At 47.5% G+C, this 144,179-nt stretch overlaps 4 protein-coding genes across 4 annotated transcripts; 1 reads left to right on the top strand and 3 right to left on the bottom strand.

Annotated features, from left to right (window-relative positions):
* Positions 1–16,497: 16,497 nt before the first annotated feature.
* ERCC3 (ERCC excision repair 3, TFIIH core complex helicase subunit) lies at positions 16,498–42,614 on the bottom strand. Its single transcript, XM_073647471.1, has 15 exons — positions 42,439–42,614; positions 36,223–36,428; positions 34,473–34,709; positions 33,862–33,911; positions 32,410–32,545; positions 31,862–32,026; positions 31,342–31,546; positions 29,363–29,677; positions 28,905–29,089; positions 28,174–28,376; positions 22,556–22,652; positions 20,744–20,861; positions 18,543–18,661; positions 18,045–18,197; positions 16,498–17,017 (listed from the first exon to the last, which is right to left on the bottom strand). Exons 1-15 carry the CDS (start codon positions 42,464–42,466, stop codon positions 16,883–16,885), a joined length of 2,352 nt encoding a protein of 783 aa, XP_073503572.1. The 5' UTR covers positions 42,467–42,614; the 3' UTR covers positions 16,498–16,882.
* A 4,154-nt stretch (positions 42,615–46,768) lies between these two features.
* Positions 46,769–77,210, bottom strand: MAP3K2 (mitogen-activated protein kinase kinase kinase 2). The gene is made up of 17 exons (XM_073647470.1): positions 76,814–77,210; positions 72,675–72,746; positions 69,452–69,570; positions 68,770–68,810; positions 65,677–65,776; positions 64,766–64,879; positions 61,224–61,323; positions 61,016–61,146; positions 59,762–59,841; positions 59,380–59,447; positions 57,934–58,026; positions 57,041–57,247; positions 56,728–56,876; positions 56,019–56,150; positions 55,812–55,941; positions 55,391–55,568; positions 46,769–54,638 (listed from the first exon to the last, which is right to left on the bottom strand). The coding sequence occupies exons 2-17, from the start codon at positions 72,676–72,678 to the stop codon at positions 54,413–54,415; spliced, it is 1,872 nt and encodes a 623-aa protein (XP_073503571.1). The 5' UTR covers positions 72,679–72,746; positions 76,814–77,210; the 3' UTR covers positions 46,769–54,412.
* Positions 77,211–91,311: 14,101 nt separating this feature from the next.
* Positions 91,312–99,620, bottom strand: PECR (peroxisomal trans-2-enoyl-CoA reductase). Its single transcript, XM_073647469.1, has 8 exons — positions 99,461–99,620; positions 96,762–96,895; positions 96,337–96,502; positions 95,580–95,661; positions 95,205–95,301; positions 93,729–93,839; positions 92,521–92,632; positions 91,312–91,522 (listed from the first exon to the last, which is right to left on the bottom strand). The coding sequence occupies exons 1-8, from the start codon at positions 99,570–99,572 to the stop codon at positions 91,434–91,436; spliced, it is 903 nt and encodes a 300-aa protein (XP_073503570.1). The 5' UTR covers positions 99,573–99,620; the 3' UTR covers positions 91,312–91,433.
* An 11,852-nt stretch (positions 99,621–111,472) lies between these two features.
* TMEM169 (transmembrane protein 169) lies at positions 111,473–131,796 on the top strand. The gene is made up of 3 exons (XM_073647468.1): positions 111,473–111,661; positions 123,880–124,261; positions 126,343–131,796. Exons 2-3 carry the CDS (start codon positions 123,952–123,954, stop codon positions 126,963–126,965), a joined length of 933 nt encoding a protein of 310 aa, XP_073503569.1. The 5' UTR covers positions 111,473–111,661; positions 123,880–123,951; the 3' UTR covers positions 126,966–131,796.
* The last annotated feature ends 12,383 nt before the right edge of the window (positions 131,797–144,179 follow it).

The following is a 144,179-nucleotide window of genomic DNA, read 5'->3' as shown; positions in this document are numbered from 1 at the left end:
ATAGATCCCTCTGCGTGTAATGACTCTATATAATAGATCCCTCTGTGTGTAATGACTCTATATAATAGATCCCTCTGTGTGTAATGACTCTATATAATAGATCACTCTGTGTGTAATTACTCTATATAATAGATCCCTCTGTGTGTAATGACTCTATATAATAGATCCCTCTGCGTGTAATGACTCTATATAATAGATCCCTCTGCGTGTAATGACTCTATATAATAGATCCCTCTGTGTGTATTGACTATATAATAGATCCCTCTGCGTGTAATGACTCTGTATAATAGATCACTCTGTGTGTAATGACTCTATATAATAGATCCCTCTGTGTGTAATGACTCTTTATAATAGATCCCTCTGTGTGTATGACTCTATATAATAGATCACTCTGTGTGTAATGACTCTATATAATAGATCCCTCTGTGTGTAATGACTCTATACAATAGATCCCTCTGTGTGTAATGACTCTATATAATAGATCACTCTGTGTGTAATGACTCTATATAATAGATCGCTCTGTGTGTAATGACTCTATATAATAGATCCCTCTGTGTGTAATGACTCTATATAATAGATCGCTCTGCGTGTAATGACTCTATATAATAGATTCCTCTGTGTGTAATGACTCTATATAATAGATCCCTCTGTGTGTAATGACTCTATATAATAGATCCCTCTGTGTGTAATGACTCTATATAATAGATCGCTCTGTGTGTAATGACTATATAATAGATCCCTCTGTGTGTAATGACTCTATATAATAGATCCTTCTGCGTGTAATGACTCTATATAATAGATCCCTCTTCGTGTAATTACTCTATATAATAGATCCCTCTGCGTGTAATGACTCTATATAATAGATCCCTCTGCGTGTAATGACTCTATGTAATAGATCCCTCTGTGTGTAATGACTCTATATAATAGATCCCTCTGTGTGTAATAACTCTATATAATAGATCCCTCTGTGTGTAATGACTCTATATAATAGATCCCTCTGTGTGTAATGACTCTATATAATAGATCCCTCTGTGTGTAATGACTCTATATAATAGATCCCTCTGTGTGTAATGACTCTATATAATAGATCCCTCTGTGTGTAATGACTCTATATAATAGATCCCTCTGTGTGTAATGACTCTATATAATAGATCACTCTGTGTGTAATGACTCTATATAATAGATCCCTCTGTGTGTAATGACTCTATATAATAGATCCCTCTGTGTGTAATGACTCTATATAATAGATCCCTCTGTGTGTAATGACTCTATATAATAGATCCCTCTGTGTGTAATGACTCTATATAATAGATCCCTCTGCGTGTAATGACTCTATATAATAGATCCCTCTGCGTGTAATGACTTTATATAATAGATCCCTCTGCATGTAATGACTCTGTATAATAGATCCCTCTGTGTGTAATGACTCTATATAATAGATCCCTCTGTGTGTAATGACTCTATATAATAGATCCCTCTGTGTGTAATGACTCTATATAATAGATCCCTCTGTGTGTAATGACTCTATATAATAGATCCCTCTGTGTGTAATGACTCTATATAATAGATCGCTCTGCGTGTAATGACTCTATATAATAGATCCCTCTGTGTAATGACTCTATATAATAGATCGCTCTGCGTGTAATGACTCTATATAATAGATCCCTCTGTGTGTAATGACTCTATATAATAGATCCCTCTGTGTGTAATGACTCTATATAATAGATCCCTCTGTGTGTAATGACTCTATATAATAGATCCCTCTGCGTGTAATGACTCTATATAATAGATCCCTCTGTGTGTAATGACTCTATATAATAGATCCCTCTGTGTGTAATGACTCTATATAATAGATCACTCTGTGTGTAATGACTCTATATAATAGATCCCTCTGTGTGTAATGACTCTATATAATAGATCCCTCTGTGTGTAATGACTCTATATAATATATGAGTTTCACTTTTTGAATTGAAGAACTGAAACAAATGAACTTTTTGATGATATTCTAATCTTGTGAGAAGCACCTGGATGTAATTTATAAAATCACAACTCACGTTGTCACTTTGTATAATATTCCGTCCCCCTGGACACAATGGGGGCAGTGGTGGGTGACACGTTGTGACCTCGGCATCAGGATTGGAGAATTTGTGGTGTCTCTTTGGGTTCAGCTCAGGGTCGTATTTATGAAGTTGTCAGGCGGCCTCTGGACCTGGTGTTTTATGTCCGACTTAATGAAAACCTCTTAAATAGGAAACTTGCTGCAGCTGTTAAGACTTGATGAGAGTTGTAGTTCCACAACAACTGATGACCCCCGTGCACTACAGATGACCAATCATAAGTTATAAGAAAACAGTATTTCATCAACACAAGAGAAAAGAAAATCCTGTTGTTTGCGACTTGCATTTGGAACAGGAATCCAACAGAATTGTGGATGCAGCTCTGGATGTGATTGGAGTGTAGTACATCATCCTTTACCTTTCCTGACCCAATTGGAGCGCTGGACTGTGGGGAAATTGTGACAGTAATTATTTTACTGACTTTTAGCATTCCCGAGTATGCAGCAGGGGGAGAAATTGCATTTTCAATCAGAATATCCCTTTAACATTGTAAGCCCCCCAAGAGCAGGGTCCTCCTCCCTCTGTATCCGTCTATCATTGTTAGTTCTTTACTGTAAGTGATATCTGTATCTGGTATGTAACCCCTTATGTACAGCGCCATGGCATCAATGGAGCCATATAAATAAATAATAATAATAATACCATGTTTCACTAATCTATCATGAATTGTATACGCAGAGCTTGGCTAGCAGAATAAAAAGCAGAGCGCTGCATGCATTAATATTGTGTGTGCACATGAAACAATATAACTAGGGAAGGTTCCGAACCAGCGTTTGTATGCAGCTCTACATGCAGATTTGCATGTAGTATGAGATCTGCAGCATAATGCAGTACAGATACCGATACAGTAGATGTGATATCAGAAATCTCAACTGAAAGCAGCAGGAATTTTCCATCTAGACTGATTTTCGGTGCCGCTCAGCAGATCTCATGCAGGTAAATTCTGTGGATTTTTATTGCACATTTCCCCAACTTGCAAAGAAAAGGGTGAAGTCCACAGGAAATGCTGCAAAATCTGCAAGACAACCTGCCTGTTAACACACCGATGAGCTGCAAATGTGCTGCAAAGAATCAGAGGATCGGAAAATAAATATAGAAAGATGTTTCTCTAAATCAGACCTAATATTAATAATTCTGAACGCGTCTGCCCTGAGATGCATCAGATTGGACTGTTTTGGCCATAAAATCTATTCTTTTGTCTCAGGCTGTTAATGATTTCTCCTGTCATCCTATTGTGAATACTGTAATATAATGTCAGTTTAGTAAATATTTATTACTTTTATGAGAATAAACATCGAAATAAATTGTAGAGATCTCTGAGTGCAGAAGACCGGACGTTATAGATATCGCTGGGTGCCGAGGACCGGACATTGTAGATATCACTGGGTGCCGAGGACCGGACATTGTAGATATCACTGGGTGCCGAGGACCGGACATTGTAGATATCACTGGGTGCCGAGGACCGGACATTGTAGATATCGCTGGGCACCGAGGACCGGACATTGTAGATATCGCTGGGCACCGAGGACCGGACATTGTAGATATCGCTGGGCACCGAGGACCTGACATTGTAGATATCGCTGGGCGCCGAGGACCGCACATTGTAGATATCGCTGGGTGCCGAGGACCGGACATTGTAGATATCACTGGGTGCCGAGGACCGGACATTGTAGATATCGCTGGGTGCCGAGGACCGGACATTGTAGATATCGCTGGGTGCCGAGGACCGGACATTGTAGATATCACTGGGTGCCGAGGACCGGACATTGTAGATATCACTGGGTGCCGAGGACCGGACATTGTAGATATCACTGGGTGCCGAGGACCGGACATTGTAGATATCACTGGGTGCCGAGGACCGGACATTGTAGATATCGCTGGGCACCGAGGACCGGACATTGTAGATATCGCTGGGCACCGAGGACCGGACATTGTAGATATCGCTGGGCACCGAGGACCTGACATTGTAGATATCGCTGGGCGCCGAGGACCGGACATTGTAGATATCGCTGGGTGCCGAGGACCGGACATTGTAGATATCGCTGGGTGCCGAGGACCGGACATTGTAGATATTGCTGGGTGCCGAGGACCGGACATTGTAGATATTGCTGGGTGCCGAGGACCGGACATTGTAGATATTGCTGGGTGCCGAGGACCGGACATTGTAGATATCGCTGGGCACCGAGGACCGGACATTGTAGATATCGCTGGGCACCGAGGACCGGACATTGTAGATATCGCTGGGCACCGAGGACCTGACATTGTAGATATCGCTGGGCGCCGAGGACCGCACATTGTAGATATCGCTGGGTGCCGAGGACCGGACATTGTAGATATCACTGGGTGCCGAGGACCGGACATTGTAGATATCGCTGGGTGCCGAGGACCGGACATTGTAGATATCGCTGGGTGCCGAGGACCGGACATTGTAGATATCACTGGGTGCCGAGGACCGGACATTGTAGATATCACTGGGTGCCGAGGACCGGACATTGTAGATATCACTGGGTGCCGAGGACCGGACATTGTAGATATCGCTGGGCACCGAGGACCGGACATTGTAGATATCGCTGGGCACCGAGGACCGGACATTGTAGATATCGCTGGGCACCGAGGACCTGACATTGTAGATATCGCTGGGCGCCGAGGACCGGACATTGTAGATATCGCTGGGTGCCGAGGACCGGACATTGTAGATATCGCTGGGTGCCGAGGACCGGACATTGTAGATATCGCTGGGCGCCGAGGACCGGACATTGTAGATAGCGGTACTGAGGAGCATCGACAACATGGAACGGAGTTTGCTGCTCACCGAGTAGACACTCAATGGGTCAACACTGGGGGTGGAGCTTAGTGGGGAAGCGCAGGCTGAACAGGCAGGGAGCTGGGTAACAGTTAGAAGGGATAGAGGGAAGAAGTATAGGAAGGCTGGTTCAGAACCGGCATTATTGGAGCACAACAGATCCTCTGACCGCCGGGGGAGTGTATGCTCCAGTAATGAGGGGGAGGGGGGAAGTGTAGGGCAGGCTAGACAGGTCCTGGTAGTGGGTGACTCTATTATTAGGGGGACAGACAGGGCAATCTGTCACAAAGACCGGGATCGCCGAACGGTGTGCTGCCTCCCTGGCGCTCGAGTCCGGCACATCGCGGATCGGGTTGACAGGTTACTGGGTGGGGCTGGCGAAGACCCAGCGGTCATGGTCCACATTGGCACCAATGACAAAGTGAGTGGTAGATGGAGGGTCCTTAAAAATGATTTCAGGGATCTAGGTAGGAAGCTTAGGGCAAGGACCTCCAAGGTAGTTTTCTCAGAAATACTACCAATCCCGCGAGCCACAGAGGAGCGCCAACGGGAGGTTAGGGAGGTGAATAAGTGGCTAAAGAGTTGGTGCAAGGCAGAAGGGTTTGGGTTCATGGAGAACTGGGCCGACTTCGCTGTTGGCTACAGGCTCTACTGTAGGGACGGGCTGCACCTCAATGGGGAGGGTGCAGCGGTGCTGGGGAAGAAGATGGCTAATAGGTTGGAGGAGTTTTTAAACTAGAGACGGGGGGGGGGGGGGAACCAAGGAAATAGGTGGGATGTGAGGCAAGCAAGGGGGAAGGGGAGAAGTGAATATAATGAGGGTGGAGAGGGGGGTGGGGATAGTACAGTTAGATCGTTAGAGAAGAATAGGATGCTAAATAACCCCAAAGTTTTATCTTGCATGCTGACCAACGCAAGAAGCCTGACCAATAAGGCGGATGAGCTGCGGGCGCTTATATCGGAGGAGAGGTATGACATCGTAGGTATAACAGAGACTTGGCTAGACGATAGCTACGACTGGGCGGTAAATTTAACAGATTATAGCTTATTTAGAAGGGACCGGAAACAGGGGAAGGGCGGAGGAGTCTGCTTATATGTAAGGTCACGTCTAAAGCCCAGACTAAGGGAAGATATAGGAGAGGGAGAAGAGGGGGTCGAGTCCATGTGGGTAGAGATAGAGGGGGCAAAAAATAATAATAAAATATTACTGGGGGTCTGCTATAAGCCACCTAATATAACAGAGGAGAATGAGAAACTGCTATTAGGACAAATAGACAAAGTAGCAAAACATAATGAGGTGATTGTAATGGGGGACTTCAACTACCCGGATATTGACTGGGAAACAGAAACCTGTAGATCGCAGAAAGGAAAAAGGTTCTTGACAAATATCAAGGATAATTATCTCTCCCAACTAGTGCAGGAACCAACGAGAGGGAAGGCCGTGTTGGACTTAATATTGACTAATAGGCCTGATAGAATAACTGAGGTACAGATAGGGGGGCACCTAGGTAATAGCGACCATAATATTATCGACTTCAAAATGCCCTTCAGTAGGGTTATCAATAAGGGAACAACAAAAACATTAAACTTTAGGAGGGCGAAGTTTGATCAGCTGAAAGAAAGCCTTCAACTTATAGACTGGGACAAAGTTCTTAATCAAGGAAATACGAATAGTAAATGGGAAACCTTCAAAAGAATTCTGAATACTCAGTGCGAGAGGTATATACCGTATGGGAATAAAAGGGCCAGAAATAAGAGGAAACCAATATGGTTGAACAAGAACGTAAAAGGGGCGTTAAATAGCAAAAAAGAGGCATTCAAGAGATTAAAACAGGAAAACAGTAAGGAGGCACTAATGTGTTACAAGGAAAAAACGAGAACCTGTAAAAAACAAATAAAAATAGCAAAGGAGGAAACAGAGAGACGTATTGCTAGGGAAAGTAGATCAAATCCCAAACTGTTCTTTACGTATATAAATAGTAAAAGGATTAAATCGAATAATATTGGACCGATAAAAAGTGATGAAGGCAAAATCATAGAGAAAGATGAGGATAAAGCTAATCTATTAAATAAATTTTTTTCGTCAACTTTCACAAAGGAAAAAGAACTAACAGGCGAAATGAGAAGTGACAAGCTTAATCCTCCACTAAGTATGACAAATCTAACCCAAGCTGGGGTACAGAAACGCCTCAGTAACATTAAAATAACCAAATCACCAGGACCTGATGGCATACACCCACGGGTACTAAGGGAACTAAGTCATGTGATAGACAGACCGTTATATCTTATATTTAAGGACTCTGTTGAGACTGGGTCTGTGCCACTTGATTGGCGACAGGCGAATGTAGTGCCAATATTCAAAAAGGGATCGAAAAGTGACGCCGGAAACTATCGGCCGGTGAGTCTGACGTCCGTTGTGGGCAAAATTTTTGAAGGCTTTATTAATGAGGCAATCATGGAGCATCTTGATGCTAATAATCTATTAACCCCGAACCAACACGGATTCATGAGGAATCGCTCCTGCCAAACAAACCTGATTGACTTCTACGAGGAGGTTAGTTCTCGAGTAGATCAGGGGGAACCAGTGGATGTCGTGTATCTCGACTTCTCAAAAGCGTTCGATAGCGTGCCACATAATAGGTTGGTATACAAAATGAGAATGATGGGGCTGGGGGAAAATGTCTGCAAGTGGGTAGCTAACTGGCTAAAGGATAGAAGGCAGAGGGTGGTTATAAATGGAATATACTCAGATTGGGTAAGCGTCACTAGTGGGGTACCACAGGGGTCTGTACTAGGCCCAATGTTATTTAATATCTTTATTAACGACATAGTCAACGGGATAAATAGTAAAATGTCAATATTTGCAGATGACACAAAGTTATGTAAAACAATTAATACAAAAGAGGACAGTGCAGACCTACAGAGGGATTTGGATAAGCTGGGTAGGTGGAGCATTAAATGGCAAATGAGGTTTAACGAGGAGAAATGTAAGGTCATACATATGGGAAGGAAAAATGGAAGTCACCAGTACTCACTGAATGGGAAATCATTGGGGAATTCAGAGATGGAGAAGGACTTGGGCATCTTGATTGATAGCAAACTAAATTGGAGTGCCCAAAGTCAGGCGGCTGCTGTAAGGGCAAACAGGGTAATGGGATGTATCAGAAGAGGTATAGCTGCAAAGGAGGAGAACATTGTTCTTCCACTGTACAAAGCTCTGGTCAGACCACACTTGGAATACTGTGCTCAGTTATGGGCCCCAATATATAGAAAGGATATAAATGAGCTTGAAAAGGTACAAAGGAGGGCAACAAAATTAATAAAGGGAATGGAGGGACTGCAATACCCAGAGAGGTTGGCAAAACTAGGACTATTCAGCCTGGAAAAGAGAAGGTTGAGGGGGGACATAATAAATGTGTACAAATATGTTAGGGGACAGTATAGAGATCTTGCCCGGGATTTGTTCAAAAGGAGGAATATTACGGTAAGAAGAGGGCATTCACTAAGACTGGAAGAGAAAAGGTTTCAGCACCAGCATAGGAAGGGGTTCTTTACGGTAAGAGCAGTGAGAATATGGAATTCACTGAGTGAGGAGACGGTAATGTCAGATTCACTACACCAGTTCAAGCGGGGACTGGATGCTTTTCTAGATACCAGGCAGATTTCAGCATATACTTAAAAATAAAATAAAATAGTAGGTTGATACAGGGATTTATTCTGACTGCTGGTTTCAGAGTCGGGAGGGAATTTTTCCTCAGGTGAAGATTGGCCAAATCATTTGGGGTTTTTGCCCTCCTCTGGATCAACTTTAGCAATTACAGAACTAACAGGTCGAACTTGATGGACGCAAGTCTTTATTCGGCTTTACTAACTATGTAACTATGTAACTATGTAGATATCGCTGGGTGCCGAGGACCGGACATTGTAGATATCGGTGGGCATCGAGGACCGGACATTGTAGATATCGCTGGGCGCCGAGGACCGGACATTATAGATATCGCTGGGCGCCGAGGACCGGACATTGTAGATATCGCTGGGCGCCGAGGACCGGACATTGTAGATATCACTGGGCGCCGAGGACCGGACATTGTAGATACCGCTGGGTGCGGAGGACCAGACATTGTAGATATCGCTGGGTGCCAAGGACCGAACATTATAGATATCGCTGGGCACCGAGGACCGGACATTGTAGATATCGCTGGGTGCGGAGGACCAGACGTTATAGATATCGCTGGGCACTGAGGACCGGACATTGTAGATATCGCTGGGCATCGAGGACCGGACATTGTAGATATCGCTGGGTGCCGAGGACCAGACATTGTAGATATCGCTGGGTGCCGAGGACCGGACATTGTAGATATCGCTGGGTGCCGAGGACCAGACATTGTAGATATCGCTGGGTGCCAAGGACCGAACATTATAGATATCGCTGGGCGCCGAGGACTGGACATTGTAGATATCACTGGGTGCCGAGGACCGGACATTGTAGATATCGCTGGGTGCCGAGGACCGGACATTGTAGATATCGCTGGGTGCCGAGGACCAGACGTTATAGATATCGCTGGGCACCGAGGACCGGACATTGTAGATATCACTGGGCGCCGAGGACCGGACATTGTATATATCGCTGGGTGCCGAGGACCGGACATTGTAGATATCGCTGGGTGCCGAGGACCTGACATTGTAGATATCGCTGGGTGCCGAGGACCAGACATTGTAGATATCGCTGGGTGCCGAGGACCGAACATTATAGATATCGCTGGTCGCCGAGGACCGGACATTGTAGATATCGCTGGGTGCCGAGGACCAGACATTGTAGCTATCGCCGGGTGCCGAGGACCGGACAATATAGATATCGCTGGGTGCAGAGGACCGGACATTGTAGATATCGCTGGGTGTCGAGGACCAGACATTGTAGATATCGCTGGGTGCCGAGGACCGGACATTGTAGATATCGCTGGGTGCCGAGGACCAGACGTTATAGATATCGCTGGGCGCGGAGGACCGGACATTGTAGATATCGCTGGGCACCGAGGACCGGACATTGTAGATATCGCTGGGCGCCGAGGACTGGACATTGTAGATATCGCTGGGTGCCGAGGACCAGACATTGTAGATATCGCTGGGTGCCGAGGACCGGACATTGTAGATATCGCTGGGTGCCAAGGACCGAACATTATAGATATCGCTGGGCACCGAGGACCGGACATTGTATATATCGCTGGGTGCCAAGGACCAGACGTTATAGATATCGCTGGGTGCCAAGGACCGAACATTATAGATATCGCTGGGTGCAGAGGACCGGACAATATAGATATCGCTGGGTGCAGAGGACCGGACAATATAGTTATCGCTGGGTGCCGAGGACCAGACATTGTAGATATCACTGGGTGCCGAGGACCGGACATTGTAGATATCACTGGGTGCCGAGGACCGGACATTGTAGATATCGCTGGGTGCCGAGGACCGGACATTGTAGATATCTCTGGGTGCCGAAGACCGGACATTGTAGATATTGCTGGGTGCCGAGGACCGGACATTGTAGATATTGCTGGGTGCCGAGGACCGAACATTGTAGATATTGCTGGGTGCCGAGGACCGGACATTGTAGATATTGCTGGGTGCCGAGGACCGGACATTGTAGATATTGCTGGGTGCCGAGGACCGGACATTGTAGATATTGCTGGGTGCCGAGGACCGGACATTGTAGATATTGCTGGGTGCCGAGGACCGAACATTGTAGATATCACTGGGTTCACCTTCCCCCTCCACAATCTTATTCCTCTCCCCTTCCAGCGCTGGCCTCGCTCTGTGTCATATTTTATTACGTTTTATTACATTACACAGCGGCCCCAGGACGGTTTCACCCCAGCGACAGGACCGAGCGTCACGCTTCTGCTCCGCGTTAGTCTTGTTTTTGTTCTGTCTACGTACATTTTCTATGGATGCAGGAGGTTCACTAGAATTTTTTTTTAAAAGGGTCCGATCACCAGTGATTTATCCGTCCAGGTTCATACAGTAATCAACCGTATTATGTTAATGAGAATTTAGATCACCATACAAGTCAGTGGAGTTTAGTTGCATGAACTGGATACATTCGAGGTTTAGAACGAGACAAACAAGAATGAAATGTGTCAGACAGGTCACTTCTAGAAGAAGAGTGACCACCGCAGGTCTAAAGGGGCATAAAGAGGCCTTAATATCAGAAGCTGTTTTCTGATATTTTCATTTTCAGTGTTTGTTTTAATGAATGGAAACATGTTTGTTTAGAATTGGTTTGTTACAATGTATGAGGATAAGACTGTAATTACACAAATCACAAAGACCTGCCACAAATCCTTAAGCAGATTTATTCCATTTAGTGAAATTTGCAGAGACAATTCGTCCATTTCCATCACAGATGGAGCTTCCTGGGGTTTGTTTGTTTTTCACGCTGAATGTGAATAAGGTTTGATAAATCTCACTGATGTCATTCTGAACTTTTGTTCTAAAACCAAACTTTTACAATGGTGACATGATGTGTGACTGCAGAAAACTAAAAAAAAGTTGCTAACCTGAAGTTCAGAATAGGAGAAAGATTTGCGCAGCTCCTGTGTTTAGCTCACAGAGGATTGTCACATTGTAACAAACTCCAACTGTGTCCATAGCATCGGATGAGACAACAATGTTCCCATTAAGATTCTTTAAAATGGCGCACGTTGGGTTTGTGATTTTTGTGCAAAATGTTCTTTCTTTTTTGTCTTTTACCTTCTGTCAGTCATTTTAAATAATCTGTTAAAAGCCTAATATTTGGGCAAAAAGTTCTGGCAAACAAAGTAAGTAATCAGTCCGGGAGGGGAGACAGGAGGACATTTGCTCAATTTTTTTTTTACTTTTTAAAAAGTTGCAATTGATGAATCAGCTGAAAATATATGGGTTGCAAAAACCCGCACCCACAATGGCGAAGAGAGAAAAAAAAACAGACGAAGAAATAGAAAATAGACTTCAAAATAGGCGCAACTTAAAAGAAGTTATTAGAAAGTTGCAGAACTTTTCACAGTGCAAAGATTAGACATAGTTGTTTTACTCTTCATTTTTGTACATTTTTGTTAAATGTCAGTGGAAAAACACAAAATGCAAATGAGACGCTGCAACTTATTTACGAGTTGGAAGGAATTGATGTAAGCGAGGATCTGCTCACTGTCGTCTGCGGGGAGTGGTCGGGGGTTCTGTGTTCTCTCCCAAACACAATTGTGATATCGCCTCTGGATAAACGACGGAATCAGGACATCTTACAGTCATCTCAGTGGTAAATCTGTAAATAATATTACTTTGCTGATCTTACACTAGTCACATCCAAAGCTGCATACATAGAAAGACTTAAAAATAAACAAAACCTAAAAGAGTATGGAGCAAAACAGAAAAATAAAGCAGCAGCAAAACAGGAAAAAGTAGAAGAAAAAATGATGCACAAATGCAAAATGAATGGGCCTACATCTCTGCTGCTGTGATTCTGTGGGGGCTTAGCAATGTGGCAGCTTTGGATGTGACTGGTGATACATGATGTAGCTCCTCAGCATTATACAGCAGGTGAAATAAGTATTGGACACGTCACCAATTTTCTAAGTAAATATATTTCTAAAGGTGCTATTAACATGAAATTCTCACAACCGATCCAATCCACACAGGAAAGAAATCACCAGAGATGTCCATAAATTATGTGTAATAATGAGAAATCACTCAGGGAAAAGTACTGAACACGTTACTGAAATGTAATAAATGCTTTGTACAAAAGCCTTTGTTGGCGATGAAGCTTCACGCCTTCTGTATGGAGAAACTAGTCGCAGGCATTGCTCAGGTGATTTTGGCCCATTCCTTCACACAAACACTCGTTACATCCTGAAGCTTCCGACGGCTCCTTCTATGATCTCTGAGCTTTAGTTCCTTCCATACATTTTCTATAGGATTCAGGTTCGGCCGTTCTAGTAGCCTTATTTTCTTTCTCTGAAACCAATTGAGATTTTCCTTTGCAGTGTGTTTGGGATCATTGTCTTGCTGAAATGTCCTCCCTCGTATCATCTTCATCATCCTGGTAGATCGCAGCAGATTTGTATCAGGAATGTCTTGGTACATTTGTCCATTCATCCTTCCGTCAGTGATATGCATTTTGCCAGTGCCGTGTGCTGAAAACCTGCCCTACACCATGATGTTCCCACCTCCACACTTCACTGTTGGTATGGTGTTTTTGGGGTGATAGGAAGTGCTTTTGGTCTCCAAACATGGTGTGTATTATAGCATCCAAAGAGTACAGTTTTGGTCTCATCTGACCAGACTATATTCTCCCAGTATTTCCCAGGCTTGTCTGAATGTTGCTGAGCAATCTGTAAACACGCTTGAACAGGCTTTTGGTTCAGCAATGGAGTCTTGTGTGGTGAGCGTACATACAGGCCATGGAGGTTGCGTGGTGAGCGTGCGTACTGGTCGCGGAGGCTGTGTGGTGAGCGTGCATACAGGCCGTGGAGGTTGCGTGGTGAGCGTGCATACTGGTCGCGGAGGCTGTGTGGTGAGCGTGCTTACAGGCCGTGGAGGTTGAGTGGTGAGCGTGCTTACAGGCCGTGGAAGTTGCGTGGCGAGCGTGCTTACAGGCCGTGGAAGTTGCGTGGTGAGCGTGCTTACAGGCCGTGGAGGTTGTGTGGTGAACGTGCATATAGGCCGTGGAGGTTGCGTGGTGAGCGTGCATACAGGCTGTGGAGGTTGCGTGGTGAGCGTGAATACAGACCTTGGAGGTTGCATGGAGAGCACGCATACAATACAGGCCATGGAGGTTGCGTGGTGAGCGTGCGTACAGGGCATGGAGGTTGCATGGTGAGCGTGCTTACAGGCCATGGAGGTTGCGTGGTGAGCATGCGTACAGGCCATGGAGGTTGCGTGGTGAGCATGCGTACAGGCCATGGAGGTTGAGTGAATTACTTATAGTTTTCTTTGGAACAATTGTACCTGCTGATTCCAGGTCTTTCTGCAGCTCTCCACAGTTGGTCCTTGGCTCCTGGACAACTCTTCTCATAATTCTTTTCACTCCTCTGTCTGAAATCTTGCGGGGAGCACCTGATCGTGGCCGGTTTATGGTGAAATGATGTTCTTTCCACTTTCGATTATTGCCCCAACAGCGCTCACTGGAACCTTCAGTAGTTTAGAACGTCTTCTGTAACCAATGTCATCAGTAAGTTTTGCAACAATAAGGTTGCAAAGGTCTTGAGACAGCTCACTGGTGTTACCCATCCTGAGATGTTTCTTATGTGGTATCTTTGTAAAGGCCATCAGTTGAACCAACTGATATTATTTATCACTAAAGCCACATTCAGTAATTGTAAGATAAAACCAGGAGTGGGTGATAAATACTGGAGTGGTGACGTGTTTCTATTATACTTTTCCTCTGATTGTTCCTCTCCTGGTTTTGGCTACAAATACTGATGTAAAATACTGACCCAATACTGATAGTGTGGCAATGTGGCAGGATTGCCTTCTAATTAATGATAGATCTCCGCCGGTGTCAGGACTCTCCACAGCTTTTCGCTCCTCTCTTTCTTCATGTGTTCAATACTTTTCCCTGTTACATTATTACACATAATTTACAGACATCTTTGGTGATTTCTTACCTGTGTTGATTGGATAATTGACATCTGGGGAGAATTTCATGACAATAGCAGCTTTACAAATAGATTTATTGGTGACGAGTTTAATACTTATTATTATTATTATTTGCTTTCTATAAGCCCAGGCTTCTTTCTGCACAGGCACAGCGCTTTCTTTCCTGAGCCCAATCCCACGAACACGACGGTCGTCCGGCTGCAGGACATTTGCTCCTGTTGTTTCTTATCCATCTGGGTCTGAATCGGATAAATGAGCAGCTGGGAAAAACCCGAGCGGGAAATGTCCTCATTTCTGGGGTGTGTGGATCATGCTGCCCCCGATCAGCGCAGGGATCAGCTCCTATTCAACCAGATGCAGACGAAACGTCAGCATGTTCTTCATGAGACTTGGCAGAGAACGGTGAAATACTTCTGTTATTTGTCATTCACGTCGCCCCGTCTGCCTGTGCTGCGGACACATCACAGATGAGGGGCATTGTACAGGATTCCAGGAACAGCACCACACCTGGCTGTAGGTAGTGTCTGGTATTGCAACCCCGAGCAGCAATACCATACACTACCTATGGACAGGTGTGGCGCTGTTTTTTTTTTTGGAAGAAATCAGTCATATTCTTCATGAAGTCACAAATGAATTGCAGTAAAATTGAAATTGTTACAACTTTGATGGTTCCCTAAAAAAAAAAAAAAAATAATAATTTGCACCAGGACTATTAGGAAATTTCCAGCTGGAAGTTGCACCATGATCGACACTTTGCAGGGATTTACGCTCTAGCTCAGTGGGGAATCTTCAGGGTCCAATGACGTCACAGCTGTAAATGCCACACATGCGAGGGGGTGTGCTGGAGTCGGGGGTCTTGCTGGGCGAGTACACAGGGGACATGTTTATTATCCTGCAGGTGGTCTCAGTGTTATGGCGACCGCTGTATAATTCTGTAATAAGGTGCAATGTGGCTCTGACTGTCAGCTATTGCTCCACGTTATCAACCATCAGATAATTAACAAGAACAGTCTCCTGTCATCGCCTTGTCAGATCATGGACGGGCTGCAGTGAGGGGCAGGAAGATGCAATGTATTGTTCTCAGTTATCAGCCGTCAGGTTTACGGTTACCGGCCCTTTAAATGCCCGATCTCTGAAGAACATCTAATCATTCGTTCTTATTCCAGTGGTGTCGGACGCCCGGACTATATTTTATCTTCTGTGTTCGAAAACAAACAAAAAAGAAAAAAAAATAGAATATGAGAAGCAGATGTGCGTCAGGCAGCGCGGATCCGGGGCGTCACTGAGACCGGGGCCGATAATCGGAAGTGTCGCCAGGCTGGCTCCGATAATATGGAAATGACCATATGGGCAGTGCCATCTCCGTTCACTCACGGCCTCGGGACAGGAACAAGTCACAGCAGAAAGAAGAGACGCAACAGGTCAAGTACTAGGTCTCAAGATCTGCTCTAGTCACAGCCAGAGCTGCAGTCACACTCCAGTATCCGGCCCTTTAAACATTCAATTTTCAGGCCGCTTTAATCATCGTAAAACAACAAAGGTTCTACTCGCATTTCAATATTGGTTTTCAAAATCTACGCTTACTTTCAGTGAATAGAAACAATCACATCTTTGCGCCATTTTTTCCCTAGGCATCGCCAGTTACAGGATTAGAACTTTCTGGGGTCCGGTCGTCTTGCTGTGAGCCCCTCTCGTACATGGAAATCAATCCTCATTGGGACATAAATGTGAAGTGCTCAGCAGTCACACCCTCCACTCACCTTCTACTGTTCTGTAGGTCAGTCCTTACTGCGCTTCTAGCATTCTATTCATGGACCAGGAGGCTCAGGATGAGCAGTTTAGTCTATTCTGTATGGATGTGGCTTTTAAAGGACACAGACTAATGATCGCCCGGACTCAGACCCAGTGAATCAAAACAGAAGAGCTGATACCAGAGAGCAACAGCAGAACTAAAGTCGCAATAAATTGAATCCTTTTATTGCAAGGAAGTAGAACAGTCAGACTTTATACACATCGTATAAAAAGAGTCGCCGGCAGCAGCTGCGCCCACGCCGGGCACCGCCGCCGCCAGACCGTGCCAATGTATCGCTACATTATAACCAGAAACACATGTTACAGGGCAGGAAGAAAACTCCTTTAAGATTCCTGCGAGGAACATTCATCACAGGAAAACGCTAAATAAATAGTTTATAAAAGGGAAAAAAAAAAATATTAGAAAAATAATAATTTGAGAGTGTCGCCTTCTGAGACCCGAGTGTCAGCGGCGCGCGTCACCGCTTCTTCCCACGGTCCCAGTGTGAACAGCGCCTCAGATCATCGGCAGAACGGCGGGCCTTCATTTACGGAAGCGCTTGAAGAGCGGGTGCACGTGTTTGTTGCTGGCGCCTTTGTTTCTAGGAGCCTGATATTCCATGTAGACTGTGTCGTCTGCCCCAGACATGGAGCTCATGGTGCCGAAACGCCGCGCCACCTGCAGAGAATGAAGGAGAATGTAAGGAGGGGGATGTGAATCATTTGTTGGGGGGGTCCGGTTTTTTTGGTGCATTTTGCAACATTTTTTTTTTTACTTTGACACATTTATTAACCCCTTCCTGCTGCAGCCCAATGCAGGTTTTTGTTTTTTTTTCACCCTCAACTTTTTAAGAGAGACATCACCACCCCCACCCCCCACCCCAAATATATCGATATATGAGGGCTTGGGGGGGTTCCCTTTACTGACAATATCCTGAAGAACGAAGAGAAAAAAAAAAAACAAACTTCAAGAGCTGTGATCTGGGAATTTTTTTTTTTTTTTTTTTGGGGTTCTGTGTTTCCAACATTTATTAGATGGTAAAAAATGACCCAGTGACGACTCTGCAGCGCTGTGCGGCTCCAGCGATATCAAACTTGCAGAGCGAGTGTTGGAAAACCCCCCACCCCCCCCCCAAAAAAAACAGAATGGTGTATTATAAAAAAAATAAATTATAAGAAAATATTTGGATTCATGGCCATTTTCTCTCTCTCAGATCTATGACACTTATTTATTTTAATATTTATTTTAATGTAAATATTTATTTTATTCCTTTATCTTTAAAGGGGAGAGATATATCTATATCTAGCTATCTATATATCTATCTCCCTTTAGGGACTTGAACCCCCGATCTTGTCCTGGACACCGCAGTTTATAGTGAAAGTGAAGTTCGCTGATGACGCTCGGCCACAGGCAAAAAAACACATTCACCAGCCCGTCGTATAATGTGACAGGTGCCGGTCTATCGGATATTCTGGACTATCAGACTCTTACGATTGGTATTTTACACTGGAAACGAGCGCCAGATTATCAGACGTTCCAGATTACAGCATACCAGATTTCACACTGGCCGGAGTGAGGATTTCCTACCGTCTCAGTCTGGGGGGGTGGCGTTTTTTTTTTTTTTTTTTTTTTTTTATTGTGGAGTTCCCCTTTAAGGCACAGGTGAAGATTACAAGGTAACGCTCTTGCTCAGTCTTGTACTTACGTGGGTGGATTTGGATCCAAACTCTCCGGCCACCACTTCCTCTTCGGCGTCGAGGTCGGAGGCAGCCAACACTTTCTGGAGGAGATGCTGCTGGTCCTCCTTGGTGGAGAAGCTCAGGTCCTCCTCCTCCATGCCGGCCAGCTTCGTGATCACCTGATTGAAAGGGGACAAGGAAATTAATTATGTAAATGAGCAGCAGGCCGCTATGAATATCTGATAGCCCCGCCTCCCTGCAGATGCCCCTCCTCCCTGCAGATGCCCCACCCTCAGAACAGTAAACTTGCAGTAGTTCCTTTATTTGGCCATTTGTCCCCCCCCCCGTTTATCCCGGTAGTGATGGAGGTGATGGGGTTCTCCCACTATAGCCCCCTCCCTGCTTCTTATCCTCCTGTCTGGATGATTCCATTAAATACATATACAAGAGTGGTGATTGCATCTTCTGTACAGCAGACTGCCTCTCAGTGCTGCACAGACTTGTTGCAGGATGCCTGCCTTCACCTTAAAGCTGTAGCCCTGATCCACCAGGAACCGCTGCCTCTTGGTGGAATAGGCCATTTCCTGAGTGTCCTGTGACACCAGAGAATAGAAGAAGGCGTTGTATTCCTCAGCAACCATTCCTGGAAAAAAAGAAAGGAAAGAAGTCACGTACAGGTGTAAAAGGGGCGTACGACCCGGGTAACGGGGATGTCACCTAGATGTCCTGGGTCAGGAAATCTGCAGGACAGAGAATCTCTCATCTGTATAAATACAGGAGGAACACATAATAAGCAAAGGGTTAAAAACCCACCCATACACACCTGACATTTCACACAGCTGAGTTTGTTACAATGTATCCAGTCCAGTCTATCCTGAGCTGTCAGAAGAACCAAGTCTTGGCAGTTTACTACAATGTATCAGTGCAGGTAAGGTGGATTGTCCAGACAGAGAGCGAGAGCGCGCCCGGCCATGAGAGCGGTCACAACATCAGACCAAAGCGGAAACTTGCAGGTTGTACAAACTTTACAGCAGAGTTTCTGAGAAAGTTGGGTGATGGCCGAGAACAGCTCAACACCCAGCTCTCCAGGACTCCTGACCGGCAAATCTAATCATGTACAGGAGCGACGGAAACAAGACAGCAAAACTAATCAAACACTGCCGATAAGGGCCCCAATAATACTACACGTATGAACAGTGACTGCACCAGCAGAATAGTGAGTGCAGCTCTGGAGTATAATACAGGAGGTAACTCAGGATCAGTAATGTAATGTATGTACACAGTGACTGCACCAGCAGAATAGTGAGTGCAGCTCTGGAGTATAATACAGGATGTAACTCAGGATCAGTAATGTAATGTATGTACACAGTGACTGCACCAGCAGAATAGTGAGTGCAGCTCTGGAGTATAATACAGGAGGTAACTCAGGATCAGTAATGTAATGTATGTACACAGTGACTGCACCAGCAGAATAGTGAGTGCAGCTCTGGAGTATAATACAGGATGTAACTTAGGATCAGTAATGTAATGTATGTACACAGTGACTGCACCAGCAGAATAGTGAGCGCAGCTCTGGAGTATAATACAGGAGGTAACTCAGGATCAGTAATGTAATGTATGTACACAGTGACTGCACCAGCAGAATAGTGAGTGCAGCTCTGGAGTATAATACAGGATGTAACTCAGGATCAGGAATGTAATGTATGTACACAGTGACTGCACCAGCAGAATAGTGAGTGCAGCTCTGGAGTATAATACAGGATGTAACTCAGGATCAGTAATGTAATGTATGTACACAGTGACTGCTCCAGCAGAATAGTGAGCGCAGCTCTGGAGTATAATACAGGATGTAACTCAGGATCAGTAATGTAATGTATGTACACAGTGACTGCTCCAGCAGAATAGTGAGTGCAGCTCTGGAGTATAATACAGGATGTAACTCAGGATCAGTAATGTAATGTATGTACACAGTGACTGCACCAGCAGAATAGTGAGTGCAGCTCTGGAGTATAATACAGGAGGTAACTCAGGATCAGTAATGTAATGTATGTACACAGTGACTGCACCAGCAGAATAGTGAGCGCAGCTCTGGGGTATAATACAGGATGTCACTCAGGATCAGTAATGTAATGTATGTACACAGTGACTGCACCAGCAGAATAGTGAGTGCAGCTCTGGAGTATAATACAGGATGTGACTCAGGATCAGTAATGTATGTACACAGTGACTGCACCAGCAGAATAGTGAGTGCAGCTCTGGAGTATAATACAGGATGTGACTCAGGATCAGTAATGTATGTACACAGTGGTATCTCTGTAGATTTGTACTGTACGTCTCTTGTGCTGGTATAAGGTGGACATGCATTTATCGGATTGAATAAAATAAGGTTACAACGCTGCAAATATTCACACCTAGAATAATTCTGCACATGAAATAAATCTGACTGATGGAGATATTGGGGGTGTGTGCCCCTCCATTGCTGGTGTCCCTGGTACAGATCTATACAGTTATATTGTTGCCCTTGCAGTACTGGATCTGGGGCTCGGGTACAGTTTATTGCAGGGTCTTATTTGCTCCATAGTCCATTTTCCTGTGGATCTTCCCGATTATTAGAGAACATCTGAACCTTGCGAGTCCCATGTGAAGGAGCAGCCGCCGATATCCAGGAAAGTATTAAATACAGCGCAGATATCGGCCGACCGTAACTACACGGACAGATTTTTACCTTTTTTTGCTCTCAGGACACGGCCCAGACGCTGCGCCTCCTGCCTGCGGGACCCTCCGTGTGAGGAGATCTGGATCAGCACATTGGCTTCAGGTAAATCGAAGGAAGTGTCACCGACCTGCCGAACACAAACTCACTAAGTATTCAGCTGCCCCACAAGGAATAGAAGGGGTTTCGCAATTTACTTCATTATGGAACACTCCATGGCTTCCAAATCTATATCATCTGGTGGGATTTGGCTCCTGGGGCGCCAAGGGTTTAAACAGACTTAAGTGCTGATCGGTGATGTGATTAAGGAATTCCCACAGCTGCAAAACGAATAGGAGTTACCTCCCTCTGAATTCTATAAATGCTTACAATTTAGGCACGTATATGGGGCGGAAGGCATTATTCTGGAAGTGGGGGGTACCCCGAAACTCAATAATACAGAGAATAGCTAATCTACACCGTTCTCGTGGACGGACCTCATTACTTTATAACAGAAGATGCGATCAAAAGAGAAATGGGAGAGTGTAATGGGACCATAGAGGAAAATCACTGGTCAGATATACTGGAAAGAGTCCCACAGCTGTCTTTAAGTGAATCCCATCTATATGTGATACACCGGGTATACAGGACACCTCAATTCTTATTTAACATAGGATTTCGTTCAAGTCCCCACTGTCCTAGATACAAAACTATCACAGCAGATATGCTTCATATGATGTGGAACTGTCCTAACCTGGTGTCCTTCCGGAAGAGTGTTGTAGCAATGATTAACAGGGTTTATTCAATGGACGTAGAGCTTTCACCATTAGTATGTGACTATTGAGGAGTCCGGCAAAATTGCGGCGACAAATATGTTATATATGGCAAGAAAACTGATGGCCCAAAAATGTATCGCAGATCAGGAGCCTATGATAATCAGAATTTATTAAGTTAACTGGATAGTAAATTTGAATAAGGCATATACCTAAAAAGAGATGTGATCTCTAAATTTGACAAGATATGGGTGGATTGATGGCTCTGGTTAGACATCTAGGGAACGGAGGAGATTTCGCCTCGCCTTGCTTTGAGTTACGTTTATACGATGCCTCAAATTAAACTTCTTTGAAAATTAATAAAAATGTTATTAGTGCTTCCACAAGTTATATGTAATTGGATTGACTATTGTTACTATGTTCAAATATTTGTTCATCTAATTATCCTGGTTTTGCAGAGCCAAGATGTATAAATAACTCCTGTTTAATGCTTCTTAAGGTTGGGGGGGGTGGAGAACGGTGTTTCTCCAATGTTTGCCTGGTTGTTTTGTTTGTTTTTTTTATTTATTTTTACCTTTGTGAAAATCTTTATAAAAATTAATAAAAATATATAATAATATAATATATAATAAATAATAACATATAATAATCTAATATATAATAAATAATATAATAAATAATATATATCTGCCCCAGAATCCAGAAAAAGAGAGTTTAGTTTTATGGGAATAGTTTTAGTATTGTTTGCAGTCAGTGAATAGAACCTAAAATCCATCATTATTATCCGTGCTTTGCTTGTTACTGAATAGCGGGGGGAGTATCCCCAGTAGGGCTGCTGCAGAGCGGGTCAGGAAACATATGACCGATCCTCAGACCTCCTGAGCGAATCCTGCTCACACATGACTTGTAAGAGATGTAAGGAAACACCATAACGAGCTTTGCAGCTTTTCTTTACATCCAGAGGCTAAAACCTATGTTCCAGTTACTGACAGCAAGCAGAGATCTTGAGAATGGTGACAAATGTCAGCAAAGGCCGATTGGAAAGCTGCAGATACTTCATTTGCCTTCTCACCTTTGATATAAAGATGGTGTTGATTTTTGGATTGTGCTTAAAGTTTTGAAGAATTTGCATCCTCTCCCCCTGTGAGGTCGGGCCATAGATGTACGGTCTGGGAAAAAAAAAAAAAAAAAAGTTAATGTTACTGTAGCCTTAAATCACTGTTTTGCCATAGGATTCTGAAAGACAATAGTCACATCCAGAGCTGCACTGACAAAGCACGATGTCACAGAGCGCAGATAAAGCTCAACACCTGCAGATCCTGCGCACAGGTTTAGACCCGACCTGAGCAGGAAAACTTATGGTTCCAACATTTAGCTGGAAAAAGTTTTGAAAAACAAAAGTTTTGAAAACTGTTTTGACAGGAAGAGGCCGAGCAGGTATAAGGGGTCATATAAGGGGTCGCACCCCAGGATGTAGGGAGGTGACATGTAATAACGGTGGCGGCTCCGAGTTCATTCCTTGCTCGCTCACACGGAACAGTGAACACGTCTAGTAACATTCCTCCAGCAGCGCTGCCGCTAATCTCTTTTCAGGCCAATTTGAGAAAGATTAAAGGATTCTTCCCAGAAATAAAAAAAAAACACAACAGATCTGTCTGGATTGAGGATCAGCGTTCACAAAGTGTAGTATAATAATAACGCAGCACAACATTGGGTCGTGCATTGGCGCGGCGCCCGAGGTGCCACATCTGTGGTCGCAGTCTGTCTGGTCGCTTGTAACCACTTGTCAGAAACCGATACATTTCTGGACTTAACTGGAAACAATGTATCATTGAGGCGACAGACGACAAGTGACGACCAGATGGTTTGTAAGCATTCGATCCTCTCTCGTGGGGAGTATGTAGCCGCCGGGCAGGAGACGTCTCACCGGTTACATTATCTGGGTTATTCCTGACGTCGCCCAGCAGCCATATTGTAAGGAATGAAAGAGAAAAATCTAAACCTGATGGATTTTTAGTTGCAAATCACAAGTGACGGTACCGGTATAGAGTTCAGTGTAACATTAGTGGACAGAGAACCATTTGTTTTATATTCAATTTTCAGGGTTATTTCAATGGAACTAGTAATCGGAACAGGTGAGGTGGGTGTATGCACAGCTACACTGCTCAGTACTGCTGAATAGTGTCCTCCATGCTGCTGCTCTATAATACGTGGTTTAGGTCTCCTAGCGTTGTATTCACTGCTACACTGCTCAGTACTGCTGAATAGTGTCCTCCATGCTGCTGCTCTATAATACGTGGTTTAGGTCTCCTAGCGTTGTATTCACTGCTACACTGCTCAGTACTGCTGAATAATGTCCTCCATGCTGCTGCTCTATAATACGTGGTTTAGGTCTCCTAGCGTTGTATTCACAGCTACACTGCTCAGTACTGCTGAATAGTGTCCTCCATGCTGCTACTCTATAATACGTGGTTTAGGTCTCCTAGCGTTGTATTCACTGCTACACTGCTCAGTACTGCTGAATAATGTCCTCCATGCTGCTGCTCTATAATACGTGGTTTAGGTCTCCTAGCGTTGTATTCACTGCTACACTGCTCAGTACTGCTGAATAGTGTCCTCCATGCTGCTGCTCTATAATACGTGGTTTAGGTCTCCTAGCGTATTCACAGCTACACTGCTCAGTACTGCTGAATAGTGTCCTCCATGCTGCTGCTCTATAATACGTGGTTTAGGTCTCCTAGCGTTGTATTCACTGCTACACTGCTCAGTACTGCTGAATAGTGTCCTCCATGCTGCTGCTCTATAATACGTGGTTTAGGTCTCCTAGCGTTGTATTCACAGCTACACTGCTCAGTACTGCTGAATAGTGTCCTCCATGCTGCTGCTCTATAATACGTGGTTTAGGTCTCCTAGCGTATTCACTGCTACACTGCTGAATAATGTCCTCCATGCTGCTGCTCTATAATACGTGGTTTAGGTCTCCTAGCGTTGTATTCACAGCTACACTGCTGAATAGTGTCCTCCATGCTGCTGCTCTATAATACGTGGTTTAGGTCTCCTAGCGTTGTATTCACAGCTACACTGCTCAGTACTGCTGAATAGTGTCCTCCATGCTGCTGCTCTATAATACGTGGTTTAGGTCTCCTAGCGTTGTATTCACAGCTACACTGCTCAGTACTGCTGAATAATGTCCTCCATGCTGCTGCTCTATAATACGTGGTTTAGGTCTCCTAGCGTTGTATTCACAGCTACACTGCTCAGTACTGCTGAATAGTGTCCTCCATGCTGCTGCTCTATAATACGTGGTTTAGGTCTCCTAGCGTTGTATTCACAGCTACACTGCTGAATAGTGTCCTCCATGCTGCTGCTCTATAATACGTGGTTTAGGTCTCCTAGCGTTGTATTCACTGCTACACTGCTCAGTACTGCTGAATAGTGTCCTCCATGCTGCTGCTCTATAATACGTGGTTTAGGTCTCCTAGCGTTGTATTCACTGCTACACTGCTCAGTACTGCTGAATAATGTCCTCCATGCTGCTGCTCTATAATACGTGGTTTAGGTCTCCTAGCGTTGTATTCACAGCTACACTGCTCAGTACTGCTGAATAGTGTCCTCCATGCTGCTACTCTATAATACGTGGTTTAGGTCTCCTAGCGTTGTATTCACTGCTACACTGCTCAGTACTGCTGAATAGTGTCCTCCATGCTGCTGCTCTATAATACGTGGTTTAGGTCTCCTAGCGTTGTATTCACTGCTACACTGCTCAGTACTGCTGAATAATGTCCTCCATGCTGCTGCTCTATAATACGTGGTTTAGGTCTCCTAGCGTTGTATTCACTGCTACACTGCTGAATAATGTCCTCCATGCTGCTGCTCTATAATACGTGGTTTAGGTCTCCTAGCGTTGTATTCACTGCTACACTGCTGAATAATGTCCTCCATGCTGCTGCTCTATAATACGTGGTTTAGGTCTCCTAGCGTTGTATTCACTGCTACACTGCTCAGTACTGCTGAATAGTGTCCTCCATGCTGCTGCTCTATAATACGTGGTTTAGGTCTCCTAGCGTTGTATTCACAGCTACACTGCTCAGTACTGCTGAATAGTGTCCTCCATGCTGCTGCTCTATAATACGTGGTTTAGGTCTCCTAGCGTTGTATTCACTGCTACACTGCTCAGTACTGCTGAATAATGTCCTCCATGCTGCTGCTCTATAATACGTGGTTTAGGTCTCCTAGCGTTGTATTCACAGCTACACTGCTGAATAGTGTCCTCCATGCTGCTGCTCTATAATACGTGGTTTAGGTCTCCTAGCGTTGTATTCACTGCTACACTGCTCAGTACTGCTGAATAGTGTCCTCCATGCTGCTTCTCTATAATACGTGGTTTAGGTCTCCTAGCGTTGTATTCACAGCTACACTGCTCAGTACTGCTGAATAGTGTCCTCCATGCTGCTGCTCTATAATACGTGGTTTAGGTCTCCTAGCGTTGTATTCACAGCTACACTGCTCAGTACTGCTGAATAATGTCCTCCATGCTGCTGCTCTATAATACGTGGTTTAGGTCTCCTAGCGTTGTATTCACAGCTACACTGCTCAGTACTGCTGAATAGTGTCCTCCATGCTGCTGCTCTATAATACGTGGTTTAGGTCTCCTAGCGTTGTATTCACAGCTACACTGCTCAGTACTGCTGAATAGTGTCCTCCATGCTGCTGCTCTATAATACGTGGTTTAGGTCTCCTAGCGTTGTATTCACAGCTACACTGCTGAATAGTGTCCTCCATGCTGCTGCTCTATAATACGTGGTTTAGGTCTCCTAGCGTTGTATTCACTGCTACACTGCTCAGTACTGCTGAATAGTGTCCTCCATGCTGCTGCTCTATAATACGTGGTTTAGGTCTCCTAGCGTTGTATTCACTGCTACACTGCTCAGTACTGCTGAATAATGTCCTCCATGCTGCTGCTCTATAATACGTGGTTTAGGTCTCCTAGCGTTGTATTCACTGCTACACTGCTGAATAATGTCCTCCATGCTGCTGCTCTATAATACGTGGTTTAGGTCTCCTAGCGTTGTATTTACTGCTACACTGCTCAGTACTGCTGAATAATGTCCTCCATGCTGCTGCTCTATAATACGTGGTTTAGGTCTCCTAGCGTTGTATTCACTGCTACACTGCTCTGTACTGCTGAATAATGTCCTCCATGCTGCTGCTCTATAATACGTGGTTTAGGTCTCCTAGCGTTGTATTCACTGCTACACTGCTCAGTACTGCGGAATAGTGTCCTCCATGCTGCTGCTCTATAATACGTGGTTTAGGTCTCCTAGCGTTGTATTCACTGCTACACTGCTCAGTACTGCTGAATAATGTCCTCCATGCTGCTGCTCTATAATACGTGGTTTAGGTCTCCTAGCGTTGTATTCACTGCTACACTGCTCAGTACTGCTGAATAGTGTCCTCCATGCTGCTGCTCTATAATACGTGGTTTAGGTCTCCTAGCGTTGTATTCACTGCTACACTGCTCAGTACTGCTGAATAATGTCCTCCATGCTGCTGCTCTATAATACGTGGTTTAGGTCTCCTAGCGTTGTATTCACAGCTACACTGCTGAATAGTGTCCTCCATGCTGCTGCTCTATAATACGTGGTTTAGGTCTCCTAGCGTTGTATTCACTGCTACACTGCTCAGTACTGCTGAATAGTGTCCTCCATGCTGCTGCTCTATAATACGTGGTTTAGGTCTCCTAGCGTTGTATTCACAGCTACACTGCTCAATACTGCTGAATAATGTCCTCCATGCTGCTGCTCTATAATACGTGGTTTAGGTCTCCTAGCGTTGTATTCACAGCTACACTGCTCAGTACTGCTGAATAGTGTCCTCCATGCTGCTGCTCTATAATACGTGGTTTAGGTCTCCTAGCGTTGTATTCACAGCTACACTGCTCAGTACTGCTGAATAGTGTCCTCCATGCTGCTGCTCTATAATACGTGGTTTAGGTCTCCTAGCGTTGTATTCACAGCTACACTGCTCAGTACTGCTGAATAGTGTCCTCCATGCTGCTGCTCTATAATACGTGGTTTAGGTCTCCTAGCGTTGTATTCACAGCTACACTGCTCAGTACTGCTGAATAGTGTCCTCCATGCTGCTGCTCTATAATACGTGGTTTAGGTCTCCTAGCGTTGTATTCACAGCTACACTGCTCAGTACTAATGTAACGTTCTCCTTGCTGCTGCTTTTTTTTTGTAAGTGTTTATCTCAGCACAGTGCTGGATTCTCAGCTACACTGCTGAATAATGTCCTCCATGCTGATACTGCTGCTTTTGATTATGTGATACCTAGAGAGAAGAGAGCAGGAATCCCTCATGTCTGTGCACTGTGTATGGGAGACTCCATAGTTAGTCTTCACCCACTAGCTCAGACACAACTGAAAATTAGAGACAGAACCTGCAGAGGGAAAACTGGTGCAAAACACAAGTCATATAAAGGCCAGAAGTCGTATTTTCCTCATGTACATACACAAGCAGTCGCCTGTTTTGACAGGTTCATAGAAGCTGAAATTTTCCCACCGCTGGAAGTCTGAAGTCAAAAACGCCCCAGTCGTCCATCCTCTGCTAAAAAGTAAAAAATACCCAACAACCCCTGCGTCGAGCTTGCGGGGGGGCCGGCGGCTCATTGTCATGCAGGGCCACTTACTTGTTGAGCCTGATGGCGTACTCCTTCAGCGCAAACACATTGTCCGCGAACACAATGATCTTGTCATTCCGCCGCTCATGGAACTTAATCAGGAACTGGCAGGCTCGGAATTTATTTGGGTTCATGGTGTATAACAGGATCCGTTTCTTTGTCTTGATGGCGACGTATTCTCTGTAGAACTCGGGGGACATGGGGCACCAGACCTGAGGGACAAAGGCAGGAGAGGAGGAAGCAGGCGGCCAATATGGAGGCCGGGGCTGTATTCTGAACACGCAGCTCGATTGTCTGGTGAGAGGAAGAAGCTGAATAGACCCCCGAAGGTGAAAGCCTCAATACGAGCCGCGGGGCACAAGGGGGGCTCACCACGGCAACAGCCTCCTCCGGCCGTCGGGAAGAAAAGAAGACGTCTTAATCAGCTCTGAGGCTTTCATGAAATTAGCTGAAGAAAAAACAACAAACGACGAAGACGAGGAGAAAAGCGACAAACAGCAGAGAGTCTGCAGGAGGGACGAGGAAGGAGTTATGGGGGCGAAAGCACTTAAGAAGTCAGGAAAAGTGTCAGGACATGTCTCACAGCTCGTCGTAGTGTTATAGTGGCGGGATGGCCACTCGCTGTGATAATGGTACGGGCAGACATTGTGGGGCGCTCGGTCCCCGGACTCTGGATGCACTCAGCAGGTCCATGATGAATTGGGCTGAGTACCCCCTAACATATCCCCCTGCCCCCTTACCTCCGCGCACTGCACCTTTGCGATGTAGCCGTTGTTCTGCAGCTCCATCCAGTTGGCTTCGTACAACTTTGGCCCAATCAGAAAATTCAGATCAACTATTTTGTCGTCCTCTCGGACCAGGGTGGCGGTGAGGCCGAGCTTACAGTGCGCCTGGACGATGGTCAGGACGCGGCGGAACATCTTTGCTGCAAGAGATAAGGAGCAGATGCAAATGGTTATAGAAGAAGTCTAATCATAAAGCTGAGAGAACGTGCAAACTTATCAGACATTACTCTCTAGTCACATCCAAAGCTGCGTAGTTAAGGTCAAGTTTCAATCTCCCTGCTGCCCTCTGCTGGATCGATGTCAATGTACAGGAATGGGCCTGCAGTGCACAGTGGAAGCTCACCCTGACTGACATCCTTTATTACCGCAGCTTTGGATGTAACTGGAGTAAAAAAAAAACCTCTCTCCTGTACCTGGGATGGTATGCACCTCGTCCAGGATCATCAGACCCCACTCCTGACTTTTCAGCCACTCCATCACCCGCTCTGCTTCCCACGACCTCTTGGTTGTGTGCCCCAGCATGGAGTAGGTGCTGATGGCGATGGAGCACCCGATGGGCTTGTCCTTGGCGTCGGAGGTGAAGCGACAGATCTGGCTGTCGTCAATGGTCGACCACATCTTAAACTGCGCTTTCCACTGCTCCACCGACACGGCGGAGTTACCCAGCACGAGGCACCTCTTCCGCACGGTGCAGGCGGCGGTGACACCGACCAGAGACTTCCCGGCACCTGCAGATAGAAACGATCTCATCAAGAACATTGATCACCAGGCTCGGCCGCAGCTAAGAAACAGGACAAAGAAAAAGTTTGATAGAAAGTTTCCCGACTTTGTATTCAGCCATCAGGATCTCCGTTGTCAGTGAATGAAAACCTGTTTACATCAGCACAACGCAAACCCAACAACAACACCATACTGCTGAGGGTTTGTTACAACTGCATCCAATCCTCAGTCATCTAAACATCCCAGACTGGAAGACTTTACCTGCACCGATACCTTGTAACAAACCATCAAGGCAAGGGGATACATTGTTGGATACAATTGTAACAAATCCTCAGCTGTGAAGTATTGGGCTATACAGTACCACACATTTTGATTGATATGTTACATTGTTGCGACCGAGATCTTACACAGATCCTGAGGAATTGGGTTAAACAAGCCTAAACAATTACATAAATATTGGGACCCCTCGTGGAATAGGCAGCTGGAGACCCCGGATATTGCACTGACCACCTATGATCCATTGGCTTCTGTTCTGCTGCAAAGTACTGATATATGGCGCCCTCTGCTGGCAGCTCCCCTCCACTGTCGTAAATTACTGATCACTGGAGCCCCCTGCTGGCAGCTCCCCTCCACTGCCACAAATTACTGATCAATGGCACCCTCTGCTGGCAGCTTCCCTCCACTGCCACAAATTACTGATCAATGGCACCCTCTGCTGACAGCTCCCCCAACTGCAGAAAATTACTGATCACTGGAGCCCCCTGCTGGCAGCTCCCCTCCACTGCCGTAAATTACTGATCAATGGCGCCCTCTGCTGGCAGCTTCCCTCCACTGCCACAAATTACTGATCAATGGCACCCTCTGCTGGCAGCTTCCCTCCACTGCCACAAATTACTGATCAATGGCACCCTCTGCTGACAGCTCCCCCAACTGCAGAAAATTACTGATGACTGGAGCCCCCTGCTGGCAGCTCCCCTCCACTGCCGTAAATTACTGATCAATGGCGCCCTCTGTTGGCAGCTTCCCTCCACTGCCACAAATTACTGATCAATGGCACCCTCTGCTGACAGCTCCCCCAACTGCAGCAAATTACTGATCAATGGCGCCCTCTGCTGACAGCTCCCCCAACTGCAGAAAATTACTGATCACTGGAGCCCCCTGCTGGCAGCTCCCCTCCACTGCCGTAAATTACTGATCAATGGCGCCCTCTGCTGGCAGCTTCCCTCCACTGCCACAAATTACTGATCAATGGCACCCTCTGCTGACAGCTCCCCCAACTGCAGCAAATTACTGATCAATGGCACCCTCTGCTGACAGCTCCCCCAACTGCAGCAAATTACTGATCAATGGCGCCCTCTGCTGACAGCTCCCCCAACTGCAGCAAATTACTGATCAATGGCGCCATCTGCTGACAGGTCCAGCTTGTTGCTTCCCCCCTCTCACCGACCTGTTCTCAAAAGGGCAGAGGGATTTTCTCAGAAATTAAATTTGGATGATTGCCGAGCACTGACCCGCATGGACCCTGAGCATTGGGGGCAGACACCAATGTGAATGGGGCAGCGTTGGAGCAATGCCCGCTCTCTGCACCAGTTTTCTGAATCCCCCTTTACTTTGTACGGGCCCCACCACATAGAACACCACTGATGAAAGCTGAACCAACAAGGACCCTCACCGCAGGGGAGCACGATCACCCCGGAGCGGGCGCGGCCGTTGCCGAACATCTTGCGCAGGCTCCTCTCCTGGTAGGGGCGCAGGACGGCGGTGGGCTTCAGGTCAATGTTGATGTCCGGGTTCATGGTGTCATTCCTGAAGTCGTACTCTGCCAGCAGCGGGTACTCCAGGTGGATGCATTGCTTCTGGAGAACCTCAATCATTTCCTGAAAAAGACACCACAACCGCCATTACTGGACAGGAGGATGGGGACGGCGAGGATGGGGACGGCGAGGATGGGGACGGCGAGGATGGGGACGGCGAGGATGGGGACGGCGAGGATTCCTTACAGCCGGCCCCTTTATGCCAATGCCCCTACATTTACTTTGCATCAACTTTCACAAGATTTCTGCTTTTTGCTGCCAATGTGGGATTCCACCATCATCATCAAATCTATCGTCCGTCTGCAGAGGGAGGTAAATCCGAAGTCTAGAGGCGACTCATCGCGCTCCCAGAAACAACGAGGATACGAACGGTTTTACCTGTTTAACCTCGAACGAGACAGTCTGTGTCTCCTCTTCCTCCTCTTCTTCTTTGTCCATCTGTTCGTAAAACTCAAACAGGTCGGCCGGGACGTCGGTCTTATTCTGCGTCTCCGGGACCTGGGAAGTGGAAGGGCCCCCGGCCGGATCCGTCGTCTTGGAGATCTGGGAATAAATGTGTCTTATGAAGCTGCGTCATCTTTGTGGTCGTCGGCATAATATACTGCATTTGGAAACTTCTCTCCATGAAATGATTCCAGCTAAACCTGCACCAATGTGAATGAGAAGAGCTGCAGGGTAAAGCACGAGGGAGGAAGTCTCTGAGGATACATGAGGGAGGGTAGAATATCTTACTCTTCCCTGCACCTTTCCATATGTGCAGGGACATATGTCTGGATGAGGGGCAGGTGTGGATCTCAGCCCCCACCCCTATTTCTTCTAGAAGTTTCATAAAGTTATTGGTTTTGTACAGCACGGACGACAAGCATCGCCCGCGGCAGACGGGTTCACAGTATACAACTCTGCTACCAGTCAGTGAATGGACGTACAGCAGATTTGCTGGTAAAGGTCTCGGTGATCAGCTCTGTCTCCTCTCCCTCCTCATTCCTCAGTCTGCAGCCGCGGACGACTTTGTCTTTAAGGAGATCCTGGATGACGTCGGGGTGCGTGCTCTCCACGAAGTATCTGCAGGTCAAAGGATCACATTTAGGCCACGTGGAGACGCTGCATGTTCATCCCACAGACGTCCACCCCGAATTATGTGAACGCAATCTGCTGCGCTTATTGCAACTGGTTTTTCTATGAGTTTCTGATGCAAAGGTGAGTATTTTTTACATGCAAGTGTGATTTTTTTATGCATTTTTCAAGCCTTCTAGGACCATGTTCCCACACAGCATAAATGATGCGGGTTTATTTGGGCAGAATAGCCACCGCTCTTACAGTTCAAAGCAAAGTGTATGTGATTTCATGAAAACTCCGGCCACCGTGCGTTCACAGACGCTGAGGAACTGCGCGATTATCGGGGCATTTCTTTTCTCTCCATGGTTTTCTATAAGGAGCCCGAGAAGAAACTTGTAATTATGCAGTCGTGTGCTAAGTGTCGAATCGTATCGTCAGCGCACAGAAAAAAATAGGTATAAAAAAAGCCGCCTCCAATCTGTAATCGCTTCTGTAAATACTCAACGACGTCTGAACTAAAATGCAGCGAAAAAAAAAGGGAAATGCAAAAGATAAGTCGCAACTATTGGCGTGAACAAAGGCGCAAATTGTGCAGAGAAAACACCAAAGAGGCGGCTCTGCAGAATCTTTAAAAACGCCGCCGTTAGGAGCCGTCGTGGAATCACATCCACTTTGCTTAACTGTTAAATGCAGCTCAGGACGTGTTCACACACCGCATTTTTGCTGCATTTTTTTTTTTTTTTTTTTTTTGCATCATCAGGAAAATGAAGCAGCTAACCTTTATTAAAACATGTATCTGATGCTTTTTTCGGTGGCATGGCTTCATTGGTCTGAATGAGGAAAAAAAAAAGAGGAGTAAGGGTGTGTTCACACGTGGAGTTTTGGTGAGTTTTCCGACAATTCCTTCAGCGTTTTTCACCCATTCAAATGGAAGAAAATAAAGCAAATAAAAACGAAGCAAAAATGCATGTATAGTACGCACAGTGTTTTACTACTATAGTTGGATGAACTGACATGCTACGGTAAAGAAACAAGAAATGTACGGAGTGAATGACACTTTAGAAATCTCATTTATTTTGCGGCTACTGGAAAACGCTGCTTTTCCTGCCGCTAAAACAGATGGACATAACACTGTGTGAACAAGACCAACGCCAAGCTGGAGAATAGGCCAGCACTAAATGTCAGTCGCAGGTTACCGGCCTCCTGCGTGTTACATTAAAGGCAAAAGAGACGAGCAGCTATAAAGGGGTCTGGCGGCCGCGCGGGGTCCGCACACACAGCGCGCCGACCCGCGCGGGCCTTGGGGTTAGATTGTATCTTACCTGTTATGCTTCAGAACCAGCTTGACTTTCCCGTAGCTGACCGTGCAGAGCTGCAGGCGAGAAACACTGACATTAGAAACCAAACCCACTGGGCAGCAGTTAGAGGGTCGCTGCCATTTCTACCAAGTCCTTACTTGTCTCGGAGACCCCCCTCCCCCCCATCAGTGCTAAAACTAAGGAACCAACAGTGAATATAAACGCCTCCTGACTACGTTCATCTACCACAAGTGCACAGCTCAAAACAAAAACCTCCTGACACTGTAACGAGGTCTGCAGCCGTGGCACAGCAGTATTTCAGCCTCTGGATATGCACAGAAGATTGTGACCCTTTATTATAATTTTATATTCATTTATACACATACGTTTCATCTTTTTAGAGCACAAGTAACCTGGATCAATCAATGCTCTTAATTATAGGGGTCCTGAAGTTTTCAGGGTGGTCTCCTAGTGGTCCTCCTCCGATAAGTCTATGCTTACAGAGCATGAAAAGTTATCCATTGACCTCCGTGACATCGCGGAGGGCAGAGTTATATGGATCAGTACGAAGGGGGGAAGCATTTATCATCAGATTGTCCTCGAGCACCTGCCGGACCCCCGTCCCGAACGCTCACCTTGATGAACTGCACGATCCCCTCGGGGACGCCGGTTTTGCTCAGCTTCTGTAAATACTCAATGATGTCTGAGGTCTGCAGCCCGACACTGACGGCAGCGTACAGGGAGTAGGCGGTGAGCTTGTACTCGTGGACGTGCACCGGGCGGCAGACGGGCTCCGAGATGGCGACAAGGAAGTCCTGGGCGTATTTATAGACCGGAGAAAAGGCTTCTAAGAAGATGTGTCCGTCCGGGGCCTGGAGCAATCAGATAAATCCCGATGATCACCTGGTGATTCCTTCACAAATCCCAAACTTAGAATCCTAAAGTCTACAGTAATAACATGATTTAAAGGGGATTTCCCAAAATTAAAGGGAGTGTCAGCACGAAAATACAGTTTAAACTACTTACACAGTCTCACCAGGGTCTTAGCCCCTAAGCAGTGGACCCTCAGTAGCACCGAGACCGCAGGGGCCCAGCACGCACAGGCACGGTGTCAGTGTGGCTGATGCAGGCAGGAGGGGGGTATGACCACTCATGCGTACGGTCACTGTATGTGAGTGTCTGTTTGGTGGAACGGAGCACCAGGGAGCCCTCATTTACATATGAAAGAAAACTTTTTTTTATAACTAAAGAAGTGAAATTTATACGGCAGAGATGATTTTATAGAGGCCAAACCCCGAAAGGAGTGTATAAGTAGTTTACATTGATGTTTGGGGGAGACATGTTCCCACCATGAGGATTTGGTGTTTGATGTTAGAGATTTTCTGCACCTTTCAGCCATATTCTGTCACTTGCACTTTTTTTCATTGTATTTTTGATGCTACGGTTTTGTCTCTTTTTCAATGTCAAGTTTTAAATAAAGCAGTTTTACTTTTGACACGTCATGGTATTTGGCCAAAACTTCACTGACGGTCATTTGCGGATTACGTGCACTTTTTACCTGCAGATTCTCTGTGTTTATTGCAAGTTTATGGGGAGAATCTGTATAAATACCCGCAAGAGCGATTCACGCGTTCTTTTCAAACATGCAACGCAGGAACGCTTACACAGCGTAAAAAAAAAATAGCTCAGTGGCAGGAAATTTCTATTGGTCTCATCCACTTTGCTGGAGCTGTAAAAAGCTCGGGTTTTATTGCACCAAAGTCACTAAAATCTCATAGTGGGACCTTAACTTAAATCAGCATTTCCAACCGGGATGGAGCAATGCCCAGGGTGCCATGCAGGAGAGCAGCCCAGGGTGCCACGCAGGAGCGCAGCCCATGGCTGCTTGCAGCACCACTAATTTATTCAATTGCCCTTTCGTCTATAAAATGCAGATACACCAGAAGGAAGCGGCCGCGCTGCAGGAAGACGTCACCGGCCTCCTGTTTTGCGCCATCATGTCGTCTCCAAGATATAATGATATCATGGAGTTTTCATGGTCAGTCAGGAGAAGACGCAGAACACCGGCTGCATGGGAGCCCTCCCATGTGAGGAGAGGTTTTCTGTTTCATTTCAGGTGGGCACATATTTTTTTATATTAAAGAGGCGCAATATATGTCTGTTCATTTGTAAGAATTATTCAGTAATTTATTTTTCTTTTTTCACCTTTATACACCAAGTCGTACTAGACGAGGACCTGGATAAGACCCAATTACCACATTCAATCACATTTTGCAATATTTATGAGAAGTGGCCGCGGAACAGACCGGGCACTGCTGATCAATAGGGTAATGTGCAGGCAGAAGCCCACCTGTCTACTTTATAGCCGGACCCCCAGACACCTACCACCCAGAGTGGACGTGACGTGTGGTCGCCCTTCAGGGGCATTTCCGATCTGTAATCTTTGGCGTTATACTCGTCCAGTTTGATGCTGGCCTCGTCCACTTGCTTTCCAGCCGCAGAGGGCACAGCTTCCTGGTCATTAGAGGGCGCAGCGTCATCGTCATCTTCCTCCTCTTCATCATAGTGACGTTTCTTGGATTTTTTCTTATCTGTAATGAGGATAAATACAAAGGGTTAATATCGCTGGCATCGCTGTGATGGACACTAGAGAAAGCTGCACATAGAGCCGACGCCATCCGGACATGAGGACTGGACAGACCCAGGTCACCGCAGGGACTGGAAAATCACAGATGGCAGCTCGTTCATGGGTGGTGGCTCCAGGAAGGAAATTTCCAGGAAGAATAACAGAGGGTGGCACAATACACAAGTGATATACAAGGAAGAATACACAGGCGGGACATCAGAAAGGGAACAAATATTCTGGGGACCCCACAACCTTTTATCACCTAGGTTCAGTCTGGAGCAGGACGACAAGTTGGGAACGTCACCCTCAACTCCACTTACTAAAACAGTGCAGGCATCTAACCAAGGGGACAGCACAGGCTCGGACCCCCGCAGTGCAGAGCCACAGCCGGACATGGGGCAGATATCAGCACAGGCCCGGACCCCCTTCAGTGCAGAGCCACAGCCGGACATGGGGCAGATAACAGCACAGTACCCCCGCAGTGCAGAGCCGCAGCCGGACATGGGGCAGATATCAGCACAGGCCTGGACCCCCGCAGTGCAGAGCCACAGCTGAAGCAGGACACGGGGCAGAGATCAGCACAGGCCCGGGCCCCCGCAGGCAGAGCCACAGCCGGACATGGGGCAGAGCTCAGCACAGGCTCGGAACCCTGCAGTGCAGAGCCACAGCCGGACATGGGGCAGATATCAGCACAGGCCCGGAACCCCGCAGTGCATAGCCACAGCCGGACATGGGGCAGATAACAGCACAGTACCCCCGCAGTGCATAGCCACAGCCGAAGCCGGACACGGGGCAGAGATCAGCACAGGCCCGGGCCCCCGCAGTGCAGAGCAACAGCCGGACATAGAATCATAGAATGGTAGAGTTGGAAGGGACCTCCTGGGTCATCTGGTCCAACCCCCTGCTCAAAGCAGGATTCACTAGATCATCTCAGACAGATGTCTGTCCAGCCTCTGTTTGAAGACTTCCATTGAAGGCGAACTCACCACCTCTCGTGGCCGCCTGTTCCACTCATTAATCACCCTAACTGTCAAAAAGTTTTTTCTAATATCTAATCTGTGTCTCCTCCCATTTAGTTTCATCCCATTGCTTCTAGTCTTTCCTTGTGCAAATGAGAATAAAGATGATCCTTCTACAGTGTGACAGCCCTTGAGATATTTGTAGACAGCTATTAAGTCTCCTCTCAGTCTTCTTTTTTGCACGCTAAACATTCCCAAATCCTGTAACCGTTCCTCATAGCACATGCTTTGCAGACCGGTCACCATTCTGGTCGCTCTTTTCTGAACTTGCTCCAGTTTGTCGATGTCTTTTTTAAAATGTGGTGCCCAAAACTGTACACAGTATTCCAGATGAGGTCTGACCAAAGAGGAGTAAAGACCGATAATGACTTCACGTGATCTAGACTGTATGCTTCTGTTAATACATCCCAGAATTGTATTTGCCTTTTTTGCTGCTGCATCACACTGTTGACTCATGTTCAGTCTATGATCTATTAGTATACCTAAGTCTTTTTCACATGTACTGTTGCTTAGTTCTACTCCTCCCATTCTGTAGATGCTTTTTTCATTTTTATTGCCCAGATGTAGTACTTTGCATTTTTCCCTGTTAAAAACCACTGTTAGCTGCTGCCCACTGCTCCAGTTTATTTAGGTCTTTTTGAAGCCTCTCTCTCTCTTCTCTAGTATTAGCTATCCCTCCTAGCTTTGTGTCATCAGCAAATTTAATCAGTTTACCCTCAATTCCTTCATCTAAATCATTGATAAAGATGTTGAACAATACAGGTCCCAGGACAAAGCCCTGTGGTACCCCACTTGAGACATTCATCCAACTGGATGTGAAGCCATTTACGACCACTCTTTGAGTCCGATCACTAAGCCAGTTATGAATCCACCTAACAGTTGCCTTGTCCATTCTATACTTGGTCATTTTTTCAATAAGGATGGTGTGAGATACTTTGTCAAATGCTTTGCTGAAGTCAAGATATACTATATCTACAGCATTTCCCTGATCCACCCAGTCAGTGATTCTGTCATAGAAGGAAATTAAGTTAGTCTGACATGACTTGTTAGTTACAAACCCATGCTGACTCTGGTTAATCACTTCATTCTTATCCATGTACTTACATACATGTTGTTTAATAATTTGTTCAAAGATCTTTCCTGGTATAGAAGTCAGACTCACCGGCCTATAGTTCCCTGGGTCCACCTTCTTACCCTTTTTGAAGATAGGAACAACATTTGCTCTTCTCCAGTCTTCTGGGACTTCTCCTGTTCTCCAAGAATTTTCAAAGATTATGGAGAGTGGTTCTAAAATTTCTTCTACGATCTCCTTCAGTACTCTGGGGTGTAATTCATCTGGCACTGGAGACTTGAACTCATTTATGTTAGCTAAATATCCCCTCACAATCTGTTTACAGATAAAGGAATAGAAGAATCCAGGTTAATAGGACAGAAGATCAGTTGATGTTACATTTTCTTTGAGAGAAAACTGATGCAAAATAGGAATTAAAAAGTTCGGCTTTCTCAACATCCTTTCTTACCATTTCACCATTTTCATCCTGTAAAAATCCTATAGCATCTTTGACTTTTCTTTTACTTTTGACATACCCCCAAAATCCTTTTTTATTGATTTTGACATCTCTTGCAAGCCTTAATTCATTGTCAGCTTTAGCTAACCTGATACGTGCCCTGCAGGTTCTGCAGACTGCATTATAATCTTCTTTAGATATGCCTCCCTCTTTCAATTTGATAAACACATGCTAAAAAGAAAGCAAGAAATGTTTAAGTTCTGTGTTCATCCATCCTGGTTTCCTTAAATGCTTCCCATTCTTCCTACTTTTCGGGATTGTTAACGATTGTGCTTTGAGAATCTCATTTTTAAAAATTTCCCATCCTTCCTGGACATTTTTGTCCTTAAGGACATCCAGCCATTGGATCCCTCCTATTCTCTTTATGAGTCTCTTAAAATCTGCCTTTCTAAAATCTAACCTTGAAGTTTGAGTCTTCACATGTCTTCCACCTCTAGTTATCCAAAATTCTATAATACATGATCGCTTCCTCCTAGTGTCCCAGACACTTTTACCTCCTCAACCATTTTATCCCTGTTTATAAGGATTAGATCCAAAGTAGCAGATCCCCTTGTTTTCTCCCCTACCGTTTGGAAGATAAAGTTGTTGGCAAGAGAGGATAAGAATTTGTTTGACCTGTTAGCTTTACTTGAGAGAATCCCAACAAATGTCTGGATAGTTGAAATCTCCCATGACCACTAAGTCATATTTTTTGGAGAACTTGGTCATTTGATACATAAAGAGTTCATCCATATCTTCAGCTTGCCCAGGTGGCCTGTAGTAAATGCCTACAATGGTGTCCTTTCTGTTGTTCTCTCCTTGTATTCTTACCCAAACAGTTTCCACAGAACTCACAGTCTCTGAAGCTTCAATCTCTGTGCAGATATTCGCTTTTCTAACATAAAAAGCGACACCTCCTCCTCGTTTATCAAGTCTGTTTCTTGCAAATAAGTTGTATCCTTTTAGCCTTTTATTCCAATCATGTGTATCGTCCCACCAAGTTTCAGTGATTCCAATGACATCATATTCCTTTTCCTGCATTAGTAGTTCCAATTCTCCTTGTTTGTTGCCCATGCTTTGCGCATTTGTATAAAAACATTTTAGTTTGTGATTGGTTTCTCTTCGTCCCATATTTTTATTATTTAGCTTTTTTTTGTCTTTGTTCTTTCTGTCCACTTCCAGTAGCAGAGATCTCAATAGTATTTGTCAGCTGTATGGCTTTTTCTGGCCTTTTGCTTCCCTTCCCACATTGTTCTAGTTTAAAGCTCTCCTGATGAGTGCAGCAAGGCGACTTCCAAATACATGTTTTCCAGTCTTCGTAAGGTGCACCCCACCTCTAGCAAGTAGTCCATCGTATAGGTAATTCATTCCGTGATCCAGAAATCCAAATCCTTGTTGACGGCACCAAAAACATGGGGCAGATATCAGCACAGGACCCCCGCAGTGCAGAGCCACAGGAGGACATGGGGCAGAGAACAGCACAGACGCCCGCAGTGCGGAGCCACAGCCGGACACAGGGAAGAGATCAGCACAGGCTCGGACCCCCGCAGTGCAGAGCCACAGCCGGACATGGGGCAGATATCAGCACAGGACCCCCGCAGTGCAGAGCCACAGCCGGACACAGGGAAGATATCAGCACAGGACCCCCGCAGTGCAGAGCCACAGCCGGACACAGGGAAGAGATCAGCACAGGCCCGGGCCCCCGCAGTGCAGAGCCACAGCCAGACATGGGGCAGCTATCAGCACAGGCTCGAACCCCCACAGTGCGGAGCCACAGCCGGACACAGGGCAGAGATCAGCACAGGACCCCCGCAGTGCGGAGCCACAGCCGGACAAGGGGCAGAGATCAGCACAGGACCCCCGCAGTGCAGAGCCACAGCCGGACAAGGGGCAGAGATCAGCACAGGACCCCCGCAGTGCAGAGCCACAGCCGGACAAGGGGCAGAGATCAGCACAGGACCCCCGCAGTGCAGAGCCACAGCCGGACAAGGGGCAGAGATCAGCACAGGACCCCCGCAGTGCAGAGCCACAGCCGGACAAGGGGCAGAGATCAGCACAGGACCCCCGCAGTGCAGAGCCACAGCCGGACAAGGGGCAGAGATCAGCACAGGACCCCCGCAGTGCAGAGCCACAGCCGGACAAGGGGCAGAGATCAGCACAGGACCCCCGCAGTGCAGAGCCACAGCCGGACAAGGGGCAGAGATCAGCACAGGACCCCCGCAGTGCAGAGCCACAGCCGGACAAGGGGCAGAGATCAGCACAGGACCCCCGCAGTGCAGAGCCACAGCCGGACAAGGGGCAGAGATCAGCACAGGACCCCCGCAGTGCAGAGCCACAGCCGGACAAGGGGCAGAGATCAGCACAGGACCCCCGCAGTGCAGAGCCACAGCCGGACAAGGGGCAGAGATCAGCACAGGACTCCCGCAGTGCAGAGACACAGCCGGACAAGGGGCAGAGATCAGCACAGGACCCCCACAGTGCAGAGCCACAGCCGGACACGGGGCAGAGATCAGCACAGGCCTGGACCCCCACAGTGCGGAGCCACAGGCGGACACGGGGCAGAGATCAGCACAGGACCCCCGCAGTGCAGAGCCACAGCCGGACATGGGGCAGAGATCAGCACAGGACCCCAGCAGTGCCATAGCCGGACACGGGGCAGATATCAGCACAGGACCCCTGCAGTGCAGAGCCACAGCCGGACAAGGGGCAGATATCAGCACAGGACACCAGCAGTGCCATAGCCAGACACGGGGCAGATATCAGCACAGGACCCCCGCAGTGCAGAGCCACAGCCGGACAAGGGGGTAAATATCAGCACAGGACCCCCGCAGTGCAGAGCCACAGCCGGACATGGGGCAGATATCAGCACAGGACTCCCGCAGTGCAGAGCCACAGCCGGACAAGGGGGTAAATATCAGCACAGGACCCCCGCAGTGCAGAGCCACAGCCGGACAAGGGGGTAAATATCAGCACAGGACCCCCGCAGTGCAGAGCCACAGCCGGACATGGGGCAGATATCAGCACAGGACCCCCGCAGTGCAGAGCCACAGCCGGACATGGGGCAGATATCAGCACAGGACCCCCGCAGTGCAGAGCCACAGCCGGACATGGGGCAGATATCAGCACAGCAGACAGGGCAGTGGAGAACCACAGGTCTCAGCGACACCATGATAAGAGAACCACAACTCCCAGCATCATTAACCCCAGTCTCTACAGTGTGATGAGAAGACTACAACTCTCAACATTCCTCTTCTGGCTATGGTGTAATGGGAAAACTACAACTCCCAGCATTCCTTATGTGTCAACATTGCGGCACTACAGCCCCCAGCAGGTAGACTTCCCTAGACCAGCTGTGCGGCCGCCGCTGATAGGAGCTGCAGTCCCGGGATTCCGCCCCGCAGTCTCCTACCTCGGTCCGCTCGGTCCTTCTTGCCCATTCCGCTGCCGCACTCAGGTCTCCGCCGCCGCCGGGGGTGAGAGAAAACTAGGAACTGCGGCCGCTGACAACAGAAGCTCCACAGCAGCAGCAGACCCCGCCCCCTGCAGAGGACTGGCCAATAACACCGCACAGCGGAAGAACACCGGAAACACTTTCGACTTCCGGCAAATCGACCAATTGGCATACGGGGCGTGGCTAGACAAGCTTGTGATTGGAAGCTTGCCCGTGTTGTTACAACGTTGGGGTCTGAGGAGATTGAACTGCGCATGCTCCTCATCCCTTGACTGAGTGACTGCTCACAGGGTCTTGTTATGCGGTTGTTATGGTGACGTTACAGCCCCCGCTCCCGGCCCGACATCAGCTATTAAACAAAATGCACCTAACCTGGAGCAGCGCCACAGCGGACGGGTGGCTGTGAGGAGTAGTGCATGAAAGATGTCAGGCTTTTTCTTTCTAGCAGTATAGTGCACGAGGCGGAGAAGGCATTCAGACTATGGAAACCTACAGAGAACTACAGCTGCGTCTCACTAAATTAGAATATCAAAAAGTTAATTTACTCCAGTTCTTCAATACAAAAAGTGAAACTCCTATATTATATAGAGTCATTACACACAGAGGGATCTATTATATAGAGTCATTACACACAGAGGGATCTATTATATAGAGTCATTACACACAGAGGGATCTATTATATAGAGTCATTACACACAGAGGGATCTATTATATAGAGTCATTACACACAGAGGGATCTATTATATAGAGACATTACACACAGAGGGATCTATTATATAGAGTCATTACACACAGAGGGATCTATTATATAGAGTCATTACACACAGAGGGATCTATTATATAGAGTCATTACACACAGAGGGATCTATTATATAGTCATTACACGCAGAGGGATCTATTATATAGTCATTACACGCAGAGGGATCTATTATATAGAGTCATTACACACAGAGGGATCTATTATATAGAGTCATTACACGCAGAGGGATCTATTATATAGAGTCATTACACATAGAGGGATCTATTATATAGAGTCATTACACGCAGAGGGATCTATTAGAGTCATTACACGCAGAGGGATCTATTATATAGAGTCATTACACACAGAGGGATCTATTATATAGAGTCATTACACACAGAGGGATCTATTATATAGAGTCATTACACACAGAGCGATCTATTATATAGAGTCATTACACGCACAGGGATCTATTATATAGTCATTACACACAGAGGGATCTATTATATAGAGTCATTACACACAGAGGGATCTATTTCACGTGTTTATTTCTGTTAATGTTGATGATTATGGCTTACAGTCAATGAAAACACAGTCATTATCTCAGTAAATTAGAATAGCAAAAAACACCTGCAAAGGCTTCCTAAGCTTTAAAAAGGTCCCTTAGTCTGTTTCAGTAGGCTCCACAATCATGGGGAAAACTGCTGACTTGACAGATGTCCAGAAGGCAGTCATTGACACTCCACAAGGTCCCAGAGTCTGGAGGAAGAGTGGAGAGGCCACAATCCAAGCTGCTGGAGGTCTAGTGTGAAGTCTCCACAATCAGTGATGGTTTGGGGGGCCATGTCATCTGCTGGTGTAGGTCCACTGTGTTTTATCAAGACCAAAGTCAGCGCCGCCGTCTACCAGGACATCATCCAGTGAGTGTTGGGGTTATTGTGTCTCCAAAAAAACCAAGACCCTGCACCTGTATATAGTGTGCCCATTATGGTCAGCTATCCCCTAATCTACAATGAAGACAGCCGCACTCATACATGGCCACCTTCTCACCTAAGCTACTCCTTTCTAAAGTTCCAGACAGGTTAGGAGACCCCCATTATAATATCTTATAGGGGTTCTAGAGATGCCATGACTCACAATTAGTAGTTACTCACCTGTGCTTCAGTCTCTCACTTTAGTGTTGGAAATACAGGTGAGCAGACACCAAATGACCTTGTCTAGGTCCGGATGGTTGGGGGACACACACATGCATCATAGGACATATCTTGGCCCCCGTAGCCACAAGCCAGTTGTATTCCCCCTTGCATAGTATATTGGATAATCTCCTTGACAGCAGATTAAAGGACATTTTCTGCAGACTTGTGTTGTGTGTGAGGGTCTGCATCACCCCCATGGTACCCAAATATCCTTACAAGTCCCAGATGGTCAGAATCCCCCCCCCATGACCACTGCTGTCCACACATTGAGGAGGATAAAACCAAATTTATTTAATGCTATAAACACAATTGGACAGGAGGTGCCTGCATGTCAGATTTCTAATTCTTAAGATATCGATTCAGACAAGCCATTTAATCAAGTGCAACCATTCCATCGGGAGTATAAAAGAAAAGTCATAAAAAAAGTCATCAAAACAAACTAGTGTTGGATCCAGCCTCAAACACGCGATACAATATGTATTCAAGTCCATTATGTTTCTTTACTATGACGGCTCACTTAAGTGTTGCTGGCACAGCGGCGAGCACCTCGCTGCCCTGCCACACGGGGCGCTATTCACCCCAGAGTCTACTGGGAAGGACAGTGTGGTCGCTCAGGATATAAGGGGTCTCATTAATGCCAGCGGCCGCCCCTGTGCCAGCAATGTTATAATAAGCTTCAGTACATAATAAAAAGTACAGTATAAGAACACCCAGAAGCGATTAAGTAGCTTGGTATATTAAAATCTCCAAGTTTGACAAGCACAGACAGTAGTACATCGCACAGACGCGTTCACACACGCACACACACACACACATCTGCAGCTGGTCGCAGTTTCACAATCAATGTATCAATTAAAATAAAATCTTAAAAAAAATGTGCAAAAAACATTTACAGACTATTAAAAAAATGCTGTACAGTAAGATATATTTATATAGCTATATATACTATGTATAGTGCCCAACCGCAGGCGCGGTCATAACTGTATAACGGCGGACAGGACGCCGTGTGGACGTCCGACATTATCGGGATGGGATCCGGGGATCTCTAGGTAAAGCTTAGGCATTGGATAATGAAACGTTCGCAGCTCTAATAAGTTCTGTTTCCATGGATCAGATTTCTAATGGCCTCTCGGATTGCTGTCAGTGAATGGACACAACGGGGAAGATTGTTTACTTAGATACTTTGCATCACATTCATGATGTGTTTTAGATGCACAATAAAAGGGGCATCAGAAATGGGGGCACGGTCTGCCAGCAAAATAAACATTACTTAAATTACGACACATTGAGCAAAAATGTGATGACCATTACCAAATATAAGAGCCGCCAACACTGTGATGAAAACTTGGAACAGACAGTATAACAACGTGCCAAATGTATCATCCGGAATGAGACAATAATCAATATGGCCTCCGCTGCCGCATGCGTCCCCCGCAGCTGCCGTACAGATAATGGTCTCCGCTGCCACATGCGTCCCCCGCAGCTGCCGTACAGATAATGGCCTCCGCTGTCGCATGCGTTCCCCCCCCCAGCTGCCATACAGATAATGGCCTCCGCTGCCGCATGCGTCCCCGTCCCCCCCAGCTGCCATACAGATAATGGCCTCCGCTGCAGCATGCGTCCCCCCCCCCCAGCTGCCATACAGATAATGGCCTCCGCTGCCGCATGCGCCCCCCCCCCCCCAGCTACCATACAGATACACCCCCAACCCACAGGTATCTACAGCAATGAGTATCTCATCAGTCTTCACTTTGATACGTTTGCTTCTCTACACAGATGCACTCCTCGTGTCTGGAGGGGGCTCCTTATATCTCCAGATCGCATGCTGCTTCCATAAAAAATGTGGCGACTGTAGGGTCAGAGGTGAACGTTAGACTGAACGAAAATATGCAAGATGGAAATGGGTGAAATACTGCACGAAAGAGGGAAGACACCAACGAAACTGGAGAAAGACTGGTGCAACGCCAGTCATAGATTAAAGAGGGTGTCCTATGATTTAGAGGGAGTCGTCTATCACCCCAAAAATGCAAATTCATCAACTTAAACATTTATATAGAGACCCTAGCCTCCATAAAACTCATATCAGTAATATACTGCTTAGTGTTGTAGTTAAATTAATTTTTAATCCATATGTAAATTCAGATACATCGGTGCACCCTAGTTGGGATCCATGGCTCCGTGCCCCCCTTGGTGTTGGGGTCCATGGCTCCGTGCCCCCCTTGGTGTTGGGGTCCATGGCTCCGAGACCCCCTTGGTGTTGGGGTCCATGGCTCCGAGACCCCCTTGGTGTTGGGGTCCATGGCTCCGAGACCCCCTTGTTGATGGGGTCCATGGCTCGGTGCCACCTTGTTGATGTGGTCCATGGCTCGGTGCCCCCCTTGTTGATGTGGTCCATGGCTCGGTGCCCCCCTTGTTGATGTGGTCCATGGCTCGGTGCCCCCCTTGTTGATGTGGTCCATGGCTCGGTGCCCCCCTTGTTGATGTGGTCCATGGCTCGGTGCCCCCCTTGTTGATGTGGTCCATGGCTCGGTGCCCCCCTTGTTGATGTGGTCCATGGCTCGGTGCCCCCCTTGTTGATGTGGTCCATGGCTCGGTGCCCCCCTTGTTGATGTGGTCCATGGCTCGGTGCCCCCCTTGTTGATGTGGTCCATGGCTCGGTGCCACCTTGTTGATGTGGTCCATGGCTCGGTGCCACCTTGTTGAGGTGGTCCATGGCTCGGTTCACATTGACATCCTCTGATTTGCATTTCCAGCAGTATCCCGGATGTTGATTGACAGCATTCACACTTTCACAGCGGGCGCTCACTGAAATCTCTCTTCCTTGGCATATGCACTGATACCAGAGGAGCCCACAGTGTCGGGAGCGGACGCGCACTCCGTGTGGACGCGCTCTGATCTCCGGCTCATCTCTGAAGCCGCTCGCCCCACTTCCAGGTGTAGTGAGGGGGAAATCCACAGACTGGCAGGAGCCAGAGATCACAGCATGCTCGCACCCACACCAACAATGTTAGCACGTCACTGGGCTCCTACAGTGTCAGTGCGAATGCAATTAGAGTTTAGGGAGCGCTTGATTTGAGAATTTATCTGCAACTACAAATCTATGGAACTTGTTTAAGTAGCTCAATGCGCATTTTTGGGGTGGCCGACTGTAAATAGGATATTCACTGTACAGATAAGAAATAAGCAATATTCCCCATGTACATATAGTATAGCAGCATAGTGGAGGACACACATGCTCAGCCACCCACCCCTCTGCCAGGTCTCTGCACAGTAATTGCCTTCTACCTGCCCTGCAATAACGCTGAGAAGACGCCATCTGCAGGCGGGTAACATGGAAGCAATCAGCTGCCAGAGGGTGGAGGAGACATCCTCTTCACACCACACTACTGCCATAGATTAGTAATCGTATCAAATGTGAAGCAAAAATTATATATGTAAAAAAAAAAAAAAGAATGGATGCTAGAGACTCTGCTATGTATGGTAAAACAGCTACAAGGCTTCCGCCTATCAAGACTTTTTGTGTGAACCTTTTTAGCATTCTCAAATTAGTGAGGGCTTAATATTCTTACCCATAGGGGGCAGTATTGTGATAGCGCACAGGAGCAAGCTCGAGGACAAGCACGGCATGAAGTGACGAGGCTCTCACCATGAAAGGCAGAGCTTCTATGGATTGTGACTGGACTTGCACCGCGCCCTGGACCCTCAAAGTTTCTTAGTCTGAACTATAAAAATTATTCTTCAGTTTAGGTTCCTGTCCAGCTACTACTACTCCGCTCAGGCACTAAGGGTGGGAACAGCTGATTGTAGAGGTGCTCACAAAATACATTCCCGTGGCCCCTAACTTCCTGCATGTACAATGGTTTCCATAGTTTATCAGCCGTCATCCCTCAATCACCGCGTGCAGTCTCAAGTTTAGTATGGCGGCCACTGCACGGTGACATGAGAAAACACACGCACGTCCCCGCCCCTGCACTGCGCGGGGGGAGTCGGCGGCATGTCCCCGCCCCTGCACTGCGCGGGGGGGGAGTCGGCGGCACGTCCCCGCCCCTGCACTGCGCGGGGGGAGTCGGCGGCACGTCCCCGCCCCTGCACTGCGCGGGGGGAGTCGGCGGCACGTCCCCGCCCCTGCACTGCGCGGGGGGAGTCGGCGGCACGTCCCCGCCCCTGCACTGCGCGGGGGAGTCGGCGGCACGTCCCCGCCCCTGCACTGCGCGGGGGGAGTCGGCGGCACGTCCCCGCCCCTGCACTGCGCGGGGGGAGTCGGCGGCACATCCCCGCCCCTGCACTGCGCGGGGGAGTCGGCGGCACGTCCCCGCCCCTGCACTGCGCAGGGGGAGTCGGCGGCACGTCCCCGCCCCTGCACTGCGCGGGGGGAGTCGGCGGCATGGATCTTGGGAGGGGAAACACAATCTATGTGATCCTGGACATACTGTGTAACGCCAACTGAGCTGGGGAAAACAACCCAGTAAGCCCCTTTAGAATTAGAGTGTGAAACACCCACTGAGCCGCTACCTGTGGTGACTGGAGACCCCCTCTCACTATAAGCCCTCCATTTTGTGAGTACCTAGCAAATTTGGGAAAGTCATGGATCACACGACGCCCTGATTGCAGCTCAGACTGGAGTCAGACGCTCGGCCTTTAGTGGCTGCAGCTCCCGTCCACAGTTCAGCTGACCTGTAAGACGTGGCAGCTGTAGTGCGGGGGGCACCCGAGGGTCCGGTGGTGTTTAATAAAATATGGCTGCAAGTAACTCCTGTAATATCACATCCACTGGGGGACGGGGAGGAAATCAAGGCTTCTCAGGAGAACAGCAGAACTCCACAGAAGACGGGGAGGGGAAGAAAGTAATCCTGGTCCATACATGACAAATCTTTGGCATTTAAAGGTTAAAAAACAAATAAAATACATAAAAACGGCATATATCGTAAAATCCAAGAGTTTGGTCAGGACCGACAGGAAACCAAAGCATAAGAAAGGATAATGGAAACTTCTGCAACCCTCCACATCTCTGCTTGCTGTCAGAAAATGGGAGAAGTCTAGAGTTGAGCAAAATGATTCGCAAGATCCTGGTCCAGCGCCCACATCGGCAGTCCGTGGCCACCAAACTGTAGCCCTGCAAGAATCCTACCTGCCCGAGCTACTGGCTCCACTGCAGATAAGTAGATCTGGTGTGACACGGGCATGACGTCGTACCGGGACCACTAATCAGGACGCAGGCGCTAGGAGCAGGTTCACAGGGTTATACAGACTGATGTCAGGTCTTCCAAATCTTTCTGCTCAACTCTAGAACATTCTTGCACCTTCAATTTCCACAGCTGTGGGTTTGCAGCCGTTGCAACCCATATTAGCAGCAGCATATATGTCTGTGCAGGTGAAAATCATCAGCCTGGGGTTCATAGACTTACGCTGAAACCGCACTGTCTGCACCACATGCAGCTATAAGCAGACCACACACAAATTGTCTAATGAGAATGTCTCCATTCCCTGACAGCAAGAACGCGACAATGGTGAGGACGGAACACAGTATATTCTACAAATACAGATATGATCAAATCATGATTAAGCTTCATTTACGTAATACCCCTTTTCATTTACACAGCGGTGATCCTGCCCTGGAAAAAGGAGGGCAACACTCCACCGCCAAGAGTCCATACGCCCCGAGAGCGGCAGGAGCGCACACACAGCCGAGCGGCAGGAACGCACACACCGCCGAGCGTCCATACACCCCGAGAGAGGCAGGAGCGCACACACCGCCGAGCGTCCATACACCCCGAGAGCGGCAGGAGCACACACACAGCCGAGCGTCCAAACACCCCGAGAGCGGCAAAAGCGCACACACCGCCGATTGGCAGGAGCGCACACACCGCCGAGCGTCCATACACTCCGAGAAAGGCAGGAGCGCACACACCGCCGAGCGTCCATACACCCGAAGAGCGGCAGGAGCGCACACACTGCCGAGGGTGCATTCACCCCGAGAGCGGCAGGACCGCGCACACAGCCGAGAATCCATAAACCCCGAGAGCGGCAGGACCGCGCACACAGCCGGGTGTCCATACACCCCGAGAGCGGCAGGACAGCGCACACAGCCGAGTGTCCATACACCCCGAGAGCGGCAGGACCGTGCACACAGCCGAGTGTCCATACACCCCGAGAGCGGCAGGACCGCACACCGCCGAGCGTCCATTCACCCCGAGAGCGGCAGGAGCGCGCACACCGCCGAGCGTCCATTCACCCCGAGAGCGGCAGGAGCGCGCACACCGCCGAGCATCCATTCACCCCGAGAGCGGCAGGAGCGCGCACACCGCCGAGCGTCCATACACCCCGAGAGCGGCAGGAGCGCACACACCGCCGCGCGTCCATTCACCCCGAGAGCGGAAGGAGCGCGCACACCGCCGAGCGTCCATTCACCCCGAGAGCTGCAGGAGCGCGCACACAGCCGAGCGTCCATACACCCCGAGAGCGGCAGGAGCGCGCACACAGCCGAGTGTCCATACACCCCGAGAGCGGCAGGACCGTGCACACAGCCGAGTGTCCATACACCCCGAGAGCGGCAGGACCGCACACCGCCGAGCGTCCATTCACCCCGAGAGCGGCAGGAGCGCGCACACCGCCGAGCGTCCATTCACCCCGAGAGCGGCAGGAGCGCGCACACCGCCGAGCGTCCATTCACCCCGAGAGCGGCAGGAGCGCGCACACCGCCGAGCGTCCATACACCCCGAGAGCGGCAGGAGCGCACACACCGCCGCGCGTCCATTCACCCCGAGAGCGGAAGGAGCGCGCACACCGCCGAGCGTCCATTCACCCCGAGAGCTGCAGGAGCGCGCACACAGCCGAGCGTCCATACACCCCGAGAGCGGCAGGAGCGCGCACACCGCCGAGCGTCCATACACCCCGAGAGCGGCAGGAGCGCGCACGGCCGATCGTCCATACACCCCGAGAGCGGCAGGAGCGCACACACCGCCGCGCGTCCATTCACCCCGAGAGCGGAAGGAGCGCGCACACCGCCGCGCGTCCATTCACCCCGAGAGCGGCAGGAGCGCGCACACCGCCGAGCGTCCATTCACCCCGAGAGCGGCAGGAGCGCGCACACCGCCGAGCGTCCATTCACCCCGAGAGCGGCAGGAGCGCGCACACCGCCGAGCGTCCATTCACCCCGAGAGCGGCAGGAGCGCGCACACCGCCGAGCGTTCAAACACCCGAAGAGCGGCAGGAGCGCGCACACAGCCGAGCGTCCATACACCCCGAGAGCGGCAGGAGCGCGCACGGCCGATCGTCCATACACCCCGAGAGCGGCAGGAGCGCACACACCGCCGCGCGTCCATTCACCCCGAGAGCGGAAGGAGCGCGCACACCGCCGCGCATCCATTCACCCCGAGAGCGGCAGGAGCGCACACACAGCCGAGCGTCCAAACACCGGGAGAGCGGCAGGAGTGTACACACCGCCGAGCGTCCATACCCCCCCCGAGAGCGGCAGGAGAGCACACACAGCCGAGCGTCCATACACCCCGAGAGCGGCAGGAGGGCACACACAGCCGAGCGTCCATACACCCCCAGAGCGGCAGGAGCGCACACACAGCCGAGCGTCCATTCACCCCGAGAGCGGCAGGAGAGCGCACACCGCCGAGCGTCCATTCACCCCGAGAGCGGCAGGAGCGCGCACACCGCCGAGCGTCCATTCACCCCGAGAGCGGCAGGAGCGCGCACACAGCCGAGCGTCCATACACCCCCAGAGCGGTAGGAGCGCACACACAGCCGAGCGTCCATACACCCCCAGAGCGGCAGGAGCGCACACACAGCCGAGCGTCCATACACCCCGAGAGCGGCAGGAGCGTACAGACAGGAATAGACATTTGGCACTTTCTGCACACACGCAGCCCAAGATCACCTCCCTGTGCACCGCCGCACACACGTACCCTCTTGTACATACATGTTCATACACATGCACTTAACACAACCCCCGATGAGGATACAAAACACAACCACAGACATGAGATAAAGGCACTGCGCACGACCAAGACGGTCAATAATGGCTTCTGAGACAAACCCGCAGCCGCACCCACAGTAATGAACGGTGAACGTGGTAGCGAGACCCGCACCGATGTGCCAACGTGACCAACAGCATTTCTAAGGGGCGAATAAAGAAAAAATACATGTATGGCGTTCCTCACAAATTGCAGTTATAAGGCAAGAGAATAAATGCTCAAGAGTAAAACGCACCCTGGGATTATGGCTTCTGAAGAGCTCAAGACGTCTCGTTAGGAGTCAGATTGCCAAACCGGCAAGGACTATCAGTGCGGCTGAAGACGGTGGGAGGGCTAGTAAGGAGGATGGGGCCCCCCCAATATACGAGATAGGAAAGAACTGCGCAGCCCCCGCACCGCCCGGGAGCACTGCATGGGATACACAGGGGAAGGGCTCCATAAGGTCACAGTCTGGCTTCGGATTGAGTTCGCTATTGTTTTTTTATGGACTGATCAACTGGACCAAGTGAGCCCCCTTTTACCAAGGGATGCCCAAACTGGACAAACCCCTTAAAACCAGCTTCTGGCCACATCCTCCGAATAACCATATGCAATGTAGATGGCAATCAGGGCTGCACCGGCATCACGGCTCTAATCCCCATATATACCAGATGTTGGGGCACGTGGGCGCCAGCGTTTCCCCCAGATGTGGAGAGCTGCAGATGGCAGACCACTGATACACGGATGGATTTAGGCACTTTGGGAAGTGCGACACTGCTCCATTCAACGCCGCTGTGCAGGATAAAAATGTGACGATGAAGCAACGCTAAAAATATTAAGTGCCCTTACCTCTCCGGAGCCGACCATCCCCCCCCTCTCCTGATCCAAATATCCCTGCAATGTGTCATCACTTTAACATATCCAAGTACCCCGTTAGAGGGACCTGTGACTCTCGCTGCGGCCCTCCTTCAGCACCTGTGAGCGCAGTGACAGCCGCAGTTTGACAATTCATTAAATTAGACGAAGAAAAAAAAAAGTTTCAAAAAGTGAAGCCCTCTAATGTGCGGCCACGGGGCCATTACCTGCCTGAGAAGAATACTGAACCCTGTACGACAGGCGAAACCTGCACCGATTGCGGGGAGGCTGCCCAGCCCACGACCCTGGGGGCATCTAGGATTGATTGGCAGCGCGTCAGGGTTGCTCAAAAGCACAACTAAAAACACGTGATGAAAGACACTCGGCCGCCATGACGGCGTCCTCAGGACAGAGAAGGAGTCCACAATCCGGCAACCAGTTATTCAAGTTTCATTCAGACTAGTAGCCATCGCACCCTACACCTCTGGCGATCGTCTGCAGACTGCGCTGTCCCTGGAATTGTGCCATTAAAGCAAAGGGACTGCAAGTAGGAATCATATCAATGACAAAAAAAAAATAATCTAGCTTAAATGGAAACCATCAGCAAGAATTGTCCTAATAACTTTTGGGGGCGGTGATCACACTTACTACAGAGATGCCCCAAATCAAGCAAGTGTCATGTACCAGGGGTAAACGCCGCGCTTCGGAGCATTCATGCCTTAGGTGATTATATATGAACACCTTGCTGATGGGTTCCTACATGTACGTATGACATCAACCGGACAGACAACATAAAACACTTAATGAAAAATTGAAAAGCAGCCGTGATCCCCAGCAGTGCCGACCCATGGGGCACGTTATAAAGCTGCCACGTGCCGGACGGCCGTCACACACGTCACACTTCTCCTTGGTACCAGAAGGTTCCGTCTCTGCCGGACGGGAAGGAAAATCTTATAAAGTGCTTCCCACTGGAGTAACGGGCTGTACCGTGGGGAAAAACCATACAATGGCCAAGTGGAGAAATCCACATCCGTCACTAGACCATAAACATCCGGCCTCGGAGGAATCATCGAGAGGAATCGCAGGATCTCTCTTGTCGTTCTGCGGAGGCTTCTAAAGTGCCAGCAGCTTTGGAAGGAAGGAAGGAAGGAAGGAAAGCGGCAAAAGGAAGAGCGGAGCCGCTAGTGACACTGCGAGAACGTGTGCCGGAGGAGGTCCTCAGCCGACGGCCGCAGCTTAGCCTCCACAAAAATCCTTTTCAAGAAGTCCCGTGTGTGGTCCGAAACATTTGCTGGCAACTGTGGGTTGGTGGTTTGGGTGGCGATTTTAAAAATGGCAGCCATGGCCTCAAACTCTGCCCACGGGGGCTTCTCCGTCAGCATCTCCACGACTGTACAACCAACACTCCTGAGAGAGAGAAGTAATAAATAAAAGAACTGTGGGACTATAATACAAAGCAGAATAGTGAGTGCAGCTCTGGAGTATAATACAGGATGTAACTCCGGATCAGTAATGTAATGTATGTACACAGTGACTGCACCAGCAGAATAGTGAGTGCAGCTCTGGGGTATAATACAGGATGTAACTCAGGATCAGTAATGTAATGTATGTACACAGTGACTGCACCAGCAGAATAGTGAGTGCAGCTCTGGAGTATAATACAGGAGGTAACTCCGGATCAGTAATGTAATGTATGTACACAGTGACTGCACCAGCAGAATAGTGAGTGCAGCTCTGGAGTATAATACAGGATGTAAATCAGGTTCAGTACAGGATCAGTAATGTATGTACACAGTGACTGCACCAGCAGAATAGTGAGTGCAGCTCTGGAGTATAATACAGGATGTGACTCAGGATCAGTAATGTAATGTATGTACACAGTGACTGCACCAGCAGAATAGTGAGTGCAGCTCTGGAGTATAATACAGGATGTAACTCAGGATCAGTACAGGATCAGTAATGTATGTACACAGTGACTGCACCAGCAGAATAGTGAGTGCAGCTCTGGAGTATAATACAGGATGTGACTCAGGATCAGTAATGTAATGTATGTACACAGTGACTGCACCAGCAGAATAGTGAGTGCAGCTCTGGAGTATAATACAGGATGTGACTCAGGATCAGTACAGCTCAGGTCAGAATATGAAGTTGTCACTCACCATATATCTGCTTTTCTGCCATAACCTTCTCCACTGATGACTTCTGGGCTCATCCAGTAAGGAGTGCCAGTTACAGACTTCATCCCAGTACCGGATAGGCAGATGGTCTGAAGGCGTTTGCTGGCACCAAAGTCCCCCAGTTTGACATTGCCTGAAGAGTCTCTCAGTATATTGGCTCCTGGAGGATGAACACAAGCCCATATTATCAGAGGGGCTCTCAGGATCTCACAACTTTACAAAATAAAAAAAAAAAAATAAAATATAAAGCTAAAAAGTGAATGCAGCGCGATCTGATGGTCATTATCGGGGATCAGACACATGAGCCCTCGCTGGGCATGGCCCCGTATTGGTGATCAGCCGCTCGGCGCTCAATGCTCTGATCAATATGTAATTGTGGTCTCTCCCAGAGCACAGAACCCACCTTTAATATCTCTATGTACAATCATGTTACTGTGCAAATAGTGGACTCCCTCCAGGATCTGGCGGGTGTATTTCCGGGTCACAAACTCTGTAAGCGCTCCATACGCCTTAAGTTGGTCCTTTATAGATCCCTAAGAAGAAGAAGAAATCCAGTGTTATATTTTCTGACCTTGGCTCCCTTGTGTCCTGGACTTACACCGACACTCACCCCTGGCATGTACTCCATGAATATGGAGAGCGTCTTCTCCAGGGAATCTCTCAAGCAGCCATAATACTGAACAATGCGCTCGTGAAGGAGGTTCTTCAGCAGCTGAATCTCGCACTCCAGCGCATTCACTTCCTGGGAAATGTACAAATAAACTATAAAGGGATCCATTGTTTTTTACGACTGGATCTACTCTACAGACAGTTTATGTGCAGGCATAGATCCCGAGGCCTTACTCGCCTATTCTGCAGTTTTTATACAGAAAAAGTAAAAAGTGTGGTGTTTGTCAGACAGCACCCGGGCTGGTGAGAAGGAGGACATGTACATCAAAAGAAAACACGTACATTTCCTATATACAGCTCCTATACAGATCTGTGCGTATCCAAAGTTACAGACTACAAACATTGTGTAGTCTGATCCGGCAGTCATGCGCTTTTCACCCCCATCGGCCCTCATGACTGCATGGAGCATTGCCATAGCCTATAACCCCTGAAACACATTAGTCTGCATTGGAGCTGCAGACACAAAATAAGGAATTTTAAAAATAAATCTACATACAGGGATATCTACACACTTTAAAATTTTACATATAGTCAAGCAATAAAAATGGTTGCAGAAATACACAAAAGGTAAGTGCTGGTTTAAGCGCCCTTGGAAGTGCTAGCAGAAAGCGCGCGTCCATGTGCATCATATGTGGGACGTTACTGGTTACCTTACTGGTCTCTGGGCTGTCGGGATCAAACTGCACTTGTTTCACAGCCAGTTCCCTTCCAGTATCGGCATCGTAGCACAGGTACACCCGGCCGAATGCCCCTTGTCCTAAGAGTTTCCCAAGCCTCCAGTTTGACGGGGCACGTGGCGCTAAAACAACATACAAATCAATTGATTCCTGACCCTGAGATAAAGAAGAAGACGACGACGACGTGCTCATCCTGACCGGCTAATCAAGGTGTCTCTACTGCTGCTACACAACTACAACATCCAAGAGTTTCCATTTCTGAATGCTGGGAGCCCCCGGCACTTACATCGGCTGGGGGGACTGATGTCCATCACTGTGAGGGTGGGGTTGTCTATGTCGCTGCCCCTCCTCCGCAGTCGGCTGTCCTCGTACTCCGGGGTGAAGACGCTGCTGCCGCTGCTGGTGCTCAGAGAGTGATCGGTGGGGCTGAAGCTGACCGGAGAGCGGAAGCTGTTCCCCTGGGTTCTTCGGGCTCTTGGAAAAGTTTTTCGACCTAGAATTAAGCAGAAGATTACCGATTCTAAGTTTGTGTCTATCCAAACTCTCAGGGGTTTTTCTAGGCATGTTTCAGTGTTGCTGCGACAAGGATTTCAGGTGACAGCAGCAGTTTTATTAGTCCGTTAAGTCTCATCTTAAAGAGGACCAGTCACTTGCTAAAAAAAAAAGTCTGAGTGAAATACCAGCGATCCCGATTCTGCTGCGTTGCTCCATTGCAGACATTTGTTGCTTTGGAGCACAGTATGGGAAATCTCTGCTTTTAGTGCAACTGGGTGTTTCCACGTGCTTCTCTGGGGGTGTCGCGCTCCTTCACCCCTGCCTCCCAGACGCAGCCAACCTCAGTCCGGCAGCTGACCTAACGCACTCAGAAGCCGCCGACCTGTGATCTGGGAGGGAAGACAAAGTGCAGCCCCCCACCCCAGAGACGACTCGGAAAAGAGGCCAAGTTGTCCTGCAAAGCAGAGATTTCACATACTGCGCTCCAAAGCAACAAATGTGAATATTTCTGCAATGGAGTGACGCAGAGCAAAAAGGAAAAGAGCAGCAGAATCAGGGGAGCTCGGGGATTTAAAAAGATATTTAAATCAATTTTTTGGAGTAAGTGACAGGTCGTCTTTAACGCCATCCACACAAGGTCCCCTATGACGTGTCAGACATTACACTGGGGTTATTTCCACTCACCATCGCTGTAATCCTGATGTAGGTATGAGATGTGGTATCTCCGGGGGTATGTGCCACCTTTTCCGAATTTCTCAAACACTGGAATGTCGTATTCTGAAACGGGCAACAAAACAGATAAACAATGGAAACAAAATGTGGACAGGAGAAGTTCTATAATGAGAAGATACTTCCCAGAACGTGATCAGTATCCACAGTGAGATGTGAAGGTACTGCTAGAAAGATAGGAATACTTGGCAAATTTTTTATTTTTTATTTTTTTAATTTGTCCACACGCCCAAATCCTTCTCAAAAAACTTCAGTTTATGCTACAGCAGGACATCATACCGCTACACGAGCAAATAAACTAATACAATAATTTATACATTAGAAGTCCTGAGCATCAGCGCCTGATGCAGCGCTCAGAAAAAGATAAAAAAAATCCCATTCACGTCTGTGTAAAGACGCCGCTCGCTGTACACACGTTCAGGCTTTTGAGCATCTTTTAAAATCGCTTAGGTTGTGTGCGTACGATCAGTATTTGCTTGCAGAAATTTCTGCAGCGCTTCTGCATCTCTCGGTAGCATAAACGCTGCGGAAATGCCACGCGTTTTTGATGCTTTTTTTCCCCAATGCATTGTATAGGAAAAACGTTGGCAAATCCGCCCAAAAAACGGACATGCTGCATATTTAAAAAAAAAAAAAAAAAAAAAAACCCTCTGGAAAACTGTAGTCCAAAAGATGCCACAAACATGCTGGGAATACACCCAAGAAACCACCGAGTGTCAAAAATGTTGAGAAAACGCGCTCAGGAAATAATTAAGAAATACTAACATAAGACACTTTACAAAACACCAGAAAAAAAAAATTAGCACTTCCTAAAAGAGTCTTCAAACTTGAAAACCAGATGTTATTGGCTGCCTGAAAATAAAAGTCAGCGGACGCGCTCACACAGTTTCACAATTTTAAGTTTGGGGTTTTCTTTTTCTTTTTTCTTTGAGGTGGTGAAAAAAAAAAACCAAACAAACCAATGCGTCTTCTAGTGGCAAATGCTGCTTCTTCTTTGGAGACTTTTTTGGAGGAGTTTTTTTTGTTTCCTGGAACAGCTTTAAGAGTTTTTGAAGAGTTTTTTTCCATTATCTTTTGCAGTCTTTTGATTGGATTCCATCAGGAGTCGCTTAAAAGAAGAAGTGACAAGCACTCGTTTCTCACCCAGAAATGTGTTTTACAATAGAAAATTGTTAGGAAGAGTCAAACTTTTTTTTTTTTTTTTTTTGGAGTAATTTTTTAGGTATCTTTTGGATCAGTTCTAAAAGACTCAGTGTGTACAGAGCCTTACATTGAAACCTGCAGATTTCCACTCAGCAAAATATTAACCCGACCTTCTGTGTCCAATCATATGAGAAGTATTACAGTCAGTCAGTGCAAAGTGCATCAGTAGAGCAGAGGACGCGGGCGGGCGAACCTCACCTGAAAACTCCTGGTAGTTATCTGGGTAGCTCTGAGCTCTCGGCATTCTGGACTTGTGAAAACTTTCTCTGAGGAGAGAAGATAAAAGCGACTCATCACCATCCAGGGAACGACACGGGGACAGTAATGACAGTTACAAAGGAAGGAAATGGGAGTTTAGCAAAGGAAAAACAAATCTGCAGATTTTTGGCATGTAGCAGATTTAACAAAATAAATAAAATGAAAACATAAAAAAAAGTTTAAAAATTTACAGAAAAAAAAAAAATCCATAGTTTGAGATTGAAAGTGTGAAAGTCGAGGCAATGCTGCTCCTCTTCTGTAGATTCTCAGAAAGTTTCTGCCACTTAGAATTATACCCCAAGACTCTATTAAGACGACTTACCCGTCTAAAGGGCTATCCAGTGATGGACAGCTCCCGGAGCCAGAGTTCTCCGGACTGCTGAGAGACAGAGGGTCCAGCATCTACAGGGCAAGAACACACAATATTGGGCAATAAGCAGAAATGCATCTGAACGAAGCTTCAGCCCTGCGCAGTCTAAAAATGGCCTCTAGCAAAGTCTCCGGTCTGAGCCCTTGTGCTGGCCGCAGCAGAGCCCTGTAAGGTCTGCAGCTCCACAGGAGGGCGCTGAGGGTCCTACGAGCTCTGCCGTACGCAGGCATCCTCCCCTATAAGCAACGCTTTCTTACACCTCTGCTCACAAAATCTCCATGTAATCCGAGGCATGAGAAGGTGCAGTAAAGGCTTTATGTACCTATATGGCAACCTCCATAAAGAGCGGTAATATGGCCGAGTGCATGAGCCCCAAAGTGTCCCTCCACTTGTTCAATATGCTGGATATTGTGGTTCATTTTGATTACCCCTCCCTCCAATCGATTAGCAAGGAAGTCTGTTCGATTGGCCTATGAAGAAGACTGGGGGGCTGTCAATGGATTACTTCATTATGGCAGCTGGGTCCTGCTGAAGGACGTCTCTGCCATGATTGTAATCCTATTAACTTCCCCATATACAAATTCTGAGGTATTGCAGTATATTAGTACAAAACCATCAAATGCAGATTCACAAAGCCTAGGGAGAAAAAGTATTGAAATTGCAAAAAAAAAATTAAATAAAAACTGCTTTTTTTTTTTTTTTTTTTTACCAGAAATGGTTCCACTAAAAACGACAGTCAACCATGCAAAAAAAGTTTTCTCTGGGATTGAAGGAAAAAGGCACATCCACAAATCTCATTAAAAAAAAAATGTACTTTATTAATTTTCCATGTAGAATAAAAAAAGATTAGAAAAAAAAATAAAAACATTATGCAAAAAAAACAGCAGCTCCACCGAAAGGAAAAAAAAACAGATAGCTATGGGTTTGCAGAAAATAGCGCCATGAGTCAAGATACCAGGTCATTTTTAGTGCAAGCGAAACGCTGTAAAAACTGAATCCAAAAACCAAAAAGACAATGGTGGAATTGTGTTTTTTTTTTTTTTTTTTTTTTAGGAAAAAAGGAAAGTTGTCCCGGTGACCAGGCGTGAGCCCCATGCATATGGCGGTAGATATTAGACGGGCGCCTTGGCGTGCAGCCGTGTCTCTCCCTACTGATGACAGGATGGAGGGACACCGACCTTGCAGGAGGATTGTGAAGGGTCTTACCTGGTCCATGCTCTCGGGAATGAACTCCCCCTCGCTGTTGATGCTGGTGAAGGATCCGTTTCGGACGCCTTGGTGCAGCTCATCTGGAATGTATCCGGGAGGAGGAGAGCTCCTGTCTCTGGTGTGATTTCCTAGGAATAGTAATAATGGTCAGCACCAGCGACCGCTGCAGCTGCCAGGACAAGTGGCACCGCTCTCCTCCACCTACCGATGATGGGCAACCGGTCTTTTGTCTCGGTCCCCTTAAACACAGCGTTATCCAGATCTTCCAGGGACGGCATGTGCTCCTTATCACACACGTGGGAGGCCTGAAAAGCCCAAAACACCTCAGTCAGAAAGGGCCTGCATACCATCAGTTCCTGTCATACTGCAAGCCCTCAGATTAGAGTGGATCCCTGGGGGTCCCAGAAGACGGTCCAGTGATAAACCACGGTGTATATAGATATATAGATACGGGCATGTGCGGCCTCTCATCTGACTGAACGTGCTGGACCAGCAGAGAGCTGGGGTTGATATACACACAGACGTGTGCGCCCTCTCACCTGACTGTGGACATGTAGGACCAGCAGAGAGCTGGGGTTGATATACACACAGGCGTGTGCAGCCTCTCACCTGACTGTGGACATGTAGGACCAGCAGAGAGCTGGGGTTGATATACACCATGTGCGGCCTCTCACCTGACTGTGGACATGTAGGACCAGCAGAGAGCTGGGGTTGATATACACCATGTGCGGCCTCTCACCTGACTGTGGACATGTAGGACCAGCAGAGAGCTGGGGTTGATATACACCGTGTGTGGCCTCTCACGTCACTGTGGACATGTAGGACCAGCAGAGAGCTGGGGTTGATATACACACAGGCGTGTGCGGCCTCTCACCTGACTGTGGACATGTAGGACCAGCAGAGAGCTGGGGTTGATATACACACAGGCGTGTGCAGCCTTTCACCTGACTGTGGACATGTAGGACCAGCAGAGAGCTGGGGTTGATATACACCGTGTGCAGCCTCTCACCTGACTGTGGACATGTAGGACCAGCAGAGAGCTGGGGTTGATATACACCGTGTGCGGCCTCTCACCTGACTGTGGACATGTAGGACCAGCAGAGAGCTGGGGTTGATATACAACGTGTGCGGCCTCTCACCTGACTGTGGACATGTAGGACCAGCAGAGAGCTGGGGTTGATATACACCGTGTGCAGCCTCTCACCTGACTGTGGACATGTAGGACCAGCAGAGAGCTGGTGTTGATATACATCGTGTGCGGCCTCTCACCTGACTGTGGACATGTAGGACCAGCAGAGAGCTGGGGTTGATATACAACGTGTGCGGCCTCTCACCTGACTGTGGACATGTAGGACCAGCAGAGAGCTGGGGTTGATATACACCGTGTGCGGCCTCTCACCTGACTGTGGACATGTAGGACCAGCAGAGAGCTGGGGTTGATATACATCGTGTGCGGCCTCTCACCTGACTGTGGACATGTAGGACCAGCAGAGAGCTGGGGTTGATATACACCGTGTGCGGCCTCTCACGTGACTGTGGACATGTAGGACCAGCAGAGAGCTGGGGTTGATATACACCGTGTGCGGCCTCTCACCTGACTGTGGACATGTAGGACCAGCAGAGAGCTGGGGTTGATATACACACAGGCGTGTGCGGCCTCTCACCTGACTGTGGACATGTAGGACCAGCAGAGAGCTGGGGTTGATATACATCGTGTGCGGCCTCTCACCTGACTGTGGACATGTAGGACCAGCAGAGAGCTGGGGTTGATATACATCGTGTGCGGCCTCTCACCTGACTGTGGACATGTAGGACAGGCAGGGAGCTGGGGTTGATATACATCGTGTGCAGCCTCTCACCTGACTGGACATGTAGGACCAGCAGAGAGCTGGGGTTGATATACACACAGACGTGTGCAGCCTCTCACCTGACTGTGGACATGTAGGACCAGCAGAGAGCTGGGGTTGATATACACACAGGCGTGTGCGGCCTCTCACCTGACTGTGGACATGTAGGACAGGCAGGGAGCTGGGGTTGATATAAACACAGACGTGTGCAGCCTCTCACCTGACTGTGGACATGTAGGACCAGCAGAGAGCTGGGGTTGATATACATCGTGTGCGGCCTCTCACCTGACTGTGGACATGTAGGACCAGCAGAGAGCTGGGGTTGATATACACCATGTGCGGCCTCTCACCTGACTGTGGACATGTAGGACCAGCAGAGAGCTGGGGTTGATATACACACAGGCGTGTGCAGCCTCTCACCTGACTGTGGACATGTAGGACAGTCAGGGAGCTGGGGTTGATATAAACACAGACGTGTGCAGCCTCTCACCTGACTGTGGACATGTAGGACCAGCAGAGAGCTGGGGTTGATATACACACAGGCGTGTGCGGCCTCTCACCTGACTGTGGACATGTAGGACAGTCAGGGAGCTGGGGTTGATATAAACACAGACGTGTGCAGCCTCTCACCTGACTGTGGACATGTAGGACCACCAGAGAGCTGGGGTTGATATACACACAGGCGTGTGCGGCCTCTCACCTGACTGTGGACATGTAGGACCAGCAGAGAGCTGGGGTTGATATACACACAGGCGTGTGCGGCCTCTCACCTGACTGTGGACATGTAGGACAGTCAGGGAGCTGGGGTTGATATAAACACAGACGTGTGCAGCCTCTCACCTGACTGTGGACATGTAGGACCAGCAGAGAGCTGGGGTTGATATACACACAGGCGTGTGCGGCCTCTCACCTGACTGTGGACATGTAGGACCAGCAGAGAGCTGGGGTTGATATACATCGTGTGCGGCCTCTCACCTGACTGTGGACATGTAGGACCAGCAGAGAGCTGGGGTTGATATACACCGTGTGCGGCCTCTCACCTGACTGTGGACATGTAGGACCAGCAGAGAGCTGGGGTTGATATACACCGTGTGTGGCCTCTCACATCACTGTGGACATGTAGGACCAGCAGAGAGCTGGGGTTGATATACACAGAGGCGTGTGCGGCCTCTCACCTGACTGTGGACATGTAGGACAGTCAGGGAGCTGGGGTTGATATAAACACAGACGTGTGCAGCCTCTCACCTGACTGTGGACATGTAGGACCAGCAGAGAGCTGGGGTTGATATACACACAGGCGTGTGCGGCCTCTCACCTGACTGTGGACATGTAGGACCAGCAGAGAGCTGGGGTTGATATACATCATGTGCGGCCTCTCACCTGACTGTGGACATGTAGGACCAGCAGAGAGCTGGGGTTGATATACACCGTGTGCGGCCTCTCACCTGACTGTGGACATGTAGGACCAGCAGAGAGCTGGGGTTGATATACATCGTGTGCGGCCTCTCACCTGACTGTGGACATGTAGGACCAGCAGGGAGCTGGGGTTGATATACACCGTGTGCGGCCTCTCACCTGACTGTGGACATGTAGGACCAGCAGAGAGCTGGGGTTGATATACACCGTGTGCGGCCTCTCACCTGACTGTGGACATGTAGGACCAGCAGAGAGCTGGGGTTGATATACACCGTGTGCGGCCTCTCACCTGACTGTGGACATGTAGGACCAGCAGAGAGCTGGGGTTGATATACATCGTGTGCGGCCTCTCACCTGACTGTGGACATGTAGGACCAGCAGAGAGCTGGGGTTGATATACACCGTGTGCGGCCTCTCACCTGACTGTGGACATGTAGGACCAGCAGAGAGCTGGGGTTGATATACATCGTGTGCGGCCTCTCACCTGACTGTGGACATGTAGGACCAGCAGGATCTTCAGGCTCTTCATGTGAGCGCTCCTGTCCAGCAGTTCCACTGCTTTGTCCAAATCGTCCTGGGTTTTCAGTGGGATCACCAGCTGTAGAGAAGGACACCTGGTTAGTCCTGCACAAGGCAAGATCCATGTTATTGCCGTCTTAACTGCAAACCCATCCTATTTAGGTATAAGTTAGCGATAGAAAGCGTGGGGTCCCCAGTGTACCCCTTATGTGAGCTTTAAAGAGCATCTCTGAAAAAATTACCTGGAAACTTGGGAACTACTTCCCTGCACTGATACACTGTAACAAACTATCAGGACAAGAGAGATTTGAGCCCAGAGGATAGTCTAGGCTGGATATAACTGTACCAAACCCTCAGCGGTGATGAATACTAGGCTAGGAAGGTTTCACACTCACTGACAGCAAACATCTTGGAGTAAAGGTTTAGGATGCTGCAGAGGTTCTCATACACTGGATTTAGGATAACGGCTTTACTTAACATTCTGCAGACATAAGACAAAGACTAAACCTCCTGGATCACGATGAGAGAAGTACTGGAGATGCTCCGATAAGAGATCTGTGCGCTCAGGCGAGCCGAGGGGAAAGTTACCCAGAAGTTACCTAATAACCTGGGAGTCAGACAGGAGAGAAGGCGCAGGAAGGGGCCGGGCAGAAAGAGGACTGGTTCACTCATCCTAATTCCCATGATGCACTTTACAATGTGATGTCCGGACCCCCAATCAGCCAGGACTCCAGACCGAGCTGTGCAGATACAGCGGAGGCTGGCGAAGGCTGCAGACACAGCCTAGGCTGGAGATGGCGGAGGCTGCAGACACGGCGGAGGCGTACAAGCACTCCATTTCTCCAGCATTTCACGAGTTAACCGGTAGCCTCTCACCTCATTATTGCTGTAGTGCAGATCCATGCACTGCCCGAAGGCCACTTTAGCTTTAGCGCACAGATCTTCCAATAGGACCGGCCGGGGGAACTGCAGGATCCTGTAAACAAGAGATTATTGCATTAGCCCGGCTGGCTTCTGGCTGATTCCGGCTTTCACGTGGATTTAGTCAGGTCATAAAAAAACACCACATTTACCAAGTCCCAGAATGAGTCTCAGCTCCGCAGCTCACACAGTAGTAATACAGACGCCTCCAGAGCGGCCGCCTGCACCCGGGAAACTGCAGGCAGCAGAGCTCAATGCGCATCGCTTCCAAGATAACTCTTTATTCAAGTGGGAGAAAACTTGTGTACAAGAACTTAATATATCCAGTCTTCCAAATCACAACTCTAAATCCCCCACTTTCCTTTATAAGCACCACTCCAATGGTTATTTCCAGGCTGGAAAGGTGCAGCTAACTAGTCTAAGATCCCTGACCCAAGTATCCTGCTCTTCCCAGCACCGCTCCGGTCCTGCGCCGCCATCCTGCGACCACAACTTCTGACTGACCAGAAGTCAGAGGTAATGGTCACAAGCTCTCAATGTAAGTCTATGAGCCGCATTCTGGCCTCAGACTATCGAGCTGTGCCTTCTGGATTGCTCCAGAAACACTAAAGAGATGCAAAATATACAAAGTGCAGAAGACCGACCAGAAAGTTGTCGATAAAAGATGAAGAAGGCGGTTGGTAAGTGTAAGACTAGACGCACTTAGATTAATTGCACCACTCCAGCATTGCAATAAAACAAAATTAAAAATGCCGGAGTGGTACTTTAATGACAAAATCCTGTCTTTCTGAAGTCTCCACTAGGGGGAGCTCACTGTATTTAGATAAAATATGGAGTTCTATATGACCCTTGGTGTAAATCTGTATGTAGTGAGCTCCCCCTAGTGGTGGCTGTATAAATCTGTATGTAGTGAGCTCCCCCTAGTGGTGGCTGTATAAATCTGTATGTAGTGAGCTCCTCTAGTAGTGGCTGTACAAATCTGTATGTAGTAAGCTCCCCCTAGTGGTGGATGTATAATCTGTATGCAGTGAGCTGCCCCTAGTGGTGGCTGTATAAATCTGTATGCAGTGAGCTCCCCCTAGTGGTGGATGTATAATCTGTATGCAGTGAGCTCCCTCTACTGGTGGCTGTACAAACCTGTATGCAGTGAGCTCCCCCTAGTGGTGGCTGTATAATCTGTATGCAGTGAGCTCCCCCTAGTGGTGGCTGTATAAATCTGTATGTACTGCGCTCCTTCTAGTGGTGGCTGTATAATCTGTATGCAGTGAGCTCCCTTTAGTGGTGGCTGTATAATCTGTATGCAGTGAGCTCCCCCTAGTGGTGGCTGTATAATCTGTATGCAGTGAGCTCCCTTTAGTGGTGGATGTATAATCTGTAGACAGTGAGCTCCCCTAGTGGTGGCTGTATTATCTATATGTACTGCGCTCCCTCTAGTGGCGGCTGTATAAATCTTTCGGCACTTTCTGCATGGAGTTGTGGCGGCATGCCTTTTTATCCCAGGACGAGCATTTCATATCTGCGTGCGTAGCCATCTGCACTGCACTGGATTTTAGCACGTAGCATGGACCGAAATCCCCATGAAAATCTGCCACGTTAATGGTGGATGAGACTTTGCATTTGGGAAACATTTTCGTGTGGATTTTCAAATCTGTATTAAGTCAATGTCTGCTGCAGATACCTATAAAGTATCAGGGGTGAAATGTAGGGTGCATGGTCGTGGTATGTACAGCAACACGAGCAGATATTTGTGCAGATTTCCTCCTGGCACGTGCGGCTGATGAGATGCCGCGCGGCTGATGAGATGCCGCGCGGCTGATGAGATGCCGCGCGGCTGATGAGATGCCGCGCGGCTGATGAGATGCCGCGCGGCTGATGAGATGCCGCGCGGCTGATGAGATGCCGCGCGGCTGATGAGATGCCGCGCGGCTGATGAGATGCCGCAGGGCTGCTTTGTCAGGACATCGCTGGTGTCCACTTGGTTTGTGGTTTTGCTGCATTTTTCCTGCAGATGCCATGAGATGGTGAACGTGTTATTTTTTATGAAATGTCTTTCACATGCAAAGTATTTGTCACTCACTGACTTTAATAAGAAACGTTAACCACATGGTAACCACAAGCACAACTTCACTTCCGGTCTTACAATTCTAGGAACATTTTTTTTTTTCTAGAACCTGTTTCTTTTCCAAAAACGCTATAAAAGCCGTGTGCTCTTCTGCTGCGCCAGTGAGACACGTAGGATCCCCAGGAGGATCTACAGCCGCAGTCACGTCCTAGCAAATTATTACTGGAAACTGGAGTTTCACTTTCAGATAAGGACATTAATCGTATTGTTCTGTGGGTCCTTGGTAGTACGTGGCGTGCGGCCGCGGCCCGTGCCGGGTAACCTTTGCTCGCTGTCATGTGGTAGCATTGATAAGTGCGGTACAGACCAACACGAGAGGAATGTGAGGGATCAGCTGCAGGAAAGTAATGAGAGGCAGCGCGGGGGGGGAATCAGTAAAGACCTCGATGTAATAACCCCCTATACAATGGATAACAAGTATGGGGCGTCTTCTCAGCAGACATGATAAATTATTGCATTGTTGCCACACTACATGGCCAACAACAAGTGACCCCACAATGATCAGACCTGTATGCGCACCACATCCCTTACCAAACCACAGAGCAGGTGCGGCTTTTATCTGCGTCCATTAGAGAGGATGACGTGGATGCCCGCTGCTTGAGGGTCCAGCACTAGTGGCTTTACATCAATAGTCACATAGTGATCTCAGGCTTGTATAGATGACCTGGGGATCACTAGCAAGGAAGTAAACGCACAAGACCACAAGGATAAAGGCGGCACCATATATCGGGGTGCACAGGAGGATAAAGCCCACCTATGGAGACTGCAGATCTGAACACAGGACTTTACTTCATACCAATGGCTGATGCTTTAACGGCCATCCCATTATCAGGGGAGGAGATGCACATACTTTATGCACATATTGTACTGTGGTGAAGGCCAACATAAAGAGAACAGTTATGGACGGAGAACTATTTTCATCTCACCTCTTCTCTCCACGATGTTCAAACTTTACACGGACATCATTCTGCAAAACAGTAAGGAAATCAATCAGACGGGAGGTAAAAGACCAGTACCTGAGTTACAGGATTGTGCTCGCTGCTCTGGGGGTGACTGGAGGGTAAGGTGATGTGCACACAGTGCATTTTTTGTGCGTTTTTGATGCCGTAAATCTGCACGGAATTGGCCCCAAAAAACGCATTGCAAACCTTATCTCAGCATTTCCTATGAGATTTTGCAAGATCTGTGCACATGATCAGGATTTTCCTTACAGAATTTTGTGTGTGGAAAAAAAAAAATCAGCATGTCCATTCTTTGTGCGTTTTTTCTTATACAATGCATTGGAAAAAAAAGCATGGCAAATCTGCAGGCAAAAATGCACGAAAACGCAAAAAAAAAAAAAAAAAAAAATATGCATCAAACACGTGTGGACTTTCCACAGCATTTTTGCTGCCAAGAGATGCAGAAATTTCTGCAAGCAAATCCTGGACGTTCACACATATCCTAAGAAACGACAAAGGATCAGAAAAGCACAATCCAAGCAGCTCTAGTATAGAGGAAATAAACCTTTATACATTTACAGATCTTCAGCTGCAGATTCTAAAAGAAAACGGTATGTAGATTTGTGGTGGATTCTCATCCCGTCTCATCCCGCACGCAGACTCCTACCTGCTTCTTGGGAGAGCTGGTTCTGGTTGCGCTGGATTCATGCAGAGACAGGGACGGTCTGCTGGCCTTATGGAGGACGACCAGATCCTGCATGATGGAGTCCAGGGCCTGCTGCTCATCTGCAGGGGGAGATAACCATGGATCACTTATACAGACGAACGGTTGGAGAAACATTTAGCTACTCCTGTCCTCATCCATCTGTACAGAAAGCAATGCACAACACAGTTATTCCTACAAGCACCGCTGCTGCCATCTCAGGCATATACCCCCTACTAATCCACATATACTGTATGCTGCATATAAGCAGCGACTAATGGTGCAGCTGCAAAACAAGCAAGATTTATTTAAGGGTGGAAATCCCAACCAAAAACATAATGGCCACCGTGTTATGGACAGGGTCTGACAATAGGACCGCCATCAATCCTAAAAATGAACGGGACACAGCGCTGGTTTTACTGGGTAGCACCAAGTGCATGGAAAATCATTGATACTAAAGATTTCGCCTCCCGGCGGTCAAAGTGACAGCATTTCCTTGTGATATTCGATCGCTATACCCACTACACATTGTAAAGCCAATATATAGTTTATGGGCTGCAAAGTCTGACCTCCGCAGATCATCGCGGCCATCATTAACTACACCATAGTCTTACAGATTATACTTAGGGCCCAATTAAATACGCAGTCTAAGCCTTTTTTTTTTAGGTTTTTTCATTTATACCTTATTCTTTTCACATCTATTTTACAAACTGTTCAAGAAAAAATAAAGAGCATTATTTAATATTGTGTAAACTCTAGAATTTGGTAAAAAAAAAAGGTCAACAAATACCACAAGACAAGAAAAGGGACTTAAGATGCAAATTATGACTTGGCCCTGTACGGTTTTAATTCCTAAAGACGCACTCCCATCAATTTTTTTTTTTTTTTTTTGTATTCCTCATACCTGTGAAAATGTTAGTGCAGGTGAGATAATGTAGTCCCCAATCGCTGTCTTCCCGGGTTTCTAGCGCTGTTCCGGTCCTTTGAGTGACGTTACAGCTCTTACAACCTGCCATCCTACACTGGGCTCTGTACAGACAAGTCTATGGAGCGTCAGGATGAGGCGCCGTGCACTCACATTGTAAAAGTCACGAGTCTAAGAGGAGCGGACGGGGACGGCGGCACAAGAAACGGGGGGACAGCGATCAGTGAGTATTACACACACACATTACACTAACATTCACACAGGTTTAGAGAAGAAAAACAAAAATAAACGCAAGTTTTTCTTTAAACACGTTCAAGATCAGTGTTTGCTGTCATTACATGGGCATCTGAAACAACCTGTACAAAGTGAATTCTTCTCAGATCTGAGGATCCGGCCAGACTGACACATTGTAACAGACAGACCAAAAACCTAAACAGGAATCGTGCAGAACCACGGCCCATATCTATTCCTACATTACTAGACCTCCAGATATTTCTGTGATGGTAACGTGCGCAGGTGCTGCCACCGCTCATCAGTGATGAGGCGAACGCTGCAATTACTAACACCAAGAATTGAGACATGACATCATGTGTTTGTACACCGCAATCCTCCCCAAGGCTTATTCATTCTGCACAGACAATGGCGACCCCTCAACCCTGACTAATGTGGAAAAGAAAGCGGAAACCACAAAAAAGCAAGAGGTTCTACAGCAGCAGCTCCAACAGTAAAGATGCAGATACTCTGTACTGGTCTATAGCACAGAGAAGGTGAACACCATTCACTGCAAAACTCCACAATCTAATGTACAGCACCGAGTTAAAGGTTTTTTTGGAAGGTGTGAAAAAAATGCTGCGCAATAAGGAAGTTATCAAACCAAGAAGTGTTAATAGTTTATTTGTACCAATTGAAAAAAATGCAAAGAGAACGAAGAAAAGAGAAATTTAAATATCAGGACCTGGCGACCGCCCGGCGCCTCCATCACCGGTACCTGGCGACCGCCCGGCGCCTCCATCACCGGTACCTGGCGACCGCCCGGCGCCTCCTCCCTTGTTGTCACTTGTACACTGGTTATGAAGGCGCTCAGCAGGAGATTGTTCCAAACATCTTGGAGAACTGACCCCAGATCTTCTGTGTATGAGGCTTGTGCGAATTCTTAGGTCTCTTCAGGTGATCCCAGACAGACAGGATGATGGGAGATCGGGGCTCTGTGGGGCCGGATTATCGCCTCCAGGATTGCATTGAGTTAACTGATAAAAATTAATCTATTAACACTTCTATTTTTGGACACATTCTTATTGTGCTCCATTTTCCCCACACCTGCCTAAAACATGTGCACAGTACCGTATGTACACAGTGACTGCACCAGCAGAACAGTGAGTGCAGCTCTGGAGTACAAATAAAGAACTTTGTAACCGGCCATTTTTTTTACCATTCTAGCGGTATATTTCTCACAGCTGAGTGCTTTCTACATTTGTAATCAGTTTAGACAATGTTCTGTGAGTGAATCAAGTCCTGATCGTTTGATACATTTGTCCTGCACAGATACAATGTAACCATTTCACATTAAGGTTGTTTAGACTGAATACAATTGTAACCAACCATCAGCTGGAAGAAATATTAGTTCTGTACAAGGCTCTTGGTCTGAATGTAATCAGGAACATAATTCACAGACCGTCAGCTCAAAGATCGTGGGGAAAAGAAACACAAAAGTCCATTAATAAGTTACAGAACATTTAATTCTACAATAAAGCCTTAATGCGCTTCACAAACTGACAAAGGACAAGAAATGCTATAAAAAATAAATGTTTACTCAACTATTCAATCCCTCACCCCACTCCGGGTAATTCTGCCAGTGATGGCAGCACAGCCATGATTCATGTGACCACTGCAGCCAATCACCGAGCTCAGCAGTAATACTGGGATATACATGTTATTGGCTGTAATGAGGAGCGGACACTGACAGAAGAGGGCCCTTGTGCAAGAACAATACATGGGCCCTTTGCAGCCCAAGAGCTCATCATAATACACAATCCCACCTGCTTTGGAGGTAATAGTGGCCCCTGTGCAGCCCCCACATGTTGCTCCAATGGTATGTAAGCCCCTGGCTATAGTGATCATGTGAGAAAGATGGATGAGACTCTACAGGACCAGAAGGGATAATATGGACGATGCTTGTTTTTTACCGAGTGCAGACAACCCCCTTTAAAATATAATATATTGAGCGATTGCTGCAGCAAATACAGTACCATCGATGTAACTTACCCATGATGGCAGACTGGTACAAGCAGTCGCCTCAGGGAGATAAGAGTCTCATGTGTAGTTCCCACCTCTCTCCTGCAACAAGAGGAAAACACGTTATATCTAGATGCTTTCTGCAAAATATCCATAAAAGCAAATTAAATACGGGACCTCACAGGAGCCAAGAACGATCCTGTATGAGGTGCAGGCACAGTTCATTTTTTAGAAAAGCTGTATTGCAATTTGACAGATCCAAGCCTTCCCCATACATTGTTAGATAACCCACCCCAATCCCCCCAGGACCACAAGGGGGTACACGGCCATAGAAACCAACAACCAGAACAAGTAGTAAAACCGGCAAACCAGTCCAGCTGGAAATTCAGGAGCAGCAGCAGCAGGACTTCGGATTCTACCCAAAAATCATACAGCTCATTTTCCCAGGCAGAAGAAGGATCGTGTTTCTAGCTCTAATATGGTTGTACGTGGTTCCCGAAGTATAAAAATAAGATGCAGCAGAACATTACGTGCAGACGGCGGAGCGCTCCGCAGACTAAACACCAAACACTGAAAGTATCAATGCCCCCTGGGACCAGCCCTTCCAGAAAAGTTACTGAGCGCAGAGCACTGGCCTCTGCTGAATCTACAAGGTGGGCACCTACTGTAACGACACAGGAGGGTCAACCCCATCCAAAACATGGAACCGGTGGAAAGAGACCACCGACATGTGCCCACGTCACATCCAAGCTGACAGCCTTCACAGCTGTGTGAAGTCATGTCTCCACAATACATTGACTGCAGCCTTAGGTGACACTTCTGAGTTCAGACATTGAGCACATTTTCCACTGCTGATTTTACAGCAAATCTGCATCACAATACACATATGCAACAAGCAGATTAGCGAGGATTTGGTGAAATGCTGGTGCGTGTGGCTACCCTGCTGCAGTTTTGTGAAAATTCCTAATATGAATTTAACTTTCCAGGGGTTGTCCCAAGGTCTCCTGAGGCAGCGTATCACTGCCAGCCGCCTGGTGCTGGGGACGGTGAGCCCCTGCAGCATTGTTGTGCCATTGGCCTGGACTGTGCGCTCGACCTCCTAGCACTGGACGTGGTGCAGGATTGGGAGTTTACAACGAACCCCAGCAATCCTGCCTGCTTCAGAGCAGTGCCTACAAGCACTACCGGAAAGCACTTGTAAGCACTGTATATGTTCGACCACAGCTGCTAGACTGCAGAGGTGGCCGGTAACCTAGGCAGTGATCCACATCCATTAAATTCCCACTGCTCTTGAAAAACAGAGAATTTTTAACAAGTAAACTGCAAATCTGTTGGACTTTACAAGCACTTTGCCAATATCTGAACATAGATTCAATGTAAAGAGTTATTCCCGACAGATGATCCGTGCTGACCGATGTGTGACAGCACATATCATGCACTGGATGTAGGTCAGCCACATATGTGTGACTCTGAAACACTGCAGCCAAAGCCACCGGGGACCGAACCGCGCTGGAGACTACTCAGATAAACGGGTCCCTGGCGGCTTCTTCCCACCTCCTGCCCTGGATTGACAGGTCTCAAACTATGCAGGCGTATAGAGAGAGACTGTCACTCTAGGGCAGCAGGTGGGAAGAAGCCACGGGGACCTGCCTATCTGACAAGTCCCCTTAAGGTTCAGTCTGTGGCAGCTTTTAAAGTATTTTATTCTATGAAACGCAGCAGCGATTAAGAGTCAAACATACTCAGCTGAGTTCATACAGCAGGTGCCTGATGCATGCTGCCCGGGGATTGGGCAGTATGTATAAGCTGTCAGGTTCCCTTTAATAAGCTGTGGATTCTCTACTTGAAAATCCAGACAAAAAAAAAGTAATAATTTGCGATGTATTCGTCTCATGACAACAAACCCATGGGGTGCTCCCATCGGAAACATTTAAGAAATATAGAGGGACCCAGAAGAGATGTCAGAAATGTAGACGTGGCCCTGCAGGTGCAGCGCTCTCGCTCTTTGAGACATGTCTACGAGCCCGGATATTGAAGATTCCACTTTTGGACATCTCTTATCCATATCACACTGGGTGCAAGTCCATAAATCTGTGTCGCCCCTCACAAGGCAGCATCGCTCCTGAGAGATCAGCCTGAAGTCCTTACTACAAATGATGCAGCCCCCCCATCATGGAAAGTACAATGACGAACAGCACATGTGCTTGTGGTGAGGAGCCCCAGAAACACTCAGCATGAAGCCACAACCCGACAGAACCCGCCAGCCGAAGACAATCAAATAAAGATCTCTAATAAGAGTTTACAAGATCTCTGCTTGCTGTAAATCTATAACATTATTTACATTAGACCTAACACTTGTCACAGCTGAGAGTTTGTAACAATTGCATCCAGCCTAGATATTGCTCTGCATATAAGCAGCCATATACATTGTATCCACACTCACACAGCAGCAACCAAGATAAGTGCAGACATTCTGAAATAATATTGGTAGAAATGGGCGGCAGTCCGGAGCTCGGCTGATCCCAGAGACTCGACCAGGTCCACGTGCGGGAATCAATGTGAAGATCAGCAGCCGTGTAATCGCTGCCATCACGGGGGCAATAAGACCTGGTAGTGGGGGCAGTTTTGTCACTTATTTTGCACTTATTTGGTCCATTGTGTGGTTCACTCCTATATGACAAAGATGATCACTTCTGTGTGATCCTGTTATCGGATCCATTAATTCTCCCCAATGATTTTTATTGCTGATTATTTTCTAAACGGTGCCATTGACTATAATCGGGTAAGTGTGACGTGCTGCTTCTAAGGACTGATCGGCCGTGTGAATAAGCCCCGAGACGAGGTTCTCCAGGCTGCCGATATGTCCTTGCCTCACATAATGTAGCAGAACATGTACGAGGTGCAGAGAAAAGGGAAGTGAAGGGTTCACAGGACACATTTCATCACACCCGGTGCACAGGACAGTATCCACTGCACATAAGCAGAAAACAGAAGCAGCAGAGAGCCCCCAGTGGGGCGACGAGGCAGGGGAGGGGGGGAGCACGCAGGGGGCCCCCAGTGTGGCGACGAGGCAGGGGAGGGGGGGGGGGGGAGCAAGAGGGGGGCCCCCAGTGGGGCAACGAGACAGGGGAGGGGGGGGGGCGTGGGGCCCCAGTGGGGAGGAGGGGAGGAGGGGAGGAGGGGAGGAGGGGAGGAGGGGAGGAGGGGAGGAGGGGGGGGGGGGAGCGCGGGGGCCCCCAGTGGGGCAACGAGGCAGGGGAGGGCAAGCGGGGGGCCCCCAGTGGGGCAACGAGACAGGGGAGGGGGGGAGCAAGCGGGGGGCCCCTAGTGGGGCAACGAGACAGGGGAGGGGGGAGCAAGCTGGAGGCCCCCAGTGGGGCAACGAGACAGGGGAGGGGGGGAGCAAGCAGGGGGCCCCCAGTGGGGCAACGAGACAGGGGAGGGGGGGAGCAAGCAGGGGGCCCCCAGTGGGGCAACGAGACAGGGGAGGGGGGGAGCAAGCGGGGGGCCCCCAGTGGGGCAACGAGACAGGGGAGGGGGGGAGCAAGCGGGGGGGCCCCCAGTGGGGCAACGAGACAGGGGAGGGGGAGCAAGCGGGGGGCCCCCAGTGGGGCAACGAGACAGGGGAGGGGGGAGCAAGCGGGGGGCCCCCAGTGGGGCAACGAGACAGGGGAGGGGAGCAGGGGTTCTCTGTGGAGTGACGACAAAGGGACCAGGGGGCCCTAGTGGGGAGGGGAGGGGAGGGGAGGGGAGGGGGGGGGCAACATAGGACAGGGGATAGGGGTTCCCATTGGGCAACAGGGCAGAGTAGGAGGGGGATCACTGATGGGGCAACAGGGCAGAAGGGGGCAGCGTCAGCGGTGGGTGACAGTGAATGCCCCAGGGGGCAGTGTCGCTACAGGAGAGCCCAGTAATACGTTGTGCCCCCCATTTGATATTTTGGGGTCACAGATTTTCTAATTATTTTCCTACGTCTGGAGAGTGAACCTGGTGCCGGAGTATTGGGGGCTGGATGTGGGGTCTGTGCGGGGGCTGCATGGACGGGACCATTAGTGGTGGGGGAGATTACAGCAGAACCGGACAGAACCCCGCTGCTCCCGTTGGAGGGTGTAATGTCGGCGGTGTCCTCGGTATCGGTCATATCGGCACACGGGGGGGGGGTCACTCACTTGTGCTCGCTCTGTCCGGTCTTCCCCGGTCTCACCTCCCCCGCCCCCCAGCCCGCTCCTCCCGGGGTCCGGGGGGACACAGGCCCGGGGGCAGCTGTTCTCTCCGCCCGGGGACCAGTCACATGAGTCCGCGGCTCCGCAGCTCTCCAGCGGCCCTGTCACAAGATGGCGACCATTCGGACTCGGCGGCGACTACAGTCCTGTGAGGAAGGCACGCGCTCCGAAGCCGGTGTCGGGGCTGCACGAGAGGCGGCGGGTCCGGTGAAGCCTACAGTAATCCGGGCGCCGAGGAAAGAGCGGAACAAGCAGCGACCAGAACCGAGCGGCGTCCACACACGTGACGTCACGAGGGAGGCGGCGCTGCCTCCTTCGTGGCGTTGATGACAAGCTGAGAGGGCGTGTTCTATCTGACGTCTCGCCAGGGGGCGTGGTTAGGGGCAGAGCTCTACAGGTGACTGCACATTTTCTGAGGTGATCGGTGTACTTGTTATTGCGCAGGTGTGGTAGATTCTCTTCGCAGATACTTAGGCCTAGTGCCCACCATGCAGAAATGCTGCAGATTTTTTTCCGCTTCTCCCTGGCAGGAAAAACCGCATGGGTCCAAGCGATTTTAGCATCACTTGGAAAGTGTTTGACAACTTGGTCACAACTATATAAATCCATGGAACCGGCATATATAGTGTGACCAAGTTAAAAAAAAGAATAAAAATGGTAAAAAATAAAGATTACACTCACCTTCTGATGGCCCCCGGTGTTTTCTCTGCTGCGTCCGGTTTCCCCATGTCTCGCGATGGTCTAAAAGGACCTGCGGTGGTCACTTAGTCATGTGACAGGTCACACGACCTGCTGACGTCATGGAAGGTCCTTTTAGACCATCGTGAGCCGCCCAACACACCGGACGCATCGGAGGAGACCGGGGGCCATCAGAAGGTGAGTATAATGTATATTTTTTATTTTATTCTTTCTTTTACAGGTTCTATGGTACCTGGCTCTGGAGGAGAGTCTCCTGTCCTCCACACCCGGGTACCATCCGCACATTGAATCGCTTAATATCCGCATGTGCACCCAAGGTGCTCGCAGTCTCAGGCAGACATACTGCATATGCTTTGGCATTGTCCTAGATTGTCCTCCTTTTGGATCGTATTGTTGAACCGTATTGGAATGGTGTATAGGTGTATTGTCCCTAGGGACCCACTGACATGTATATTAGGGTACGTTGAGGAAATAAAAACAGACAACATGACCAAAATAGCAATTGCGAGATTATTGTTTATTGCCAGAAAATTGCAAAATATTTTGATTAGAGAGGAGCCCCCGTCCAGACGCGAATTCATTGCCCAAACGAACTATATAATTCAACTTGAAAAAAGTATTTACACCAAGAGGAATAAGCAGGAATACTTCCATAAATTATGGCAGCCATGGTGGGATAGGATTCATTAGAGTAACACCTATATATACTGCTGTAGAGTAAAACTCTAGGTAAACTGCATGGCGGAGTGGAGAGGGAAGAAGGAAAGAAGAAAAGGGGAAGAGAAGGAAAGGGAGTAGGGGAAGGAAAGAAAAGGAGTAAAATAAGGAAGAAAAGGAAAGAAGGGGGGGAATAAAATAAAAAAAAAAAGAGAAAGAAAGGTCTCCATGGGGGGGGGGGGGGGAGAGGGTAAGGGAAGGGGGGAACTTACTGTAATATTGTAAAACGAGTATTGTCATGTAATATCTTTTCCAAGTTTTGTTATGTTTAATAAAAATTTATCTGATTAAAAAAAAAAATATCCGTGTGTGCACATGTAGTGATGCGAATATTAAGCGATTCAATGCAAGTCAATGGCGGCAATTACGCCGCGTTTCCGCAAAATTAATGGACATGCTGCATATTTTTCCGCAATGATAATCCGCAGCGGAAATTTCCGCAGCATGTGCACAGCACATGTGGATTATCATTGGGGAAAATGGGGCACGTATTACCAAGCGTTTTCATTGCGGAAATTCCGCGGGAAAAACGCTTGAAAAATGCATAGTGGGCACGCAGCCTAAGGGTATGTGCACACTGTCAGGAGCCGCGGCGGGTTTGACGCTGCCTGTTATGCAGTGTCAGACCAGCAGAGTCCAGATGTGACACTATGCATCTCTGTGCACCTGCGGATCACCCACGGAAACTGACATGGGCGGTCTTTCTAGACTGCAGCATGTCAATTTCTCTTGCTGGTCCACATGAGGATGAGGACTTTCCCCATAGACTAACATCAATGAAGAAAGTCTGCATGTGAGAAAAAAAAAAATGGCATCCGGAGGACCCCATGGAGGTACCAAGGCTGGAGGACCATGGTGATGCCACATCTGGAGGACCCCATGGCAGTACCAGATCGGGAGGACCAAATGGAGGCACCACATCTGGAGGACTCCATGGCCGAAATTTTGTGATGCAGAATCATGGTAAGAAAATAAATACGGAGTCCTGAGCCAGACGAGAGCTGTGGAGCGGCCCCTAATTACCTGTAACCCTGCGGTACGAGCACTAGAGGTCCACAGACCGCTGACACGTGCGGTGCCCAGAATGCTGCAGACAGCGGTCTGATGATCTGGAGAGATGACCCGTGTCAGGTATGGAGGATCGCAGCTCACAGAGACTCTATATGCAGATTTTAACAATATTCCGGATTATCATGTTTGCATTCCTCCCTGTACATTCCTGCAGCATTTATATTTTTCCCTTCTTTTCCTCCACTTGAAGACCTGGGAGGGGTGAGCAGGGCACCTTCTCCTTCGGTCGCTCCATACGTTATCTCGGTCACTGTGCAGACTTCACAATAAGAATCTGCACTGAAGCTTCGAGGGTGCGGTGAATATTTTCTTCTATGAAAATGTACTGACACAGCAAAATAAAGTCAAAACCAAAAACACTGAAGCCGATCTCCGAGACATCGACAAGCCGAGGTGGTAAAATCTATTGATATGGAACATCGAAGCGTTGTCTGTCGCCACCAATCAGGTCGCTGCTTTCATTTTCTAACCTCCCTAAGAGCTGGCAGCTGATTGGTTGCTGTGGATGACAGCTGTAATTTCATTACGGGTCTATACATAACTTTTTTTTTTTTTTTGTATTGAAAATATATGGAATTTAACAGAACCTTATATTTAACAATAGTCGTCACTCATTTATCAGGCGCACCGTATTGCACAGCGGATTTTAGTGCAGCGAGGAGCGATATTTCAGCACATTTCACCTATTTAAAATCCGAAGCCTGTCACTATAGGCCGGACGCGCAAGGAGGGGTTTATTTCTCAGCGGATCTGCTCCAAAATTCTCCTAAACAAATCACTTCACATGCTCTTTCTATTCAGTTCACTGGAAAATCCACATTGCTGCTCATATTTATTTTACTTATATAGCGCCATTAATTCCACAGCTCTTTACAGACATTATCGGCACTGTCCCCATTGCGGCTCACAATTTAATTCCCTATCAGTCTTTGGAGTGTGGGAGGAAACTGGAGAACCCGGAGAAAACCCGGGCAAACACGGGGAGAACATACAAACTCCTTGCAGATGTTGTCCTTGGTGGGATGAGTTTTTTTGTGGGTTTTTTTTTGCCAAAAAAGTGAATTTCCTGAGCATTTCCTAATTTTTCCATCTTCATAAAAACTTTCCAAACCTTCCACGGCCGAGTCTCTGCCGCCCGTGAATGCAGCATCTTCAGCGCTCGTCTACACCGTGGCCGCTGTAATAAGCAGCAAATGTTCCTCGTGCGAATCCACCGCAGTCACATGGAGACAGGTTCCCATGCACACATCGCTGCGGACTATAAGAGCAGTGTGAACGAGGGGTTACATGGTGTCCTCTACACCTGTCGGGACGTCACTGTGGACTTTGCCCCTTTTCAGTGCAGAAAGTAAAAATTGTGGGGAATCCACCAGACTATAACATACATCCTAAAGCTATGTGCTAACAGATATTTTTGATTTGTTTGTTTTTATTTGGAGCGCGTCTAATTAGAAAAAAAAAGTTTGACAAACTCTTCCTATTTGTTTCCAAGTTAAAACCACTTTGTTGTTTATATTCGGTCTTTTGAGTGTTTTTTTTTTCAGGTTATAAAAAAAAAAACAAAACATTTTTTAGGGGGGAAAAAAAAGGTGCATAACATTACTAGGAAACAAATCCTGGTGGGAAAAAAAAATCTCCAAACTTGATACTGAAAGCTGCAGAAAAAAACTTATGATTGAAAAACTTTTTAAAATATTCTGAAAGAAGCGGTTTCCACTAGAAAAGACGTGTTTATACACCTAAAAAAACACCTAAACGGACATGTGAACGAGGCCTTGTCACGTGCGTGTTCTGTTTTGCACAGATGTAACAGGAATTCCCCGCAGTCTATGGGGCCATTCGCACCTCTGTAACACGCACAAGCCTATGGGACTGTGAAGATCAGCGACGGCACATGGACGGCATCGGTATAATCCATGAACGGTCCGGGGTAACATTGGTATAATGGGTGGGGGAAACTGCAATTGCTTGAGAAAAATCACTGACATGTGAATGAGGACTAATTCTGATTCAATACAGATGATACAGGCTGCGGCAGTGCCCGACTGGGCCAGTAACACTGACGCTGGGGGCCACTGCAAATCAACATGCCGTCCCCTTATTCCCCGTGCATAACCTCCAGCCCCTTATCCCCTAATATATAACCTCTGCACCCCCACATATAACCTCCGGCCCCCCCAGTGTATAACCTCTGTCCCCTCGCCATGCCGCCATTACTACGATGTGACAGATCGGCCGGTGGTGTGGCGCTCCCTGATACCAGCGCGATCCTATAATATGAGCTAGCGGTGTAACAAGTCCGTCCATAACATTTCTTCCCCTACCACCTGTGAACAATATTACTGAGAAGAAGAAGGAACCGCAGCAACTCAGCCATGAAGTGGAGACCCCGTAAAGTTACAGAGCGGGGGGCCGAGTGCTGAGGAGCAGAGGGCAGAAAAGTCTCAACCGCTTTGCCGACACCATAACTGCAGAATCCAGACCTCCTTTGGTATTAACATCAGCACAAACCTCCACTGGGAGCTTCATGGCTGAGCTGCTGCATGCAGCCGTACATCACCAAGCACAATGCTGAGCGTCAGATGGAGTGGTGTAAAGCCGCCACCACTGGACTCTGGATGAGACGCGTTCTGTGCAGTGATGGATCGCACTTCTCTATCTGCGTCTAATGGAGGAGTCTGGTGATTCCAGGAGGACGTTACCCCCCGACTGCATTGTGCCCCCTGTACAGATGGTGGAGGAGGATAATGCTATGGGCTGTTATCAGGGGGTGGCTGCGGACCCTCAGCTCCAGTGATGGAAAATCTTCAGCACAAGTCATGGTGGACAATTGTAGCTTCAGCTTTGTGGGAACAGTTTGGGGAAGACCCTTATCTGTCCCCCATGACTGCGTCCAGTGCACAAGCTCCATACAGGGCATGGGGAGAACATGAGCGACTGCACAGAGCCCGGACCCTAACCCCATCCTATAATGGAGACTGTGAGCCTCCCCCCAACATCAGGGTCTGCCACCACAAATGATCTTCTGGACGAAGGGGCAAAAATTCCCACAGACGCCTCTAAAATTTTGTACAAATCACAGAAGAGCGAGAGCCGTTATATCTGCAAAGGACGACTCCATATTAATGTCTATGGATGTAGAAGAGGACAGAGAAGCCCCTGGAGGTGGATGTGGGGGGCACATACTTTCTCTATATTAATGTCTATGGATGTAGATGATGACAGAGAAGCCCCCGGAGGTAGATGTGGGGGGCACATACTTTCTCTATATTAATGTCTATGGATGTAGATGATGACAGAGAAGCCCCCGGAGGTAGATGTGGGGGGCACATACTTTCCTCCATATTAATGTCTATGGATGTAGATGAGGACAGAGAAGCCCCTAGAGGTGGATGTGGGGGGCACATACTTTCCTCCATATTAATGTCTATGGATGTAGATGAGGACAGAGAAGCCCCTGGAGGTAGATGTGGGGGGCACATACTTTCCTCCATATTAATGTCTATGGATGTAGATGATGACAGAGAAGCCCCCGGAGGTAGATGTGGGGGGCACATACTTTCCTCCATATTAATGTCTATGGATGTAGATGAGGACAGAGAAGCCCCTGGAGGTGGATGTGGGGGGCACATACTTTCTCTATATTAATGTCTATGGATGTAGATGATGACAGAGAAGCCCCCGGAGGTAGATGTGGGGGGCACATACTTTCTCCATATTAATGTCTATGGATGTAGATGAGGACAGAGAAGCCCCCGGAGGTGGATGTGGTGGGCACATACTTTTCTCCATATTAATGTCTATGGATGTAGATGAGGACAGAGAAGCCCCTGGAGGTGGATGTGGGGGGCACATACTTTCTCTATATTAATGTCTATGGATGTAGATGATGACAGAGAAGCCCCCGGAGGTAGATGTGGGGGGCACATACTTTCCTCCATATTAATGTCTATGGATGTAGATGAGGACAGAGAAGCCCCCGGAGGTAGATGTGGGGGGCACATACTTTCCTCCATATTAATGTCTATGGATGTAGATGAGGACAGAGAAGCCCCTAGAGGTGGATGTGGGGGGCACATACTTTCCTCCATATTAATGTCTATGGATGTAGATGAGGACAGAGAAGCCCCTGGAGGTAGATGTGGGGGGCACATACTTTCCTCCATATTAATGTCTATGGATGTAGATGATGACAGAGAAGCCCCCGGAGGTAGATGTGGGGGGCACATACTTTCCTCCATATTAATGTCTATGGATGTAGATGAGGACAGAGAAGCCCCCGGAGGTGGATGTGGTGGGCACATACTTTCCTCCATATTAATGTCTATGGATGTAGATGAGGACAGAGAAGCCCCTGGAGGTAGATGTGGGGGGCACATACTTTTCTCCATATTAATGTCTATGGATGTAGATGATGACAGAGAAGCCTCTGGAGGTAGATGTGGGGGGCACATACTTTCCTCCATATTAATGTCTATGGATGTAGATGATGACAGAGAAGCCCCCGGAGGTAGATGTGGGGGGCACATACTTTCCTCCATATTAATGTCTATGGATGTAGATGAGGACAGAGAAGCCCCCGGAGGTGGATGTGGTGGGCACATACTTTTCTCCATATTAATGTCTATGGATGTAGATGAGGACAGAGAAGCCCCTGGAGGTGGATGTGGGGGGCACATACTTTCTCTATATTAATGTCTATGGATGTAGATGATGACAGAGAAGCCCACGGAGGTAGATGTGGGGGGCACATACTTTCCTCCATATTAATGTCTATGGATGTAGATGAGGACAGAGAAGCCCCTAGAGGTGGATGTGGGGGGCACATACTTTCCTCCATATTAATGTCTATGGATGTAGATGAGGACAGAGAAGCCCCTGGAGGTAGATGTGGGGGGCACATACTTTCCTCCATATTAATGTCTATGGATGTAGATGATGACAGAGAAGCCCCCGGAGGTAGATGTGGGGGGCACATACTTTCCTCCATATTAATGTCTATGGATGTAGATGAGGACAGAGAAGCCCCCGGAGGTGGATGTGGGGGGGCACATACTTTCCTCCATATTAATGTCTATGGATGTAGATGATGACAGAGAAGCCCCTGGAAGTAGATGTGGGGGGCACATACTTTCCTCCATATTAATGTCTATGGATGTAGATGAGGACAGAGAAGCCCCCGGAGGTAGATGTGGGGGGCACATACTTTCCTCCATATTAATGTCTATGGATGTAGATGATGACAGAGAAGCCTCTGGAGGTAGATGTGGGGGGCACATACTTTCTCTATATTAATGTCTATGGATGTAGATGATGACAGAGAAGCCCCCGGAGGTAGATGTGGGGGGCACATACTTTCCTCCATATTAATGTCTATGGATGTAGATGAGGACAGAGAAGCCCCTAGAGGTGGATGTGGGGGGCACATACTTTCCTCCATATTAATGTCTATGGATGTAGATGAGGACAGAGAAGCCCCTGGAGGTAGATGTGGGGGGCACATACTTTCCTCCATATTAATGTCTATGGATGTAGATGATGACAGAGAAGCCCCCGGAGGTAGATGTGGGGGGCACATACTTTCCTCCATATTAATGTCTATGGATGTAGATGAGGACAGAGAAGCCCCCGGAGGTGGATGTGGTGGGCACATACTTTTCTCCATATTAATGTCTATGGATGTAGATGAGGACAGAGAAGCCCCTGGAGGTGGATGTGGGGGGCACATACTTTCTCTATATTAATGTCTATGGATGTAGATGATGACAGAGAAGCCCCCGGAGGTAGATGTGGGGGGCACATACTTTCCTCCATATTAATGTCTATGGATGTAGATGAGGACAGAGAAGCCCCTAGAGGTGGATGTGGGGGGCACATACTTTCCTCCATATTAATGTCTATGGATGTAGATGAGGACAGAGAAGCCCCTGGAGGTAGATGTGGGGGGCACATACTTTCCTCCATATTAATGTCTATGGATGTAGATGATGACAGAGAAGCCCCCGGAGGTAGATGTGGGGGGCACATACTTTCCTCCATATTAATGTCTATGGATGTAGATGAGGACAGAGAAGCCCCCGGAGGTGGATGTGGGGGGGCACATACTTTCCTCCATATTAATGTCTATGGATGTAGATGATGACAGAGAAGCCCCTGGAGGTAGATGTGGGGGGCACATACTTTCCTCCATATTAATGTCTATGGATGTAGATGAGGACAGAGAAGCCCCCGGAGGTAGATGTGGGGGGCACATACTTTCCTCCATATTAATGTCTATGGATGTAGATGATGACAGAGAAGCCTCTGGAGGTAGATGTGGGGGGCACATACTTTCCTCCATATTAATGTCTATGGATGTAGATGAGGACAGAGAAGCCCCCGGAGGTGGATGTGGGGGGCACATACTTTTCTCCATATTAATGTCTATGGATGTAGATGAGGACAAAGAAGCCCCCGGAGGTGGATGTGGGGGGCACATACTTTTCTCCATATTAATGTCTATGGATGTAGATGAGGACAGAGAAGCCCCTGGAGGTGGATGTGGGGGGCAAATACAGTGGTGTGAAAAAGTGTTTGCCCCCGTCCTGATTTCTTATTCTTTTGCAGGTTTGTCACTTAAATGTTTCAGATGACAAAACACATGTAAATATTAGACAAAGATAACACAAGTAACCACAAAATGCAGTTTTTAAATGAAGGTCTTTATTATTAAGGGAAAAAGAAATCCAAACTTACAGGGCCCTGTGTGAAAAAGTGATAGGCTATGTGCCCACAATGCAGAAATGCTGCATATTTTTTACGCTTCTCCCTGGCAGGAAAAACACATGCATTTTTTACATGCTTTTTTCCTGCCAGTTAGAAGCGTTTGTGAAGCGTCTTTGCAGTGTCTTTGCTTGCATTTCTGCATGCGGGTTATCAAGCGCTATTCCAAGCGATTTTAGCATCACTTGGAAAAGTGCTTGACAACTTGTTCACACTATAAATCCATGCCGGTTGCATGGATTTATATATTAGTGTGACCAAGTTAGTTAAAAAAAAAAAAAAGAATAAGAATGGTAAAAAATAAAGTTTATACTTACCTTCTGGTGTCATCTCCGCTGCGTCCGGTGTCTAGCAATGTTCGCGCTGTTGTGAAGGACCTGCCATAACGTCACTGAGTCATGTAAGCCATCACATGACTCAATGACGTCACTGCAGGTCCTTCACAACAGCGCGAACATTGCTAGACACCGGACGCAGCGGAGATGACACCAGAAGGTAAGTATAAACTTTATTTTTTTATTTTAAATTTTTTTTTTTTACAGGTTCTATGGTACCTGGGTCCGGAGGAGAGTCTCCTGTCCTCCACACCCGGGTACCATCCACACATTAAAATGCATAATTAGATATTATGCGTTTCAATGCAAGTCAATGGCGGCGATTACGCTGCGTGTCCGCAAAATTAATGGACATGCTGCGGATTTTTGAGCGCAGCATAAACGCTGCGGAAAAATCTGCAGCATGGGCATTGACATTGCGGCTTGTCATTGGGGACCATGGGGGGCGGATTACCAAGCATTTCCCAAGCGTTTACGCTGCGGAAATTCCGCAGCGTAAACGCTTGGAAAACGCATAGTGGGCACACAGCCATAGCCTCACAGTAATTTATGTTTTCAGGGGAGGCAATGTGCCCACGATGCAGAATTGAAGCGGAAAATTTCCGCTTCATTTCTGCATGTCCTTGCCAGTAAAAACGCGTGCGGATTTTAACACGCGTTTTTGAAGCGTTTTTGACATGCGGATTTGCTAGGCGTTTTTCTAATGCATTGAGTAGGCAAATCCGCATGCGTAAACGCACAAATAATGGACATGCTGCAGGTTTTTCCGCACATAAAATCCTCTGCAGAAAATTCGGCAGCATGGGCACAGAACATGCAGATTGTCATTGGAGACAATGGGGCACGGATTACCAAGCGTGTTTCAAGTGTTTCCGCTGCAGAAATTCTGCAGCAAAAACACTTGAAAAATGCATCGTGGGCACGCAGCCTGATTTATCACATCTTTGGGAAGCTGAGTTCACTTTCCCTAGCCACACACAGGCCTGATTACTGCCACACCTTTTCTTAATCAAGAAATCACTAAAATAGGACCTGCCTGACAGTGAAGTAGACCAAAAAATCCTCAAAAGCAAGACATCATGCTGCGATCCCAAGAAATTCAGGAACAAGTGAATAACAATCAGTCTGGAAAAGGTTATAAAACCATTTCTAAAGCTTTGGGACTCCAGCGAACCACAGTGAGAGCCATTATCCACAAACGGCGAAAACATGGAACAGTGGTGAACCTTCCCAGGAGTGGCCGGCCAACCAAAATTACCCCAAGAGCGCAGCCACGACTCATCCAAGAGGTCACAAAAGACCCCACAACAACATCGAAAGAACTGCAGACCTCACTTGCCTCAGTTAAGGTCAGTGTTCATGACTCCACCATGAGAAAGAGACTGGAAAAAAATGGCAGCATGGCAGAGTTCCAAGTCGAAAACCACTGCTGAGCAAAAAGAACATAAAGGCTCGCCACAATTTTGCAAAAAAACATCATGGTGATCACCAAGATTTTTGGGAGAATACTCTGTGGACTGTCAAAACAAAAGTTTAACTTTGTAGAAGGTGTATGTCCCATTACATCTGGCAGAGAAGTAGCACTGCATTTCAGAAAAGGAACATCATACCAACAGTAAAACATGATGGTGGTAGTGTGATGGTCTAGGGCTGTTTTGCTGTTTCAGGACCTGGAAGACTTGCTGTGGTAAATGGAACCATGAATTCTGCTGTCTACCAAAAACTCCTGAAGGAGAATGTCTGGCCATCTGTTCCTGATTTCAAGCTGAAGTGCACTTGGGTTAAGCAGCAGGACAATGATCCAAAACACACCAGCAAGTACACCTCTGAATGGCTTAAGAAAAACAAAATTAAGACTTTGGAGTGGCCTAGTCACAGTCCTGACCTTAATCCAATTGAGATGCTGTGGCTGGACCTTAAAACCCTCCAATGTGGCTGAATTACAACAATTCTGCACAGGCGAGTGGCCAAAATTCCTCCAGAGCGTCGTAAACACTCATTGTCAGTTATCGCAATCCTTTATTGCAGTTGTTGCTGCTAAAGGCCCAACCAGTTATTAGGTTTAGGGAGCAATTACTTTTTGACACAGGGCCCTGTAGGTTTGGATTTCTTTTTCCCTTACTAATAAAGATCTTCATTTATAAACTGCATTTTGCGTTACTTGTGTTATCTTTGTCTAATATTTACATTTGTTTTGTGATCTGAAATATTTAAGTGACAAACAAAGAATAAGAAATCAGGAAGGGGGCGAACACTTTCACACCACTGTACTTTTCTCTATATAAAGGTCTAGGAATGTAGGGGACAGAAGCTGGAGGTCCGGCCACCTTTCATCTAGTGTATATGAGGGGCTTCGGTTTTACAAACAGAAAAGAAGCTTCTCTGAATGTGTAAAAAAAAAAAAAAAAAAAAAAAACATTCAAAAAGGACCAAACTCAGCTAATGCACTCGTTCACATGGGAACTTTTTTTGCATGGACAGACAAATTTCCTTACCTTTTCATCTGGACGAGCCCTTTCATAAAATACAATTCTAAAGTGATCCCAAAACATGAAAAAAAAAGGAAAATCTAAAAACATTCATTAAAATAAAGTTTATCATATAATTACATATTTTCAAAATTTGCATACTGACTTATCCAAAAGTTACAGATCACAAAGTGACTTGATGATGATCCACATGTGTAGCTTTCTTCATTGATTTATATGGGAGTTCTGAAAGTATTTATCAATCATTTATGACATACAGCTGCATCTCACTAAATTATAATATCATCAAAAAGCTAATTTATTTGAGTTCTTCAATACAAAAAGTGACACTCCTATATTATATAGAGTCATTACACACAGAGGGATCTATTATATAGAGTCATTACACGCAGAGGGATCTATTATATAGAGTCATTACACGCAGAGGGATCTATTATATAGAGTCATTACACGCAGAGGGATCTATTATATAGAGTCATTACACGCAGAGGGATCTATTATATAGAGTCATTACACGCAGAGGGATCTATTATATAGAGTCATTACACGCAGAGGGATCTATTATATAGAGTCATTACACACCGAGGGATCTATTATATAGAGTCATTACACACCGAGGGATCTATTATATAGAGTCATTACACACAGAGGGATCTATTATATAGAGTCATTACACGCAGAGGGATCTATTATATAGAGTCATTACACGCAGAGGGATCTATTATATAGAGTCATTACACGCAGAGGGATCTATTATATAGAGTCATTACACGCAGAGGGATCTATTATATAGAGTCATTACACGCAGAGGGATCTATTATATAGAGTCATTACACGCAGAGGGATCTATTATATAGAGTCATTACACGCAGAGGGATCTATTATATAGAGTCATTACACGCAGAGGGATCTATTATATAGAGTCATTACACGCAGAGGGATCTATTATATAGAGTCATTACACACCGAGGGATCTATTATATAGAGTCATTACACACCGAGGGATCTATTATATAGAGTCATTACACGCAGAGGGATCTATTATATAGTCATTACACGCAGAGGGATCTATTATATAGTCATTACACGCAGAGGGATCTATTATAGTCATTACACGCAGAGGGATCTATTATAGTCATTACACGCAGAGGGATCTATTATAGTCATTACACGCAGAGGGATCTAGTATAGTCATTACACGCAGAGGGATCTAGTATAGTCATTACACGCAGAGGGATCTAGTATAGTCATTACACGCAGAGGGATCTATTATAGTCATTACACGCAGAGGGATCTATTATAGCCATTACACGCAGAGGGATCTATTATATAGAGTCATTACACACAGAGGGATCTATTATATAGTCATTACACACAGAGTGATCTATTATATAGAGTCATTACAGAGGGATCTATTATATTGTGTGTAATGACTCTATCTAATAGATCCCTCTGTGTGTAATGACCCTATCTAATAGATCCCTCTGTGTGTAATGACCCTAACTAATAGATCCCTCGGTGTGTAATAACTATCTAATAGATCCCTTGGTGTGTAATGACTATCTAATAGATCCCTGTGTGTAATGACTCTAATAGATCCCTCTGCGTGTAATGACTCTATATAATAGATCCCTCTGCGTGTCATGACTCTATATAATAGATCCCTCTGCGTGTCATGACTCTATATAATAGATCCCTCTGCGTGTCATGACTCTATATAATAGATCCCTCTGCGTGTCATGACTCTATATAATAGATCCCTCTGCGTGTAATGACTCTATATAATAGATCCCTCTGCGTGTAATGACTCTATATAATAGATCCCTCTGCGTGTAATGACTCTATATAATAGATCCCTCTGTGTGTAATGACTCTATATAATATAGGAGTTTCACATTTTGTATTGAAGAACTGAAATAAATTAACTTTTTGAGGATATTCTAATTTAGTGAGATGCAGCTGTTTCCTCATGTAACGGCCATAACAGCCTGTGATGAGACCAGCCCTTTACATAGGGATAAGGCAGTGTGACGGAGCCTGTGTTTTCCGTGCCCCCTTTACCTGTGCAGTGCTGACAATATACGACCATTATAAGTACAGGAGCATTTAGTGCAATGTTTCAGTTGCGGAGTTAATGTGACCCCTCCTCCGATGATCAATATCGGACATAGTAAAGGTGCATTATTATACAGACGGTAATTGGTGATTTAGGAGACGATCTGCGCTTATCGCCCCCTGCCCAATACTGTACGGGGCAGGATAGATCACACGATGGCTGCGGCCCCGTACAGGCTGCAGCTTGTCGCTCAATGTGGCGCTCCGGGCTTAGTATCAGGCGTATCTGGCTCAGCTACATCTTGAGCTGCTTCAATCATGATATAATGACGCAGTGTGAAGAACCTGCGCCGCTTTAATTAGTGCTCATTACGGCATCATTCAGATTGGCAATTATGCCGGGCGGCTCGGTGCATGGCGGCTCCCAGAGCCTGGATCTCACAGCTTTGATGGCGGCAGGTCTGCAATCATTTTCTTCAAAGCTTCGGCATTCTCCCCGTCCGGAGCCGGCGGCCACCTGTCGTGGTCTGGATAGAAAGGACACGTGGCCGGTAAATACGTGTGTACGGCGCAGCGCTCAGTGATCACATCTAATAAAACAGATTACATCCCCCCGCTGCCGCCGGAGACCGTTAACGCCTAATTCCCAACACAGAGAACTACTATTGTCAGAATGGAGCCGCAGGCGAGCCAGTAACCCCCCGCGCTACTGCGGAAAACGGAGCACTGTACTCCTCTCCTGCCATCCCATAAAGAACGAAAGGAGCCGAGGCGACCATGGGGTCCCAGCAGTCAGTCATTACCTAGAATGTCAAAGGCAATAACTCTCAATGTTGGGAATAATCCTTTAATTACCTGTGCAGATTTGCATTTATTACCAGTGTTCCACCACTAGGGGGCACCAAAGGACGGAATCTCCACCTCTGAAGTTAAAGGGGATGTCCACATGGCTGCCGTCTAACAAATCTGCCCGTCCACAGCTCGTGTGTCGTATCACAGAAGAAAGCCCACTGAAGTGAATGGGGCCGACGCATCCTGTACACCGGGGGGGGGGCGGCCAACTCTGGCGCTCCAGCTGCTGAGAAACAACAACTCTCAACATGTCCTGACGGCGGTCTGTGAGAGGCTATAGAGGAATGCTGGGAGTTGTAGTTCTTCCACAGCTGCTGTAAACAGGTGTGGCGCTGTTTTTGAAAGAAAGCAGCCATGTTTAACCCCTTTAATCATTATTAGCCTCCGTGGCGACTAGTCACACATGATCTTGCATTAGTGGGGAAGATCCTTCTTTTTAAAAGGTAAAAATATTAAAATTGCTCTGAGATATCAAGTAATAACATCCACGTGTCACATGGGATTATTATAAGACCCCATGGAATAAAACTCCGCAAAGGCTGAAAGCGATGTAGTATTGCTGCACGTCCTGTGATTCCATATAATAATATATATAATAATATACAGAAGCCGGAATTATACATTAAATGCCATTTCATTGTGAAAGAAAAGATCTCGGGGAATCGTCTCCTACCTGGCACCTCCCAATGGCTGTGGTACAAGCTCTGCCCGGCGTCCACCTTCACCGTCTCTCCAGAGATGAAGGAGGCGGCAGGAGACAGCAGGAAACAAACCATCGGCGAGATCTGCGCAGGAGACAAGAAGCAGGACAGCTAGGGTCTTGTTCACACCATCTTTTGCTGCTTGAGTTTAATGTATATACTGGGAGAAGCTCGCGATGTGACACAATGGCTCAGATGTCCAAGGCCATGGTCACACTATGATATAAGGTCAGGAAAGTTCCCGATCTGTACAGAGGCTCAGACGGAGACCCCCTAGGAGTGACGCTGCCTCTTACTGGCTCCATCATGAGTGAGATATGATACACCCCCATTACTGACATGCGGAGGCATCTGTTACCCACAGAATTTCACTAGAAAAACTCTATATTTTTGACAGATTTATTTTTTCTCTTTTTACAAGACCTGGTAGGATAAAGAAGCAGTGTCTACGAAACAAATGGATTCTCTTTTTTTTTTTGCAGTAAGACAGAAACCAAATCAGCACCGAGGGCCCCAGAGCCCTGCGGAGACAGTTATCATTTACAGCAGCAGATTTCCCGGCGCCTGCACAGAAGATAGGCGAGTGAATGCAGCTCCACCAGTGTCCTCAGGGGGCTCCACTGTGGGTGAAGGGGAAGGGGCCAGACGAGCCGCCGGGCAAAAGGACGGGAGGAAGGGACCAGACGAGCCGCCGGGCAAAAGGACGGGAGGAAGGGGCCAGACGAGCCGCCGGGCAAAAGGACAGGAGGAAGGGACCAGACGAGCCACCCGGAAAAAGGACGGGAGGAAAGAGCCAGACAAGCCATCCGGAAAAAGGACAGGGAGTGGCAAGACGAGCCAGAAGGGAAAAAGGGACAGGGAGGGGACGAGCAACCCGAAAAAAGGACAGGGCGGGGGGGGTGTAGGGGAGACGACGACAGGCGAACAGCCCGGAAGGGCGAGCCTGGCAGCAGCCCTCGTATACAGAGCTCAGGCCGCTTAGCCAAGCGTTCTTATATCTGGGGATCCAGGGGAGAAAGCTGTTGGATGAATGCATGTCCGGGCGCTATTTCTCTTGTGTGTGCCTATGCACTTGTCTGCCCCAGGGTGGAGGTTTGTTACAGTTGCCTCCAGGCTATTGCTTGCAGTGTATAAATGGGTGACTGGTGACCAGCAGACCTCGGCCTGGGTAACATCTTACCTCTTCAGGGAGTCCGAGTCTCTTGGCTGGAATTTTAGGGATGTAATTATAAAACATTGCAGGCCCGCCATCTTTATAATTCTCTACGGCAGTCTTTGAAAAGATGGTTCCCTGCAAAAGATGATGGCATGGAGACTGTTAGATGAAGAGACAACCTGCTGTGTGTAGATGAGACGTACGTTCGGGGTGTAGGTCTCTAGTACAAGCCGTCGCTGATGTCGTGACGCCCATCACTCTGCAGTGATCTCACAGGTATAGTGGAACTAACAGTAGCAAACATCCATGTCAGGGAGATCACACAATATCCCACCACTGCAGTCACTGTCAGGATTGAGCTGGAATTCGCGCACACACAACCCCGATTACTCACTACGTAGCTATAAGCAAGCGAGCAGAAAACGTATGGCGTCACTCCTCTGGATTCCAACGCATGGAATGTGTGTTCACGCCCCATACGGTTACTGCCAGCTTCATGATAGCCCAATTATTATTATTCTTTGCCACCACTGACCCAATTTGAAATCTAATACAGGCCGGGTCGGACGCCTGTGTTTTGGTAGCGTATATGGCTTCGGGGGAGGAACGATTACAGGACAAAAGAAACAGGACTATTCAATATTATATTTAATCCAAAAGGGAGGCAGTTAATATCAAAAATATACAAAAGGTTTTACAAAGGGGACAATACAATACATAATATGCAGTTACACAAAATATACAGGATTAAAAAAGAAACTTACTATTAAGTTCGCAGAGACAACTCAGTATAGTTGGAGGGAAGCGCTCCTATTGGACAGTTCAGCGAACGTGACCCGTGTTAAACATTAATATGTACTTCCAATATGAGTACTAATCCATACTCAGTGGGGTCTTTTATGCCAAAGGGGGAGGCTGGCCCACACACCCCCTGTGCTGACATCATGTGGTGTGGGATAACTTATCGCTCGTTGATCAGAAGCTTGCAAACGACGCCCTAATTTCCACTACAAATTTGCCTTTCTTTAGAGATCACACATGACCTGGCTGCGGTCAGTTATTCTGGTACTTTTGTGCCATAGCTCCCCGGAGGGGCTTACAGCTACAGGAAAATAAGCATATTGTTCTTTAGCTGATCCTGCCACTAAAAATATGGGTCCCATTATTATCGGATGTATGGAACTTCAGATATTCCATATTGTGTGCCAGTGCCGGCCCGGCTAAAGATTACTGTTGAATTCCTTTTGAAGCTCTGGGAATACAACCTTCTCAGCTAGATGTAGATTTCTTGCAAGCCTGTTGTTAATTGGGTTTGGTAGCACCTTTTGGGCTAGCATTTGCTTACAAGGCATTTCTCATGTGTGTGTTAATTTGCATACAGACAGACGGTAGATTGTCAGCTCTTCTCTCCTGACAAATACTATAGGGGAGGGGGGGGGGGAGAAGAGTAGTCTGTGAGGGAGAAATTCTTAATATTTTTCTGACAATCCAGATACCTACCGGAGCGACAGAGTTAACCCTGACACCGGTGTGAGCCCATTCGATCGCGAGGCTTTTTGTCAGGTTGTCCACAGCGGCTCGTGCTGCTCCCGTGTGACTGCCGACAGAAAACACAGCAATGAAGGAAGCGCCGTACACAAAGACACAAACCCCTGCTCTGCAGGAAATTACCAGTCTTGTAAAGATCCTGAACTTATCACCAAGAGAGTTTTATGGAATATGCTCCAGAGCAGAATTCATAGTTCAGTTTCAAGTCACTGGAAACAGTCAGCAATCTTGTGCTCAGACATGCCCATAACAGCTTACTAGAGCGCCTACAATGCAGGCAGGGGGGCTACATCACATTAAAGTAAATGGTGAGAAATTATATCTTACGCCATGATGGGAAATCCTCTCCACATGTCTGCCACGATATTCACTATGGCGCCACCATGTTCCTTCATCCAGGCATTGTACACTGCAGGAGGACAGATCGTGGTCAGAGAAATCGACCACAGGCAGGAGAAAACAGAGGACATCTGTATGGCTCCTCATAATTAACTTACTAAACCCAGTGATATTCATGGCCACTACACAATGCCCAAGACGGTCCAATTCTGGTGCACTGCAGCACCTTCATGTATTATACCCCAGAGCTGCACTCACTATTCTGCTGGTGCAGTCACTGTGTACATACATTACATTACTGATCCTGAGTTACATCCTGTATTATACTCTAGAGCTGCACTCACTATTCTGCTGGTGCAGTCACTGTGTACATACATTACATTACTGATCCTGAGTTACATCCTGTATTATACTCCAGAGCTGCACTCACTATTCTGCTGGTGCAGTCACTGTGTACATACATTACATTACTGATCCTGAGTTACATCCTGTATTATCCTCCAGAGCTGCACTCACTATTCTGCTGGTGCAGTCACTGTGTACATACATTACATTACTGATCCCGAGTTACCTCCTGTATTATATTCCAGAGCTGCACTCACTATTCTGCTGGTGCAGTCACTGTGTACATACATTACATTACTGATCCTGAGTTACCTCCTGTATTATACCCCAGAGCTGCACTCACTATTCTGCTGGTGCAGTCACTGTGTACATACATTACTGATCCAGCGCTGACACTTACCGGCTTTGCAGCAGTAGAAGGTGCCGGTCAGGTTGGTTTCCACCACGGCGTTCCATCCTTTAGCACTAATCGCTTCACTTGGACTCGGGAATTGACCTCCTCCATTGTTGACCAAGAAGTCGATGCGGCCGTAGACGCTCAGCGTGGACTGAACCAGAGATTCTACCTGTTCTCAGAAAACAGCAAACAAGAATTAAAAAAGGAGCCAGCATTGCAGAGGTTAACACGTCTGCACACAAAACCATATATTTATACTGGAGCCCAATAATGTGGAACTCCTCGTCACACTCAGTCCTCACATCATCACATGAATGGACCGAATCCCAAAAGATCAGCAAACTAGTCCTGAAATACTCTGCACTGCATGCACAGTCCTGTCCACACCCGCATGTGCTGGAGAGAGAAGCAGTTCGCGGTCCGCTCACCTCCTCCTCCTTGCGGATGTTACACTGCAGCGCTGTCACCATAGACGGGTTCGTGGGGGAGATCTGGGACACCAGGTCCTTGGCGGTTTCCTTCAACCGGTCAAGTTTCCGGGAGGCAATAACCGTATTGCAACCTGCGGAGAGCAAATGGAGGATAAGCATGGATGATGGGAGTTACAGCCGTGGAGCCCCCAATCCCCATGATCAGCAGCTTGTGAGACCACTGCAGCCACAAGACAGATTGCAGCCTGCTCCTCCCCCTCTCCTGAGATACTCTGTGCTGCTGTGCTCCTCCCCCTCTCCTGAGATACTCTGTGGTGCTGGGGAAAATACTCCACCCCTGTCAAACAGCCTTGCTACACAGGTCATTTGTGCATTAGAGGTCTGTATCCAGTCCAGACAATCCCCTGTGATACAACGTGAGGACTCCGGACTGATACATTGTAACAAACTATCAGGACAGCAGTGAGATCGGCGCGGTACACAGCGATGCTGCTACAAGCAGGAAGCCAAAAACGCCCAAAACCCGGCAGATTATGGGAGACGGCAGATGAGAAGTCTTAGGCTATGTTCACACGTTATGTTCTTGCTGCGTTTTTTTTTTCTGCAGGCCAAACCTGCTCTCTTGGCAGTAAAGAAACAGCTTACAAAAAGCAGGTTTGCGGCGTTTTTAGGGTATGTGCACACAGTCAGGAAACGCTGTGGATTGGACACAGCACTTTACATTACAAGCAAAGTGGATGGGATTACAAGAAATGCCCACTATGCGTCTCCGTGCACCTGCGGATCCCCGCGGACACTGACATGTGGTGCTTCTTTCCAGACCGCAGCGTGTAAATTTCTCTTGCAGAGTCGCTGGTCTCCACAAGAGAAATTCTATCAGTGCAATGTATAGGATGCGGTGAAAGGTTCAATGAACACATAGGATTCACCTGCGGGCGGCGCTGTGGACGCAGCATAGAGTATAAAGTATACTGACAGTACGGATCATGTGCACATACCGTTATTGTCTCTTGTGCATGCTGATAAAGTTTAGTGCCCTAAAACATGATGCAACTTCCTTAGGTGTTTGCGGCAAAAACGGATACCTGACTTTTTGCACTTACTCGTTGCTTTCTAAGGGTTAAAAAACACTGAAAGAAGTGACATGCTGCAGTTTTCCAAATCAGTCAGAAAAAATAAAAACAATGTGTGTGCCTGAAACTTCTGAAATCTCATAGCTTTTGCTGGTGTTGTAAAACGCAGTTTAAAATTTGCATAAAAGAAAATAAAAGAATACATGCAACGTGTGAACATAGCCTTAAACAAGGTCACATCTAGCAGTAAGAAGGAAGGTGTAACGTCTCCGTCGCTTCTATATTTGGAGTCCAAGGCAGGACGTCGTCATTGCGCATGTTCTGTGCTGCGGTGACACTGGAGATCGCTCTGAACTTTGCACATATCAGACTCCTCCAGGAGCTGAGCATCGGCCTCTCCTGACCTCCCCCGACCTCCACTATATACTTCTCTTACAGGAATACCCCTTTATTCCATGAACACTGGATGCCCCAATATATTAAACCACGTCATTATACTGTTCACGAGCTGTAAGCAGAATTGCAAGTCACTTAAAGGGAACCTGCACATCCAGAAAAGCTGCGCACTTAGGCTATGTTCCCACATGTTGTGTTTTTTTATGTCAGAAATCTGCAGCAAAACTGATCTCTGGCAGGAAATCAGCTGCGTCAAATCTGCAGGTTTTGCTGCGTTTTTTTCACCACCCATTACTTCCTATGGATGAAAAAACACTGAAGGAAGTGACATGCTCTAGTTTCCAAAAACCCAACCAAGCCACAAAATAAGGAACAAAAAAAAACCAAGATGTGTGAACAGAGAATCCTGGTTTCTCATAGACTTTGCTAGTACTGCAAAACGCAGCTGAAAATTTGCATAAAAATCTGCAGCAAAAACCGCTGAAAAACCCAACGTGTGTGAACATAGCCTTAGAGCTATAGCGGCAGTTTTCAGATAAATAGCACTTAAATCCTTTGATCTGCGGCTGCAGGGAGAAAATGACGTCTTATTGTTCCTGCAGCCGATCGCTTCTAGGGCAGTGTAATCACTCCCTGTACATGGACAGCCTGCTCTGCAGAGAGTGTGCGCACAGCAGGCTGTCAATCACTGTGACGGGGCATGACTACAGCCGCACTCATGGTATACAGAGCAGTGAGGGGTACACCTCCCGTACGAGCGGCTGCAGGGAGAATAAAACTTAATTTTCTCCCTGCAGCTGCTGCTCCAGTTACCTCTAAATGGACAGCAGGCTCCTCACAGCACAGATAGTCGTACAGTGGACAGACCCTTTAAGAATAACGCCTTGTGCTGGCACCGAGCGTCCATGTACCAGGGGCAGAATCAGCCCCCATCCCGCAGACACAGGAGTGGGGCCGGGGGCTCAGAGGACACGTCTCGGCCTCCCCGCACCATAGCATTGTGGCCATTGCTCTCGTACACAATATGTCCTGGACATCAGCTGAAGAACTACAAATCCCAGCCTGGCGCCGACCTCCTACAGCGCGGTTCCCACTGTGTTGCCAGCATGGCATGCCGGGACTTGTAGTTCCATCGCGGGCTGAGCGGCGCCTGGTCTCCCTGCAGTCACCGCGAGGAATATCAGCAATGAAAGCGTTAACACGAGCCGTCACCGCCGCACACCGGACCTAGTCCCAGCAGCTCCGCCGCGATCGCCTTCCCGATGCCGGTGCCTCCTCCAGTCACAATGGCGACTTTGTTCTTGAACAGTCCAGGAGCGAACACATCGCGTGCCGCCATGATCGCAACAGTCACGTGATACTTCCGGGTCACAGGTCGCGTCACAGTGTTTCCATGGCGACCAGTGCAGCCTTAGTAACTGCTAAAGATGTCCCAGAGGAACGCCTGAGCCAGAAATACATCCCATAATAATGTGCAGCCCATAATATATACACCCCACAATGGTGCACCTGCAATAGCTGCACCCACAGATCCCCCATGACAGCGCGTCCTCCGCAGATCCCCCATGACAGCGCATCCTCCCCAGATCCCCCATGACAGCGCGTCCTCCCCAGATCCCCCATGACAGCGCGTCCTCCGCAGATCCCCCATGACAGCTCATCCTCCGCAGATTCCCCATGACAGCGCGTCCTCCGCAGATCCCCCATGACAGCGCGTCCTCCGCAGATCCCCCATGACAGCGCGTCCTCCGCAGATCCCCCATGACAGCACGTCCTCCGCAGATCCCCCATGACAGCGCGTCCTCCGCAGATCCCCCATGACAGCGCGTCCTCCGCAGATCCCCCATGACAGCGCGTCCTCCGCAGATCCCCCATGACAGCGCGTCCTTTGCAGATCACCCATAACAGCACGTCCTCCACAGATCCCCCATAAAAGCGCACCCTCCAGAGATCCCCATAACAGCGCGTCATCCACAGATCCCCCATGACAGTGCATCCTCCACAGATTCCCCATGAGAGCACGTCATCCACAGATCCCCAAAACAGCGCATCACCCACAGATCCCCATAACAGTGCATCCTCCACAGATCCCCCATTACAGAACATCCTCCACAGATCCCCCATAACAGCACATCCTCCAGATCCCCCATAACAGCGCGTCATCCACATATCCCCATAACAGCGCGTCATCCACAAATCCCCCATAACAGTGCATCATCTGCAGATTCCCAATAACAGCGCGTCCTCCACATATCCCCCATAACAGCGCCACATCCACAGATACCCCATAACAGTGCGTCCTCCACAGATACCCCATAACAGTGCGTCATCCACAGATCCCCCATAACAGAGCATCATCCATAGATCCCCCATAACAGAGCATCATCCACAGATCCTCCATAACAGTTCGTCATCCACAGATACCCCATAACAGTGTGTCCTCCACAGATACCCCATAACAGTGCGTCAGCCACAGATACCCCATAACAGCGCGTCAGCCACAGATCCCCCATAACAGTGCGTCAGCCACAGATCCCCCATAACAGTGCGTCAGCCACAGATCCCCCATAACAGTGCATTATCCACAGATACCCCATAATAGTGCATCATCCACAGATCCCCCATAACAGCGCGTCATCCACAGATGCCCAATAGCAGTGTATTCTTAAAGGGGTTTTCCCATGAACAAAAGTTGATTTTAATCAATAGATCTTGGAATAATAATAATTTCCACAATTGAATGTATTTAAATAAAATGTTCCTGTGCTGAGATAATCTTATACATGTGTCCCTGCTGTGTACTGTGTAATGGCTGTGTCTGACCCTGCAGGGACATGGTCTGATCATACCACATCTCCTGGGCAGGAGAGGAAGCAAACGAGTATACAGACATTACAGCAAACGAGTATACAGACATTACAGCGGGGGATCAAAGATGATTCTTTCTTTGAAGTAAAACATTTTTAAAAAAACAGGTAGGGCATTGTTTTATCTCACAAAAAGAATCCTCTGTGATCCCCTGTTGTCCAGTCTGCATACTCTTTTGCTTCCTCCCCTGCCCAGGAGATGTGGTATGACCAGACCATGTCCCTGCAGGGTCAGACACAGCCATTACACAGTACACAGCAGGGGCACATTTATAAGATTATCTCAGCACAGGAACATTTTATTTAAACACCTCCAATTGTGGAAGTTATTATTATTCAAAGATCTATTGATTAAAATGAACTTTATTTCGTGGGAAAACCCCTTTAAGATTGTGGTGCAGACATTTGTACACCATTTCTGCATCTCTTACCAGGAAAAACGCTGTGTAAAAAAGACACGTTTTTGACATGCGTTTTTGGTGCAGATTTTTCCCCTTATTTACAGTGCATCCTCTGCAGATCCCCCATAAGGGTATGTGCAGACAATCAGTTAACGCTGCCGATTGGACGCAGCACACTTGCGCTGCGTGCAAACCGCAGCAGCTGACGCGCCCCTGGGCCTGTGTCGCGCTGCGTTGCGCACGCGGGAGCTTACCCGGAGCCGGATCTGTTGAGGGTTGTAGTCTCGTGGCGGTGATCCGGTCCGTGCCCAGGGAGTCAGACTAAGTGGCGCTGTATTAGCGGTAGATGTTGGACGACTACGCCACCCGTTGAGTACAGCTAAGGAGCTGCTGCTGCAGGGCAGACCGCTGAGGCCGGTGGTAGGATTGTGCAGCGTGATAGTATAACCCCCAACGGGAGGGGTATGGCCTCAGGGCAGCCGACGTGGATGATGGGGGTAGCAGGAACCACTCGGAGACGGTACGGTGTAGTTCAGGGTCTTTACTGGTGACAAAGATAGACCCTCCCGGAGTACTGGCTAGCGATTGGGGCCTGGTCAGTCCTTGAGCAGATGGGATCTCCCCTGGCCAGGCGGAGTTGTAGGCCTCCCAAACTAACGATACTCTTCCGGCTACCTTGCTAGAGGCGGGTATAAGTAGCCCACGTCCCTGAGTGTACCGTGTGGTGCTCACCCGTATGGCCGGTGACTCGGGGCCTTCTAGTAGCTTCCGCTCCACGACGGCGGTGCTGGTCCCACGCGTGTGACCGTGCCTTCGGGTTTCTGGGCCAGAGGACCTGCAATCCCCTGCCGGTCGGTTTCTGCTGCTGGATAGGAGTTAGTCCCCACAGCCTCGGACTCCGGGTCCGGTGATAACTTCTCAGTCAGGGCGAGCTCTGCAGCTGCCAGCCCCTGACTCCTTGTAGCACTGCTCCCACAGAGCTCCTGATGTTCTTTTCCTATATCTGCTTCTCTGTCTCTACTTCTTCTCTACTCACTAACCCTGCCTCAGCCCTAGGTTTATATAGGGGAAGTTCTTCCCCTCCCAGCACTGGGCAGGAGGTGTGGCATGCATAGGATCCCTGACCAAGAGACCTCCCACCTGCTCTCAGACGTAATATCTCTATCACTGTGGCAACCAGACCCCTGGGGTGTCACATTCCCCCCTAGTGAACTTTAGTACTCCGGGACTAAACATATTTTTAGAAAAACATAACAAGGTATAAACAATAATAATACAATAAGAAAAACACATAAAGATGGTTACGGCGTGTCCGCAACCGGGTGCAGTTTTGAAGAAAAGCAAGGTGTCCATTTCACCAAAACAGGGAGACGTAACCAGGTAGGGGTCTGTCCTGCCCCGAGTCCTTAACAGTCTTTAGTCCATTCCTAGGTTACGCTCCAACCAATTGTACAAGGATTCCCGGTAAATCCACCAAGGACTCCTAAAAATAACTAGAAACACATAATTATACACAAGCAACAAGAAAAACAGGTAACCATAAATAAAACAACTTATACACTTCAAATCCTCCAACGTGCGGGTAACTGGCCTCTAGTGGCCCTAGTGGACCTACGGAGCTGACTGTCTAGCCCCGAACTACAGGGTGTAGGAACTGTCAAGGGTAAACTGGGCAGCTGTCCACGGGCCCTTTGGCTCACTAGAGGCATGGCAGGTTCACTATAAGCAGAGGGTTGATCCTCCTGGTCTGCTGGTGTGGGGTCTTCTGCCTCCTGGACCGGCTGTTCTTCCAGCTCTACCTGTTGCTCCGTAGGTGCTTGGGATGCTGGTTGGAGGAAGGTGAGTACGGGTACCACAATTGCGCCATTGACTTGAGTCCAAGACCGAGGGAAGTCTCCGAGCACAGTACTAACCATATCTTCCCTTTCCTCTACGGGTCGAGGGTCTTCTTGTTCCTCTTCAGGGTTCCGTAGCTGTTCGGGACACTTCTTCAGGTGATCCCGGGATACAATGGTTGTGGTTTCCCCTCCGTCTTTACTGATGGTACAGACCTTTGGGTTGTCGTGGCTTGAGGGCAGTACGATGTACGGGTCCTTCTCCCACTGGTCGTCCAACTTGTGGAGCCGCCTTTTCCTCTTCAAGACCTGCTCTCCGGGTACCAGGGGAACAGCGGGAGCATACTGGTTGTAAGTTTTCTCTTGTCTTTCCCTAGCTTGACAGAGACTTCGCTCCACGCTCTCCTGTACTTTCCGGTACTGCTGCTGCCTCTCTGTGTCCCAGTCTGCTTCTGGTGAAGTGTCCTCGGGTGTCAGGACTCCCATCTCCAGGTCAACAGGTAGCTTACCAGGTCTTGCCCTCATCGGGTAAGCCAGGGTACAGTTGGTGGAACCTACCGGGATGTGGTTGTATAGGTCCACTAGGTCGGGCAGCCTCTCAGGCCACAGACTGCGTTCTTCCAGGGGCAATGTTTTCAGAAGATCTATCACCACCTGGTTCATTTTCTCACAAAGTCCATTAGTTTGCGGATGATAGGGTGTCGTCCTTATCTTCCGGCAGCCATACAGAGTGCAGAATTCTTGGAAGACCTCCGCTTCAAAGGCAGGTCCCTGGTCTGTCAACACTTGGTCCGGGTACCCGTGTGGACGGCAGAAATGCTGCTGGAAGGCTCTAGCTGCTGTTCGAGCTGTTAAGTCCTTGACGGGGACGACAACCAAGAACCGGGAGTAGTGATCCACGATGGTTAGTGCGTAGACGTAGCCACTTCTGCTTGGGGTCAGTTTTACATGATCCAAGGCTACCAGTTCCAACGGCTGTCGGGTGACGATGGACTGCAGGGGAGTCTTCTGGCTGGCACGGTCCTTCCTTCTTAGGTTGCACGGGCCACAGTCTCTGCACCACCTCTCGATGGTTCCCCTCATGCCTACCCAGTGGAACCGCCCGCGCAGCAGGAACTCCAGCTTCTTCCATCCGAAGTGTCCAGCCCCATCGTGGTATGCCTCCATCACCACGGCTGCGTCTCTTCGTGGCACCACTACTTGCCAGATTAGTTCATGCGTCCGGGAGTTAACCATTCGGCGGCACAACTTCCCCTTATAAAGGAACAGTCGACTCTTCTCAGCCCATAGTTGCTAGGCTTCCTCCGGAGCGTCTGGGTCAAGGCGAGCCTCTGGCCGAGTCAGCATCTCCTTCACCAGTCGGACGGCAGGGTCACTGTCTTGCGTTTCCGCCCAGTTGTAGTGAGGCAAGGGATTAAACGTAGCAGCTTGCTTACTCCTTACCCGGTGGGAATACTGGATAGTCCCATGACGGTGGAACGCGGGGAGTTCGACTTCTTCCAGTCCCTCTGGATCTTCTCCTACGTCCGGTAGGTTTGGCATCCTGGACAGGGCGTCCGCGTTGGTATTGGAGCGTCCTGCCCGGTATTTGATTGTGAACTCGTAGTTGGACAGACGGGCCATCCATCTCTGCTCTAGGGCACCGAGTCTTGCTGTGTCCAGGTGTGTCAACGGGTTGTTATCCGTGTACACGGTGAACCGGGAGGAAGCGAGGTAGTGCTTAAAGCGTTCGGTGACTGCCCACACCACTGCCAGGAACTCTAGCTTAAATGAGCTGTAATTCTCAGGGTTTCTCTCGGTGGGTCGCAGTTTTCGGCTGGCGTAAGCGATTACTCGTTCTTTCCCCTGCTGGATCTGGGACAGCACGGCTCCTAGCCCGATGTTACTTGCGTCGGTGTAAAGGATAAAGGGCTGGCTGTAATCAGGGTACGCCAGGATTTCATCCCCCGTGAGGGCCATCTTCAGCTGGCGGAAGGACTCTTCTTCTAACTTCTCCCATCTGAAGGGTGGCTTCTGGTTCTTGGCCTTCCGGGACTGGCCTATCAGGAGGTCCTGCATAGGAGCTGACTTTTTGGTGAAACCGGGGATGAATCTGCGGTAATAGCCTACCAACCCGAGGAACTGCCGCACTTCCTTTACACTGGAGGGACTTGGCCATTCCTTAATTGCGGTGATCTTATCAGGGTCGGGAGCCACTCCATCAGCGCTCACCACGTGTCCCAGGTACTGCACCTTTGGTTTCAGGAGGTGACACTTGGAGGGTTTCACCTTTAGGCCGTAGCTTGCCAGAGCTTCGAACACTTCCGCCAGGTGTTTCAGGTGGTCCTCATACGTCTTGGAATATACGATGACATCGTCCAGGTACAGCAGGACCGTCTCGAAGTTTCTGTGGCCCAGACAGCACTCCATTAATCGTTGGAAGGTTCCTGGTGCGTTGCAGAGTCCGAACGGCATGCAGGTAAACTCGCTAAGTCCCATCGGGGTGGTGAATGCGGTCTTCTCCCGGTCCGCCTCTGCTACAGGAACCTGCCAGTACCCACTAGTGAGATCCAAGGTAGAGAAGAAGTTAGCAGATCTTAAAGCAGCCAAAGACTCCTCTATCCTTGGTAAGGGGTACGCATCCTTGTGTGTGATACGGTTGATTTTCCGGTAATCTACACACATCCTCATGTTGTTGTCTTTCTTTTTGACTAAGACTAGTGGAGCTGCCCAGGGGCTACAGCTATCCCTGATCACCCCAGCCTCCTTCATGTCTCTAAGCATCCCCTTGGCGTGTTGGTAGTGTGCAGGGGGTACGGGTCGATACCTCTCTTTTATGGGAGGATGGTCTCCCGTGGGGATGTGGTGTTCTACCCCTTTGACTCGCCCGAAGTCTAACGGGTGTTTACTAAACACTCTCTCATACTCTTGAACCACCCGATAGACTCCCTGTTTCTGGTGTGAGGGAGTGGAGTCAGTACCCAAATGTAGTTGCTGACACCAGTCCTCCATTGTTTTCTGAGAGCCGTTACCTTCCTCCGGGGAAGATGGAGGCAAGGGTTCTACGGACTGTATGGAATCTTGATTGATGGTATACAATTTGGCTAGCGTGGCATACCGGGGCAGGTACACTTCCCTCTTCCCGATATTTATTATGCGAACGGGCACCCTCCCATGGCGTACATTGACCACCCCCCGTGCTGTCAAAATGGTGGGCCTACTGTCTGAGTAAACTGGTTCTACCATTGCCTGGTAATCTCTACCTCTCAGACCAATAGCTGCCCGGCACCAAATCATCATTTCACTTTTCGGGGGCATGGCAATAGGGAAAGGGTCACACATTCGCACGCTACCAATCTCACCACCGGAGAGTTCTAGCTGTTGCCGTCGCATCAGTGCCCGGATCTCTTTCTGGAGCACTCGCTGCTGGCCGGAGCTGGCGTTCTTGGCAACCTGCTGTAAAAGGAAAATCACCTCTGCAAGACAATTTTCAATTACATTAGTTCCTAGAGTTATCTTTGGGTGACTCTCGTGTTTGTCAATGTCTACAATGATCAGTCCCTGTGCTGCCAGTTCGACTCTACCGATTTTAATGGTCACCTCTTTAAATCCAATCTGTGGCACGGGCTGACCATTGCTGGCGATGATACTCAAGTCGTCGTCAGGGTAGCGGGTGATATCCGAGTCATTCCAGTACTGCTTGAAGAGCACGTACGGGATGGTGGTGACCTGTGACCCGGTGTCCAGTAGGGCACTCATAGGAATGCCATCCAGTACCACGGGTAAGACTGGACGTCCTCCCACATATTTGTCGCGCCAGTTCGATGGGCCTGGTGATCTTTTTCCTGGGGGTTGGCCCTCTACCCCAGGTTGTGCCAGTTTAAAGGACAGTACCTTGCCATATGTCCGGGTTGATTGCAGCGGCGGCAGATGGGTCGTCCGTCCTCGTTGTATCGGTCGCTGGGTCTTCCTCTGGCCGGTGGGGTCCTCCTTGGTCGACGCCACGGGATGTCCTCCGGTCCGGATGCCAGCTGGATCTTCCCTGGAGTGGAAACCTGTAAAGACTGCACAGTTCGGGTTAGCGCAGCAACGCTTTTAGCTAGCTCTTGGACCTGATGGTGCAGGTCTGGAGCCGGGTCATTGTTCAAAGCCTGCGCACCAGCTCCCACAGGCCCTGCCGACAAGGGCGCCGCCTCCTGGTGGTAAGTGGTAGTGGGGTGTCTGGGGGTCACAACGCCACCTGGTGCCGGTTCTCGAAGCACCCGGATGGCTCTGTCCTTGAACTGTGCAAATCCCAGATGAGGGTCCTGTAAGGCCATTGCCCGCAACTGGGTTCGGTGGGCATTGCAATATAAACCCTCTATAAATTGTTCAGTCAACAGCCTGTCCTCGTCTCCCACGCCGTCAGGGTCGGTCTGCTTAATGGCTCTCAGGGCCTCTTGTAGGTTCAGGGCATAGTCCCTTATACTCTCATGTGCCCGCTGTTTGCACCCGTAGAATCTAAGCTTGATCTCGGCTGAGGTGCGGGTATCAAAGGTGTCCCTCAGCCGGGTTAGTATCCCTGCGACAGTCCTCCCCCCAGGTGGCCAGGACTTTACCTCCCTTTGGGCTGCCCCGGTTAATTGGGCCACCAGGATGCTCACTTTTTGCTCCTCTGTGAGGGGGTACACCTGGAAGAGGCTATCCAGCTTTTCTCTAAAGTCATGCAGGGTATGTGACTCCCCTGAGTACTGGGGTAGCCAGGCTGCCCCCGGGATATAGGGCATGGTGAAAGGCATGACCGCAACAGCGGTGGCGCTGGCGGGGGTTGAAGCGGTGAAGCTCTCCTCCGTATCCGACATCCTTCTCCCCCCTAGTGGACCGTGGCCTACCTTGCGATGATCCTCTTCCGTAGGCCGCGGCTCCGCAGTGGATCGTCAGGGTTGAGGACCTTCCGTCGCGCTCCTGTGACGTCGGCGTCTGCTGGGCTCCTTCCAGGACCTTACGCAACGTCCGGACGTGAGGCGGGGCTTCAGTTCTCGCGCGCTTTCGGAGTCCACGCCCCTCTTCTTCCCGCGCGGCGTCCTCAAGATGGCGTCCAATGGCAGGAAAACTCCACGTATGGCGGGAAGAAGGCCGAAGATGGCGCCGGATGGCGGGAAAACTCCACCGATGGCGGGAAGGAAGCGGAAGATGGCGCCGGATGGCGGGAATCTTCACCACAGGTAAGTTTGAACAGTCTTTTTCAGGCACGCAGTACCCGGTGGTTGCGGGCACGAAATCCTGCCGACTACGCCAAAAGTTGACGCGCCCCTGGGCCTGTGTCGCGCTGCGTTGCGCACGCGGGAGCTTACCCGGAGCCGGATCTCTTGAGGGTTGTAGTCTCGTGGCGGTGATCCGGTCCGTGCCCAGGGAGTCAGACTAAGTGGCGCTGTATTAGCGGTAGATGTTGGACGACTACGCCACCCGTTGAGTACAGCTAAGGAGCTGCTGCTGCAGGGCAGACCGCTGAGGCCGGTGGTAGGATTGTGCAGCGTGATAGTATAACCCCCAACGGGAGGGGTATGGCCTCAGGGCAGCCGACGTGGATGATGGGGGTAGCAGGAACCACTCGGAGACGGTACGGTGTAGTTCAGGATCTTTACTGGTGACAAAGATAGACCCTCCCGGAGTACTGGCTAGCGATTGGGGCCTGGTCAGTCCTTGAGCAGATGGGATCTCCCCTGGCCAGGCGGAGTTGTAGGCCTCCCAAACTAACGATACTCTTCCGGCTACCTTGCTAGAGGCGGGTATAAGTAGCCCACGTCCCTGAGTGTACCGTGTGGTGCTCACCCGTATGGCCGGTGACTCGGGGCCTTCTAGTAGCTTCCGCTCCACGACGGCGGTGCTGGTCCCACGCGTGTGACCGTGCCTTCGGGTTTCTGGGCCAGAGGACCTGCAATCCCCTGCCGGTCGGTTTCTGCTGCTGGATAGGAGTTAGTCCCCACAGCCTCGGACTCCGGGTCCGGTGATAACTTCTCAGTCAGGGCGAGCTCTGCAGCTGCCAGCCCCTGACTCCTTGTAGCACTGCTCCCACAGAGCTCCTGATGTTCTTTTCCTATATCTGCTTCTCTGTCTCTACTTCTTCTCTACTTACTAACCCTGCCTCAGCCCTAGGTTTATATAGGGGAAGTTCTTCCCCTCCCAGCACTGGGCAGGAGGTGTGGCATGCATAGGATCCCTGACCAAGAGACCTCCCACCTGCTCTCAGACGTAATATCTCTATCACTGTGGCAACCAGACCCCTGGGGTGTCACACAGCCATATGTTACAGCATAGTGGATGGGATTTGTACAAATCCCATGCCCACTATGCGTTCCCGTTCTCCTGTGGATCACCCGCGGAGACGACATGCGACACGTCTTCACAGACCGCAGCATGTTTCTCTTGACGAGTCGCTGGTCTATGCAAGATAAATTCTATCACTACAATGTATAGGATGCGGTGAATGGTTCCATGAATACATGCAGATTCACCTGCGTGCAGCGCTGTGGACACAGTATAAAGTATACTAAGTTCAAAGCGCTGCCAATACAGACTGTGTGCACATACCCTAACTGTGCATTATCCACAGATCCCCCATAACTGTGCATTATCTGCAGATCCCCCATAACTGTGCATTATCTGCAGATCCCCCATAACTGTGCATTATCTGCAGATCCCCCATAACTGTGCATTATCAGCAGATCCCTCGTAACTGTGCATTATCCGCAGATCCCCCATAACTGTGCATTATCTGCAGATCCCCCATAACTGTGCATTATCTGCAGATCCCTCATAACTGTGCATTATCCGCAGATCCCTCATATCTGTGCATTATCCGCAGATCCCCCAAAACTGTGCATTATCTGCAGATCCTCCATAACTGTGCATTATCCACAGATCCCTCATATCTGTGCATTATCCACAGATCCCCCATAACTGTGCATTATCCGTAGATCCCCCAAAACTGTGCATTATCTACAGATCCCTCATAACTGTGCATTATCTGCAGATACCTCATAACTGTGCATTATCTGCAGATACCTCATAACTGTGCATTATCCGCAGATCCCCCATAACTGTGCATTATCTGCTGATCCCCCATAACTGTGCATTATCTGCAGATCCTCCATAACTGTGCATTATCTGCAGATCCCTCATAACTGTGCATTATCTGCAGATCCCTCATAGCTGTGCATTATCCGTAGATCCCCCATAACTGTGCATTATCTGCAGATCTTCCATAACTGTGCATTATCCGCAGATCCCCCATAACTGTGCATTATCTGCAGATCCTCCATAACTGTGCATTATCTGCAGATCCCTCATAGCTGTGCATTATCCGCAGATCCCCCATAACTGTGCATTATCTGCAGATCCTCCATAACTGTGCATTATCTGCAGATCCCTCATAACTGTGCATTATCCGCAGATCCCCCATAAATGTGCATTATCCACAGATCCCCCATAGCTGTGCATTATCCACAGATCCCCCATAACTGTGCATTATCCACAGATCCCCCATAACTGTGCATTATCCACAGATCCCCCATAACTGTGCATTATCTGCAGATCCCCCATAACTGTGCATTATCTGCAGATCCCCCATAAATGTGCATTATCCGCAGATCCCCCATAACTGTGCATTATCCGCAGATCCCCCATAACTGTGCATTATCCGCAGATCCCCCATAACTGTGCATTATCCGCAGATCCCCCATAACTGTGCATTATCCGCAGATCCCCCATAACTGTGCATTATCCGCAGATCCCCCATAACTGTGCATTATCCGCAGATCCCCCATAACTGTGCATTATCCGCAGATTCCCCCATAACTGTGCATTATCCGCAGATCCCCCATAACTGTGCATTATCCGCAGATCCCCCATAACTGTGCATTATCCGCAGATCCCCCATAACTGTGCATTATCCGCAGATTCCCCCATAACTGTGCATTATCCGCAGATCCCCCATAACTGTGCATTATCCGCAGATCCCCCATAACTGTGCATTATCCGCAGATCCCACTACTCTGGACAGGACACTTTCTGGGGGTCTCGCACTTTCTTGCTTCCCATCATCATCTAAACAGTTAACAGTGATGACCGGCAGCAGCTCTGAGCCGTGCCTGAGTGACGTCATGTGTAAGAGCTCAGGCCCCGCCCAGGGATGTGCCTGGTGGGCGGGGTTATGTCTGTAGAGGGGCTACACTCTGGTCTTTGTGCAGGGGAGCAGCAGTCCTGGGATGGACACTGTTACATCCTGATCTACCTCATATGTGGGGGTCTCCCTTCCTACCATCACCCAGGGAACAGCAGATAAGACCCCCTTGCAGTTGGTACCAGGTGAGCAGCACATCTATCCATTCCTCAGTCTCCTGTACAGCAGCTTTGCTGCAGATCACTGCACTGACTATTGCTTCCATTAGTAGGATGAGGAATAGGAAGCTTTTATAAGCAGCTAATTAAATATCCGCCTCATTAATTACCGAGGGATTTATAATTAAATTACTGGAGTGTATATCTGTGGGAGGAAGAGGTTAATAGGGGCATATAGTGCACTGTGCGCATTACAGGCTGGGGGGATACAAGGAAGCAACTGTGAGCACAATAAATATTTCTATTCCACTGATACAATGTTTATAGAGCAGCACAATGTGGATACAATGTATCAGTGCAGAGAGTGACCCACAGATCTTGAGATGGGGCCAGTAATGTGGGTGATACATTGTAACAACGTTCATATTTAAATCCAAATGTGATACATTGTATCAGTGTTTATTATAGTGATCTTTGCTACATGTAGCTCTTTCCATTGACGCCTTTATAGATCTCATTACACCCTAAATAATCACCAGAATTGCAGTGAATAGAATAGGGAGTCGTCTGTTTTCCGCTGAGGTCTCTGTTCTGCCTCCCAGTGAGGGAATTTCCTATCTATTATTATATATAGCCCTACAGTAGCTCTCCCCATCCCCCACTTTAGGCCACAGACACCAAATATTAAGAGATCATGGCTCCAATATTTTATTCTGTATAGGAAAGGTTGTTTGATATTTGGTCAGGAGGAAGTCATTGCAAGACTTGTGTGATAGAATTTGTGCATTGCCTCAAATTCTCTGCCAACTACTAAAGTGATAATGAACCTTAAAAAATGCAATTATTGAGGTAATTATCCCAGCTGTAGACTGGTTTTCCATTGTTTCATCACCATGAATGCAGTATAATCTCTAATTATCATTCATATTCATCAAAATAATTCTGCACTTCTTAGATTGAGGATGATCACATGGCTCAGATTTGAGGCTGTAATTTCTGCAAAATCTCTTCCCTTTATATGAATGGGGTGTTTTGTAGCAGGTGCATAGATCTCTACAAGCCCTAGCAAGATAAATGAGACAGACACACATCATCAGACCTGCCGCGCATGGCTTCAGGTTCATAAAGGAGTCTCCTGGAAGTTTCTGGAGGAACATTGTACTGCAAAAATGGTAAAAACCATAAAGAGTGTTACTTAAAAACTCGTCATGCAGCCCCATAAGAGCTCCAATAAAGTTGTCATATAGGATCCTGGATTGCTAGCCTCCGGCGTGATGATGCAAAGCAGGGTGACAATGCAATGATGTTATTCTTGTAAGGTTCCCAACTAACCTACTCTGATGTTTCCTGGCAGAATTTTCAATGTGACAGTAGAGGGCGACTTAAGGACTTTTATATTTATAGGGAACTCTTTTATATTTACGGTAGGTAATTTTTATTCATCTGCATAGAATACAGCCATATGAAACTCGTCAAAGTCCTTCATTTGGAGCTAAATCCATATGTGTAACGTATTTGTTTAGATTTTACCATTTGCCTTGCAAATCCATGATGCATTTGTTATGTTGCTCATTTGAAAATCAACATAAGTGGCTTTTTTTTTTTTTTTAAGTAAATTGATTCAATTGTATTGCATTTCATTTGCCTCAAAGCCAGCACTAAAAGGTATGCCCACATGGGAATGATACTGTGCAAACAAAATAAACGTGGAAAATCACAGCCAGTCCTGTTATTTGTTTTGCAGGAAACGCTGCGGTTTTGACCCACTGCATATTGCAAAATCTGCAGTGAAATTTTGCGGCATGAATTTATATACTGCAGATTAAAAATCTCCACCGCAGGTGAATTTATGTGCAGATTGTTCCCGCAGTGTGTGAATGAGATTTCATAAGATCTTATGCACCTTGCTGCCACTATAATAATATGCAGGGGATTTTCCTCCAGGAATGTCCTGACGCAAAGGCCACAGCATATCTGTCCCATGTGAACATGGCCCCAAAAAAATCTACATGTGTGAATATGACCATATAAAGGGATAACTTGTCGTCCGGACCCTGCAGATATATCCTTATGTTCTCTGTATATCCGGTGTTTCAGCTAATTGTGTAGGAAGGAAGGATCAGCGATTGATTGTTCCTCTGTGAAATCCTTCCACCTCTGCCACATTGTGCAGCTCACACTCGTCTGTTTATGTAATAGTCAAACTTAAAAGGCGGCAGTCACTTGTGAGCTCAGGTGGAGGCAGGATGGATTCAATAAAAGGCTTCTCTCCTCTCTTCATGGACCTTTACATGAGATGACGGTCAGCTGCGTGCACCTGGACTTGGGGCTGGTTTTACATTCAATTTTAATGGCGCCTTTTCGCAGTCAAAGTCATAGAGCGCTGATGTTACTTAAAGGGATTTTCCCCAGAACAAAAGTTGATTTTAATCAATAGATCTTGGAATAATAATAATTTCCACAATTGGATGTGTTTAAATAAAATGTTCCTGTGCTGAGATAATCTTATAGATGTGCCCCTGCTGTGTACTGTGTAATGGCTGTGTCTGACCCTGCAGGAACATGGTCTGATCATACCACATCTCCTGGGCAGGGGAGGAAGCAAAAGAGTATACAGACAGGACAACAGGGGATCACAGCTGATTCTTTCTTTGAAGTAAAATATTGTTTAAAAACAGGCAGTGAAATGTTTTATCTCACAGAAAGAATCATCCTGTGATCCCCTGTTGTCCTGTCTGTATACTCTTTTGCTTCCTCCCCTGCCCAGGAGATGTGGTATGATCAGACCATGTCCCTGCAGGGTCAGGACACAGCCATTACACAGTACACAGCAGGGGCACATCTATAAGATTATCTCAGCACAGGAACATTTTATTTAAACACATCCAGTTGTGGAAGTTATTATTATTCAAAGATCTATTGATTAAAATGAACATTTGTTCTTGGAAATAAAACTTTAAGTGTAGTAAGTGACTTATTTTCCAAAAGTGAATGATCTCTTATGGTAAACTGAAACAGTGATCAAATTCTGATGAACTTCTGATTCTTAACTTTTTTTTATGGACATATAGTCTTTAACGAAGACTTTATGGGTCCACGTTCTATCCGTGATTCACACACCTGGACATGTACTCATGAAAAAAATACCATAAGTACATCCTTACAATTAAATGTCTCTTCTGTATGACCTTCACCCTCCTTGCACTTAGGTAGCACAGGTGCGGATCTGCCCCATCCTCAGCTTCCTTATCATCTCAATGACCGGACCCATAGTGTTCACTAGTGTCCCATCCCCCACTCCCCAGTGAATGTCATCCAGCTGCCCTAGGTACAAAAGCTACAGAAGTCACCGCCCGCCCGGGTCACATCTTAGTCCTGATGGTCACATTCTTCTGTGGTGGAAATTAATGCTAATTCCCGGAGCCACATTCATCATTGTCTATAGATAGTGCAGCCTCACATAGCAGACACATGGGAAGTCTTGCCTTAAAGGGGAACTGTCACTTCTTGTTAATCTCTTTATAGGGATAGTCAGGCTTTGTCCATGTGCAGAAGAAGAATTGCGCAGTTCGTTATGGAGGCCAAACTTACAGCCATATTTGTTAACAAGATGATCAGAAACATTAATGTTTTATATCGGCCAGTAAATCTTATTGCTCCCTGGTATCAGCCATTGCAGATTTTATAAAATAATTACAAAAACTGAAGCCTTCCTTCTAAAATATGTGCCAAAAAATCAAACCTTCCTTCACCCCTCAACCACCATGATCACTACACTGTCATGTATCTCTAATGCTGAGATCTTCCAGAGATTTTTAACTACCTTTTTTTTTTTTTGTTATGAGACTGGGCAGGTGATAATGGTCTGATCCAGAGGTGGACATCTAATTGGTCAGACTGGGCAGGTGATAATGGTCTGATCCAGAGGTGGACATCTAATTGGTCAGACTGGGCAGGTGATAATGGTCTGATCCAGAGGTGGACATCTCATTGGTCAGACTGGGCAGGTGATAATGGTCTGATCCAGAGGTGGACATCTCATTGGTCAGACTGGGCAGGTGATAATGGTCTGATCCAGAGGTGGACATCTCATTGGTCAGACTGGGTAGGTGATAATGGTCTGATCCAGAGGTGGACATCTCATTGGTCAGACTGGGTAGGTGATAATGGTCTGATCCAGAGGTGGACATCTTATTGGTCAGACTGGGCAGGTGATAATGGTCTGATCCAGAGGTGGACATCTCATTGGTCAGACTGGGCAGGTGATAATGGTCTGATCCAGAGGTGGACATCTCATTGGTCAGACTGGGCAGGTGATAATGGTCTGATCCAGAGGTGGACATCTCATTGGTCAGACTGGGCAGGTGATAATGGTCTGATCCAGAGGTGGACATCTCATTGGTCAGACTGGGCAGGTGATAATGGTCTGATCCAGAGGTGGACATCTCATTGGTCAGACTGGGTAGGTGATAATGGTCTGATCCAGAGGTGGACATCTCATTGGTCAGACTGGGTAGGTGATAATGGTCTGATCCAGAGGTGGACATCTCATTGGTCAGACTGGGCAGGTGATAATGGTCTGATCCAGAGGTGGACATCTTATTGGTCAGACTGGGCAGGTGATAATGGTCTGATCCAGAGGTGGACATCTCATTGGTCAGACTGGGCAGGTGATAATGGTCTGATCCAGAGGTGGACATCTCATTGGTCAGACTGGGCAGGTGATAATGGTCTGATCCAGAGGTGGACATCTCATTGGTCAGACTGGGCAGGTGATAATGGTCTGATCCAGAGGTGGACATCTCATTGGTCAGACTGGGCAGGTGATAATGGTCTGATCCAGAGGTGGACATCTCATTGGTCAGACTGGGTAGGTGATAATGGTCTGATCCAGAGGTGGACATCTCATTGGTCAGACTGGGCAGGTGATAATGGTCTGATCCAGAGGTGGACATCTCATTGGTCAGACTGGGTAGGTGATAATGGTCTGATCCAGAGGTGGACATCTCATTGGTCAGACTGGGCAGGTGATAATGGTCTGATCCAGAGGTGGACATCTCATTGGCCAGACTGGGCAGGTGATAATGGTCTGATCCAGAGGTGGACATCTCATTGGCCAGACTGGGCAGGTGATAATGGTCTGATCCAGAGGTGGACATCTCATTGGTCAGACTGGGTAGGTGATAATGGTCTGATCCAGAGGTGGACATCTCATTGGTGCAATCTGTGCGACCGCACAGGGGTCCAAGAGGTAAGGGGGCCACTGCTACCTCCAAAGCTGATAGAATTGTGCATTAGGGTCAATTACTGGGCTGCAAAGAGCCGATGGATTGTTCTTGCACAGGGATTAGGGACCCTTTCCTGTCTGTCTCCGCTAGTGGTCCGATGATACGGGGTCCCATCTTTGAGACTCTAACTGATTTCTCTTTGGTTCAGGACTGAAAGAAGTGGCACAGTCATGCGTGGCCACTACTGCACCATGCAGTGTTGTCAGTGGCGTAGCGACCGCTGCGACGGAGCCCGGCGGGTCAGGGGTCCGCCAACGTCAGCCGAAACTTCAACTGGACGCACATCCAGCTGAAGTGTTTGGCACCGTACAGAGCCATCGGCTTTTGCACGGCAATATATTCTGACATCGGTGGCTGGTTAATGGAGGGCACTACAAATACTGAAGGGATCAATCACCATATTATCAGCTAAACGGAAAGAAAAAAGAAATGTGTATAAAGGGAGAAATGTGAATACCCTTGTATACACTTCATTTTTTTTCTTTCCAATACATGCGGACGTCAGCTGCCGGCTTCAGAAGAGGATTCCCCGCGGCGGGGGAGCTGAGGGAGGGCGAGTATTTTTTCTTCTTAATCAGTGGCCATACTACTACATGGCGGACTATGGGCTGCGCGTTACGCCGCAGGGCGGACTATGGGCTGCGCGTTACGCCGCAGGGCGGACTATGGGCTGCGCGTTACGCCGCAGGGCGGACTATGGGCTGCGCGTTACGCCGCAGGGCGGACTATGGGCTGCGCGTTACGCCGCAGGGCGGACTATGGGCTGCGCGTTACGCCGCAGGGCGGACTATGGGCTGCGCGTTACGCCGCAGGGCGGACTATGGGCTGCGCGTTATGCTACAAAGAAAACCAGCCTTACCAACACCAGGTCAGATTACAAATGCACTAGAAGGATGCAGCAGACCCCCATGATAAAGGCGGGGCAGCACAGGGGCAAAATACTAATGGAAACAGCCACTCACAAACCAACCAATTCATGGAGGAGGTGGCTGCCTAGTAAAAAAAATAAAAAATGCACATAAGTGCGGCTGGCATAGGATGCCAGTCACACAGGTACGCTTGATCCACAGTGTCTGGCTTACAGCCTATTAATGACTCCCATACTATTAGAACAGTCGGGCTGCCCAGCACTATATGAGTGAACCCCACAGGGACAGATGCCCCAGTTCACCCAACCAACACTAAAGCGCCTGGTTGCATCCTGCTAAAATGGAAAAACGTGCAAAAATGTGACACAAAAATAATAATGTGTATTGTTTGATATTATGGCCAAAATATACAAGCTCGCAACCCACGTCAAGGGTCCTCACGCTTGCGAGTCCTAACACTAAAATCAAAAATGGTTATCTAGAGGTATTGACCAAAATATCGACCAATACCTCATGTAATGTAGTTATCGTATACATTATTTTTTATTGCACATTTTTCCAGGGTGCAGCCGGGCCCTTTAGTCTTGGTTGGATGAACTAGGGCGTCTGTCCTTGTGGGGTGCACTCGTATAGTGCTGGGCAGCCCGACTGATCTAATAGTATGGGCGTTATTAAAGGGGATATCCGGGACTTTATGAAAAGACAAATAATGTGGCTAAGCACGAACAGGCAGGTAAGTAAGGTAAGGGATCTAGCTGTCAATCAGAATGATGTCAGAAGTCACGGCCCATCGTGTCGCTGATGCAGCTGAATCCCCGGCAGGAGGGGTCTGTGACCGGTGTGTGCCGGGGAAGAATGGTGCCGGGCACAGCAAGTATGTAAGTTGCAATTGCCTGCTTGTTAGTGCTTAGCCATATTTTATTTTTTTCCCTAAAGTCCTGGATATCCCCTTTTAATAGGCTGTAAAGCAGACACTGTGCATCACGCGTACCTGTGTGACTGGCACCCTATGCAACCCTCATTTGTGTGCATTTTTTACTAAGCAGACACACACTCCATGAATTGGTAGGTTTGTGGGTGTCTGTTTCCCTCAGTATTTTGCACCTCTGCTGCCCTCGCCTTCCTGATGGTGCATTTGTAATCTGACTTGGTGTTGGTAAGGCTGTTTTTTTTTCTCTCTGTTATGTTTTTTGGAGTTTATGTCCTCGTTAGCTGTGCGGTATATTATTCAATCCTCCGGCCGGTGCATCAGCCGAGGCTCCACATCTGGAGGACGCAGCAGACCTGCCGCTGATCTGCACATTTTACAGACGTCCGGCTTTTCTGTTAATGTCAGTATTTTTATATTCCTTATTAACCTTTCATTATTTTATATATTTTACCTTTTGAACTCCCTAGTTCTGGTTTGTTTGTTTTTTTTTTGCTATTTATTGGATTTTCAACTTATGTCTCCTCTTGTGGGAAGCAATGATCATGGGGTCTGGAAACGGCAGAGCAGAAATTTAGTATTCCCTCATTGTATTTTTCGTTATGTCCCATGATGCATCATTTCCAGCTTCAATCTGATCAGTCACATGATGCTCTTTTGGAGAAAAGAAAACCAAGGGGGTGGAGTCTGATGAGAACAGCGATGGATTGTTACAAAGTAGCAGAATTTGCTGGAAGGAAAACATCATAAACATCCCAGCACTGAGGAATGAGATTCGTGTAAAGAGAACTTGTCATAAATAAATATATATTTTTTGGTTGTTTTTCCTTGGTGTGACTGTTGCTGTTTTCCTGAATCCGGCGATGTTGTTCTTTCGTTTCTGCTCCTCTGTTCCAGAGTCATGGCCTCCTTTACTCTGTATATAAATCTTCTCCTCCTATCCAAGGTGGGTGTGAAACTCACAGAAAAGTTCAAGACCACGCCCACTTGGCTAACAAGAATAGATTTATGTAGAGAGAAGAGGGGTTATATCTCAGGAACAAGAGAAGAACCCTGGATTATACCAGATAAAAAGAAAAAAAGCGCTTACATTTATTCCAATGGAGGAAATATTTCAATATTTGCACACAGCTGGTCGATGTAGAACGATTGACCATAGGCTGTTATAATGTAGGGTTTTAACATGCGCAGCGTTCACTAATTTCTTAAAGGGAACCTGTCAACATGAAGATGCCGTCCAGTCTGCAGGCCCATGTTATAGAGCCGGAGGAGCTGAGCAGACTAAAATATATATATTATATATATATATATATATATATATATATATATATATATATATATATATATATATATATATATATATATATATATTATATTACAGTACAGACCAAAAGTTTGGACACACCTTCTCATTTAAAGATTTTTCTGTATTTTCATGACTATGAAAATTGTACATTCACATTGAAGGCATCAAAACTGTGAATTACCACATGTGGAATTATATACTTAACAAAAAAGTGTGAAACAACTGAAAATATGTCTTATATTCTAGGTTCTTCACAGTAGCCACCTTTTGCTTTGATGACTGCTTTGCACACTCTTGGCATTCTCTTTATGAGCTTCAAGAGGTAGTCACCGGAAATGGTCTTCCAACAATCTTGAAGGAGTTCCCAGAGATGCTTAGCACTTGGTGCCCTTTTGCCTTCACTCTGCGGTCCAGCTCACCCCAAACCATCTCGATTGGGTTCAGGTCTGGTGACTGTGGAGGCCAGGTCATCTGGCGTAGCACCCCATCACTCTCCTTCTTGGTCAAATAGCCCTTACACAGCCTGGAGGTGTTTGGGGTCATTGTCCTGTTGAAAAATAAATGATGGTAAAACTAAACGCAAACCGGATGGAATAGCATGCCGCTGCAAGATGCTGTGGTAGCCATGCTGGTTCAGTATGCCTTCAATTTTGAATAAATCCCCAACAGTGTCACCAGCAAAGCCCCCCCACACCATCACACCTCCTCCTCCATGCTTCACGGTGGGAACCAGGCATGTAGAGTCCATCCGTTCACCTTTTCTGCGTCGCACAAAGACACGGTGGTTGGAACCAAAGATCTCAAATTTGGACTCATCAGAACAAAGCACAGATTTCCACTGGTCTAATGTCCATTCCTTGTGTTCTTTAGCCCAAACAAGTCTCTTCTGCTTGTTGCCTGTCCTTAGCAGTGGTTTCCTAGCAGCTATTTTACCATGAAGGCCTGCTGCACAAAGTCTCCTCTTAACAGTTGTTGTAGAGATGTGTCTGCTGCTAGAACTCTGTGTGGCATTGACCTGGTCTCTAATCTGAGCCGCTGTTAACCTGCGATTTCTGAAGCTGGTGACTCGGATAAACTTATCCTCAGAAGCAGAGGTGACTCTTGGTCTTCCTTTCCTGGGGCGGTCCTCATGTGAGCCAGTTTCTTTTTAGCGCTTGATGGTTTTTGCAACTGCACTTGGGGACACTTTCAAAGTTTTCCCAATTTTTCGGACTGACTGACCTTCATTTCTTAAAGTAATGATGGCCACTCGTTTTTCTTTACTTAGCTGCTTTTTTCTTGCCATAATAAAAATTCTAACAGTCTATTCAGTAGGACTATCAGCTGTGTATCCACCAGACTTCTGCACAACACACCTGATGGTCCCAACCCCATTTATAAGGCAAGAAATCCCACTTATTAAACCTGACAGGGCCCACCTGTGAAGGGAAAACCATTTCCGGTGACTACCTCCTGAAGCTCATCAAGAGAATGCCAAGAGTGTGCAAAGCAGTCATCAAAGCAAAAGGTGGCTACTGTGAAGAACCTAGAATATAAGACATATTTTCAGTTGTTTCACACTTTTTTGTTAAGTATATAATTCCACATGTGGTAATTCATAGTTTTGATGCCTTCAGTGTGAATGTACAATTTTCATAGTCATGAAAATACAGAAAAATCTTTAAATGAGAAGGTGTGTCCAAACTTTTGGTCTGTACTGTATATATATATATATATATATGGCCATCCTATTGGTGACTGACGGTTCTCTATGCAAAAGTGCCCTCACATTCCCAAAGTCAATGAATTTACTGCGGGATCTATAATTAAGCTGTTTATTTAGGTCCAGTGGTGCTGTGGTGTTAGGATGTAGGACCAGTCTGTCCAGATTTCGGCCACGGAGCCCCCCGTACCTCTGTGTGCCTCTGATTTATATTTGGGCTTTGTCTGTCTGGAGGGCCGACTCCATCAGAAGCCGTATTCCCATCTAATGCAGCTGTCATATCGCTTGAATATATCATCACATTTTCATTGGTCTAAGCACTGGGAGGTGAACCAACGTAGAAACGGGTGCAACCCTAAATCAGTACAGCGCCTTACTCATTTTCAAAGGTTTCCCTATATAGCGGCGTCTCAGCCATATTTATTCCGTACTTGATTTTCTGTTTATACGGGATCTGTCGCCAAGTTTTTTGCCACTTAATTTGAGTGTAAAATAATTTAGAGGCAGAGACCCTGATTCCAGCTATGTCACTTGCTGGGCTGCTTGTTGCAGTTTTGATAGAATTCTTTTTTTTTTTTTTTTTTTTTCAGCAGAAGATCATCATTAAAGAACTGCTGCCAGGTAGTCCTCCATATTTCTGAGATCTGCATAAGCCCACCGCCAACTCTGACAGCTTTTTTGTGTACACTGTGCATAGGCAGAAAGCTGCCAGTTAGTGGTGTGGTTCGGGGTTATACACAGCTCAGCTTTCAGAGCTCTGCTAGTTACGCCGCAGAGAAAAATGACAGCAAGCATTCCAGTAAGTGACACATAGATGGAATCAGGGTCTCTGCCCCTACATAATACTGCTGTCAGGTGGGTGAGCAAAAACCTGGTGACAGATTCCCATTAAAGGAGTATTCTACTTTTAGCAGATGTGTTGTTATATCCCTTTATATATGGTGTAAGGATCCATCCCCGAGGACTGGATTACATTCAGTTTTCCATTAAAGCAATGTTTAAGGGGTTACCTGACAAACTAATGGGATAAGGGGCTGTGCGGTGATCGCACGGTGTAAAAAGACTGGATGCATTAACATTAGGTTCCATCAGTCAACCGACCTAAAAAAGGTTCTTAATTCATTTAGCGTTTGCTGGCAGGAAATAGAGGAGCGGAGCCCCCTGTGCGCAGTCAGGGTGGGATAAGGCCACGGCGTCAGGCTGAGATCTGAAGAACGTGGCCGTATCATGGCTTCATGCAAGTTCAGTGCTATATAGACCTATCGTACATTGCCCATAGGAATCTATAGGGTCCGTATGTGCCTCCCAATTTGATGCAGAGATGATGGGCAGACAGCGGATTACTTCTCTCACATCATATAGAATCCGCTAGAAAAGTCACCCCACTTCCCATTAGAAGCTTATTTCTAGGGGCTGGGATTCCTCCCATTACATGGGACACAGACAGACGAGACCCCTGTGAAAGCCCTGAGCACTGTGCAGTCCAACAGCCCCTCCTAATGCACAATCCCACCTGCTGTGGAGCTGGATGTGGCCCCCTCACCTCTTGGGCCCCTATGCAGCTGCACAGGTTTGCCCCAATGATCTGTCCGTCCTTGGTCAGCAGCATAGAGGAGCACAGCTCCGGCCCCTGTTACACCCATGTATTTACAAACCTCTAATGTTGACCTCCACCTTTTATACAAAGCTTTTCACTGTTTGTCATTGCTATTTCTTTAATTCATGTCTTATACTCCAGTCACATCCCGAGCTGCATCTAAAATACTGCAGGCTGCCCTTGTTTGTCATATTAACTGACATTAATCAGTGTCTGCTCTCACAATGCCCTCAGCCCTGATGGCAGGAAACCTGCAGAACTGTGAATGCAGCTCTGGAGGTGACCAGAGTAGATGGAAAATCCAAAGATCAGAGTTGGTTAAAGTACATGCGAGGTGACATTGTATTGAAATAATGAAAAAAGTCTAAAAAATGCTAATTAATATCATGTAACGTGACTGATACTTTGTAGAAACTGCTGCTATACATTGATCATGGTGGACTGTATTTTCCGGGGCTGTACTTGCCAGCGGGCAGCATCTCTGCCCCATCCTTTATGTCTTTAATTGCTTTTACTGATATGATTTTTTACACTTTATTTATTTATTTTTTTAAGGTTGATCACTGTTTGGCCGCGGCACATATAATGGATGACTAACATAGCCGGGATTTACAAAAGCTTCAGAACATGCAGGGCGAGGTGATTCCCAGTGATGCTGGGACAGAGGAGACTGCCCCAAAACCAAATAAGAGCGCCCCAAACAGTCCGTTACGGGACACTCTGCGGAGAGCCGCGGCTGCGGTGTCCTTTGAGGGCGTGACCGGAGAAGCAACTATAGAGAGGAAGAAGAAGAAAAAGAAGGAGCCTCGTCCAGAATCAATAATTGTGTATCGCTCTGACAATGAAAAGGTCCTGGAGGACGAGGCGGCAAATCAGGAAACCGGAGAGAGAAGTACAGAAGAAGGATCAAGATTTCTGGGGACCCCACTGAGTGATGGTAAGTAATGTATACCGAGAGAAAGTAGTGACATAATAAATAAAAAAAATATATATATATACATATATTAGTACAGACCAAAAGTTTGGACACACCTTCTCATTTTAAGATTTTTCTGTATTTTCATGACTATGAAAATTGAACATTCAGACTGAAGGCATCAAAACTATGAATTACCACATGTGGAATTATATACTTAACAAAAAAGTGTGAAACAACTGAAAATATGTCTTATATTCTAGGTTCTTCACAGTAGCCACCTTTTGCTTTGATGACTGCTTTGCACACTCTTGGCATTCTCTTGATGAGCTTCAAGAGGTAGTCACCGGAAATGGTTTTCACTTCACAGGTGTGCCCTGTCAGGTTTAATAAGTGGGATTTATTGCCTTATAAATGGGGTTGGGACCATCAGTTGTGTTGTGCAGAAGTCTGGTGGATACACAGCTGATAGTCCTACTGAATAGACTGTTAGCTGCTTTTTTCTTGCCATAATACAAATTCTAAGTAAAGAAAAACGAGTGGCCATCATTACTTTAAGAAATGAAGGTCAGTCAGTCCGAAAAATTGGGAAAACTTTGAAAGTGTCCCCAAGTGCAGTTGCAAAAACCATCCAGCGCTACAAAGAAACTGGCTGACATGAGGACCGCCCCAGGAAAGGAAGACCAAGAGTCGCCTCTGCTTCTGAGGATAAGTTTATCCGAGTCACCAGCCTCAGAAATCGCAGGTTAACAGCAGCTCAGATTAGAGACCAGGTCAATGCCACACAGAGTTCTAGCAGCAGACACATCTCTACAACAACTGTTAAGAGGAGACTTTGTGCAGCCGGCCTTCATGGTAAAATAGCTGCTAGGAAACCACTGCTAAGGACAGGCAACAAGCAGAAGAGACTTGTTTGGGCTAAAGAACACAAGGAATGGACATTAGACCAGTGGAAATCTGTGCTTTGGTCTGATGAGTCCAAATTTGAGATCTTTGGTTCCAACCACCGTGTCTTTGTGTGACGCAGAAAAGGTGAACGGATGGACTCTACATGCCTGGCTCCCACCGTGAAGCATGGAGGAGGAGGTGTGATGGTGTGGGGGGGCTTTGCTGGTGACACTGTTGGGGATTTATTCAAAATTGAAGGCATACTGAACCAGCATGGCTACCACAGCATCTTGCAGCGGCATGCTATTCCATCCGGTTTGGAAGACCATTTCCGGTGACTACCTCTTGAAGCTCATCAAGAGAATGCCAAGAGTGTGCAAAACAGTCATCAAAGCAAAAGGTGGCTACTGTGAAGACCCTAGAATATAAGACATATTTTCAGTTGTTTCACACTTTTTTGTTAAGTATATAATTCCACATGTGGTAATTCATAGTTTTGATGCCTTCAGTGTGAATGTACAATTTTCATAGTCATGAAAATACCGAAAAATGTTTAAATGAGAAGGTGTGTCCAAACTTTTGGTCTGTACGGTATGTGTGTGTATGTGTGTATGTATGTATGTATGTATGTGTGTGTATATATATATATATATATATATATATATATATATATATATATAAATAATCCTAGTGACAATAACATTTGTATCTGACATCTCTAATAATTTCATCACCCACTCTAAACCAGAATATAACTACTATAATACTGCCCCCTATGTACAAGAATATAAGTACCATAATACTGCTCCTATGTACAAGAATATAACTACTATAATACTGCCCCTATGTACAAGAATATAACTACTATAATACTGCCCCCTATGTACAAGAATATAACTACTATAATACTGCTCCCTATGTACAAGAATATAACTACTATAATACTGCTCCCTATGTACAAGAATATAACTACTATAATACTGCTCCCTATGTACAAGAATATAACTACTATAATACTGCCCCCTATGTACAAGAATATAACTACTATAATACTACTCCTATGTGCAAGAATATAACTGCTATAATACTGCCCCTATGTACAAGAATATATCTACTATAATATGCAGCTTGGGGCCCATTACACTTCTGTCTACCGTACATGTTTGTCTAATATTACTGCAATAATGGGAATGTAACCACGTTGTGTCTGACAGGCGGGTGGAATATGCCTCCAGACAGTCGCTATGTCACTTTAACCGGAACAATCACACGTGGAAAGAAGAAGGGGCAGATGGTGGATATCCACGTCACGTTAACAGAAAAGGAACTTCAAGAACTCACGCGATCCAAGGAGCCTTTACAAGACGAGCCAGTGGAGGGGAAGAAGACTTGTTCTGTCGGCCCGGATCGAGGGCCGCACGTTCTCCTGTGGAGTGTTCTCTGCTTGCCGGTCGTATTTGTTCTTTCGTTCGTGCTTTCCTTTTATTACGGGACCATTACTTGGTACAACATTTTCTTGGTCTACAACGAGGAGAGGACTTTCTGGCACAAGATCACCTTCTGCCCCTTCCTAATAATTTTTTACCCCATCATCATAGTGGTGGTGTCTTCATCTCTGGCCACGTACACGGCAGTGACTCAGATCTCGTGGTTGTTTGCTGAATGGTGGCACGCAGTGAAGGACATGGAGAAGGGCTTCTGTGGGTGGCTTTGTAGCAAGCTCGGTCTAGAAGACTGTTCTCCGTACAGTATTGTGGAATTGCTGGACTCGGACAATATATCTGGTAGTTTGTCTGTGAAGGGCTCTACGCAGGGTGTGGAGACCTCGGCCGTCTGACCTCTAGACGATTTCTATGTTTCTTACACATTATTTAATTAAGGAATGCTGATGTATGGAGAGTCCTGTGCCATACGGTTAATGCTGGTGATTAGTGAACCTGTGCCACTGCCTATTGCATGCTTGGATTGCAACCTAAGATAAGTTCATTCTTAAAGGGGACCCATCACCCGGACGCCTTGCCTTAGGATCAGGGCATTTGTTGATGTCCTACAGAAGTCATTCTAGTGAGCAAATTTGCACCTCCCCAATCACCCCTCAATATGCCAGTTATGCATGTAAAGGTGGTAAGCTCCACCCACTGGACCCTGAGCACTTCCTGCTTCTGCAGGGAAGTGTCACATGATCCCTTTCATCTGCTGAATGAATGAGAAGGCCGATAGAGCCGAACTGCAAAAAACGTGGACTATTTTATGGGTACAGTTGTGCCCTATCCATGGTAACCGGTTCCCTTTAAACAAACCGACTACCAATTTTCTCTTTTTTTTTGTATTGTACACAATGAATCGATGCATCAAGGCGGGGTCACCCTTTCAATCACTGCGCCGACCACGCGGCGGGGTGACCCTGTCCATCACTGCGCCGCCGAGCACGCGGCGGGATGACCCTGTCCATCACTGCGCCGGCCACCACGCGGCGGGATGACCCTGTCCATCACTGCGCCGGCCACCACGCGGCGGGATGACCCTGTCCATCACTGCGCCGCCGAGCACGCGGCGGGATGACCCTGTCCATCACTGCGCCGCCGACCATGCGGCGGGATGACCCTGTCCATCACTGCGCCGCCGACCACGCGGCGGGATGACCCTGTCCATCACTGCGCCGCCCACCACGCGGCGGGATGACCCTGTCCATCACTGCGCCGCCCACCACGCGGCGGGATGACCCTGTCCATCACTGCGCCGCCCACCACGCGGCGGGATGACCCTGTCCATCACTGCGCCGCCCACCACGCGGCGGGGTCTCCCTGTCCATCACTGCGCCGACTCCGCGGCGGGGTCTCCCTTTGCATCACTGCGCCGACTCCGCGGCGGGCTAGCCCTTTGCATCACTGCGCCGACTCCGCGGCGGGCTAGCCCTTTGCATCACTGCGCCGACTCCGCGGCGGGCTAGCCCTTTGCATCACTGCGCCGACTCCGCGGCGGGCTAGCCCTTTGCATCACTGCGCCGACTCCGCGGCGGGCTAGCCCTTTGCATCACTGCGCCGACTCCGCGGCGGGCTAGCCCTTTGCATCACTGCGCCGACTCCGCGGCGGGCTAGCCCTTTGCATCACTGCGCTTACTCCGCGGCGGGCTAGCCCTTTCCATCACTGCGCCGACTCTACTTAATGAAACATTTTATGTATTCAGATTGGTGCATTAAAAGGGATGTTCCACCAGTATTTATCTGTGATCCACAAGATTGATGGTGAATGTACGATTTCCAGCAATGGGACCCCCATTTATTATGTCCTTGAAAGTCCCCCGGGTAAATGGAGCGCGGTGCTCATACGCCACCATCCTCCACTCTCTATAGGTTTATGGAGTGGGATTGCCCATGCCTTCTGGGAAGGATGGAGAGGTGGTCGAGCATGCACAGGACCCCTCTTCTCATTATTGGTGGGTGTCCCAGCTGTGAGATCACCTCCAATCATACATTGAACACCACCTTGTAGATGGGGGATAAATCTTAGTGGGAAATCCCTTTTATCGCTGCTCCGGCGTCTCTTGATTCAGCATGAGAAGGAGAATAGCGCTAACGATGGACGGCCGACGGGTGCAAAGCTTTAAGACCTCACTCTACAATCCCTGTTTGTTTGTTGCCTTTTCAGAGTTTTTATATTTATTTGCTACAATGAAAAGTTTTCAGATTTTTTAACAAACGGAACCATTTTTTTACCTCACTGTCTATTAGTGATGTGGAGGGTCGTCCACTACATTAAAACACATTCTAAATATGAACAAGGCAGTGGGAAAAATAAAATCAATCCTCACCTATCAGACTGGTGCCGCTTCTCCCTACTCTGGAGTCTGTGACCCCCCGCCGGTCTCATGGCTGCAGCGGTGCATCACATTGCCGCTGCAGCCAATCAGTAGTCACTGACTGGAACAAACCGTAAACATTCCATCAAAGCTAGAAGAGAGATCAGGAGTGCTGATTGGCTGCAGCGGCCGTGTGACGCCCCCTGCTGGAAGAAGATGAATCCAGGAGACCAGCAGGGGATACAATGCAGAGTATGGAGGAGCAGCGTCGATCTTTTGGCGAGTATCGTTTTAGTTTTTTTTTTTTATTCTATTATTCCCATCAACCTCGGCTCGTTTCAAATGTGTTTTAAAGTAGTGGACAACCCCTTTAATTCTCCATGACACAGCACAGAATTAAAAGTGACTCTTACTTTACTAGTCTGCATTGCACCTGAAATAAAATAAGAAACTTCTCAATAAACCTAAATCCTCGAGTCGTCGCTTCTTGTAAGTTGTGGAGGGTTCTGTGAAGCCGTTTCTTACTTGTATTTTGGCCGGGATCGTCAGTCTGTTACAGCCCCCCATGGGTGGTCACCCATCTCTCCCAGTCTCCTGACAAATCTGCTCTCCCTTGTCACTTACTTTACCCGTAAATGTCTTATTATCTTCCTAAAGGGTAAGATGAAAACTTCTGCAGCTTCCTAATATACTTTGGGGCCCAATTCATCATTTTGCCTTTTTTGTAACTTACTTTTCTCTTATTTGTTTTTTTGCACCATATTCTTCAAAATGGCGCAGAAAGGGTTCACAAACTTTATGTAAGATCATAAGGTTTTTTTGCAACTTTAAAGATCATGTGACTTTTTTGATCTAAAGTTTATCAGGATTATTATTTTTTTTTTTCTCATAGAGTTGAGAACTATCTGCGCCAGCTCAGAGCAGCTCCACATCTTCCGGACCGCTCTGTCAGCGGGGCACCACTTAAGACGTCATGCTGATTGACAGCTGGCTCCCTGCAGTGGGGCAGTGGGGAGCTAGCTGTCAATCAGCACATGACATTGGCAGAGACACACCATCAACAGCAGGGCAAAGAGAAGCCGCTGCTCACCAGAAGCCGCAGAATCCCTGGCAGCATTGGTCTGTGACCACTATGAGCCAGCAGAGATCGCCGCCATGCAGAACAGACCCATTACAAAGTTCTTGGACCCATAAGAAAAAAAATTAAATAGTCCCAGATAACACTTTTAAAGCGTCGCAGAAAAAAATTCTGGCATACAATAAAAATCACTCCTGGGTTGAATTTGTGCAGAAATTTTATAACTTTTTTTTTTTTTTTAAATGTCGTAAATAATGAATGGACTTCTTTATTACAAAAACTGAGCCCACAATGGCGAAAAGAGAAAATAAAACGGAAGAACAAGTAGAAAATAGACTTAAAAAAGGCGCAACGTAAAAGAAGAATTTATGTTTCCAAAAAAAAAAAAAGCTTCAAAATAGATAAAACTAAACCATAAGCAGAAATGCAAAAATGAATCGGGCCGTATATTTATAATCTCAGCTCAGTATAGACCGAAACTAAAATCCTCCCGGCAGTTCTGCCCTTAATATCCTCTTTTTTTTTTTTTCATTAATCCTATTTTAAAAAACTTAAAATCTATAAAAACTCTGAAGTGCGTTAGATTTCCTTCCGATTGTATAATTCAATTAGGTGCATTTAACCCTCTGCTTCATGAGCGGTTCTGTGTATCCGGCTGTATCCAAGACGGATTCTCATGTCTGCACCAAATGTGCTGTCTGAATTCAGCCTCATAAGTGCGGAGACTCTGGAGATGGATCACGATGGGTAATATCTGTAGAGGAAGCATTTGTGGATTCCCTGGTGAAGCTAAAACTGTGACATTTAAGAATAGGATTTATGTTAATGGACAGAAGTGGATGACTCTGGTATTTATAATTATTATAATTTGCATAAAAACTGATCAACACATTCCATTAATTATACTGCAGAGCTGTAATCGCAATTCTGCATGCTGTAAAACTGCAATGTCCAAAAGTGCCCAGGTGCCCTGCTTGTTCAGTGAGTGCACAGAGCTTGTTTTGTTAATTATAATTTATTGTTATTTATATTATATATTTTTTTTTTTCATCATCTTTACACCAGACACCGTACAATCAAATGAAAAATAAACTACTCCTGGATTATAGGATCTCAGCTAAGCTATTAAGGGATAAGTGAGTGCAGCTCTGGAGTTTAATACAGGATGTAACTCCGGATCAGTAATGTAATGTATGTACACAGTGACTGTACCAGCAGAATAGTGAGTGCAGCTCTGGAGTATAATACAGGATGTAACTCAGGATCAGTAATGTAATGTATGTACACAGTGACTGTACCAGCAGAATAGTGAGTGCAGCTCTGGGGTATAATACAGGATGTAACTCAGGATCAGTAATGTAATGTATGTACACAGTGACTGCACCAGCAGAATAGTGAGTGCAGCTCTGGAGTATAATCTGGGATGGTCAGGATCACTATAAGGCCACGGCCCCACTATCAGTATTTGGTCAGTATTCGGTCAGTATTTTTCCCAGGAGTGGGTGATAAATGCAGAATTGGTGACTTGTTTCTATTATATCTTTTCTCTGTTCCTCACCTGGTTTTGGCTCCCACTGCTGAGAAACAATACTGATTGAATACTGACCAGATACTGATAGTGGGGCCGTGGCCTAAGGGAAATAATGTTATTACAAAATGACTCGACTATTTATATGGATTGTTTGCTGTAATATGAGGCTTAGAGGTAATCCTGAGCTTTCATGGTGTAAAGCTACTGAATATTTTCCCTTTTTTTTTTTTTTTTTTTTTTTTATTTATTTTGTAACATTATCAGACCCACAGTTACCGATGTGATGGATATTTATCTATTTTGTATGTTTCTTTCTCGTCCACTGGATTTCTCCTACGCCTCCTGGTCGCCGGTATTATCCATGTTACTTGTTACTCACACACTGACGTTGTCGCTGTTTTATAAATCCTCCCCGAGGATCGTTCAGAAGGAGCCGGTGTCTTCACACATTTATTTGCACCTCTGCGGCACTGACCCACTTTTCAGGTTGTTTTTTTTTCTTTGCACTTTTGTAGCCGTTGAATGCGACGCAGTCACCAGTGCAATGAAAGCCGGTGACACGTAATCTTGTAAGAACCTGCTGCTTTGCTGTGAGGACAATGTAGGACTTCAGGGTAAAAGAAATAAAGATAAAAACTGCAATAAATGAAACCTTGTTGATGACTTTATTTTATTATGGTACGGCGAAGGCGAATTGTGATGTGGATGAGTCAATGACCGTAACCAGTCTGCTCCGGCACGGCGTAGAGTCCGCTGGGCTCGGGGGTCCCAGAACTTGCACCATTGTGGACCGGCCTGGTACGGAGTCACTGCCCATTAGGGATTACAATGTGAGATCCCTCGGGGGATTTATATCTAGAAGTGACGTAGCTATTTTTAGGGGTCACACAGTTCACATTTTGAAACCCGTTCACAGAGATCACTACAGGGGAAATGTACTATAAGTATTATTATTAATTACTAATATTATTATTATTACATACTTGGTTTTTAGCTCCAAATAAATGGTAAAAAAAAATGATGACCCCTGTGGGGCGTTAATTGCCTTTTTGTGGTGGGACTTTGGCCGTCCGTGTGTCGCCCTCCGGAGTATTTGTGGAGACATCTGAGCTTTATATACAGATCTTTTCCAGACATGGCCACAAATACCAGGCTCCCCGAATAAGACGTCTCCTCTCCGAGGTCGGGTGCAGGGTCCGGGGATTCCTGTCCAGATGAGGGTTTATAAAAGTCATTAATGACTGCGGATGGCAAATAAAATATCAGCTCCGTGCGGATGGTATTAGATTTTTACTTCCTTCTATCTATACATTTGTCCTCTGAAATGTTGACTTGCAACAATGTTACAAAATGAACCAAACCTATTTGTTCATCTTGTCTGTGATTGATGTTGTGCGATTACTTTAAGGCCACGATCCGGAGCCGCTGCCGAGTTATGCAGCGTCAAATCCGCAGCGTCCAGATGTTACAGCATAGAGGATGGGATTTATACAAATCTCATGTCCACTGTGCGTCTGCGGATCACCTGCGGACACAGGCATGCGGCGCGTCTTTCCAGATCCGCAGCATGTCAATTCCTCCGGCGGGTTTGCATGCGAGCTTTCCCCGTAGACCTAATCTCTATGAGGAAAGTCCGCAGGTGAACAAAAAATAAAGAAATGGCGCCGCTCATTTGCATAAGAGTAAAAGCCGCCGCCGGCCCCTCCGCAGCATCGTGGGCACATACATCAAAGTCAGGGCTCTAGGGTCAGTAAAGCAGACAACTTGTACTAAGTCTATGGCCGGAGCGTCGCATGCAACCAGCGGCAGAAAATCCAACGCACCGCCGATCACAACAGGACGCCAAAGAGAATCATCGCCTCCAATGCTGCAATGTGTCAGAGCGATTTTAGTGTTTCATTCCACACTGTGATGAAAGCCGGCCGGTGGGTGCAGCTCTCTGGAATGTGATGAAAGCCGGCCGGTGGGTGCAGCTCTCTGGCGCCCCCTTACCTCTCAGGTCAGTCAAGGTACTGCACCTAGAGAAAGTAGTGCCAGGAAGCTGCAACCAGCGCAGGGAACACGGTAGTGTGTTATCCCTTCAACGTCACTAAACCGTAACGTCACTACACAGCACAACTCGCTAGCGCCCTCTTAGCCTCAGGTCAGTCAAGGAACTGCACCTAGGATAAGCGGTCGCCAGGGAGACTGTCCTGTAACCTACTGGGTATCGGGGCCCTCTGTAGTGAGGGCGGTATATATATCTTCCTTGGCCGCGCCAGGAATATATATATCTGAACCTCCGACCGTCACTACCAGCCTTCCCCAATCCCCAGTTGGTATGCTGCCACCAGTCCCTATTTTAGATATACGCCCAGTCCGTGAATGGGCCTATATCGGGTCAGGAACCAACCCTGGGTAGCGTTTTTGGCTTGAGCCGAGCTCACACGGACGTGCGTTCGTTATGCAGAATAAAAGGCAGGCCCACAATTACTTGAGGTAATTGATTATAATAATACACTAGATACACGATATACAACTAAATATACACAGGTATAAGGTCAGGCTAAACTATACAACAATGGAATACAACACACAGAATCACCACAGCATATCAGTTACCGGTTTCTTGATTTTCTTGTGACGCAGGGAGAGGATTCTGCGGTCGCAGGCACGGTTCTTTGTTACAGGCTGAGGCCTACCACCGCATGGTCAAACTGCTCCTCCCCTTGGTGGCCTCAGCTGGTGCTCAGATGTTCAGCACCCCACTCTTGGGTCAAGACTGACTTGTCTCTTGTCTGTCCTGCTATCTTACCTGCCCCGTCCCGCCCACTGCTGGTGAGGTCAGCTGACTCAGTCTCCACCCTCAGGTCTAACTTCGATCAGAAGCCCAAATTCTATGGAACCCAATAACTTCTTCTGGGATGGTCTCATGATACCCCCAGGGGTTCCCATGGATTCGGGCCGCCGTAACCGACCTTTTGATATCAATTATGATACCATACGGTCCTCAGGAATGGCTCCGCGCTATATCTTGGCTTCCAGAGCACGTACAAACGTCTACCGCGGAGGCTTGTGTGCGCAATGGCTCCGGGACGCCGTGATATTTTTTTATTGGCCCATCCCACGCAACATGCGTGTACTATTCATGTTTCTATATCTTATGCCTCCATGCTTGTGACAGACAAAGAAACTAGTCCTATGGGACAAATGGTCAGGTACAGATAGACGAAGCACCCCCCCCCCTGCTGGCTGTGTTTCCTCTCGAAGTCTTTGAAGCTCCTAGCATTCAAGTGTTAAGTAGGCTTCTTATCTTACAGGAGCCTGGATGGGGGGAAACTATCTAGTTGACGTTTTAACAGAAGGTCCCAAGGGTGGGGGCTGCTGAAGTGTGGCCATCCCTGGATATGATTTATCATTACCAAGATGGCGGCTACAGGTTCATCACACACACCATATACCCCCAGCCGGAGGCCACGTTCTGTATTTGTCAGCCAAAACCAGGAGTGGGTGATAAATATAGAAGAGGTGACGTGTTTCTATTATACCTTTTTTCCTCTGATTGTTCCTCTCCTGATTTTGGCTTATGAATACTGATGGAAAATACTGAAGGTGTGAATGTGGCCAATCCACTGTATATAGCTGTCAGCTGACAACTATTCTCCACTCCCCCACAGCATGCACTCTGTGCTCAGCCCAGCAGGTATTCTCAATGCAGATAGGGGAAGGTTAGACGTCTCTGACAGCAGCTTCTCGCCCTTGACAATAATGGACTGGGCATGGTGAAATACAACATGCCCACTCCTCATTCAAGCTGCTGCATGTCATCACAATCCACCAGCCTAGGACGTGATGCAAGATAAGATTAGATACACAGCTCAGCAGACAGTAACACGCAGGATAGGATTAGATACACAGCTCAGCAGACAGTATCACACAGGATAGGATTAGATACATGGCTCAGCAGACAGTATCACACAGGATGGGATTAGATACACGGCTCAGCAGACAGTATCACACAGGAGAGGATTAGATACACGGCTCAGCAGACAGTATCACACAGGAGAGGATTAGATACACGGCTCAGCAGACAGTAACACGCAGGATAGGATTAGATACACAGCTCAGCAGACAGTATCACACAGGATAGGATTAGATACACAGCTCAGCAGACAGTATCACACAGGAGAGGATTAGATACACGGCTCAGCAGACAGTATCACACAGGAGAGGATTAGATACACGGCTCAGCAGACAGTATCACACAGGAGAGGATTAGATACACGGCTCAGCAGACAGTATCACACAGGAGAGGATTAGATACACGGCTCAGCAAACAGTATCACACAGGATAGGATTAGATACACAGCTCAGCAGACAGTATCACACAGGATAGGATTAGATACACAGCTCAGCAGACAGTATCACACAGGATAGGATTAGATACACAGCTCAGCAGACAGTATCACACAGGAGAGGATTAGATACACGGCTCAGCAGACAGTATCACACAGGAGAGGATTAGATACACGGCTCAGCAGACAGTATCACACAGGAGAGGATTAGATACACGGCTCAGCAGACAGTATCACACAGGAGAGGATTAGATACACGGCTCAGCAGACAGTATCACACAGGATAGGATTAGATACACGGCTCAGCAGACAGTATCACACAGGAGAGGATTAGATACACGGCTCAGCAGACAGTATCACACAGAGAGGATTAGATACACGGCTCAGCAAACAGTATCACACAGGATAGGATTAGATACACGGCTCAGCAGACAGTATCACACAGGATAGGATTAGATACACAGCTCAGCAGACAGTATCACACAAGATAGGATTAGATACACGGCTCAGCAGACAGTATCACACAGGATAGGATTAGATACAGCTCTGCAGACAGTATCACACGGGATAGGATTAGATACACAGCTCAGCAGACAGTATCACACAAGATAGGATTAGATACACGGCTCAGCAGACAGTATCACACAGGATAGGATTAGATACAGCTCTGCAGACAGTATCACACGGGATAGGATTAGATACACGGCTCAGCAGACAGTATCACACAGGATAGGATTAGATACACAGCTCAGCAGACAGTATCACACAAGATAGGATTAGATACACGGCTCAGCAGACAGTATCACACAGGAGAGGATTAGATACAGCTCTGCAGACAGTATCACACGGGATAGGATTAGATACACAGCTCAGCAGACAGTATCAGACAGGGGAGGATTAGATACACAGCTCAGCAGACAGTATCACACAGGATAGGATTAGATACACAGCTCAGCAGACAGTATCACACAGGATAGGATTAGATACACAGCTCAGCAGACAGTATCACACAGGATAGGATTAGATACACAGCTCAGCAGACAGTATCACACAGGATAGGATTAGATACACGGCTCAGCAGACAGTATCACACAGGATAGGATTAGATACACAGCTCAGCAGACAGTATCACACAGGAGAGGATTAGATACACAGCTCAGCAGACAGTATCACACAGGATAGGATTAGATACACAGCTCAGCAGACAGTATCACACAGGATAGGATTAGATACACGGCTCAGCAGACAGTATCACACAGGAGAGGATTAGATACACAGCTCAACAGTCAGTATCACACAGAATAGGATTAGATACAGCTCTGCAGACAGTATCACGGGAGAGGATTAGATACAGGGCTCAGCAGACAGTATCACACAGGAGAGGATTAGATACACGGCTCAGCAGACAGTATCACACAGGAGAGGATTAGATACAGGGCTCAGCAGACAGTATCACACAGGATAGGATTAGATACACAGCTCAGCAGACGGTATCACTCAGGATAGGATTAGATACACAGCTCAGCAGACAGTATCACACAGGATAGGATTAGATACACGGCTCAGCAGACAGTATCACACAGGATAGGATTAGATACACAGCTCAGCAGACAGTATCACACAGGTGAGGATTAGATACACGGCTCAGCAGACAGTATAACACAGGAGAGGATTAGATACACGGCTCAGCAGACAGTATCACACAGGATAGGATTAGATACACGGCTCAGCAGACAGTATCACATAGGATTAGATACACGGCTCAGCAGACAGTATCACACAGCATAGGATTAGATACATGGCTCAGCAAACAGAATCACACAGGATAGGATTAGATACACGGCTCAGCAGACAGTATCACATAGGATTAGATACACGGCTCAGCAAACAGTATCACACAGGATAGGATTAGATACACGGCTCAGCAGACAGTATCACACAGGATAGGATTAGATACACGGCTCAGCAAACAGTATCACTCAGGATAGGATTAGATACACGGCTCAGCAGACAGTATCACACAGGATAGGATTAGATACACAGCTCAGCAGACAGTATCACACAGGATAGGATTAGATACACGGCTCAGCAGACAGTATCACATAGGATTAGATACACGGCTCAGCAAACAGTATCACACAGGATAGGATTAGATACACAGCTCAGCAGACAGTATCACACAGGATAGGATTAGATACACAGCTCAGCAGACAGTATCACACAGGATAGGATTAGATACTCGGCTCAGCAAACAGTATCACACAGGATAGGATTAGATACACGGCTCAGCAGACAGTATCACACAGGAGAGGATTAGATACACAGCTCAGCAGACAGTATCACACAGGATAGGATTAGATACACGGCTCAGCAGACAGTATCACACAGGATAGGATTAGATACACGGCTCAGCAGACAGTATCACACAGGATAGGATTAGATACACGGCTCAGCAGACAGTATCACACAGGAGAGGATTAGATACACAGCTCAGCAGTCAGTATCACACAGGATAGGATTAGATACACAGCTCAGCAGACAGTATCAGACAGGAGAGGATTAGATACACGGCTCAGCAGACAGTATCACACAGGAGAGGATTAGATACACGGCTCAGCAGACAGTATCACACAGGATAGGATTAGATACACGGCTCAGCAGACAGTATCACACAGGATAGGATTAGATACACGGCTCAGCAGACAGTATCACACAGGATAGGATTAGATACACGGCTCAGCAGACAGTATCACACAGGATAGGATTAGATACACGGCTCAGCAGACAGTATCACACAGGAGAGGATTAGATACACAGCTCAGCAGTCAGTATCACACAGGATAGGATTAGATACACAGCTCAGCAGACAGTATCAGACAGGAGAGGATTAGATACACAGCTCAGCAGACAGTATCACACAGGAGAGGATTAGATACACGGCTCAGCAGACAGTATCACACAGGAGAGGATTAGATACATGGCTCAGCAAACAGTATCACACAGGATAGGATTAGATACACGGCTCAGCAGACAGTATCACACAGGATAGGATTAGATACACAGCTCAGCAGTCAGTATCACACAGGATAGGATTAGATACACGGCTCAGCAGACAGTATCACACAGGAGAGGATTAGATACACAGCTCAGCAGTCAGTATCACACAGGATAGGATTAGATACACGGCTCAGCAGACAGTATCACACAGGATAGGATTAGATACAGCTCTGCAGACAGTATCACGCGGGATAGGATTAGATACACGGCTCAGCAGACAGTATCACACAGGAGAGGATTAGATACACGGCTCAGCAGACAGTATCACACATGATGGGATTAGATACACGGCTCAGCAGACAGTATCACACAGGATAGGATTAGATACACGGCTCAGCAGACAGTATCACAGATGATGGGATTAGATACACGGCTCAGCAGACAGTATAACACAGGAGAGGATTAGATACACGGCTCAGCAGACAGTATCACACAGGATAGGATTAGATACACGGCTCAGCAGACAGTATCACATAGGATTAGATACACGGCTCAGCAGACAGTATCACATAGGATTAGATACACGGCTCAGCAGACAGTATAACACAGGATAGGATTAGATACACAGCTCAGCAGACAGTATCACACAGGATAGGATTAGATACACGGCTCAGCAGACAGTATCACATAGGATTAGATACACGGCTCAGCAAACAGTATCACACAGGATAGGATTAGATACACAGCTCAGCAGACAGTATCACACAGGATAGGATTAGATACACAGCTCAGCAGACAGTATCACACAGGATAGGATTAGATACACAGCTCAGCAGACAGTATCACACAGGATAGGATTAGATACACGGCTCAGCAGACAGTATCACTCAGGATAGGATTAGATACACGGCTCAGCAGTCAGTATCAGACAGGAGAGGATTAGATACACGGCTCAGCAGACAGTATCACACAGGAGAGGATTAGATACACGGCTCAGCAGACAGTATCACACAGGATAGGATTAGATACACAGCTCAGCAGACAGTATCACACAGGATAGGATTAGATACACGGCTCAGCAGACAGTATCACTCAGGATAGGATTAGATACACGGCTCAGCAGACAGTATCACACAGGAGAGGATTAGATACACAGCTCAGCAGTCAGTATCAGACAGGAGAGGATTAGATACACGGCTCAGCAGACAGTATCACACAGGAGAGGATTAGATACATGGCTCAGCAGACAGTATCACACAGGATAGGATTAGATACACAGCTCAGCAGACAGTATCACACAGGAGAGGATTAGATACACGGCTCAGCAGACAGTATCACACAGGAGAGGATTAGATACATGGCTCAGCAAACAGTATCACACAGGATAGGATTAGATACACGGCTCAGCAGACAGTATCACACAGGAGAGGATTAGATACACAGCTCAGCAGTCAGTATCACACAGGATAGGATTAGATACACGGCTCAGCAGACAGTATCACACAGGAGAGGATTAGATACACAGCTCAGCAGTCAGTATCAGACAGGAGAGGATTAGATACACGGCTCAGCAGACAGTATCACACAGGAGAGGATTAGATACACGGCTCAGCAGACAGTATCACACAGGATAGGATTAGATACACAGCTCAGCAGACAGTATCACACAGGATAGGATTAGATACACGGCTCAGCAGACAGTATCACTCAGGATAGGATTAGATACACGGCTCAGCAGACAGTATCACACAGGAGAGGATTAGATACACAGCTCAGCAGTCAGTATCAGACAGGAGAGGATTAGATACACGGCTCAGCAGACAGTATCACACAGGAGAGGATTAGATACACGGCTCAGCAGACAGTATCACACAGGAGAGGATTAGATACATGGCTCAGCAAACAGTATCACACAGGATAGGATTAGATACACGGCTCAGCAGACAGTATCACACAGGATAGGATTAGATACACGGCTCAGCAGACAGTATCACACAGGAGAGGATTAGATACACAGCTCAGCAGTCAGTATCACACAGGATAGGATTAGATACAGCTCTGCAGACAGTATCACATGGGATAGGATTAGATACACGGCTCAGCAGACAGTATCACACAGGAGAGGATTAGATACACAGCTCAGCAGACAGTATCACACAGAATAGGATTAGATACACAGCTCAGCAGACAGTATCACACAGGATAGGATTAGATACACGGCTCAGCAGACAGTATCACACAGGAGAGGATTAGATACACGGCTCAGCAGACAGTATCACACAGAATAGGATTAGATACACGGCTCAGCAGTCAGTATCACACAGGATAGGATTAGATACACGGCTCAGCAGACAGTATCACACATGATGGGATTAGATACACGGCTCAGCAGACAGTATCACACAGGATAGGATTAGATACACAGCTCAGCAGACAGTATCACACAGGATAGGATTAGATACACAGCTCAGCAGACAGTATCACACATGATGGGATTAGATACACAGCTCAGCAGACAGTATCACACAGGAGAGGATTAGATACACAGCTCAGCAGACAGTATCACACAGGATAGGATTAGATACACGGCTCAGCAGACAGTATCACACATGATGGGATTAGATACACAGCATCACACAAGTTTAGATACATGACAGGTTAGCAGTATCTCTCTGTAATGCAGAGCCATGTCCCCTCCTGACAGCTCTGCTTATATCCAGGGGTTAAATCTCTTTGCATGGAAGTAGGTCAGCGCGGCGCCATCCACTGTCACAGCGATTTAGATTACTGTAATCACTGGATCGGGAGGTGCAGGATCCGGAGAATTCATCAAACATATCTGCAGAAATCACTGTGCAAATGTGCAGAGCATCAGTTCTTTACCCCTGCCTATTTATTACTGGGAGAAATGCTCTGCACAGCTGTTAATTACCGGGAGCAATGCTCTGCAGGGTTGTCAGTCTCTGGGAGTAATGACCTGAAGAACTAACTATTACCAGGAGCAATGCTCTGCAGAGCTGTTAATTACCAGGAGAAATGCTCTACAAGGCTAACAGTCTTCGGGAGCAATGCTCTGCTGGGCTATCAGTCTTCGGGAGCAATGCTCTGCCCAGTTGTCAGTCTTTGGGAGTAATGACCTTCAGAGTTAACTATTACCAGGAACAATGCTCTGCATGTTTATCAGTCTTCAGGAACAATGTTCTGCAGAGTTGTCATTCTCTGGGAGTAATGATCTGCAGAGTTGGCAATCTCTGGGAGTAATGACCTGTTCAGCTGACAATTACCAGGAGCAATGCTCTGTATGTTTATCAGTCTTCAGGAGCAATGCTCTGCAGAGTTGTCAGTCTATGGGAGTAATGATCTGCAGAGCTGACTATTACCAGGAGCAATGCTCTGCAGATCTATTGGCTCGCTGATGGTTCATGGTGACGTGTACTCTGCCCCTGTACACACACGGCTCATCACATCTCTGAATTGTAAAGTGCTGCAGAATATGCTGGTGCTATAGGAATATTATCATCACATCTCCTGCTGTGTTATGGCCCCTCTAATATCCAAGATAAGACCCCTCTGCGCCCCTCCTTGTATTAACCCGCACAGGACCCTCCACTCCACTCTTAGTACATGAGAGGACATTGCAGCAAAGGTCACACTAGCCCCCGTTATGGTGCTGGGATTTGCCCCCCAGACAGAAGGGACTGCAATGTTTCGCATCCAGACCCATGAGCCCGATCCCTGGTGGTGCAGCTGCTCGCGGGACATCCGGCACCAGGACCGGACCCCTTCATCTAGGGCCCCATAAGCAGCCACATGGGCTAAGTTATAAAGTTCTGGACTCTCCTGTTCTGGATCATGGGGTCTAATGCCATAACCATAGGGGGCACTATTCTGAATATTGCAATAATTGAGGCAGAAATAAACTCAAACACATTGTGGTGTCGCTGTCATGATGAAGACGAGGATGAGGAGATGTAGAAGAACAACCAAGACAGCGACGTGATTCACAAACCATCTGCGTTCTTCCTCAGGCTTCATACGAAGACGGATATGAAAGTTTATATTCTTCATTTACTATTTTCTGATTATACTATTTATATGCTGTTCTCTTCTGCCCGGGTTTTGATACCTGTAGGTGGGACGCGTCGCTTCCTTGGATCCCATCTTCCTTTATACGTTGTTTTATATATGTCTTTATATGAAGCCTGAGGAAGAATTCAGATGGTTTGTGAATCACGTCGCTGCCGTTTAATAAATGTTGGTTGTTCTTCGACACCTTCTCATCCTCGTCTTCATCACGACAGCGACACCACAAGGTTTTGTTTTTTTAGTTCTCATTTTTTACCTTACAATTGTTTTAATAAACCGTTCTGTCACTTTAACTAGCGGAGCAGTCGTCTATAGGATGACTACCACCTCACTACTACAACCCCTGGCAAAAATTATGGAATCACCGGGCTCGGAGGATGTTCATTCACTCAATTCTGAGGAAAAAATGATGGAATCATGAAAAACAAACACACAAAAGAACACTCCAATACATCACTAGTATTTTGTTGCACCACCTCTGGCTTTAATAACAGCTTGCAGTCTCTGAGGCATGGACTTAATGAGTGACAAACAGTACTCTCCATCAATCTGGCTCCAACTTTCTCTGATTGCTGTTGCCAGATCAGCTTTGCAGGTTGGAGCTTTGTCATGGACCATTTTCTTCAACTTCCACCAAAGATTTTCAATTGGATTGAGATCCGGACTATTTGCAGGCCATGACATTGACCGTATGTGTCTTCTTTCAAGGAATGTTTTCACAGTTTTTGCTCTATGGCAGGATGCATTATCATCTTGAAAAATGATGTCATCATCCCCAAACATCCTTTCAATTGATGGGATAAGAAAACTGTCCAAAATATCAATGTAAACTTGGCCATTTCTTGAAGATGTAATGACAGCCATCTCTCCAGTGCCTTTACCTGACATGCAGCCCCATATCATCAATGACTGTGGGAATTTGCATGTTCTCTTCATGCCGTCATCTTTATAAATCTCATTTATACAAAAGTTCCAGCATCATCACCTTGCCCAATGCAGATTCGCGATTCATCACTGAATATGACTTTCATCCAGTCATCCACAATCCACTATTGCTTTTCCTTAGCCCATTGTAACCTTTTTTTTTTTTCTGTTTAGGTGTTAATGATGGCTTATGTTTAGCTTTTCTGTATGTAAATCCCATTTCCTTTAGGCGGTTTCTTACAGTTCGGTCACAGACATTGACTCCAGTTTCTTCCCATTCGTTTCTCATTTGTTTTGTTGTG

This window comes from Phyllobates terribilis, unplaced genomic scaffold (assembly GCF_046119375.1).
Source record: "Phyllobates terribilis strain yellow unplaced genomic scaffold, ASM4611937v1 Scaffold_9__5_contigs__length_417890890, whole genome shotgun sequence".
Lineage (NCBI taxonomy): Eukaryota > Metazoa > Chordata > Amphibia > Anura > Dendrobatidae > Phyllobates > Phyllobates terribilis.
Note: the sequence above shows the minus strand (reverse complement) of the source record. Positions and strands in the feature narration are given on the sequence as shown.

Coding starts and splice junctions, on each gene's coding strand:
- ERCC3 (XM_073647471.1), bottom strand. CDS start 42,466: ATGGGCAAGAAGGACCGAGCGGACCGAG. Junction 36,429..42,438: donor GAAGGACCGAGCGGACCGAG/GTAGGAGACTGC, acceptor TCCTCATTACAG/ATAAGAAAAAATCCAAGAAA. Junction 32,546..33,861: donor CTGGTTCTGAAGCATAACAG/GTAAGATACAAT, acceptor TTTGACCTGCAG/ATACTTCGTGGAGAGCACGC.
- MAP3K2 (XM_073647470.1), bottom strand. Junction 68,811..69,451: donor CCAGCTCTCCCAAGAAGCAG/GTAGGAGTCTGC, acceptor ACTGTTTTGCAG/AATGATGTCCGTGTAAAGTT. Junction 58,027..59,379: donor TAACTACCAGGAGTTTTCAG/GTGAGGTTCGCC, acceptor TGCCCGTTTCAG/AATACGACATTCCAGTGTTT.
- PECR (XM_073647469.1), bottom strand. CDS start 99,572: ATGGCGGCACGCGATGTGTTCGCTCCTGGACTGTTCAAGAACAAAGTC. Junction 95,662..96,336: donor CTTCTACTGCTGCAAAGCCG/GTAAGTGTCAGC, acceptor GTCCTCCTGCAG/TGTACAATGCCTGGATGAAG. Junction 92,633..93,728: donor GACTCGGACTCCCTGAAGAG/GTAAGATGTTAC, acceptor TCTCCTGCGCAG/ATCTCGCCGATGGTTTGTTT.
- TMEM169 (XM_073647468.1), top strand. CDS start 123,952: ATGCAGGGCGAGGTGATTCCCAGTGATGCTGGGACAGAGGAGACTGCC. Junction 124,262..126,342: donor GGGGACCCCACTGAGTGATG/GTAAGTAATGTA, acceptor TGTGTCTGACAG/GCGGGTGGAATATGCCTCCA.